The sequence below is a fragment of the Neolamprologus brichardi genome, chromosome 22 (assembly GCF_056152115.1).
Source record: "Neolamprologus brichardi isolate AB-2024 chromosome 22, ASM5615211v1, whole genome shotgun sequence".
Classification (NCBI taxonomy): Eukaryota; Metazoa; Chordata; class Actinopteri; order Cichliformes; family Cichlidae; genus Neolamprologus; species Neolamprologus brichardi.
Window position 1 is genome coordinate 19,430,482 of NC_142124.1, and position 136,097 is coordinate 19,566,578.

At 40.7% G+C, this 136,097-nt stretch overlaps 8 protein-coding genes across 12 annotated transcripts; 4 read left to right on the plus strand and 4 right to left on the minus strand.

Moving 5' to 3' along the window:
• Positions 1-17,092: 17,092 nt before the first annotated feature.
• ccn4a (cellular communication network factor 4a) lies at positions 17,093-23,886 on the plus strand. The gene is made up of 5 exons (XM_006787714.3): positions 17,093-17,366; positions 20,016-20,304; positions 21,279-21,533; positions 22,430-22,623; positions 22,709-23,886. Exons 1-5 carry the CDS (start codon positions 17,319-17,321, stop codon positions 23,006-23,008), a joined length of 1,086 nt encoding a protein of 361 aa, XP_006787777.2. The 5' UTR covers positions 17,093-17,318; the 3' UTR covers positions 23,009-23,886.
• Positions 23,489-36,487, minus strand: ndrg1a (N-myc downstream regulated 1a). 3 transcript variants are annotated; one of them, XM_006787715.3, is made up of 16 exons: positions 36,345-36,487; positions 32,352-32,426; positions 31,806-31,841; positions 29,304-29,409; positions 28,791-28,911; positions 28,434-28,496; positions 28,270-28,330; positions 27,722-27,808; positions 27,538-27,594; positions 27,293-27,396; positions 26,992-27,048; positions 26,846-26,897; positions 26,402-26,449; positions 25,952-25,987; positions 25,558-25,609; positions 23,489-24,911 (listed from the first exon to the last, which is right to left on the minus strand). In XM_006787715.3, the coding sequence occupies exons 2-16, from the start codon at positions 32,406-32,408 to the stop codon at positions 24,652-24,654; spliced, it is 1,197 nt and encodes a 398-aa protein (XP_006787778.1). In that variant the 5' UTR covers positions 32,409-32,426; positions 36,345-36,487; the 3' UTR covers positions 23,489-24,651. The 3 variants fall into 3 exon arrangements, with proteins under 3 accessions (XP_006787778.1, XP_006787780.1, XP_006787779.1); XM_006787717.3 differs by lacking the exons at positions 31,806-31,841; positions 32,352-32,426; positions 36,345-36,487 and adding an exon at positions 29,920-30,074; XM_006787716.3 differs by lacking the exons at positions 31,806-31,841; positions 32,352-32,426; positions 36,345-36,487 and adding an exon at positions 29,914-30,074.
• Positions 36,488-49,256: 12,769 nt separating this feature from the next.
• On the minus strand, positions 49,257-50,343 carry LOC148096746 (uncharacterized). Its single transcript, XM_087835481.1, has 3 exons — positions 50,149-50,343; positions 49,954-50,046; positions 49,257-49,871 (listed from the first exon to the last, which is right to left on the minus strand). Exons 1-3 carry the CDS (start codon positions 50,341-50,343, stop codon positions 49,257-49,259), a joined length of 903 nt encoding a protein of 300 aa, XP_087691607.1.
• A 4,317-nt stretch (positions 50,344-54,660) lies between these two features.
• On the plus strand, positions 54,661-56,082 carry LOC118453996 (uncharacterized). The gene is made up of 3 exons (XM_035906539.2): positions 54,661-54,816; positions 55,269-55,364; positions 55,456-56,082. The coding sequence occupies exons 1-3, from the start codon at positions 54,661-54,663 to the stop codon at positions 56,080-56,082; spliced, it is 879 nt and encodes a 292-aa protein (XP_035762432.2).
• Positions 56,083-61,464: 5,382 nt separating this feature from the next.
• LOC102791214 (catenin beta-1-like) lies at positions 61,465-72,559 on the minus strand. 2 transcript variants are annotated; one of them, XM_006787712.2, is made up of 17 exons: positions 72,413-72,559; positions 71,384-71,433; positions 70,739-70,948; positions 69,871-70,121; positions 69,523-69,761; positions 67,153-67,354; positions 66,895-67,039; positions 66,632-66,735; positions 66,373-66,507; positions 66,051-66,254; positions 65,782-65,940; positions 65,540-65,659; positions 64,852-65,002; positions 64,639-64,760; positions 64,434-64,494; positions 62,550-62,745; positions 61,465-62,421 (listed from the first exon to the last, which is right to left on the minus strand). In XM_006787712.2, the coding sequence occupies exons 2-16, from the start codon at positions 71,394-71,396 to the stop codon at positions 62,555-62,557; spliced, it is 2,307 nt and encodes a 768-aa protein (XP_006787775.1). In that variant the 5' UTR covers positions 71,397-71,433; positions 72,413-72,559; the 3' UTR covers positions 61,465-62,421; positions 62,550-62,554. The 2 variants fall into 2 exon arrangements, with proteins under 2 accessions (XP_006787775.1, XP_035762344.1); XM_035906451.2 differs by lacking the exon at positions 72,413-72,559 and adding an exon at positions 71,570-71,701.
• A 2,070-nt stretch (positions 72,560-74,629) lies between these two features.
• Positions 74,630-83,180, minus strand: dync1li1 (dynein, cytoplasmic 1, light intermediate chain 1). Its single transcript, XM_006787711.3, has 13 exons — positions 83,014-83,180; positions 82,674-82,747; positions 80,656-80,772; positions 80,266-80,496; positions 79,862-80,016; positions 79,558-79,651; positions 78,893-79,028; positions 78,689-78,800; positions 78,384-78,443; positions 78,200-78,244; positions 77,984-78,071; positions 77,746-77,868; positions 74,630-75,900 (listed from the first exon to the last, which is right to left on the minus strand). The coding sequence occupies exons 1-13, from the start codon at positions 83,115-83,117 to the stop codon at positions 75,782-75,784; spliced, it is 1,458 nt and encodes a 485-aa protein (XP_006787774.1). The 5' UTR covers positions 83,118-83,180; the 3' UTR covers positions 74,630-75,781.
• A 1,059-nt stretch (positions 83,181-84,239) lies between these two features.
• Positions 84,240-110,122, plus strand: cpne4b (copine IVb). Of its 2 annotated transcripts, none has more exons than XM_006787710.3 (16): positions 84,240-84,555; positions 88,117-88,307; positions 92,947-93,126; positions 96,801-96,872; positions 97,166-97,240; positions 97,806-97,889; positions 97,985-98,074; positions 99,748-99,846; positions 100,136-100,222; positions 101,817-101,876; positions 101,971-102,104; positions 102,349-102,403; positions 102,638-102,689; positions 103,273-103,406; positions 103,820-104,056; positions 109,176-110,122. In XM_006787710.3, the coding sequence occupies exons 2-16, from the start codon at positions 88,137-88,139 to the stop codon at positions 109,305-109,307; spliced, it is 1,662 nt and encodes a 553-aa protein (XP_006787773.1). In that variant the 5' UTR covers positions 84,240-84,555; positions 88,117-88,136; the 3' UTR covers positions 109,308-110,122. The 2 variants fall into 2 exon arrangements, with proteins under 2 accessions (XP_006787773.1, XP_035762476.1); XM_035906583.2 differs by having other exon boundaries at positions 84,240-84,550.
• Positions 110,123-111,503: 1,381 nt separating this feature from the next.
• mrpl3 (mitochondrial ribosomal protein L3) lies at positions 111,504-121,820 on the plus strand. The gene is made up of 10 exons (XM_006787709.3): positions 111,504-111,708; positions 115,237-115,418; positions 115,513-115,604; positions 116,564-116,662; positions 118,494-118,593; positions 118,685-118,745; positions 118,992-119,103; positions 119,221-119,298; positions 119,411-119,488; positions 121,594-121,820. The coding sequence occupies exons 1-10, from the start codon at positions 111,635-111,637 to the stop codon at positions 121,741-121,743; spliced, it is 1,026 nt and encodes a 341-aa protein (XP_006787772.1). The 5' UTR covers positions 111,504-111,634; the 3' UTR covers positions 121,744-121,820.
• The last annotated feature ends 14,277 nt before the right edge of the window (positions 121,821-136,097 follow it).

Sequence of the window (136,097 nt, forward strand, 5' to 3'; positions counted from 1 at the left end):
GAAGAGAGCAGGCAAGAGTGTTGTTGAGAAACACGGTGAAACATGCAAGAAGAGACTTCACAACAGCCTCGCTAGTTAGGGAAACCAAAAGCGCCGCTGGGGTTTTTTGTTTTTTGACATTTTGAATTTATAGGTGGGCTTTTTTTCATAATGTTTTGGTTTCACAAAGTCAGTGCTGATCGCCAATAGTGAGTGTGCTTTTCCCCCAAAATAACGATGACAGTAATAATCTGTTCAAATCATTCAAGCCCCATGGGGAACTTTCAAACTTGGTTAGGTAAAACCAGTAGTATTCAAAATGATAAAATCATATCAGTGTAGTTCTCTTCTTGAAAACCCCTCAAGGGAAGAATAAGAATACTTTGACAGAATCAGCAAAACTACCCTTATTGTTTGTAGACTGTGGGAATTAAGGTGTTTGTCTCAGACAGGAACTCACATTACCCTGCATGTTGAAAAGCGGCACTGAAGATGTGTTACAATGGTACCAAACATCCCAATGTGACAAACTGGGAACATGAGGCTGCGGTAATGTATCCTTTTATTTCTGATCCCACAAATGGAACATGTGGGGTACCACAAAAATGCCAAAAAGTGCTTGGCAGGCCCCCGGCACTGTTTCTAGGAGTTACAGGCAGAGCCCAGTATGTGTCTCCTATGTGCCTCAATTCAACTAACTAACTCTGGACAGCTATTTATAATCTCAGCTAATGTTTAAAAAATGTAGTACAAAATATGGTTATGTAACTGTATTTTTCATATTAAAACCTGGATTCTTCTTCTTCTTCAAAACTACGCTTTAATGAAATCTTTAAAAGACTGAGTTAGTCCTTCCTTTTGGTTTTTGGTGGAAAGGGGGATAAGGTTAGCTCTGAGTGATAAAATTCCTAAGAGGAAGTACACAGAGTCATGCATCACATCATGTACCAACTGAACTGCGACTAAACCACGTTTTACACAGAGCAAGCAGTTCTGTTCTGCGTAGCAGCAGCTACTGTGGCTTGGTGGCTACCATGAGACTCCAGGACTCTAACAGCTGTGGTTGCCAGGAAGGAAGTCTCCACCAGCTTAGAATGAAAATAAATACCAGGTAGTTTGTGTGCTGACCAAATTTACTTTTATCTTTAGAATTTTTAGCACTTCTCTGTAGGTTTTTTTTATTTTTTAGCTTTCACAGGGCAGTTATCTGTTATGCCACCTCTGTCCTTTTCAGGCATTAACAGTCATATGTGGATGACTAAATAGAGAAGAAGGTTTAGCAGTGTGACATGCATCACATTTCACACTAAGTTAACTATAGCTGTACTATTGCAGTGTTACCCTGTGTAAACGTGGCAGAGCGTAAAGTAGTGTAAAGAAATGTTGAAAAAGTGATACTGATATAAAATGTTGGTTTAAAAACAATTTGTATGAATGAAGCTGAAAAAGATGTAAGTAGTAAAAGATGTAAGTAGTATTAGAGCACACAAAGGTAATCAATAATTCTGTAAATCCTGGAACATTTTCTTTTTTCTTTCATTACACAGACTTTCTACTTCTTCAGGTCCTGGTTGCTGTCTCTTGCAGTGCCAGGGCTATGTGTGTTTTTGAGTGAATCATACATTCATCAGACATTACACACATGAACCAGCGGGGCTGTCCACATTAGCCTCACTTCAATGAGCCTCTTTGTTACTTAAAGATCAGATATTTATTTCCCCTCTTACTTAAGGCAATTCATTCTCCATCACATGTCATCCTTTTGAGATCTTTCTAGACTAAGTATTTGTTTACTTGGTCATTTAGACTAACAACAGTGTGTGGGCTAGTGCCGTTATTTAAAAACATAGGAAATGAAATTATAAGTGGGCATTACACCACCAAACGCTGTTATTGTTTCCATTACTTGTAAAACAATGACCTGAAACCCAGTCCTGTTTTTACTGAGATCTGCGTTCTGTGATCTCTTATACATTGTACTTTATTATTTATCCATACATCCAACCATTTATCTTCTCCTGCTTACCCAGTTACCAGTGGAGGAAATATACATAGATGGTGAAACACTTTATATGTATTGCAGGTGCTGCAGTTTAAGCAGAGAAGTCCAGGTTTTCCCCTCCATGGCGACTTCTTTCATCCCACTCAGGAGCACATAAAGGTCAGTTAAAATTCAAAGACAACTGCCTTGGTTCAGTTGGCTTGGGAAAAAATTTCCTTTATTATACATTTCTTAAATAAAAAGACCTATTTCAAGATGTTGTCTGTGAAGTCATAAATATATCCTGTAGATCATTCATCGGATAATCCATCGTTTTACATTTATGTCTGTGAAGGTTCCCAGTCATCCAGGTCATCGTAGTCTAAGGAGCTTGGAAAGAAAAGCGTCTGGACTTCTTTAAGTTGCTTGAAGACATTTCACCTCTCATCCGAGAAGCTTCTTCAGCTCTAGGGATTCCTTTTCATACTCCCACACCAGGTGAAGGGTGTTCCTCCCAAAATGTACGGCAATATGTCTGTGAAGGTTCTCAGTCATCCAGGTCATCGTAGCCTAGAACTGAAGAAGCTTCTCGGATGAGAGGTGAAATGTCTTCAAGCAACTTAAAGAAGTCCAGACGTTTTACATTTATCTAATTCAGAGTCACGGTGGAGGGGGATGGAACCTATCCCAGCTGTCAAGGGGCAAGAAGAAGGGTACATCCAGGACAGGTCACTGGTCTGATAGCACTCACACTTAGTGTCAGTTTAAAATCACTAATTAGTCTAAACCCACTAACTGCATGACTTTAGGAGGAACCCAGAGAACCCACACAGACACAAGAAGAACATATAAACTTCACACAGAAAGACCCTGGCCAGATGTTGGAGTCGAACCCTCCCTTCACCCGCCTGCTGTGAGGAAACAGTACTAACCACTGTGTAACCATTCTACACAGCTGTAAAGGCATATTTCCTAAAATATGCATATCAGCCCATCAGTACCCTTAGATCTGGGTCGTATAAAAACAAAAACAAAAACATGTCTTTATTCAAAAGCTGCATACAGCAACTGCTGTATGTAGAGGTGTCACACTGGCTGTATTATTATCTTTTGCTGCCAGTCAGTTTCCCATCTTTGAAAAAAGTAAAACAGTTTTCAAGTGATTGATGCATCAGTGCTGGTGTATAACGCGTGTTGGGGAAGTTGTGAGGTTTCGCTTTGAAGATGGTAGATGATTTGTAAGCACTGTTTTTATGGGGGTTTGGGGAGAGAGTTTTTTTTTTTCTCCGACTCTCATAAAGACAAAAGCTGTCTGTCTGTGGCTGACGCTGGCCTCTGCTGCCAGAGGCTACTGTGCTGCAGTCTGGATGTGTTTGAACATTTCAAGGAGAATTGACCGCCACGCCCTCTTTCTAAAATTACTAAATTACTAGCTGTGAGGAATTCCCATCATATTTTTTTTCCCTCTAAATCAAGACACACTCGGATGCCTTGAACCTCTTAAAGCAAGATGTGAGCGCTGTTGTAATGAATCGCTCCGCAGTTCCTCTTTTTCCTAAAAAACAATACACATTCCTCTTGTTTGGACAGCGAGACTTGGTCTTTATGTGGTCGCTGTGTTCTCCCACAGTAATAAGCAGTATCTAAATACAGAAGCAAGATTGACCCCACTGGACTCTAAACCACAGAGCTGACAGGAACAGGCGTGAACTGCTTACATTTGCTTTTGAATATATCTGAACATTTTAAATTTTTTTTGAGAACAGTTTTCATCCACAGGCTTTATATGTTTGTAGCACTTTTACCTTTTAAAAAGCAAAATCCAAAATATGCGTGCAAAAAAAGCTAAAATCTTTCAGCAGTTAACCTGTTATTATAAATATAATGTAGTCACTGTATGTGGGTCATTCAGGCATCTGGAGCATCTTATCCACTAAACCGTCTGCGGGAGTAATCGTCCCTCCCTGCTTCTCCCATCTATTAATGCATTCCTCTGAACTTCCAATAATATTCCTTTGAATTTTGGCAGCAGTGTTATTTCTATTTGCTAATTTAACAAATCAAAATAATCGTATTGACCAAGAGTTTTCCCCAAAGTCTGTTTCAGCAGAGCCATTTTGGGGATTTTAATGGCAACATAATTGGACAAAATTGCATGCAGAAATGTGAGTCTGTTTTTGCAAACCACCATATCATTATCATGGACTTTGTGACGAAAGAGGGCACAGAACTGAAAAATCGCCCGCTGTATAATCTCTCCTGGCTGCCAGTGAAGCAGAAACAGACTTCCACAGAGGATTAACAACAACAACGTTTTAGACATGAATGCCTCGCCGGTCCTTAAACATTAAGTCCAGTCAGCTACAATAAATGAAGCCTGACATGACGCCATAGGAAAGTATTACTCATGACAATTACATCACTGACATTACTATGAACTGTGACCACTATAAAGACAAAACGCTACTGAGAAATGTGGATGGCACTGTGTTAAGGGTATGACCTTAGGAGAACTGTGGCTACCTTTTTACCTTTTGTCAAAATAACTGTATTATCTGAACTCAAATACTAAAACCAGTTTTACTGCAGGGTCAGCAAAGGCTGTTTTATTGGGGCTGGTTTCACATGCCTGTGTACGCACACTATGTCTGTCTGCACAATGTATGCATGTGCATGCAAACCTGCTTGCCATCCAGTTTCCATGTCAGCACTGCTTATATCTAGTGATAAAAGCATGCAGCTTGTGATGGAGTGTGATAGCACGGTTGATATCCTGTTTAATTTTACATTATCAGCAACTGTTTGTTGATTTGTGAAACTGCATTTTCACTTATTTCTCATAGGGTGCCAGTTACAATTTTCCTTTCATTTTGTTATATGTGCCGTATGTATACAGTAAATACTTTGTGCATAGTTAAATGTTTATATAGTAAATGTGGTCAAAGTGTCAAATAATGAAGTCAGTGTATTTAAAATCATCCAAAAGCTTCTTGTTCAGATCCTCTAAAGGTTCAGCTTTCATCATTTGACTTATATTGATATCTAGGAAATAGCCAGGAAACACAGCTGCTGCTGTAAATGTCACGAAAAACATTAAACTTATAAATTTAATACGTAATTTGTAAGTATTCTATTCGTTTTTCGTACGTAGGTCTAAATACATGATGCCACGGTCTTTCACAGATCGTAACTCCAGGCTGCTTCTTATGAAAATCTCGTCTCATTTTTATTACCTGAATAATTCATTCAGGTTATTTTCTTGAAGTTTCACAGCGATTTTACAGGCTGAGTGAAACATGTTTCTGTTAACACTCACAAGCTACCAGGTTACCTGCTTGTTAACATCTCATGAGCCAATCACTTGGCAGCACCTGGGTACATTTAGGCACCCAGAGTCGGTCAAGGTGACCTGCTGAAGTTCAAACCGAGCTTTAGAATGGGAAAGAAAGGTGATTTAAGTGAATTTAAATGTGGCGTGTTTGTTGGTGTCAGACAGGCTCGTCTGAGTATTTCAGAAACTGATGATCTGCTGGGATTTTCCCACACAATTTTTCCTCAGAATTTTCTGAAAAAGAGAAAAGTGAGCAGCAGTTCTCTGGAAGATCATTTCTTGTTGATGCCAGAGGTCAGAGGAGACCGTTTCCAACTGAAAGAAAGGCAACAGTAACTTAAATAACCACTCATTATGAGAAAGGTAAACAGGGCTGAAACAGAAGACCATCTCTGAAGGCACAGCATGTCGACTCTTGAAGCAGATGGGTCACAGCAGTAGAAGACCACACCAGGTGCCACTCCTCCCAGTGAAGAACAGGAAACTGAGGCTATAAGTTGCTTGTCTGAGGAGTCTTAACTCCTGCAATAATGTTTAGGTGGCAGGGTCATAGTTTGACATATACAACATGAAAGCATGGATCCATTCTGTCTAGTGTCATCATCAGGCTGCTGTTTGTGGTATAATTATGTAGAGGATGTTTTTCTTCGCACACTTTCAGTCGCTTGGAACCAACTGAGCATCTTTTAAACACCATGGCCTACCTGTGCATTTTTGCTGACCGTGGTGGCTGCTTCCAATATAGTAGTGAGCACAAAGCTACTTAAATACCCTCCACAGTCACAAAATCTAAATCCAACAGAGCACCTTTGGACTGGTGGAACAGGAGGTGGAACTGGATGTGCAGCCAAAACATTTGCAGGACCTGTGTGATGCTATCATGTAAATATGGACCAAAATCTCTGAGGTATGTTTCCAGCAGCTTTTTGAATCTGTGCAATAAAGAATTAATACAGTTCTCAGGGCAAAACGTGGTCCAACTCAGCACTAGGAAAGTGTAGGTAATAAAGTGTCTGGTGAGTTTCTGTCTGAGTATAACAAGTAAAGTGATCAGCATAAAATCTCTTCAAGACAGTAAGGGTATCCAAGGTTTTCCAGGACAGATATGACATCGTGCAAGCAAGTATGAGGTGCGGTCTTGCTGTAATCGTGCCATTAAATTAACAGTTCCACCTGTACTCTAATCCCTAAAGCTGTGCTCTGCAAATAGTAAAAGTGTTCCATCATTTAAGCTCTTTAAGCTCTGTAACCAGTGCTTCCATTAGGGTCACCTGTGTATTTCTGTCAGCCACACCCTCCAGTTTCATGTGCACACTCACACATGCACACAGTGAGGATAATGCCAGTCTTCACGTGCAGGGTTGGGTAACTATTGGTTACTTTGCCAGCCAGCCCTGTCAAGCCCATAATGAGAGTCTGCATCAGTGGACTCACTCACTCCCTTCAACAACGCAGATGGGAGTTTACAGTTTATCGCTGCATCATCATCTGTTACCCACTTATTACAGGGCTGTGGGCAGTTTTCGTGCCGCATGTCTTCGCTGTGCACCTGCAAAAGTATGTCCACCCACTGAAGGCACACTGCTGTTTTCAAGACATCTAAATCCCTAAAAGCCCCAGAGCCAGATCTGATGTGCAGCATGTGTTTAGTAACTTGAAACATATACTGAGTGATGTACAAATGTGTGGAATGTAATAATTGAGCAGATTTTGTCATCTAAGCGCTGTGATCTTTGCTATCTTGGTAGAAGGGTATATTTTTCGAGAGTGATGTTTGTAAAGACAAATAATAACATGTCTTTTAAGTTCAGTGAAATCAGTGGTGGAAAGTGATCTTACTTGTTAGTTCAAGTAAAGAGTAAGAATATGAATGAACACAAACAGACTCTGAGTCTTTTGGGGTTATGTTGGGTAGCAAATAACTAGCTGATGATTGTACATTTGAAGGAAAAGTTAAGCTAAGTGAGAGTTACATAATACAGGAAGCCCTCAAAATGTTTTTTCCACTGGCTGCTTTACAGATCATTGAAGACCTGCTGGTACTCCAGGCTGATTATTGGCTTTATTACTTTTCTGAGAAACAGTCCTCAGTGGAGCAGTGAAAATTTACTACCAACAGTTCTTTAATTTACACTCTACTTATTGTGCAGCCATGACTGTTAAAGCTTATCAGCCTATTAGAATATAGACCACATATGAACGCACAACACTGGCGGGCTTGACGTTAGACAGACTGTGATGCTTGGCACAAAGCAGACTAAAATATGCATGAAATAAAAGTCTTTGTAGACACAGCCTAACAGTCTGCATTCTTTAAAGTGAGTCTATACAACTCTGAACAACACATAATCCTTTCTTAGAAATAAAAGGACACACATGTTTTCAGAAAGCTACATCCGTATTTCATATTGGTATGTTCAGTAGTTTGACGTCGCTAATATTAGATTACTGAATTAGTTCTGCTTTTTAGAGTTTCTAACAGTATCCTGTTATTGCCACATGCTGATTAGCTAATTGTGAAAAGAACAGTCAAAAAGTTGCCTTTGAGCCCAATATAAAAGACGATTAGATGCCATCTGAATATGAAGCTGCGACTGACCAACGCACACTTGCATTATTTAATCAGAGCACAGGGTTGTATTGTATCTGTTATAATTATATTCCTCGAGTTTTTTATTCAGCCTCCAAAATGAGGTACCATTAGAGTTAGGTTTTGCAACATTAAACAGATGAGAAAGATGGCCGTGGTATTTTCAGTAATAAACAAAAACACTTGAGATGGTACTTCGGAGAGGGTCTGCCCTCAGGTCACAACTGTATGCAGACATTGTGTGCAGCTATTAACCGCTGTGCAGGAACATATTACATGGCTCTGTGTTGACACTCCTGAAGAGACGTCCACTTTGTGTTGTTTTCCACCTTGTGTGTAATTGGACCTCATTCCTTCCCATTACCAGCTTTACAGACCAGAATAAGGTAGAGGAAAAAAATAGACTGGTGCTGTGTAATGCTCTGTCTTAAAAGGATCCAAAAAAAGAATCGCTGTTGTACCATCGCGGCTTTAACTGGTCCCTGCAGGTTTTTGGTTGTGACTGCAGACAGATGTTGAAAGCGTGGTTTGAGTTGTGGTGGGTTTTCTGGGGATGTGCTCAGCTTTAAATCGTGTTTACGACTTCACTTTGCTTTTGAGAAAATCCATTCACCTCACGACGGTTCCAAGATTCCTCTAACCTTTTGAATTTCTCTGAGCCCTTGCAATGAGGTTTTACAGGTTTTAAACCCTTTCAAATGTTAGACCCAGTGCATGGTGTCATTTCAACAGTAACACAATGCATTTCCAGTTTAAGCCATTCATTATTCAGAAACCATTAGTTTGATAGGGTCAGAGTGAGTGGTAAATAGCCAAATAAATGTGAATTACTGAATCCACAGCATTTTATAGCCCATTTGGTGTTAGCTGAACTCTGTGTGTGCGCGCACGTGTGTGTACACACATAGGAGGTATCAATAGATCGACATCTGGTGAAAAATCTAAGCAAAGGCCTGATCTCTATACAGGATAACCAGCACAGAAAAAATGAGGTCTTCAAAATCACATATCCCGAGGCCAGCCAGCCCTTTTGAGATAAGGGATCAGTCAGGATTAACACTCCAAGACAAAGCATTCCAAGGGCGGGCTTGGCTCATACGTTAAGAAATGCCAAGACTTCAACAAAATGTTCATTTATGACCAAGGCATATCCCAAAACAGCATCATGTTTGTGTTTTTCAACCATAGAAGTCAAAGTCTGCACAGAGCTAAAGGAAACATAAGCCAGTGTTTGGTTTGTATTGCAGCCAAAGTCATACTGAGCTGAAATGTGTATGCCTCACTGGGCTGCTTATTGCTGATCTACACACAGATACTATAAAAGACGACTTTTGTTTAAAGTGGTGATCTTGAGAGCAGTCGGCATCATAAAGCATCCTAAATCCACCTCTCGCCGGCCAAAAACCAAACAAATGAACAAAGCACTGCAGCAGCTGGATGCAGGCACGTTGTCTCACAAACCTACAGTGAGAAAGTATTCACCCCCTTCCTGATTTCGTAGTTTTTTTCTATACTTGTCACACTGACATGTTTCAGAGCGTCAAACAAATTCTTCGGAAAACTACGTTCAGTTTCACTAGCCACACCCAGGCCTGATTACTACCAGAGCTGGTGAATCAAGATATCACTTAAACAGAACCCGTGTGACAAAGCGAAGCAAGCTAAAAGATCTCAGCACATCATGACACAATTTAAAGAAACAGCTAAGAAATAAAGTCACTGACTGAGTCTGTCTATATACTGATTGATTTTGCGCACATTCATGCATTCATATATTCATACATTCAGTTGCACATAAACACTCTTAGGACCACTATGTATTGCTTATAGGTTGGCAAAGTATCCACAAGATGTAAACAGAAAGCATGTTTGGGCTTGGATTTGAGACAAATACAAGGTTGAATGGATGTGTGAAATTGCATCATACACTGACTGCATCCATCCCTTTAAACCTTATTTGCTTTCAAGCTGCTCTGTATCTTTAGGCTTTAACAAGTCAGTGTTAAGAAGACAAATACGTTTTTAAAACATTGTTGAGAACATTAGTCTAACATCCCATTTCATCTTTCGCCATCTTGTTTTTAAGGTTGAGCTGACTTAAATTAAAGCATCTCTCACCAAAGCAACTTGTGAATCACAAGGAAGCTGCACCCCAGAGTGTGCCCTTCTTTATCATTTTTTTTCACACTAAATGAGACCATAATTTACAAAATGAGTGCCGTGCTGTATTGAAGGAGAAGACTCGAAATGAACATTTGAGATCGTAAACTCGTGAGGAAAACATTTAAATCAAGAAGAGAAGTAGGATTGTTTTACCGCAGACTGTTATGCAACCAGATGACCTGCCTCCTACTGGATATTATGAAGAATGCATGTTTCAAGAAGGTCTGCATCAACTAGCTTCACTTTTTATACCACGTCCACCTTGTGCTTACAGTCTCATAGCCATTTTCCACTAGTACCTACTCAGCTAGACATGATCAGTCTTGCTGGTTTTCCTTTACAATCAAGAACCACCTGATGTGCACAGGGTCGTTATAACAATGCGGTCGAAAGTCCCATGACATCATTTTAAAAATGGCGGGTTTTGATTTTGGGAAGGAGTCTTTCTCATAACTCATTGAGTGATGCCACTGACTAGCCAATCAGTGGCATGCAGTCTACTGACATCATGTTTTCGGATCGCCTGGGATCACTTGGAACCCCAGCCGAGTAGGTTCTACTAATACTCCTAGAGTATTTAAAAGTAGAACGGGAGGGAGAGCCTTCAGTTTTTAGGTCCCTCTTCTGTGGGAGCAGCTTCCAGTTTGAATTCAGGAGACAAACACTATCTCTACTTTTAAGATTAGGCTTACATCGTTCCTTTTTGCTTAAGCATATAGTTAAGGTTGGATCAGGTGACCCTGAATCCTCCCTTAGTTATGCTGCAATAGATGAAGGCTGCTAGGGGATTCCCATGATGCACTGACTATTTCTTCTTCAGTCACCTTTTTCTCTCACTATGTGTTCATAGACCTCTCTGCATTGTTATTAATCTCTGTTTCTCTTCCACAGGCGACTGTTGTTGTGATTTGGCGCTGTATAAATAAAACTGAATTGGGAAAAAAAAGTACCTGATGGTTCACCTAATGGAAAACCCTAAAAACAGAGGTGAGCCGTGCCGTGCCGAGCCAACCCCAATGGAAAAGGGCTAAATGTGATAAACATATACTTAATTGAGAAGATGAAAAACAATCAACAATCAATAAAATAAAATCTTAAAATGGGTCTCAAACCTGAGAGCTACAAATTTTTTCTCTCTTGTTTCCATGCAGCATGTCGATTATTATAATATGTTGAATAATCTGTTATAGTCTTACCGGGTAGTTACAACATTAAGATTTTTGATAGTGCTTCAGTAGAGTGATAAATCTGCTCTCGCTGGGTGAAACTGTGCAAGTAAACTGCTAGAAATCAGTGATCAAAATTAAAAGCTTTTAGTATAAATAATTTAACCGTAAGGAAATTTGTATAAAAGCCCAGTTACACGAGTGGAAATGCAGCGTGTGTTTGCACATACAGGGTAGCATTTCACTATTCATCTGAAGTCAATTATACGGAGTCAGCAGCACTGGATCGAAATCTAAAATCAAAGATGCTTTTGGCACAGCTGTGACTTAATAGCCTATCCACTTAACAACAAAAACAGGCATGAATGGAAAGTCAGCTTTCATATAAATGTCTGTATTCATCATTTTAATTCACTAAAGAGACTATCATTTATAAAGTTGTGCAATCTGACGAGAATAAGACCAGTGTGCGCAATTCACCCATTAAATTAAGAGTTAATTAGCTGAATTGGATGTGGAATAATTTGAGCTTAGTTTCGATTTGACCAGTACACAAGTGCTGCTGGTTTTTCTTGGAAGGTCAACAGCCGTCAATTATCCCGCATTAGCCGGTAAACAGTGTTCACAAATGCCTCCATCGTGAGCGATCGTTGCCTATTAAACTGCCCCGACCTTATGTGAGACTCTTGTATCTGTGGAGCTCAGCAGATGTTTTCCTCAGTCCAGCAGTCTCCGACCACAGCTATATAAAGACAGTATAATTACTGGACCAGTCTGAGCACGGCGTGCCATGCCCTTTTTCTGGCAAACACACACACACATATACACAAATCCCCTGTACACTTTAAGCAAGACCTACATATGGTTCACAAAATTCAAGCTACGTGATATTGGCTTGCTGTAGGGATCAGTTTTAGGGCCTTGATAACAAATTGAAGTGACATCCACTGCTGCTAGCCGCTGCTGTTTCTCTCGATTTTTGTAACCTGGCACCTTGTACGATCGTGTCAGTTTGCGATATATCGATGCAGAAGCTCAGAGACTCGCACTTTACAGGGGAGATGTTGCAACAGTTTGAAAAGATGAGACTTTGCGGAAACTTCCTTCTGCTCATATACCAGCGCTGATGTGTCAGTGCTGCCTGATACCTGTCGCTCAGGAGAATACTGCAGCGAGTGTGTGCAGCATGCAAAGCGACAATTGCGGTGGGTGTGCTGGGGCCCTTATCGCTCACTGTTTCCCAGGGTAGGGGATGTTGAGAGCAACGAGAGAGGAAACATAAGTGCAGCAAGCGGTGCTATGGGCCAAAAACCAAACTGACTGGAAACTACGCTGATAAATTCAGTCGGGCTTCAGTCCAGGTGTTCTCATTTCAAAGCACCTTGTGACTGGTTCTTTTCTTTAAAAGCTTTTTATAAATAACTTGTGCTTATTTAATTTTACTTATAGTGCTAGGTGGTTATTGTGACAGCTTCAGGTGATAATCTTACATATTGCACCTTTGAAGTGAAAAACAAAATCTCAGCCTGTTGTTTAAAAAGCACATTTGTTCAGAATGATCATCTCTTTATTTTTATTTGATTTTATTTATTGCTGCTAAAGTTACTCTAACTTTAATGACCTCTTAACCTGTTTTTTTGAAAGTGCAGTCTGTATGTCTTTGATTTTGAGGCCAGTAGCTACAAAGGAAAATGTTCCCACACATAGTACTGTACCATGAAAGAACTTTTTTATGCATCACCTTAGCAGTGTCTGTTCGCCTCGAGGTGTTGTAAACTCATTCTCCCGTTCTAAGGAGGATTACCGACTCCACTTGACTTTGAAGCTGTAAGATTTCCAAAACATGGTTTGACTTCAAGGCTTCTCTGTGAGTTGAGGGGATTTTAATGAGGGGATTTTCGGTTTGACCAGCTATGCAGGACTTGAGTGGTAGATGGTCAGTTTCTATAATCAGGTCATCTGTCACACTTTTCTTTTACCTGAACTACCTCACCCATATGACACTTGGGGTATTAATAGAGGGCATAATGTGGGTCAGCAATAGTTTAATGCAATTTGTGTTCGGAGGTGTTTCTGTCAAGGATTTCAATACACAATGTCACAAACTGAGACTGAATTTGCATGAATGGGTGACAGAAATGTGTCTGCTTCCTGCTTAATGCATGTTGGGATTAAAGCAATAATGCCACATTTGGATTACATTAAAGACTTGAAACACTAGGAAACAGCTTGACTTGCTCTGAAGCCTTTAAGGCGGTGAAGTCCACTTATAAAGCTTTTAAAGCAGCTCTTTCTTCAGTTATTTATCCTTATTAAGGCAAAGCTCTTGGCAAAAATACATATATCACGTTTTTAGAATTGTACAGTTTTATAAATGCAGGTTTGATCTGGGTGTGGCTCACAAATAAAGGCTGTTACTTGTAAAATGTTTGAGATCCCCCCGCCTGGCACCATCTGAGTCATTGAACACCCATAATTCAAGTGAGCCGAGAACACGGAGCTACATTGAAAACAGAGCAGCCGTCACCTCAGACCTGGTTTTCATTTTTAGCTATTTCTGTTCAATTGACCTCAACATGCAAAAATAAATAGCACACTACTGAGCTCATACTACTCAAACATCTAATTATTCTTGCTGTTGGTCCGTTTATAGGTTAGTTACCATATCAGAACCGAAAATAGAAGACAAATGCAAACATAAAACATGAGAGCACGAACAAGCTACGGCTCGTTTTCTTTCTCTGAATTGTTTCAGAAGAGGTTTTGTATTGTTCAAAGAGGCAGCCTGTGTTAGTTTTAGAGAATTAAAGAGAGAAGCATCAGGAACACTAATGAAGACAACAAGCAAACAGCATTTTTTGGGGTCTATAGTTTTGCTTTTGGCCTTATTAACTTGTGAAATTAAGACAACAATGTATAATGGACTACTTGTCTACTACTTGTCTCTTATGCAACTGCATAAGTACACATCTAAGCCTGAGTCCTGATCTCGTCAAGGTAATGGTACAGCAGTTCCTTACAGATCACTGTTATACACAAGGAAGCCATGAAAGGAAAAAAAGGAATCAAAAGAATTTCTTGAAAAAGTACAACTTCAAAATTGTCTAAATGATGCTAAACAAGTCATTTTAGATCCCTGTGTTTCAGAGAAAGCTGGAACACTGAGTAAAATGGAAATATTAACAAATCGTTTAGACCCTAAAGGTGCCAAGGTGGCATTGTGGTTGTCTCACAGCAAGAAGGTTCTTGGTTTGTAGGGAGGTTACCGGTAGGTTAACTGGTAATTTTAAACTGGCTGTAGGTGTAGATGTGAGTGTGAATGGCTGTAAATGTCTTCCTGTGTTATCACTGCGTTAGTGATAGACTTCTAACCCTATCCAGGATACGCTCTGCCATTAGCACAGCGTCTGTTGAGATAAAGTCATGTGAAAGTGAAAGACGCCCTTTCAGATCTAAGGTTTTCCTTATTAGGACATTAAGAACTTATGTCCTAGAATAACACATGAAATTTTACACTGTCATTATACAGTGAGAAAGACTATTCATAACTAGAAAATACTGACAGCTGTCAGTCGTCCCAGCAAATTCATCTCAAGGTCAGAGTGTGTCATGCTAAGAGAAGCTCCAACGCACCTAAAATCTACATGTTTAATGTTAAACTCAGAGTACGATTAGAAAACGTCTGAACAAGTTTTGCTTGCTTGCAAGTGTTCGCGGAAGAAAGCATCTTCTCTCTTAAAAGAGCCTGGCCGCAGAGCTTAAGTTTGCAAAACTACATCTGAGCAAACCACAACAAGAGCTGGAGCAACGTCCTTTGGACAGACCAGACCAAAGTGGAGACCAAGTGTTTGGTCATAATGCACAGTGCTGCATTAAGCAAAAGACAAACACAGAACATCAGTACAAAGATCCAGACATAAACGGTGAAGCAGGTGGTGGACGGGTGATAATTCGGGCACCTTGCCGTCACTGAATCAACCATGAACTGAAAAAGAACAGAGTGTTGCAAAGTGCAGACCTCAACCCAATTGCTCAAATGCTGATGCGGGACCTTGACAGAGCTGCGCATAAACAAATGCCCACAAACCTCAAAAACTGAAGCAACGTTGTAAAGAACAACTGACCAAAATTATTTCTCAATGACGTGAGAGACTGACAAAGTCACACTGGAAATGGTTACTTTAACTTATTGCTGATAAAAGTGGTTCTACAAGGTCCTGAATCATGCCACACACTTTGTCACACACTGCTTCTTCATCATCTTTTTTGTTCAATAAATAACATAATATATAATAAAGTTTGTATTTAAATAATTTCAAACCCTGAGAGGGACCAGATGATTATTTTGTATTATTAACCATGGAATTGAAAGAGGGTGCACATTCTATAGCTTTGCTATAGTTCACTGATAGAAATCACTGATAAAAGCCTGACTTTAAAATGCAGAATCTAAATCCAGTGGAAAACCTCAGCATGGCTCTGTCTGTGTTTTATATGCAGGTGTGGTTTATATATGTAATTTTTTTTTCTTTTTCTGGTACATTTTTAGCTGACCTTTATGGATGAAGCAAAAGCTGCGTTCGCTGAAAATGGTTCCTAAAAGTGAACATGAACCCACACAGTGTCTACTTTAATTGACTGCCACCTTAAGGCAATAATTAATATCAGCACTCGTTTCTCACAGTGTTGAATTCCCCCATCATTACTCATGAAAGATTTTACCTCACAGCTTTCAAAGAAGAAAAAAAGACAAAAGTAATGTCTTAGGAAACTAAAGAAATTAAAAGATACACAATCTTAGAGGATGGGGAAAAAACCTTTGATAACAACTGAAATTGGAGGTTGGAGGTTAACGGGCTTCGGCCCTGCTTCAGCAGGAGTAAGGATGAGAAGGTGGGGAGACCAGCAGAGATGGAAAGTAAAGAGAAGCTGAGTTTTAGAGTAAGGAAACAAGAGAGAGACAGAGTGCATTGTGCTGTGGATGGGGCGGGTCATCCTGGTCAGGACAAAAAGGAAAGCCTGCTCAGATCAGCCCAGAAGCTGACAGCTCTCTGACAGGGATTAGACGACTGCCTGTAAATAATAGGGGTTCAGACCTGGGGCACTTTGCTCTTTGACAAAGTGTTCATTTCTCATCCATCACTCTTTCCTTCTCTCTGTTGCCTGTGGGGTCGAATTCTCACAGACTTTTGGTTATTCTGGGTGAGACTCAGCAGACTAAAAGCAAAAGGTGCTGTGGTAAAAGGTGCAGCATTATTCAAATACAAGAGAGTTTCCATATGGCGCCTTTGGTGCTCACCTGCATCTCCTCAATGTGACACATTCAAATTTCCAGAAAAATGAAAGGAAAGCAAAGTAGCAGACTGTGAGATAGATGACATCATTTGATTAAAACTAAACATCTGGAGGCCAGACACAGTCAGAGCCTTAAAATAGACACAATGGGCGAGAGGTAGGCGACCTGCTAGGTGTAGTTACAGCGGTGTTAAAAGAAAATGCTCTCATGCAATGACAGGCGCATGATAAATAATTCCAAATATGTTTGCTGAAGTAAATAAGTTCAGAGGAAGCCAAATCGGGAGCATTACACAAAGTCCAGGCCTCAGTGTAAACTGATTGTATTTGTAATGTCTGTGTATGTGAGGCCTATCTTAATAGGAGACTCACATGCAACAAAGACAGTAACTTGAATCTCTATTTTGCCTGTGCAGAATGACCCATTAACTACACTGAAATCCTCAAAGGAACTTATGACTTGTGGAGTAGAGGGCAATGATTCTGTAGCCTACGTAAGCATACTCTTCAGACTGACTTGGAAATATCTGGAGCCTTTAAATTAAGCAGCAGTAACAGGAGTGTCAGAGTCCTTCCAGAGACTATCCCAGACACGCCCTAACCACCACAGCTGCCAGCGCTCTGGAGAAGAGGAGGTTCGGGTGAAAGTGGAGCTGAGGGGAAGAGAGGAAACAGGCTGTCAGCGCAAACCGAAGGGCGCCGAGATGTCAGCGAGGGGACGAGGATGTAGCACACCTGAGGAGAGCGGCGTGTGGCGCGTTTGAGAGACGGAACTAATTCTGGATTCAATGCGTGTGCAGTTCCTCACCAGTGATGAGTTGGCTCCTGTTGTGGATTCTAACAGCAGCCGGGATTCAACAGGTGGGATGGATGGCATTTCCCAAAGTACCTTTTTGTCTTTTGTTTTTCTTTCTTTCTTTCTTTTAACGTGCAGGTTGCATGTAACTCAGACGTTTAATGCAAGTTGCAGAAGATATAGGGGGTTATTTTAAAGTTAGTAAGGTAGGCTGAGATTCTAAAAAATTTTAAAAAAAGGAGTTGTTTTTTTAAAAAAAAATAGTTTTTTTAACCTTTGGCTGAATAAATATTTCCATTAAAATCTGCTTAATAACTTATTGTTGTCCTTTATCGGGGCGACCGTGGCTCAGGGGGTTGGGAAGCGTATCTGTAACCGGAAGGTCGCCGGTTCGATTCCCGGCCTCTCTGTCCTGGTCGTTGTGTCCTTGAAAAGCGCTGTATAAAAGCAATCCATAATTATTATCCTTTATTTATTATTATCCATTATCTGGCTTTAATTTTGCACTGTGGGATGCTCAAAGTTGTCTCTAGGCTCGTTCGGTTATATTTTAGTGCCACCTGGTGGATATTTGGGGGTACTCATGTGCGTTCTTGTATCCCACTGCCTCCTCACAGCCTTTCTACTCATAAAGACACCAGTTTGTGGTCTAACCTCAGAAACTGAATGGTTAAATTAATGATATTTTGTGTTAAACATGTTAAACACTGCGATATTCTTAGTTTTTGTAAGATTTAGGTTATTCAGCATCAATGTCAAATATACCTCTAAACAGTGTGGTTGTGAATAGTCAGTATTAAATATATTCTCATTATTGCATAATAAACTCATGTGGTTTGGAGGGAAATAACAACAACGCCTGAGTTACAGTTTCCCCTGGGAAAAGTCCTTTCTCCTCTGCTCTGAGGAAGGGTAAATCAAGCCAACACCTCCCCGCAGGTCATCTGACCTGACTGCAGGCTGACAGGAAGAAGAGATTAAACCAGGAGTGGAGCCAGGGTCATCAGCACTTGTAATCTCTTTGTAACCAGCTGCCACAAAAATATGACAAGTATTTGAGGTCACGTTAGAAAGCATTCAAAAAGGGGGAAAAAAGATGATGATGATAACCACAAATAGCTCACTAAATAATCTCTCTGTCTTGGTATTGTTAAATATCCTACATGCAAAATGTGTTCATCAGAGATAAACGATTTCAATAAGATGATGTTTGTATCAATCACAGCCCAGCTTTAATAATTAATTTATGAAGCACTCACATCTTGATTTCTATGATCTCCTTTTTCTGTGTCAGGGTGATGATTTCCTTAGCGGGAACAATATGTATGCCCCTTTGCAAATTAGATTCATGGCTGCAGAATAAATTAAGTCTTTTGATAAACAGCTTTGTGGCACGACTGTGACTAAAAGTCGTTCATCTGCATTATCTTTAATATGACCATAATTCTACTGAAGTGCTGAGAACAAGCTGAGGAAAACGGATCCACCGTGCTTAAGATGATTAAGCATCTTTTCGCACAGTTAACCGCAGACAGAGTGTGCACGCACTTGTATCTTTCAAGCTCCCCATTTAAGAGCTCTGCTATAAGTATTTATGGCTGTAGAGACAATACTGGAGCTAATTTTATATGTTTCACTTCTCGCCCAGCCCCAACCACATACTGTACTTGTAATTAGGATGGACATGGTATCTGCTTCAGCTGAAGTCTTATTCATAAAGAGCCTTTGTGGTTTATTATTGCTACAAAACTGACTCATCTGCGTTTGAAGTTTTGCTCGATTTGCATCATAAATGCAACATGACTTCACTTTCCCTGAGAGGGAAGTTTCGGTTTCTGTCACACGAAGTAACAACCTGGAGATCATTTCCTGCTCCTTTCTCAAGCACACCATGCTCTCAAAACAAAAAGAATTCAGTTTAGACTCAACCATTTATTATTTTTTTTTACAAAAAACAACAAAAAAAACCCATTCACATTCCCGAACTTTCATCAGCTGAGGCTCATGCATTCTCTGCCCAAAGCTAACCTCTAAGCTCTGGGTTGTTAATGTGCCTTATGTGCTGCGTTGCTGTGAGAACATCTGCTTTTAAGAGCTGCAAAGCTCTTTACTGTGTGATCTTGGCTACGCAGAGCAGATTGTAAGAGTCATAATGCCAAGGGAGATGAAATTCATTTCATTGGCAGGATTTTTATAACTGTAAGAAGCACAGTTCTTGTTTGAAATATGGCGACGGAAACCAGTGTTAATACATAAGACACCAGGGCGCGATGGTGATTTAATAAGATTATCTCCACTGGGTGTTTAATTCATTTTTATAGTCTTATTTAATTTATTGCGCAGCACGAACACATGTTAGCACTGAAGCAGAAGTGTACAAGTAAGGGATTTTAAACCTTTCAAGTTCATTACTTGCTGAGACATGGTTACCAAAGAGGGCTAGATGAAAAAAAAATCATGATTAGGGGCATTAAAAATATTGCCTCCACACAAGGGGTCAAATACCTTTTGTGCAATAAAAAAAAATCTGGACAAACAGGTTGAAAGAGTAGCTGCAGATGACTTATTTTGTGCAATCACTGTAACAAAGGCTCAGGTTTGATGATGTGACATAAGCTGTACGCAGGATGTGAAAGCTATTGGACATATTAGATTAATAAACATAGAGTATATGAACTGGGAAACTCATTTTCTTTCCCCTTTCCTCTCTGCAGGCCTACTCCCTGAATTCCACCACGATGCCGCCTGCCGCAGCTGTCACATCCCCATTTGTAGACCCGTACAACCGCACACAGTACTGCAAGTGGCCCTGCGAGTGTCCAGAGACCCCCCCTAAGTGCCCGCCAGGTGTAAGCCTCCTCATGGATGGCTGCGACTGCTGCAAGACCTGCGCCCAGCAGGTGGGCGAGGTGTGCAATGAGGCAGACATGTGTGACTACCACAAGGGACTGTACTGCGACTACAGCTCAGACAAGCCTAGGTACGAAAAAGGAGTGTGTGCATGTAAGTGTCACTCACCAAAACAAACTACCGCTGTACACCGCATCAAAAGTTCATTTTTGTAATGTTGCAATGTTGTTCATTGTCCAAACTTCACACAAACTGCAGCATAGCACAGACTTGAGTAGAGAATATAAGAAAAAGCTATTTTTGGTTTTGTTTCATGGCACAGGCAGCATGTGCACATTATTCAACAAAGAGCACAGAGCACACATGGAAGAGAATTATTGACCTCAGTCTAGGGACATATCTGCAAGTTTTATATCCAAGTGTCCAACATGCAAATAACCTTTTGTGTTATTCATGTTTTCATTTATTTTATTTTTTTTGCCTTTGTTCTACATCCTTGCAGACTGTGCAGACTTAATCATTGCCTGATGTCGAGATCAAATCTATCCCAGATATTGCACAGCACTAGCTTCTAATGTAATTATTGCATTACATGTTTTTTGTATTTTAATACGTCTATGTGTTGTTATTTTCATACCATTTATCATTTTAGTTTCACTCACACCATTTTTTTCCCTTTTTAATTATTCCCTTTTGTTCATTCGTTGCTTGTTGTGCTCACTTTTAAGGACTTTATTTTTTGGAATAAGCTGTTGAGAAATGAAATACTTACCTCCCGCTAAATGATGTCTGCTGCTAAATTTTTTTTAGTAAAAACAGACCTATGGTGTCACAGATTTTCCATCTCTAATAGAAGTTTCATTTAAAACCTACCTACACATGATCTGATGACAGTTTGAAGATGGAATAAGAAAATAAAAAATGGAGACTAATATAACAGTTTTCAAACATTTCTGAAGTGCAAAATGTTTCATTTGTCGATTGCTTTTATTTTCTAAGCTCTGCAAGACAAATGTCCTCCTAATAATGGCGGACACAGTTCAGCAGCAACGCACAAGTCCAAGCTTTTGTGTGTTTGCCCTGCATGCCTTTATAATATATTCCTGCTTGTCATCCCTCTCTGCCAGACATGTCGGGAAGCGGCTGCGAGCACAATGGCGTGATCTACCGTAACGGGGAGAGTTTCCAGCCCAACTGTAAATACCAGTGCGTGTGTGTTAACGGTGCTATTGGCTGTGTGGGGCTGTGCACAGAGTCTCAGCCTCCCCGTGTTTGGTGCCAGACCCCACGACGAATCAAAGTCCGGGGACAGTGCTGCGAGCAGTGGATCTGTGACGAGCCCAGGAGAGGGCGCAAGACAGCGCTGCGACATGCAGTCGAGGGTAGGAAGCTTTGGATAAAAAATATTGTATGTTTTAACCCCTAAATCTAATGTTCAGAGTTGATGGCTCAGAGGTCATTTAAATGGAAGGGAACGCTTCAAGTACAAATATAGTGAACAAATTACTAGGAAGCCCTCGGTATTCTTAAAAATGTGAGGATTTTACATGACTAATTGGAGCTCTCTTGGACAGTATTGTTTGCACAGAAATGTAGACATACATACAGTACACTGTGAATATTTCTGATATTGAGTGTTATTTACACCAGTATAAGTCTTTAGAAGTAACAGAATCTGCTCTGTTTGAAACTGCATCTCACAAAGTAGCTGTGCAAGTAAAGCTTGTAGTCCAGACGTGAAGTACATGTTTGTCGTAAGCGTGTGAGTGACAAATCAATCCTTTCCTGTGGAAGCCAGTGGAGGCAAGAATGTGAATGAAGATCTTTTTGTGTTGCATAAGGAAACAAATTAGATCCAGACTTCTAGGCAGACATAATTTAACAATTTGGATTAAAAACAGATGCGACACGAGGGGAGACAGTCATACTGTGATTTTTGATCTTTGATCTGATTTTTTTATTTTTTGATCCAGTTATTATAAAGCTGAGTCCTGTTACATCTTTTATCACTGCTCTGTATTATGCTGGGGTCTGCCGGGGAGCCATGCTGCTAAATTTAACTGCAGTCGGAAAAACAATCCTTGTTTTGACTTTTTTTGTCTCTAATAACCAAACAATTGATTGAAATATTGTGAATTTTCAATTTAATTAAAACTGTCTATATTTAACTCTTGGTTTGCCAAATGGAGTAGAGTTGTAGCGACCTGGAGCACTTTGACAATGAAATGGTGCTGAACATGATCTAGTTGCACACCTCTCTGTCTATGCTGCTGTCTAGTTTTCCCAGCCGAGACCACAAACTGGCACAAAAACTGCATTACCCAGACTACCTCATGGAGCCCGTGCTCAAAGACCTGCGGCCGCGGCCTGTCCATGAGGATCTCCAATGCCAATGAGCGATGCGAGCTGTTTAAAGAGTCTCGTCTCTGTAACCTGCGGCCGTGCGAGGTCGACATCACCAAACACATCAAGGTAGTAGTCTCAGAAACACGCACAATAAGTGATCAAACTGAAATGGTTTAATATTTAAAAGCTTCCTGTTTCTTTGCTCCCTCAGCCAGGGAAGAAATGTCTTAATATCTACAGGGAAGATCAGCCAACAAACCTCACCATCTCCGGCTGCACCAGCAAGAAAGCGTACCGGCCCAAATACTGCGGCGTCTGCACCGACGAACGCTGCTGCATCCCCTACAAATCCAAAACCATCGACGTAGAGTTTGAGTGTCCCAACGGGGCAGGATTCACCTGGAAGATGTTGTGGGTTCAGGCCTGCTTCTGCAACCTCAGCTGCAGAAGCCCCAATGACATCTTTGCTGACCTGGAGAATTATTACGGTTATCCAGAGGTTATGAACTAAGAAGCGACCTGTCGGTTTGTCCCATCTGTAAAGAGCTTTAGAACTTTTTCCTGACTTTCATTTCCTATGCAGTTTTTTTCCTTTCCTCTTTTAGTCCAGTCATGTACAAGGGATTTTGTTCTGTTTTCTTTTTCCTATTGGAAAAATCTGTAAATATCACATATGTGTATTCATAAAGCATGGTGTGCTTTTGAAGACTATTTAAAGAACTGTTTGCAAATGAAAATATTCAACAAAGCATGTGAAATACTGAAGGTTTAATTTATTTATGAGGCTTTTGGCATATGTACTGGCATGCTATGTTTTTTGGACGACGTCTCACAAGGACATTGCTTGCCTGCCTTTAAACTCCCAAATCAACGGAGGTTGTAGGTTTTTCTTCATCTATTTCATTAAATTCTCCCTATAAGTGTTAAGAGATGAACAAAGATCCCCAGGACTACATATTCATATGAAATAAGGATCATCAGGAAAACTCTGTTACACATTTTTTTGTCATTTTTTAATAAATACAAACGGTTATGTCATTTTAATGCTTTCCTACAGCATTAGAAGGTTGTGTATTTACAAAGCTGTATGTACGTGTTCTACAGAGCCAAATGTTTTTGTAGTGCAAGTAAAATACAGAAGAAAGAGTAGAAAGTATCAGGTAAGTTCTATGGCTATCCTCGTGTTTACATGTGGACCTCTTTTATCACTCACTCAAGAATCCACACACAGGAGCAGCACAATCTAACAAAGGTGAACAATTTCATGGCACATTGATTGCATAGAAATCATCATAAAAATCATTAAGAGAACTGTTTTTGATCCATTAATAAACCATGTGATCCTGAAGCTTTAGCATTGGTTTTTCCAGTGTTTTGATTGACGACAAAGCATACAATTTAGATTAATTTTAAATTCACCTGCAAACTGCTATTTCAACAATCTTTTGGGGAAAAGAAAATTCACAGGGGGGGAAATAAATGACATTTGCAAGGTCAAACAATTTGCTGTGCATGATATACTTTAAGTCTGCCCTTTCAATTTTCAAAGATATATATGTGTAGTGCCTCCCCATTCACTCTCCACATCTACAAGTCTGCTCCTACATACGAACAATAACTCATACATGAAAAATAAACGAATAAATGATCGAACAATTACAGTGAGAACAGGAAACACATTTACAGTCGGGTAAATCTGAGAAAGCTGCGTCAGTAGGGTAAAAATGGACAAAAAAAATGAGGTTGGAGGGAAAGATGAAGTGGAGGTTAATTTTTTTTTTTTTGTATGTGAGATTATGAGGGATATATTACAAGCTGGTGTACTCTTAGCCACAGCTTTCTCCGACATTCTCTGCTTCGATGTCCCCAAATGCTGCGTTGCCTCCATTTACACTATGGCCCCAAACATTTTCTGCTTGCAATCAATAAACACGACCTCAACCTTCTTACTCAAACATATTTCCAAACTAGGGCAACTCATCTGCACTGAGAAATCTGCAGTTGAGTGTGTATTGTGCGTTTTTTAATTTCTTTTTTTTTCCCCTCTCTTTTAAACAATTCCAGGTACATGGGCCAGGTGTGAATTAGAGGTAGCGCAGCACAGACTGAAGGGGATCCTTGAGAGGTTTGGATGTCTGCTGAGTGGAGGGTTATTTAGCAGGACACTTCGGCGGACTTGCTCACACCTTGGTCCACATTGTTGTTGGCCGTGGTGTCCATGGAGCTGTCTGTGTGGGAGCGGCCGTGCGGATTCTCAGCCGTGTGGCTGCGGCTGCGGCTGCCCTCGTTGGTGTGGGAGCGGGAGCGGTTTCCCTCGCTGGTGTGGGAGCGGGAGCGGTTGCCGTCGAACGAGGTGACGCTAGAGCCAGAGGCAGTACGGGAGCGAACAAGGCGGGTCATGCTGGCAGCAGGCACTGAGGGAAGAGGAGAAGAATTTACTGACGTCTACTTTCCCATTGCTCTCTACCTTTCATCACAACCTTCAAGAAGATTTGCAGAATTTTGTAATAAATGTATGGCGAGCATATAAATTGCCACGTGTTGTTACAATGAAAGCAAGCCATCCAAACAGATGCAGACAATTAAAATTGGCAAAAAAAAAGGGGGCATTCTCAGAGCAGTTCATCATAAATAATTAATTTTGGCACGCAAAGGGACAAGAATGTGACACTCGAGTGCTCAGATCTTGTGCGTGTCCTTCTTAGGGTGGCTGTTTGTGCTTATGCGTGGGAATACGTAAGGTTTAATGTGCTATTCTAAACTAGAAGTTATATTACTGGTCTCAGCAACGTAATGAGGAGCCTAACAAAATAAATTAGCGCATTAATGTTTTCAGAGTGTTTGATTTTTCAACACTGGATGAGGTGAACTCTAAGGTTAAGAGATCTTTCTCTCACCACAAGGTGGCAGAATATGCATCTTTTACAGAATTAAATCTGTAAGCACTGGTGATGGCAGGCATTTTTTTCTGTGCCGTTTTTTATTTTAATGCACGTTGGAAGAAGAAAATTTAATCTGAACATATCTCAGTAAAACAAAGTGAAAGTATGTGATACTTACTGTATCCCATGCCCTGAATGAAGTACTTGAACGCCTCGGTCAGCTTGCCAGGCTGCAGAGAGGAACATAAAGATAATCAGTTCTCTTGTCAGTAATTATTATATTTGTTTGCATAACATTGACAGGTTCAAGCTCTCAGCCAGCAGCTTACTTCCCAGGGTCTGTGATATGACAGCTGTTATGAACAGGTGCTGTGCAGTTTGGAGGATTACAACCTGACAACTGTGGTTCATGTCTGGTACGTGTTAATGCTCTTAAGTGCCACCCTCCTACGCCATCCACCCCTCCACCTGACCCCGTGTGCCGATTATCCAGCCCTGTCCAGCCTGCTGTACAGCATCAATGTCTCTCGTGTCATTTCCCCCTCCCTATTTTCTTTCTCACGCATACACACCTGGTCAACCTGGGGCATGCCACCGCAGTCGGCCATCTGGGGAGAAGAGTAAAAGAACACAAAATTAGAATTTTGCATGTTGTCACTTGTGTATTCGTGCAGCATCGTACACACTCCATAACCCCCCCACAGCGCTCATTAAGTCCAATTTGAACACGCAGAACCGTTAACCCCAGTAAAAGGCACCACTTTAAGTCAAACAGCCATTTGATTTGAGATGCGGTTCATAAAAAGCTCGCCACAGGCCAGCCGAAGTAGGTCAGTGCAGTGAGCTCTGGGGAAACGTTCAGCTGTCATAACACTGGTTAATATATCACCAAGTAAATGCTGAGCCAATGGAATCTTATCAGCAGATGAGTTTTCATCAAGGCGGCTATAATCTGGATGAGAATAGGAGACAGGAGGTGTGGGGTAAAGGCCACAACAGAGGGAATGGAGTGGGGCCCTCACCTTAAGAAGGGTGGCCTTTGTGGGGTCCAGCTTAGTGTTGCACTCAACCTGCAGGAACAAACCCAAAACATTTATTAGGCAAATGATGTGTGATGACCAACAAGTTTTTAATGTGGTGATGTGCTTAATCCAGTTATTCCTATGGATAATATATACTAACAAATACGTTTTGGATCTGGGACCCGTTTGCAGCTGAAAGCAGCAACAGTCACACAAATCTCTTAACTTTAACAGATTAAAGCTGATCTGCATCACTCCGTTTCTGTTTCCAATTCGGTTCTTGCCTAAGACATGCTAAACTGTTGTCCTTAAGCACTTAGCCTTGCATATCTCTTGGGCTTAAGCAGACGGCTGAAGCGAATGGAAAACACGTCCAGCACAAGTTGAACCGTGTTAACGGCAGTGGGAAGTCTAATCATTAGCACTTGAGCCGTGTGAACTCACCACGGCCTCCACGGCAGGAGAGCTATCGCCAACCACCAGCAGAGAAGGGCACCTGGATAAAGGACACACAACCACACAGTGAATGTTTCCGTGTTAGAAATAACATCGTTTCATTTAAGCTGATGCCGTTTTTGAGAACAACTTACTTGAGGGTTCTGGCATGGCTTCCAGGGACTGGCCTCTCAATCTCCAGATCCCTTCGACTGTAGACAGACACATCTGTTAGTGTGCAGAACACGCTACTTTCGGCTGCTCCCTAATTCATAAACGTTTTAATTTAGCCGTTTTTGCACCCGATGGCCTCCCTGACTCAACTCCACAGGGATTGGTATCTCAAATGTGTACAGCACTACACTAAGGAGCCACCACACTTTCCATTAGAGTGTATGAACTCAAACACCAAGATTATATCATGAAACATTTACATAAACTAGATGCTGTGCTTACCTTTCATAGGACTTGACAAAGAGATGCAGGTTAAACAGGTTCATGTCATTCATGATGTGGTGGCGGTATGTGGCAATTAGATCATGGTTGTGGTGGATTTCCTCCTGCGGTACCCAAAACAAAAGACGGGTTCAACCCACGACCTACAAATTAATCTAACTAAAATCCTAGTTTCAGTTTACAGACATACTTTAAGCGTAATGAAGATATTAAACAAAAATCTTAATGAGAATTTGAATCTTTACCTTTCCAAACAGGTGGGTGATGATCATGTCGGGCTCTGCGTGAGTCCAGCCACTGATCTAAAAAACAGAAAAAGCTATGTTTAGCTTTAATGGTTCTGCAAATCCAAAAGTCAAAGTTACCACAGTTTTTGGAAATGGTTTGAACAGTTGTAGGTGCTCATATGTGTGTTTATACGCGCATTACCTTGTGTGCAGCCCAGTCCATCCATCCCTCAGCACACGAGTTGATGTTGATGAGAACAAGGCCTTCTACCATATTTGGGTAGTCCAGCTAAAACATACATAAATCAACTTTAGAAATAAACCACGACACATTTCGCTAAATATGTGCCCTGCAACAGATTAAAAAAATATTTTGTATAGCCCATCTATTTATTTATTGTTGCCCAATTTGGTGAGGGCTAGGTTTTAATCTAAAGCTCTTTAATGTTATATTGTGCCCTGTGGAACAATATAGAACTAGTTAAAGTAAATTCTGCAAAGAGTTAAATGTTGCATCTTTGCCAGCTTTGTGTCAGCGGGGAGGGGGGCTTACTATTGAGCACAGTGTTAGTGGTGAGCTGATCTTGTACATTCCTGAGGCTTTCATGGCTCTGCAGGCTCAAGCAATAAGCGGCGGTGTGTTGCCAAAAATCAGCCAAGAGCAGAAACCCATTAGCCAGCTCTGCTAATCCAAGATTGATTAATACTGAAAATATTAAGTGTGACTGAGAGAGCGTGGGGTAAACTCACAGCAAATCTGGACAGAATGTAGGCCCCGGCTCCCATGCCCATGCCAATCACACTTTTCAGGCTAGAGTGCACAAAAGTAGAGGGGTACTGTTAGAACAACCGGTTAGAAAGTGTCTCAAATATAAAGAGTGAAGTGTCAGGCTGGGAACTGGAGCTCAATTTACCCAAAATGCTTTAAGACCAGTGGGAGAGACTCAGCGAGTTGGTCCATAGAAGGGTACTCATATCTGGGGAAACAAAAAGGGTATTGTTACAGACACTATCTAATCAGCAATGGTCCTATATTACCGTTATCAAAACCTGACAGCAGTTTGTGTTCAGCTAATCTTAACATAAGGCAAAGTCTCACCATTAAAGCAGAGATTAGGCTGAACAAGAGATAATACTTGTCAAATTAGGTCGCCTTAAGCACAGTCGCAGCGATCTACCTGTTGATTCTGAGGTCACAGACTGCTTGACATACATTAAGTGTCTCTCTGTTTGTGACTGTGTGCGCGCATGCATGTGTGCATCTGGCTCACCCAGTGGAAAAGGTGTTTGCTCCTTCATGCTGCCCCGGGGCATCGACGTGACACACAGCAAAGTGCTGCATGATTTCCGCCATGTCCTCATGGTCGAAGAGCGTGTTCCAGCAGGTTTTGTCTGGAAAACAGTGAAAAGATGGCGGAGTTGGATGAGTGGCTCTTAATAGAGAGGGAAAGAAGAACTCAAACAGCCTGAATAGATGAGCAAATCTCAGGTTTGGAGGTGCCGTGAGCAATCTTACAAAATCTGACTTCATTACAAAAAAAAAAGAAAAAACAAATCATGGAACCTCCTCCTACAGATACACAAACATGACCGAGCGTAAAATGATAGCGTGGATACAAGGATTATAAGTCCAGCTTAGATACTGTGATGCAAAAGACTTAATATAAAGGTAGTTCAGAGAAACCAATTTCATTTTAATTGGTATGATCATTCAAAACACATAAGGCCTTCGGTACCACGGCACATGTTTCACCAAGCTAAAGGAAATAATGAGGTAGGCTTACAGTTCAGGCCGACGTCATGGAAGGTGAGAATGACTGGTCTGTCCCCCTTGGGAACCCCCTTCATTGTACAGTGAATTCTTCCATTAGGAGTCTCCACATCGTGCTCCTATAGATACACAAACATGACCATACTTTTATAGCTCCAGGTTACAAAAGATACATAAATATATTTATATATAATTCTTTAAAGTTACTCCTTGATGCTGGTGCAACAGGGCTGCATAGTCAATATGACAAAGTAAAGCTGTTGCAGTAATATTTGAAATACTTTTGTTAAATACAACCTCCAATAATTAGCCTGTTTTTTTGATGGAAAATCTAAATGATAGGCTCTTCACCAGGAATAATTTACCCAACCATGCCGCATCTCGTTACAGAGGTTTATCATTCCATTAAATGTATTAGCTTTTTATTTACTTTACCAACTGAAAAGTAAGCAAAGCCATTTCAAAATGAGCCACAAAAGAAGAATAAAATAGAGCTTTTTTCCCCCGTTTAGCACCTGTGCAACAACTCCAACTTTAGTATCTACTGTCCAGCAGGCAGCATAATCCCACAAATCCGCTGGAAACTAAAGCAAACATTTTAATAAAGCTTTTAGTCTACTCACGCTCACTTCAATCTCAGCGACAATCATTTCCACATCAGGATCCTCCAGAACCATGTTTGCAGGAATGGAGTTAAACACCGCTTGCTACTGAAAACTGTAGTTACAGTGGCTCTCTGAGCTATAGATCCAAGAGCTGGTAAGCCTCTGAAGCCCTTCAGTGAGAACTGCATTTTATACCCCTGCTGCTTACCAGTTGGCCTAAGCTCCTGGCCTCCCATGGTGCCTTGCAGGCTGGTCAAAACAAGCTAATTCTAGATGAAGATATCCTTAAATTGGATCAGCCAATGTCAGAGAGGGGCATCAGCTACTGCGCTGACATGATAAGTATGAGCATGTGATGAGTGGCAAAACATGATGAATAAATGAGGCAGCAGCTATTATTCAGTAATATTTAGGGGAGAAGATTTACAAAAACAAAGATTTACTTAGTGTTGGTAATTAAATATAGATCCTGCACGATATACGGCAGCAAACAGTCTTTCGAGACTAGACTGAGCCCTTTTGATGAAAATCATTGATTTTTTTCTAAATTACACATTCAGTACTTGGTTAAAACTCACCCATAATACATTAAAAATGTAGTTGAATAGTGAAACGAAGTTTTAGAAATTTCTCCAAACATAAATACTGCCAAAATCCATGAATAAATCAGTTTTAAGAACTAGACTAAAAAAAACATTTAAATCCTTTAAAAAAAATGTTTTTTTTTCTATAAAATCTAAATATGTAGAGTGATTATTAGCTAAAAATTGCTTTTACATAGTCATTCATTTCTTTATGTCTACTAATTTTAAACTTAAACTGTTTATATGAAGGTTTATTATTAACCAACAGCAGCTCTATGGTGATCCATCAGCAGGTCAAGGGTATGTCACGAGACAACCTATTAGGTAGTTTGTTTTTTTACCCCCAAACCAGTTCTAACTGCATGGGATCTACTTGACAGGAACATCCAGCAAGGAGGTAAAACCTATTTACTAAATGTAATGTACAGGATTCACCACAGCTCGCTCCACCCACACTTTGCAGGGCACACTCAAACGTGGAGACTACGCAGTGGAGATAATCCTGCAAGGCAACGAGCATGTGTCTGTGTGTACAGAGTGTTCACAAGCACACACGCACATCTGTGAAACTTACAGTGGAATTTCTTTTTTGTGTATGTGCGTGTGTCCAGGTGTCATGAATGCATTCGCTAATAAAATCAGGGAATATCATCAGAGCCAACTAATCCTGCGCGACTGACTGTTGGAAGCTTAGTCCCCACAGAGACATCAAACACTTGCCCTGGATACTTTAGGTCAACCAATCTGTCAGTGTCACAGCAAAGAAAGTCAGAAGGACTCTGATGGAGCTCAGACTCTCAGTAAAAGAACCCCATCCACACACTGCCTGAGCACAAAACCCTTACATTCACATGAAGTTTGAAGAAAATATTTTTTTAAGTTGAAACCAATGCACTTCTCACACCTACTGTTATTTAAAAACAACACAGATTCAAGGGGCAGCAAATGTTTTCTGACTGTAAGGAGCTCTGTACAGGCTGTTGGGATCGCCCCCAGACTCAGCAGCACCAAAACACATGTGGTTTCTCCCGATAGGCTGCATCATCAAACCTAGTTCAACATGCGTTTCATCACTTCCTGTAGCTGACTCAGTTAGTGGAACCCTAATTAGGTTTCTGTCCTAATAAAATCACAGCAGATAAAAGGTCATTGAGGTAGTGCCACGGCTATGTTAATAATTATCAAAGTATTTCATTTTATCAACCACTAGATGGTACTATTCAAGGTAAAGTTATGAGATACCAAGCAGTGGATTTAACTGCTAAAACAAAAAGTTGCAACTTGTCAGAATAATAAAGTATTTAATGTGTGTGTGTGCAAACATACCTTGGTTACAAGCTGCTGCACAGCCTCTCTCAAGCCCTGGAAAGAGAGAAAAGAGGAATGAAAACATAAAAGATAACATGATTACGGTGCAACAAGCTATAATCTAATATCCCGAAGTCAGTTCCCATCACTGAACCCAACCCGAATCAAGTATAATTTTGACTTCACGATCAACATAATGCATCAAACATGAAGAACATTCTGTGAAATTATGTGAAAGCGAATCACACTGTGGTATTCTGGTGCACATGCATGATTTTCTTATTGCATTAGTTCCATTTTTCTAACACACAGCCGACCACAGACAGTTTAATTGTCTTTTGCTGTGCATATTTTGGAAATTTGTGTGTAGAAATTTATGAAGTGTTCAGTGATTACTTTCTCATATAAAAGCACCAATATCCCAAAAGTTATATCTAAAGAAAAGTCAAGCTAAGAGGCACAAATAAATCAGCAAAAAGCATGCAAAGCTTGACAGCATAGAACTCCAACAACTTAAGATTTATCTGAGAGTCACCATTAAACAAAACTTTGCACAAAACATACCGGCAGCTCCCTGTCAACCAGCAGGGGTTTGGACTCAACAACCTGGATATCATCCATTTCAAAGAGCTGCAGAGCCTGGGAGAGATCGGAGCAATTAGTTAACGACTGGTTCAGGATATTTCTGTGTATGAGGATCAAGGTTTTTAAATGCATTATTGTATTTTAAAATAAAAGAGTGATTAAAGGCCTGTTAAAGTACAGTTTCATCCTTGCTTTTGCTCTTAAGCGTCTTTAAGGGGACTGCTGTGAGACTTTTGTCAGAATTGAGGACTTGCAGACAATAGAATGAGGCCTGCTTGAACTTTGGCTGGGTGTGTTTCTTTACACGAAAGGAAAGAGGGCTTAAGTTTAATATAGTCCATGACACACTCGCAACATGCAGAGACTTGCAGCAGTTATCTGCAGTAACATGCGGCTCACATAATGGACCACACCTGCGAACCGCCTACATGAGAAACACGTGGATAACCTGAAAGACAGGGCACGCAAGGTGGCTGACAGGCACAAAGCAAGGTTTGGCTGTGAGGGGAAGAGGAAGTGTGATTTTTGGGTAATTCACACTCTGCTGAAAGATTTAAAAGAAAAAAAAGATCTACTACACATGCACTTTGAAGATTGGACTCAAGTTAATTATCCACTGAACTTAGAGCTGAAAAAAGACCCACCCTAAATCCAGGTTTCGGGATTGGGCAGACATTTCATAAAAGAACATCAAAGTGGGGCTTAATGACAACATTAAAAGGAAAAGAAAGATAAAGAGTTGTACAGAAGGGCAGAAAACTGGAAGAGAAGCCAGGCTGTGCAGATCATGATGCTGTGTTGGAATAGAGCATGTAGGCTGTGACTTTGCATGCAAATCAAATTAGCCAGTTAAGAGAGCCCTTTGTCCACTGGCCCCAGCAGGCCAGGGGCTTGCCCACTTCTCTCCCACAGCTGAAGCGGGGGGGCCATGATGACCAAGACACACATCCATATACAGGAAGCAACTGACACCCTGGTTCCCATCTAAACTTCCCAGCTTCTTTTCAGCTCCCTGCTTGCACTTCCTGTCACTTTCTGTGTTTATCTTGGTTTCTGTTTGGGTGAAGTCTCTCCGTTTGCCATTTCCAGGCTTTGACAATGTCTTTTGTGCTCTCATGCCTCTCTTTGTCTTAACCAACATCCCCAGAAAAAATATAAAATAGAAAAAAAAACTTAATCAACCTTCAGAATTGCAGAGTGCTCATCAGAGCAAGTTTGCCATTTAGAGGAAGCGACTCATGTTTCAGATATGGGTGTCTGGCAGAATACGCCCAGGGTACACACAAACACCTGTATGCCTGTGTTTCTCTGATGGGGAGAACACACACCAGCGCCAGGCAGCTCTCACAGCGCCGCAGAGGAAGAGGAGTATCAAACAACAGGTTCGTTTGTTCACTGCGGCCCTTCCAAAAACATGGCTGCGGTTACACTGCAGGAGCTTTGTTGAAGAGGACAAGAGAGCAGCCCCCGCTGAGATTCCACAGCCATGTAACAGAAACCATGTTTATGATTTTCATAATATCGAAAGAAAAAGAAAATGCTCAGGCCATTTTTGATTATATAATTTGAAAAAAAATGGAAGGGGGGGGGGGGGGGGGGGTGTGATTTCCCATGTCAACATGAGCAAACCTCTTGGCCTGTTTTCTGTTTTTAAGCCTTTTTTGCAAACAGCAAAAATAAAACCAGGCAAGTAAGTTCACCCATATGGAAAAGTAACATTTATCATATCTGGTGTCTCTTTTTCTTTTTCTAAATCTTAGGGGATTTACAAGTGTGCTGTACTTTGATTTACTCACTTTGGTGAGTAAATGAAAATGTGGGACCAAATGGAAAACAACAGAAACTAAATTAATGAAAAAAAAAGACCCATCTCTTTTCAAGCTTGGCTACCAGTCACTACCTGCCAGCGTGTCGACATCAGAGAGAAGCTCTGACAGAGCAGCAGGCTAAGACAACTAGGTCACCTGCTGTTTACACCTGTGATGTTAGCCAAGCTGAGCTAATGTTTCACCTCCTTGAGAGGAGTGCAGAAAGGGGAAGTGTTAGTTTACCCACACCAGATTCTGAGCCTAAGAAACACGATAGGAGTGCTGCTGCTGTGACATGTTTTATGAAATGATTTCAAACGACTGTCATGGAAAGAGATAAATATTCAACAGTGGCCCATTACCTTTAAAACCACCGGCAGGTGGTAATGTCGATGAATAACATGAGATGGAGTGAATAACACTGAACGCAAGGCTGCTGTGCTGCTCTTAATATTGTGGCACACCGAGCACAATCGCTTCCTCAAATTTGGCCACATTGGGTAAAAGACTATTCTCAGATTTTGAGTATGAGCGTGTTCCCTCACAGGAATTTTACTGCAGCACGGTGCCTTCTTTAAAACCGGCCTCAGCACAAAGCGGTGCCAGTGGCAGCAGTTGTCCCTACATGCAAAGGCTCCTGTTAGAAAAATGTCATTGCAGAAGGAAAGAAACAAAACAAAAGCGGTAACTGAAACAGCTTCAGCTTGGCAGAAGTGAGACTGTTATGCAATCTTAAACAGGAAACAGTGGGAGGATATACGTTTCTAAGAGATCATCCTAAAAGTGTAGCTCAGAAAAAAATACAAATAAAAGAACACAAACTCGAAATTATTTAAAGCATTTTTATTTGTTGACAGTTTGACTTCATGTCAAGGTTTTAGTTTTTCAAGCTTGGTTTCGATGACTGATTAGGGCAGTTGTTGGCTTTCTGAATATTAAAAAAAATATCACCTGACAATGAGATGCTGCGGTTTGAGCTTTAGAGGAAAACAACAACTCTGGCTCAGGTCTATGTAAAACATCAGCGCTTGTTTTCCACAGTAAATCCAGGAGATGGGGCGCGCTGCTTTAAGCCACAACATCCAAGTTACAAAACAAGCATGGGCTCAAACTCTCTTTGTTCACTGACAGAACGAAGCATATGTAGTGATTAGATTTGGACAGAGTCTCAATTTCGGAGAGCCAGAATCAAGGGCAGGTCATCCCTTCCCTCCTCTGCCTCCATATACTTTTAAATCCACGAGCCTGCTGCATCCATCTGCAAAAACAATGATTGCTTCCCTAATCTTTGGGAACTCGCTTAATCTGTCAAATCCCTGGTTCTGAAATATCAGCAGAGCAGCAGCAGGCCTGCTGGACTAAGCTCATACAGACCTACATTTTCACTGTAAGAGATAGCAAATTGTGGGCGTCTTCCTCCCTATAGTGAAGTTGGTGAGGAGGGGTCACGCAGACCTGATGGGGATCAGTCTTGTTTTTCTAGCAAAGATTTGTTTATTTATTCATTTATTTTTGGAACACTTGCCGTTAATACCTTAAGTCAATAAAGAAAATGTTTAATACTTCGATCAGCATCAGCCACAGCCCAGTCTCTCTCCCTCCTCCAGCCCCCACCCTCGTGCATGTTTGTTTGTTTGTTTGTTTGTTTGTTACATTAATACCAAGGCTAGAAAGCAAAGAGGATTTGTTATGCAACTATCTGGCCTCACGATGAGTGCAACATTTGACATAAAACTGCATGTTTCCCGTGTGCTCGCGTGCCACCAGTGTCACGTGTGACATGAACGTTGATCTGCGAAGATCCTTTACGCTTTGCACACATGGTGCCTTCCTTGCTATGAAACACATGCCACAGATTATTTTATCTTTTTTGAGAAACATGCCCAAAAGTGCGAGAAAGCTCTCTCGGAAAATGCACGTGGACATGTAATAGAAAGCATTTTTTAAATGTGCAAAAATAAAAATGTGGTTCCAGTTTCTATAAAGGGGTTAGAAAAAGGAAAGGAATAATGCAGCCTTAATTTCTTATTTTAGTTGTGTTTCAGCGGTTGCGCACAGACAACGTCAATAACGGGGAAACTGAGTAGGAAGTGAGCGCACAGGTCCTTGGAACCCCTAAAAAAGGAGTTCATAGTAGAGTTCGTAATTCCAAAAAGAAACCTACCTGTTGGTTTAGCAGATGATTGTCCTGTAATGAAAACTTCCTGAAGAGATGGAGGGAAAAAAGTCCTCAAAACTTTTGCAATCTCTCTCTCTCCTTCTTTCTCTTTGAAACAGCAGCGTTGCTTTGTTTACGTGTAGCGACAGGCGGATGTATGAGGGAATTTTATAAAGCTTGGGGGCGTGCAGCCCGGCCCACTTTCCCCACCGCCGCCTCTATTGGGCAACACCAGCTGTGGGATTTGAGAATGCAGCTTTCCAGCGGTTGCATGACCAGGAAGCTGTGACTCTCGGGTGAGATGCACGAAAAAAGAACGCCCACCCGATTTATCCCCGGTGACAGCCGACTTTATTTTAGGACTTTTGCCTTCCTATTTTTAGGAATTTGGGGGGCTACCCCCCAGCTCAAATGTTAAAATGACTGTGTGATATTTTATCTCCCTCTGATCTGTCCTTTGTATACATTCTCACTACGTGCATTGCAAATTCTGAAGACCCACGTTGTCCTTTAATAGTTCTGTCAAGTGCGCCCCTTTTCTCCGCTGTGCACGCAGAATGCGGACAAAGTCTCTATCATGCATGCTTATATTTTATTATATTAGACCAACCTACTAATTATCTCTACTGTAACTAAGCGAGTGTTTCCACATTCTTGCAGTCGCAGCATGTGACCGTTTTTTAAGATGTGTCTGAGCCATTGTCTGCCGAGTTAGGAAGGCAGCCAGGCCTGCAACCTTGATTTGAGGCCAAGAGGAGATAAGTCTGTACAAAGGGAAGCCCTTCCCTCGCGTTAGATCATAACGCCTTTCCTTGATAACGCATGGATGTTGACTAATCAAAGCTGGTCTGTCCTATATAATCAATAGCACGGTGGAGGATTTTTTTTTTTCTGTGTGAGTAGATGTGGAGATGTTGCTTCAAGAAACTGCGTGAAACATCTGTTAAGCCCCCGATACAAATGATTTCAGACACATCTGGTGTGAAGTCTGTCTTAAAATGTTTCACCGCGCTGTTCATTCAATTCAATTCAATTCAATCTTTATTGGCAGACTTCATGTCCATAAAAACAAGACAGAAACACACATTTATGGAGCATAGTTAAACGTGGAGGGATCTTTTTTTCCACATCTGCAAAACTGTGACTGCTATACTGTGGATCTGCTAATAAGTGCTAGTATTGGCAATGACTGTGTGAAAGGTCCTTGTCAGGATACAATAGCAGCACTGTGGACTTGTAATGTGAGGCCCTCAATAGGAACACATCGAATAATAGGCGCATTGGAGGGGGGGGAAATATGAGCACTATGCTAATTTCAGGTCAGTCACTTACACTGCAAGACACCACCAAAAGTGCTGATGGGCATAGTTCAAACAAGCAAACTATATATCCAACACCTTAATGTGTATAAACAGAATGCAGCATTTCCTGTATCTGTGGAGCATCTTCCTAGTTCTGTATCTTCATCCCACTTATTATTTTGAAGCATTGACAACCTTTGAAAGACTGCTGTGAGCGATTTAGTGCAGCATATGTAGGTCGTGGTGTCTCGGTACACGATAAAACCAGTGGACTTTCACCTGGCTGTGTTTGTGGGAGCAGCTGGTGACTTCTTTCGGCAATATAAATGAAATAAAACTCTTCCAGCACGTCCTGCAACCATCCACGGGTTGTTTGGACGGATTAACGTAATTAAGATAAATGTTGTTTTTTTTTTAAAAAAAAAAAAAACAAACCCAAAAAAAACTTGTTTTAACAGTCAGGTTTACTCTCTTCCCTTTTTGCTGTTTGTGTTGAGTGAGTTTGTGTTCGTTCATTCTTTTTACACAGTGTTGAGGAAAGAACAATAAAACTTAAGATAGTCTAAGGGGACAGAGTGTAAGGCCTGTCATAAAGCAAAAGACTGATATGGGAAACAAAGGAGCACTCAAGGACATTAGATCTTTCCATTCTTGTTTCTCTTTTACTTTTAGCTCTATTTCCATATTTCTAATACAGTAGGACTATACAGTAGTGTCATAGGGGAAATCTGTTTTGTACCCTCTGTCTTTTTGCAAGGCTTTAATGGGTCAACGGGTTGAAGAGTACTTGATCTCTCAGTTCATGGCTGCTGTTCAGTGCAAACAGAGCAGAAAGTTAGCTTTCTGTACTGAAAGTCAAAGATCGCCCTGACAGCTGTTGGTCAGCAGAAGTGTATTTACACCATACACAGTACGACTGTAGGCTGTTTCCTCACATCTGTTTTTCCTCTGCTTTATTCATTTCGCACACCTAAACCAGGTTGTTTGCATGACTCTGAGCTAGATTCAACTGGTCATGAAAACTGAGATGATGCAACAAGCCTGAAAAAAAAAGGTGATTCAGACACACATGACATGTGTTTGTAGGTCACGTAGTAAGAAACTGTGAATGTGTGAGTAATGCATTATACTTTGGAGAACAATGGGTGTGGACTCGAGCGGTAAATGTTTAGAAACTTTTTCTAAAATTATCAAAGTGGAAAAGTGACTTTTCAAAGTTACTAGGGTGCAGATGAATCATTAAACGCAGTGTGCTGGCTACCTTTGCCTCTCGTGGGTCAAGGAGAGCTTTAAAAGAATAGTCCAATATTTGTGGAAAATACACCTGAAATAAAAAAAATGAAAAGATTCCACTTCAAATTTTCTGCATTTGAAGCTACGATCACTTTTGGTTGCTTAGCATAAAGACTGAAAACACAGGGAAATGACTGACATACACTGCCATTAAAGTACGTATTTGCACATTTCAGTTCATATTTGGTCCACTTTTCTGTGCATAGTTGTTTTATTTTAGCCACACTTTAGGATTTCTGATCATAAACATCCTGTTAATGGTCATAGCAAAGCGTTTAAATTTGGTTTAAATCTAGACTTTGACTAGGCCACACTCATTGCTTTCGGGTGGACTTGAGGCTGAGTTTCAGATTACTGATCATCAGATCAAGTGCTTTTGAATTCAGGGCATGAACTAATAGCTGCTTATACCACCACCGTGTTTAGCTGTTATGATGTTCTTTTCATGAATTGCTGTGTTAGTTTTATGCCAGGTGTAAGAGGACTTGAATCTCACAGAAAGTTCAACTTTTGTCTCATCTGCCAACGTTTCTCCATTGGTGGATAATGGCTCTCACTGTGGTTCACTGGAGTCCCAGAAACTTGGAAATGGCTTTGTGTTGCTTTTTCAGATCTTACAGCGTACCTTACTTAGTCACACAGATGCTTTTCAAGTGATTTGTTGACAGGTATGACAGTAATCAGGTCTGGATGTGTTTAGTGAAACTGAACTCAGCTTCCATGATAATTAACATAATCGCTCCCTGTCTAATATTAACATTTGTTTAAAGATTTGAAGCATTTAAGTGTAAAAAATGAGCAGACTTGCTTTGTGTGGTTATCGTTTTAATCCTTTACAGAGAGCATCCACATGTTTAGTGAATTTGTGCAATTGCTATCACACATCACACCCCAACAAACAAAATAAACCATTGCATTTTATTTGATTGTAAAGAGATGTTATCAGTAGTCATGTTCTCATCTCTTGAATCATAAATTTGAGCCTGACCTGTATTCAATATTGATCGTCTCAATAAGGTGCAGTAAGTGCTCTGATAAGACCGTCCTCTTGATGTTGATAAGGTTGTTACTGAGTGACTAACCAAGGCAAACGTTCCTGATATATAGAATCAGGGAACATTAACATCCTAATAGCACTGTTTGTCTCTGCCTGTGACCTCCTAGGGGCAAAAGTTAAACCTTGCCCACTGAAGTATGCCTTTGTCTTCAGGTATTTATAATTGTCAGCAAATTTTATTGCAGCTTAAGAGAGAGAAGGAGCAGTCTTCTTTCACGAAAGCCGTTTGTCAGACATTGTTGAAAGTAGTTTAGTCACAACCAGACAGTCAGCTGACTCATTCTCAAAGGAGTGGGACAAACCACAATGTGTAAATATTACAGACTCTTAAAAATGGAATCAGCAACCTTTGGCTTTTATCTACACCAACCGAAAGCACAAGACTGGTAACATATCAAGTTTAACAAATAACCTGTTATGTGCACTGCCCTTTAAAGTCAACCATAATTTCATTAAATTATTAACAAAAGGCAAAACAGTGGCCACCCAACTATGCAGCTCATTTAAAAATCATTTATATGAACCACAAGCACGTACCTGTGTACACTCGGTTCATACAGAACAAGATGCAAACAGTGAGCTTAATTGAGCTAACCCTAATTCCCTCAAAGCCACAGTCACTGTTCGTCAAGCTCTCCATCATAGGCCTAATATCTTTATCGCCAGCACCAAGTTTAGACACAGTAAACATGCCAGGGCACAGTGGGTACTGATGACACAGCTAAACAAAGCTGCAGTAACACTCTCAGTGGGTTTTCACACAGTGCCACACTTAAATCGCAGTTGTGTACAGGCTTAGGATTGGTGCAACCCCTTTAAAGCATCTCTTGCGCTCTATTACATGGCGTCTCTCCCACAAATGTAACTTTTTCAGGAATGTGGAAATCCCACCTAATTATTCTCTTCTTCTTCTTTTTTTTTTACAGTGAATCTTGGCAGCAGGATCACATTCCAGCAACAGCCACAGATCAGCCTCGACCGACAAAGTTGGACCGCTCGCTAAAGTGGAAACTGCACCTTAACCAGCCTGTGTTTTGGTTCCTGAGTAAAATATGTGAGGTCAGAATGCCAGGATATTAGCTGGCAGGCAAGACTGCACCCCACTAAAGGGATGCATGCGGGATTGTTGGGCAGATATTCATTCCACTGCACAATTTAATTACTTAGTAAGTTTGCAAGTATTGTTGGAGGTAATGGCTGGAGTAATATCTTTTAATGGGAGGGTCTGTGGTCTGTGGCCTACTGAGGGGAGACTGTGATAACAGCCCCTGCTGTGTTGCGGGTGGGTTTCAGCTCTAACTTGCCCTTCACACAGGAAAAGTTGATGCGCAACAGGAAAACTGTGTTTATATATAAACGGCTGCTTGGATAACTGGGTTGTGGTTAAGGTGGTGTCCAGCAATATAGATAAGGAAAGGATGGATGGGTGTAGCTGTTGATATAGGCATCAGTAGAATGGAAAGTAGGTGAGGGTCACTGGTGTGGGAATTAAAGAAATTATGGACTGCACACACTCAGAATTGTGACTATTTAGAGAACGCACCTCATTCACCTCATGTCAAAAGTCAGAGCTGTGTTCACTATCTACCACCACTGGAAATAGTGGACATGGCTATATAGTTTCAAGGCTGTATAGGATGTAAAAGCTAAACCCAAAGTGGTCTTCCAACTCACACCTTTAAAGCTAGTCTAGTCTTGTCAGGCAACCAGTGGCAATTGCAGGAAATTTCGACTCCTCTTTAAGAAACATGTGGGGATTTTGTTATCTTCTGACAAAGCCGGGCGAAATGTCTGGCTGCTTTGATATATATTTAAAAAACATCTACAAGAGATGCAATGACACTCTCACCCATCTTGTGGCATGAAAACAAAGAATATATTTCCCAACTAGCCAAACAGCTTTACAAGCTACTTAAAAGTTGATGGAAAACCTTTAAAAGGAGACTCTTGCGTGGCTCTGTGTCTCTGAAGGTTGTTTTGGTTAAGCACGTGCCCTCACGCGTAATGGAAAAATTTACAATTGATTAACTCGGCGCTGGCTAAATTACACATGACTACTTGAAGGAGAAATTTGTCTGCCATGTTTTCAGATCAATGATTGTCAGTTCTGGAGTGGGTAAACCAAGGAGAATGAGGAGGTGACCCAAATAGCCCACACGGTGAGGATAAACAAACACTGCCCTTGAAAAAAGCAGGTCATGTATTGCCAAAATATGACCGCTGTAAATCAAAGGTCAGTGCTCTGCTCAGTACTGTTGACAAAAGTTATTTTAAAAGTACTATGAGGTGCAAAGGACTTGAACGTGCAATTAGCACATGGAATGGGGACATTGTCTGTGAAGGTTCTCCGTTATCCAGGTCACTGTAGTTTAAGGAGATTGGAAAGAAAAGCGTCTGGACTTCTTTAAGTTTCTTGAAGACATTTCACCTCTCTCCACCAGCTGGCACCAGTTGGACTTTCTTTCCAAGCTCCTGAGACAATGGGGACATTGGTTTTTCTGCTAATATGCCCCTTGCAACAGGTGTCCTGCCCAGAGCCTTTTCTCTGATAAATCAATTTTTTTTTAAAAACAAAGACCCATGAAGTCATGCTTTACTTTTGCACTGGATCGACCAAACTGTAAACTCAGACCTCAACCACTAAACTGAAACTGAAAAAGTAAAGAGGAGAAAAGTGCTGAAAAGCAGTAACACTAACAAAAACGTGTCCGTATAGCACGTTCCCCATGTGAAAACTTTGAACTCACATAATATGTCACCTGACCCACTTGCCCACCCACTGTGGCACTCTCCACTGCTGCTGTGTGCAAGTCTGACTGAAGACATGAAAATCATTAACATGAATAAAAGGAACTTGTGTTTGAACAACATTATGCTGTAACTTGTTTTTTTACCACACTCATGAAGCCATGAAGTTATGCATGAAATGATTTCAAGGAAAAATGTCAAATTTGGATTCATCACCCAATCAGATCTGTTGCCACTGATTTTCAGTCCAGTTCTTGTATAATGTGGAATACCTCTGCCTTTATTCCCTGTTTCCCTTCCTCAAGAATGGCTTCTTTACAGCCGTCCGCTGAGACCATTTTATTTATGTAGCTCAAAATCACAACCACAGTGGGCACTTTTATTGTAAGGCAAAGACCCTAAGAAATGGGGCTTCAGTGAACAGTAGATGGCTCGTGTGAACGGCATTTCTTAGGTCCCATGTCAGATGTTTGTTGGATTTTTTTCCCCACTTTCTTAAGGACATGACTTTCAGATACTGTTCATCTGTTGTAGGTAGTTTTTCAGGCCTAAAAATTCTTCTTTTGTCCTCCACCTGTCTAGTTTCCTCATTATTTAAGCACAAACTCCACATCATGCCAAGTTTGTTGTTTTTTTTATGTTGTTGTTGTTTTTGGCTAACAGCTCTTTAAGGATCATCTTGCTGGTTGCAAAAATACTATTTTATGCCTCTTAAACAATATATTTCTCATTTTTGTCAACAAAAAAAAACAGATTAGGAGAAAAACGTTTCTGAAAATACAGTTTAAAACTTTTCTTTTGCTTGTTATGTTGTCGTGTGTATCACAATGCTGGTTGGTTCCTTGAGTTGGGTGCCCTTTTTATGCTTGAATGGTTCAAAGGTCAGGGTCGATTGGCTTACCAAACAAAAACAACATACCTCTGAAATGGTCAGGTACAAGGACGGGACTGAAAAGCAGCCAATGTCGAAATAAAAAACTTTGAAAGACCTTCAGAAATCCTGAAGAACTATTGCTCAAGACAAGACAAGGACTACTCAAGACTTTCACAACTTCCTGTAGTGCTAAACACTGCATCTGGTCACCGTTTTTCACACAATTCACACAGAAAAATTAAAGATTAGGAATATTTATTTTAATAAAATGTAGGTTAAGGCCTATTGTTTACATCTTTTTAAACGTCTGCGTAATTCTGTGTAGTCCATACAAACAAAGCTTGTGCTTGCTTCACTTTCACAAGAATCAGTGCACAACTAAAACAGTCACAGGTTAAACAGGGGCATGACCAAAATATCCGCATATGGGTGTTTTGTTTTGTTTTCTATCCTGTCTGCAGCGCATCTCCGCGGGCTGATCCGACAGGATGACAAAGTGCTTTGAGGGTGACGCCAGCTGCTGTGGGCGGAGCTAGGCCCCAGACGAGGAAGACGAGTGCGACGTGACTGCCCGGCTCTGTGAAAGGATGTCTAAGTTGTGCATATTTATCCTCTTACGTCAGAGTGGCACACCTTCAGGAAACCTCAGTAGCTGCTTAGTTGGGACGACGAGAAGGTTCAGAGGACTCATTAGCTGCTCTCTGCTAAACTTCAGAGAGGTTCGAAAAGTGTATGAAAGTGTATGAAAAGTGCTTTATAAATAAAGATTGATTGATTGATTGATTGATTGATTGATTGATTGATTGATTGAAAAGGGGCGAAGCTCCAGGAAAAGGCGACGCGAACCTCGAGGATTTTTTAGTCCCACACGTGTGAAATCAGTGATAGTGACAGGGGTGTAATGTAGCCTCACCTAACCTCACCTTTGAAACAGCCTATCTCATGTAAAGATGCTATACGATTTGTTATTATAAACCATGGGTGTCAAAAATAAGGCCCAGGGGCCAGAATCAACCCTGCAAAAACTCCAGTCTGGCCCCTTTGCATTGCATTGCACTGTATTTTCTTTCTTGGGTTTTACAGCTTTTGCTACATTGATACTACACTGAAGTAATAAGTAACAGAAAACAATAACATTTCTGTATTTATTTATTTTTTATTATTTCTCACAACACTTTAGTGCTGGTACACGTCTTTCATTTACTAAAGAAGCATTTCTTTATTATCTAGAGAAACTATTAACTAATAAAAAATAATATTAACTCAGCAATTAGTTAATGTATTTAAACTTATAGAAAGGGGGGTTTTGCTGGCTTTGAGGTTACAGTTGTGATTTGTTGCTGTATAAATGAAATAAAGTGAGCTGAAGTGAAATGAATTGGTCCGGCCTGCTTCAGAAAGAAGTGGGTTGTAGTTGGCCCACAGTTAAAAATTAGTTTGACACACTATTACAGACAAACCAGTGAAAAACCCCAAAATAAAAACAAACAAATGAGCAACTGACTATTACAGAGCCATTTGAATGGCGTGACTGATCTGCCCAGTTAAGTAGGTTTAGTAGTCTTTAATGGAAAAACTAAGGCATTAAGCAATAATGACAGTAAAATATTTGTGTAATACACTAGAGGCAGGCAGTCACATGAGAGGATGTGGATGTATGAGGGCTAATATTAGCTCATTTTTCCCTAGTGGAGCGGCCATGTGTCCTGGCCTACTTGTAAACAAGCAGCGGGAGAACCGTGTGGAGATTAACTCGGTGCATCCTCACACACGCAGACATGCAGTTTGGTTTTGTTAGTGAAACAAATCTTCACAGCTTGGTGGGATTGGTATGTGTGTGTGATCCGATATGTTACGTTAGTGTAAAGTAAGGAAGTCCTCGACACCCAGAGATCAACGTATCAATACTAGTTTAATATGCCGGTGAGGATTCTCTGCACGATATAGCGTTCAGGGGATTAAAGCTTGAACCAGTTTACTCAATCAGTAAACAGAAACCTGCAAGTTAATCCTTCACAGTCGACAAGCTGACGAGCTCCAGTTTCCTCTCACTGTGCACTTATAACAAATCTTGCCACTCCTTTTGTGTTTTGTTTTGCTTTTTTGTTTGATATTCATATGAAACTTTGTCTTTTGCTGTAAAATCCGGAGCTTAAAAACACAAAGTGCACAAAATGAAGCATAAAGATGGAGAAGAGATGTGAGGCAGTGAAGAAAGAGAAATGCTGTTTTGTCTCCCGTCCCTCTGTGTGTCACTCAGTCACATGCTTAGTGATTCTGTCTGACTGCCAGGCTCATTCTCTGAGTGTAATCTCTGTTGACCAGTCAGAGGAGGGAGCGAGGGGGGAAAAAAAGATGGAGGACTGTGTCGCAATCTAGGTCGTCCACTAGTAATCCCACAGGGTGGAGGTTCTGTCGTGGGCATTCACTGCCAAATGCTGAGCTCAGCCAACTCCTCTTCCTTGTGCCTCTGTTCGCTAAATTCTTGTCTCATGACAGACCTCCCTCAGTTTGCCCTCGACTCACATGCTCCGATCATATCTGCTAGAAATTCCCCAAGTAGGGGGTAAGAATGAACATTTTAAAAAAAATGTAACCACTTAATTAGTTGATCATTCAGTTCATCTGATAAGTTTGTAATTCAAAAGCGCTGAGCCCTGAAACAGAGTTCTTGCCAAGCTGAAGATTAAGGATGGATACAAAGGTGTGAAAAAGTATATAATGCCCTTCCTGATTAGTATTTTATTTAATATTTCTCAAGTTTCATATCAACATACCCATTTAAAAATTAGACAAAGACAACCTGAGTAATAAAAAATGCAATTCTGAAATTATGCTTTCATTTACTTATTGACTCCGAAGAGTAATAAATGGTTGTGCGAGCCTTGGCAGCAAGAACTGCAATCCAACATCTGTGATAACTGACACCGATGTTTCACATCGCTGTGGAGGAATTCTGGTCCACTCTTCTTTGCAGCTACATTGGAGGGTTTGGGGCATGAACATCTGTTTAAGGTCATATTAAAGCATTTTGATTGCATTTAAATCTGGCCTTTGACTAGGCCACTCCAAAACCTTTGTTTTGTTATCGCTGAGCCCTTGAGAGGTGGACTTGCTGGTGCGTTTCAGATCACTTTCCTGCTGCATTACCAAGGTGCTCTTGGCATTCAGGATATGAATCCATAGCCAGATATTCTCCTTCGGGAATTCTGATAGAGAGCAGAATTCGTGGTACCATCAATTACTGCAAGTCATCCTGAAGCAGCAAAGCAGCTCCAGACCCTCACACGACCACCGTGATGTTCTTTTCATGAAATGCTGTGTTAGCTTTATTTCAGATGTAGCGAGACTCAAACCTTCCAAAAGGTTCAGCTTTTGTCTCTCCACAAAGTAAAGAGTCTTGGCGTTCATCAAGATGTTTTTTGGCAAACAAATAATGGAATTCTTCCATTCTCCCAGGCCAGCTTCCCAGGAAGATTCACCACCATTCCAAGTTTTTTCCATTGGTGAATAATGGCTCTCACTGTGGTTCACTGGAGTTCCAAAGGCTTTGTAACCCTTTTCATAGATGTCAATGATTGAGTTTGTTTAGATCAAGTTTGATGTGTTGCTTTTTGAGATCTTTTGTCATACTTTGTCAGACAGGTTAGTAATCAACACTGCGTGTTTTCCAGTGAAATTGGTTTCTTGAATTCCAAGAAATGTGATTAATCATCATTTCATCATTCATCGTTTAACAGGGGGACAGTACTTCTTAACACAGGGCCAGTTAGGTTTGGATCGCATTTTTCATTTTAAAATTGTGACAAATATGCAAAAACCTAAATCAAAATCAGCAAGAGGGTAAATACTTGTTTACTGTTTTACTTTAAAGGCTATGTTGTAAATGTTCATTTGAAGATGCAGCAGTTTTTTATTGTTGACCTGATATTAAATGTTTGCTGTGTCAGGAATCTGCACAATTCTGTGTTCCGTCATAGTTTACAGCAAAAACCTAAATGTCGAAATAAAAACATCACCTTCACTACCTTCATGGTTCCATGTGGGCTTTCTTCAGTTAAAAGTCAAAACATTTCTGGCAATCTCGACTGCTTGCACATCCTTTTACAGTCACGCTTCACCTGTTCCCAGAAAAAGCTGTTTGGAAGCATCGCGTTTGAGAGGGTCACGCAGCACCCGTCCTGCGTGGGCTCATGACTTGCATGATCTGCACGACTTGGTGTCCTTACAGTAGGACATGGTGGTGGAGACTGAAATACTTTCCTGCTTGACCTTCAGTTTCAATCACTAGTACAAGGATTGTGTACCCTTGAGCATTTGTACTGCAAGGTTTGTGTCAAAACAATGTAGAGTAGGACACTCATAATACCCGATTCTTTGCTTTTTATGTTCTATTGTACATGTCTGAACTAAAATCCACTCTGCAGCCCACAGCCTGTTTGAAGCTGCAGGGTCAGGGGGAATAATGGCAAAGGGTGGATCTCTTTCCTTACCGCACTGAAAAGTATGCAAGCGGCTTGCATCATGTTGTATGCATTGATTATGTTTTGGTGATTTGTGACCGAAACACTGTTTTTCTCAAGTTTCCTCCATTAAAAGGTATAAAGCTTGACTCACTGCATGACATCTGACACATGGACACCTGCTGCAATGTAATGCATTTTCAGAGTGCAGATGCAAGGGGCTGCACTTTTGGCCCATTCCAGAACTCTTGCCTGAAGTGGACGCTAATTCACAAGTCCAAACTGACCTACGCGTGTGCTCGGCTAAAGGAGAGGTTCTCAGTCCCAGACCTCAGTGACCTGATTGCTGGCTACTGACATGACTTCACAGAGAACATGCTTTCACGTTATGGTCTTTTCCCCTCTCTAAAAAAATAACATTTCAAAGCATACTACTCTAGCAACCTCCAGTGTTAACCATGCTAATCATATTGCCAGCTAGGTTATGGTTCAGCAAGGTACAGGTCATGTGTGCTGAAAATAGAAAAGCAAACAGATTTCATGCGCTGCATATTTGCCCAACTCAACCAACTCTGCAACCTCTGGGAACAAATGAAAGACCTGATATCTTGCCTGATTAATTGTATCTAGGTTTTTTTCCCCCCACTTACAGACATTAAACTTTTCACAACCTAACAAAGCATTGTCTATGGTATATGCATTCTGTTAGAGTATCTTCTGTAGTGTAATAAAGACTGTTGTAATGGTCAGCAAAACTGCATTAAACACCACAAAATGGACAAAAAAAAAATATATATATATAGGTATAAAAAACACTTAATTGTGTTGATTTTAATACAAGGTAGTGCGTTTGGGAGTTCAAAGTAAAACTCTACTGCCCCCTTGTGGTCAGTCTGTAGTGACTTCAGACACATGTATAAAATGTAGTGGCCGCAATCACACAAAAAACCGTGATAAGCCACAATTTTTTTTGACTCCAGGAAACATCTGTATTTTCCCTAAACCATTAATTATCTACAACTAAAAAGTCTACAGCTAAAAATAAAGACATATTACAAACACTCGACATTAAACTACACGCCCACTTTGATATAAAACTATATTTCTGGTTTCCAATAAAACTAGCATGTCCCCTTCAAAACATGAAACAGAAGTGTATTTTAATAAGATTTTTTTTAACTATCAAAAACGGGGAACACCGGGGGTAAGTGCTGGAAGGGTGTAAATGAGGCCACTGCTCTGCGGGCTGGCGAACAAAGGGACAGCTCCCGGGTGAACCTGGAGCGAGGGAACAGAATACACAGGTATCCGTTTGACGGGTGTAGTAGTTACATCAGCAGTGGCCCAGTGGTGTGTGCTGCCCCCTCCCGTGCAGACAGGAGAACTTCCAGCTGAAGCTTGTAGGATGAGATGCTGATCGGTGTCCCAGTCGAAGCACCTTTTTGTCCCAGTTCGTCGCTGCGTAGGCTGAATAAAGTGCTCCACCCGGACTGGCAGACTGAGTGTGGGAGTGTAGGCTTGAGCAGAGGTGCCGTCTCTCTTCAGGATTGAGTCAATAGAGAAAGGGCCATTAAACTTCACCTCAGGTTTGATCTGAACAGTACTGTGTGGTGCGGGCTCTAGAGAGTGGAGAGGCCTAGGCGGACAGCTCAGGTTCTTGGTCTCCAGTCTGGAGGCCAGAACAGGGAAGAGATGGAGAATTTCCAAGAAGTGTTCATGCACCATCTCTGTTGTTATCTCCCTGCAGTCCAGCGTCCAGTACACAAGCTCACGATTCATTGTGCCCGGAACTAGAATCTGAAGAGCAAACAATACACATGAGTTTTATTTACAGCCCTTTGTGTGTTTGATTTAAATAAATTTTGGAAAAGATGCTTACCTTGACGAAACATTTGTAACCTGTTAAATACCAACAGATGTTGTTGTAAGCAGTCCTTTCATCCTTATCAATCACTGAAATCTTGTTTTTTATCTACAAAAAGTGGAAGGCTTTAAAATGGAAACTTGTGTTTCATATTGGATGTTTGCATTTATCATAACAGCAGCAACAATAAACACCACACTTATTTCTTACCTGAGTAAGAGTCAGCATCTTATGTGGACAATACTGGAGAAGGATGGCGAGCTTAGCCAGGTAAGTGATATTTTTGCTACAGAACGCACTCCGAGGGCTACATAGATCAGTCAGAGATTTGTCATCTCCAGACTTCTCATCTTTGTTCTGCATCTTCTTTGGAGAGTCAAGTCGAGTCCCCTTCAGTGTCGTCATAAACTTTACCAGTTTGCACATGAAGCGGTCAGCTCTGGAACAAAAAGGGGATTTCAGGGTGGACAACTTCAGGCAAATGAGCATGTTTTTGTAAGATGATAAACCAGGTCAGTCTGGCTCCATGCTGATTTCCCCCCCGGCATTTTAGCTTAGCTCTGAAGCTTTTATTAAACTTCACTGAAACATTCATAAACTTCAGCAAACATTTAATATTAAACTTTTCATTTACAGAACTGTTAAAACTTCAGACCTCAACCAAATCAGCAAAATTAGACAAAAGGAAAATACAATTTTTTGCCATTAGTGTAACACTGAAATTGTGCAAATAACTAATTCTTCTTGATAAGAAAAAACTAACTTGAAGTAATTTGTCTTGTTTTGAAGAATGTTTAATTTTGCAATGACATAAGTAACATGAAATTAAAACCTGACAAAAATGTGTTGAGTAAATTAAATTGTGAACAGAAACTGTATTGAAATGCTCTGGTTAGATTGAAACGCTCTTTTTGTCTTCGCCACGTTGCGTCGCCTCAGAAGTAGCCAACCTTTTAATTAAATACAAACCTGGCAGCACAGAACTCCCTTTGAAAGTTGTTTCAACGTAGAAGCAGGTGCCTTCCAGCAGGTGAAGGTTAATTTTAGAATTTAGAAAATCTTCCCCTCACCTATAGTCGTTTCCCCTTACACTTAGTTTAGTTTCTAAAGTCGATTTGAGACACACCACATGCACGCTGGTGGTTCAATTACACAGAATAAATAATCGAGTAAAGTTGTCAAACCAATAAACAATCTATTCACATGCTAACAGGACAATTTACTGCACCTCTCATTTAACGTCAAACCAGCAGCCTTTTGCTCCAGAGTCGTTATTTAAATCAACGACCCCTTTTCAGATTCCTCCACCCATGACCTGTACTGAAAGCAGGATTATAGCTTTACTCTGGTGGATGGTTGTAAGGCCGCAACCCTGACCCATGTGTTTTCACTTGTCTCTGATTAAAGGTGTGCTAAACTGCTCTGGGGTCTGGTCCAAGGAACGGATTCACCGAGGGATCTGTAAAACACCGCTGACTCTCAAGATTTCCACATGTATTTTAGAAAAGATAAAAAATATAATTTGGAGAAAACAAACTTAGGTTAGACTGAAACATTCACAATTACATGAGGGACAGCAGCATACACAGACCAATTCTGATACAGCCAGTTACATTCAGAGAGGGACTGAAGCATTGGCAGAAACAATAAGAGGCAATAAAATATGTCCTTCTGTTGTGAAAGAGCAATAAAAAAAGGGTTTCTACTAGTAAAAAAGTGCAAATTCTCAGCTGACTAATTCACGACATTTCTTAGAGTTATTCCTTTATTAATAATAAAGAAGGTTTTAACACAGAGTCATCTTCACTGGTATAACCTGAGGTCATTGTTTCAGGTATTTCATAGTCGTACATCCTTGTCCACGCAACCCAGCCAAGGCGCTGGTTGTGGTTAATTTGAATAAATATACACTGAATTTACATCAGAATTTAGGTGAAAATTTTTTATCCAGAAGCTACTTTTACCATATTCAATTAAATGTAGCTTTATTTATTATAGCAATAACAGAAAGAAACTAAAAAGAACAAAACTCTGGGGAACTCTGTGACTACCGCATTTCTTTTAACACCTAATCTCTGCGCCAAATCTTTGTGATTGGTGGAATCGAGTGCTGCACTGAGGTCTAACAGGACAAGCACAAAGCTGAGTCCACTGTTAAAGCCCATAAGAATATAATTTGTAACCTTTATTAGTGCTGTTTCTGTCCAGTGATGTATTTAAATGCAAATAATCCGTTAACTGTCTGACATCTACTCTTTGAAGAATTTTTGAAATAAAGATTTTGGATCGAGTGCAAGATTTTTATTTCCCACTACTTTAAAAGCGTGTGGTGCATAGCCTGTTAATAAAGATAGATCAATCATACTTAAAACTAAAGCATTAATTAATGGTGAAACCTCTTTGAGACGTCTTGTAGGAATGGCATCGAGAAAGCACACTGGTGGTTTAGAGGGAAATTGATCAAAGAGAAAGTGAAGTAAGTATCAGTAGTTATTAGAGTTGAGAATGAATTAATGAATGAATTAAAACTGTGTCTTTGGTTAATTAATAAGATGGAGTGAAAGGTTGCTGCTACTCCTCCTCAGCCTGCACGTCCAGGATGCTGATAGTATAACTTGGGTAACTCGGGGGTGTTGATTAATTTCAACTAACATATATTCATCCAGCTATTACAAAGTCTCTGAAAGGCCAAGTAAATCACTGTGTTGATCAATTATTAAATCATATTAACACAAACTTAGACTGTGTCACGGTCCTGGGTCATTTGACCCAGTGTATTACATTTTCTTATATTTTGATATTCATTGTTTATGTTTAAGTCTCATTTAGTAATCTAAGCTCATTTCTATTTTGCCTGCCTTCCCCTGTTATAGTTTATTATCTATTAGATTCTCCTTGTGTCTTCACCCCTTGTGTTTATGTCTTCTGTGCCCTTCATGTGTTTCAGTAATGTCGTTGTCTCCCATCTTCTCCTCTTGTTTTCATGTTTTCCCTCGTGCTCATTTCCGCCCATCATGTGTGTTTTTCCGCAGCTATGTTCTGTTTTGGTTATGTCTGTCTCATCTCCAGTACCGTTTTTTTTTCTCTGTGTGTTTATAGTGTGCGTGTTCCTCGTCAGTTTGTCATGTTAAGTCTGCATGTTTTAGTCTGCCATGTGTTTCATGTCTGCGTCTCATTATGTTTCCTGTTTTACTGTGAAGAGTCTGGTGTTTCCATGTTCAGTTTCTAGTTTCACTTCCACTGTGGCGTCATTATGTTCAAGCTAATCAGCTGTTTCCACCGTGTGTTTCCACTTCCCCTGATCACCTAAATGTGTGTATTTAGTCTGTGTGTTATTCAGTCCTTGTCTGTTTGTCCTGCTATTCTGCCATGCTCTCCGGGGTTTTCACGTACTCATGCTAAGTCTTCACATTTCAGGTTTTTCATGTCAGGATTTCCATGTTCATGTTCAAGGTTTTTTATGTTTAGCCTTAACCTAAACTGGGTGAACTAAGTGTTTAGTTTTGCCTTTGCGTCTTGTTTCATGCAGCTAAAACCAGCCTTCAATAAATGGCTCGCTTTCAGTTAATGTTAAGTTTGTTTCTACACTTTTTGATTCTCCACTCCACACAGTCTGCATCCACTGACTGTGACATAATGTTTAATACTCCACCTTTAATTTATTTAGGTGTAGTTCGGGGTATTATGAGTCTTTCTTTGTGAATTTTGAATGTTTAATTTGTTTTGCCTTTCTTTTGTTTCTATGGTGTAGTCTCTATGGTGATGGGGTTTGGGGACAATGACAGGAGGAGAGAGAAATATATTAGATAATATTCTAAATGTCTATGATAATAAATTGAATGGATTGCACAGCAGTGCACCATTTAGCACTGTTGCCGGGTTAAAACCTTAAGGCAGTCTGTTGTGTTGACATGCATAATAGGTTATTTGTTCATTCAAAATTTGCGTCACTGGAAGTGTGAAATGTTGTCGTCTCCTTGTCTTGATTCTGTAAAGGTATGGAAACTGCCCTGGAAGTACCACCCCTCTCACAAAGTGACAATAGGGATAAGCAGATGACTGTTATAATTATTAGTATTAAGAAAGGTTATTTAATAGCATTAACATAATCTTTGTCATCTAACATGAATTCATGTAGAAATAAAAACTGTGTTAGTGCTGAAGAAATCTTTTGAGTGCACTGAGGCCCAGAATTTCTTCCCACCCGAGTCGTAAACCGCTGGAATGTAAGTTCAGACTCTTTCTAGTCACATTCAAATTAGACACACTGTTTGTGATAGTGAGCCATTTTAACTAATGAAGTGACAATGATATCACCTCACCCACACAGCCTCGGTCTTTATATTTGTTAACGAGGAGGGTTGTTTAAGCCTCTAAAGATGTAGTCTTCAGCAAACTTTGATTATTCAAACATTCATCATAGACAGTCTCTACTTGATGTCTTGAACAAGAAGGCCTCAAATCAGTAAGAAAATTAAGAAATCTCCTAAAGCATGAACATGGACATCCTGATGGCTTTATTCACATTTAGGATTCCCGCAGTGGCTGCACCTCCAACATTAACGACTCGTCTTCACATGAAAAGGCGATCGTCAGGAACGCCCTAATGAATTGTTCCAGCGAGACATATAGCCTGGGCTGACCACTTCAGGTACACATCATCACCAAGTGAGGACTGCGACAACACTCTCCTGTGCAGCGCTTTACTCTCCAGCAAACGAGATGGAGAACCAGACAGGGAACTTGGGCACTCCGTTGTCTCTCTCGGATCCAGCCAGCAGTGCTCAGATGGCTCTGCTCAGCAACACCACCACCTACCTGGCTAAGATTGCCATTGTTCTTCATGATGCTCCAGACAAGATGCTCACCTTTACTCAGGTAACAAAGATTCAGAATTACAAAGCTATTTGCACTCTGCAACCTTTTTTTCTTTGCTATCATGTTGATTGCTGCTGTACACTGCCTGTGTGTGCTGATGTAAACAGGAAACAGAAGGGTGGTTGCTTGCAACCAGCAGAAGGAAATGCTATAAAAAAAGAGAGTGCAATGGCAAGAAACTAGACCAGAAATTTGTTTGCTTCAAAATGAAAGTAGAACTGGAAATAGGCAAAGAGTAGAAATAAAGCTGCATGTAAATAAAACAGACAAGAGGTCGTGGATTGGCTTTTTTTTCCTCCCAATCAGTCAGACAGGAAGGGTCTTTTTTTTTTCTCTAAATACCTCATTAGGAGAATCTAAAAAAATACGATAGTGGGGATTTGAAATTGCTATGCTCAACAGTAATGTCTTTCACATGTCAAGCACTAACTTGCATTGTGGTGTATGTGCAGCTGATGGACAAGCTGACCCTGTTCTTCTCTGAGGATCGAAAATCTATTGAGAACAACGTCAGAGTTTGTTTATCAACAAACAAATGTTTTGTCAAGGTAAGATTTTACATATTTAATAAATGATGTTGTAAGAACTACTTCAAGAAGGAAGTTTCTGTTCAGTTGACTGAGATTTTTTTTTTTTCAGGTTCCAATTGTGCCATATTCACTCAATAGTAAGAGAAACTACTGGAAGTTGGACTTGACTCAGATCACAGCGAAGATGAGACGTCGGCACTTCGGAGGCATCCTGCAGCTCTTCCCCGATCTGGCCTGCAAGATGCAAAAGGAGAACCGGAGCAAACAATCGCAGCATTGCGCAACTCCCAGCTCCCATGAACTTGAAGCTCGCAGATCTGTTCGTATCCAGCATGAGGTGAAGTTCAGAGGTCCTTTCTCCATTGATTCCCTCCTAAAAACTGATGAACACTCTGCTCAGAACCCCAGAGCTTCTCCTCTCTCTGGTGTTCCTCTCAGAGTGAAACAGTCGCCTTATTATACACCGTCCAAACAAGCTGGAACAAAGAGAAGCTTCAGCGGGGACTCTGAGGGGCCTCTCACCCTAAAAACTGCAGCTGTAACTTCCCCCATCTACTTAGCCGATGGCAGAGGTTATTTTGGATGTGGAGCTGTTCACCCCATCAAGCCGATACCTACTTACCCTGAGCCCACAGTCTTCCCCAGACCCAGTGCCTCTTATTACGCCACCCCACATGGCAGTTATGCAACATCTGTACCAGCATTCATGCATGATGCTCGAGGTTTTTGGTTGTAATCCTTCTCCCCACCCTCTGTTTCTCCCTCCCTACATCTTTCCTCTTGTGTGCTCAGTCATTTGTAGATGCCTTTGGATTTGCGGTTACCAGAAAACCACTCACCTGGAATAGTTAAGAAACCGTTTGTCCCCTTGATTTTCACTAGGTTGTTCTGCCCTCTCCAGCGGTCACGTTTGAAGCTAGGACAGGCACAGAAAAAAGGCAATGTCTCGTCTCCAGGGAGCTCCCGGTGTGTTGTCTGCTCAGTAGGATTTACCCAGTACCCACTTTGACTTAATTCGACTTTGATTCAGAAACCTTGGATTTCTTTCCTGCCAGCCCCATCACCCGTGAGCCTTGTAGCTCTGAAGGTAACCCCTTTGCCAAATTTTCATGTTGTAAAAAATCCTTTGAACTGCTCCTGTCTATGTTTAGATCTTTCTGCCCTTATGAAATCATCATCACATTTTTGTGCCCAAGATTGTGCCCTGAACTCTGCCTCTCTTGATGTATGTGAACCTGATGCAGAGGATTGTGGGTACAATTCTCAGGAAAAGGCAGGATAAGCTAGCTGGACATTGTGGTAGCGGGCATATTTTACTGTATTGTAAATACTATGTTGTGTTACTATATTTTTTTGTTCTTCATTAACTGATAGTTAATCACCTATAGTGACACTGGATTTTTTTTTTTAACTGTTTCTTTTTCTTTTTTTTCTGTGTTATTTTAGTGATTGTGTCAGTGATATTTTAACCCTGGTCCTGCTGTCCCTTGTAGGTTACCTGGTAGCTTCTCTGGGAGTAGTACTGAAGTAAATGAAGTAGCTGAATTGTGTGCAGTAGAGTGGGATCACAGAATTAGAGTAACTGAATAGTGCTCCACACTGTGCTGCAACCTCTGTCAGTCTCCTTGTTTCTTAACTGAACTTTTTAGTCGAACCAACATGTGTTTTTTGTTGGGTTTTTTTGTTTGTTGTTGTTTTTTTTTTTTAATTCATTGATATTTTTTTGCATAGTTAATAAAGCTGCTTGTAACAGCAACTGGAGATTTCCAAATGCAGTGTTTGTCTTCATTTAAAAAAAGAAGTCACCTCTTGGCAGGGCCACACATGCATCATTCTTCTGCTAACCATTGCAGCACCACTAAGCTCTCAACTCTCTGGACCCCCAGAGCTATCTGTTCAGTTCAGTGGTCCTTTTCTCCAACGACTCTGCTCAGGACACCAGAGCTTGTCCTCGCTCCAGTGTTCCCCTCAGAGTGGAGCAGCAGCCTTATGCATCCTACACACAGGTCCCAACAAAGGGAAGAGTCTCCTGGCCTTTCCTCCTGCAGACTATAAGTGGAAAATCTTTGTCTACACAGCAGGGGTTCAGCTAATCCAGAGTCTCAAGAGGATACCTGTGTACCCTGAGCCCCGTGTCTTCCCCAGAGCCCGCGCCCCTTATTTCACAAATCCACACAGCAGCTAGTTAGTACAGCAACTCTGTACTAACAATTACCCACGATGCTTTAGTCTCTTTAGTGTTTATGTCTGCAATTCCCTCACTCTTTATCATTATTACATATTTCAGCTTCTCTATACAGCATGCACAATTCACATACTTCCTCCTAAAGTTATACCTTTGACCTTGACTCTCTGCATCACGGATACCTGGAAGGTGTGCTTATGACTACACTTTAAAATGCAGGAAAAAAGTACACAATATCTTAGGCTTCTCAGGATACTTTATTATAAATCCTTTTATTTTGCTGACAGAGTGACAACATGCACCCCACCCCCAAATTTTATTTTTTTGAAAACAGACATCACAAGGATTTAGACTGATTACAAGACTCAAGAGAGGAGACACAGCAGGAACCAGGCATTAGTCAATGATGACAGACTGGCTGATTAGCGGCTCAGAGTTGGTCCATCAAAGTGGGCTGAGTGCAGGCGTGAACAGTATGGAGGGCCACAAGTGCCAAAAGAATAGAAATAAATACATCATTAAATACTAAATGTGCCATTAATAAATTAAAATTGAAAATAACTAATTAAATATAGAAATGATTAAATATGAATTAATTTCATTTTTACAATATTTGATAACTTATTTCCAATTCTATTCATCAATAACAAATCTAAATAATTATTTACTGATTATTTCTTTAACTCTTTTTGGTACTCAATACTTAAAAAAGGACCTTTTGTGTGTGTTTGAAGTTGGATAACGCTGGTATACTCACACTTTTTAAGCCCAAAACTAACTAACAAAATGAAATAACCATACTATTTTTTAATAAAGAAGAAATATTTATTGATCCAAAGACAGGTTTTATCTATCTTGGTATCACCAGTACTGGTTTTATTTTGTTGTATTTAACCGCGACACCTAAAAGGCCGGTCCCTGAAAGTATTGTCGGACATAAACCGGTTTGTGGTGCAAAAACACTCTAGTCTGAATGACTGAATTGACTTTGGACTCCTGAAGGCCACAAGGATGATTGTCAAATTGTGGAGAAAAATTGAGGTATCTTTTAGGAATATATGAAAGTGTTAACTTGTTGTATTACACTGGATGAAACTGACTTATATAATCAGAGAGCTACTTATTACTTTTAGCAAATTTTCAGATGTAACTGCTGTGTGTGGGTTGGAGAAATGCAGAGGGCAATGGAGGGGGAGAGGTCCGGGCACAGGCGTCCCCTTGGTGGGCTCCACAGCTTCACAGCAATGGGTTCCTTGTTGTGTCCTTCCATCTGCTGAGGGAATAAGGTTCACTTATTCACTTGTTCACTTATATATAAGGTTCACTTATTCCCTCAGCAAACTTTCCCGGCTGAAGTTTGAAGGAGTAGAGGCTCCTCAGAGTCCCAGATGAAGTGCCACGCTGCCCCGACTTGTCTGTGTGTGGGCCTCGAACAGAGCTTGCTTTGAAGTAACAATGCTGTGATCTTTGCTGTGATCTGACTAGGAGTGACTGGAGTCAAGTTTCCCACAGCTCTCTCCAGTGATTTTTGGGAGCACTATACCTGGGGGGGGGGATCTAGTATACTTCAGCTAATACAACCGGGTCTTGGTTTTGTTGTTGTTGTTGTTTTTTAAGCAGTTTAAATAAGAGTTAATATAGTATAAAAAAATAGATAGAGACTCTAAGACGCATTATCAGAGCTTCATCTTGTCTACTACAAAATACCAGACTGAAAATGAAAGCTTTAAAATAGTTCTTAAAGATAACTGAGATAATTAAAAGTTTCTTTTAACTCCCACCAGAGTTAAAGTTTGCATCGAGCCTGCAGCATTTTGGAAGGCTTCCAGGTAGTGGGGGTGCTCTCTCTGAGCAGACTTAGCTGATACACCAGAGCTCCAAACTTCCTTATCTGCATCATGTTTCTTGAAGAGTGTAATCCCACAGAGTACTGCAATTACAACCTTGCTCAGTGTCCTGATGTGGACCTTATGCAGTAAACTGTGCTTATGTCCTTTGGAACAACAGGGGAATATTAAAGCTTGGAGATGGCTCAACATTTTTTTTTTGTCAATTTAAGTTATTTGTAAATAGAAATGATGTGATTGGAGTTCCACCTCCATTAACTATAAAAGAACAAGTCTCTGTTCTGTTCATATTTTATATTTACTTAATATGCACGTTGGAAAAAGCCAGTGTGGTGGTTTAAAAAAATGCATCAACATTTAACAGAAACAAAACAAGTGACAAAGCCATTATGAGCCACTTGACTAGATCTATTATTGTTACAGGGTTAACAACTCTGCAATAAACCCTATAGCTGATTTTTTGGGTTGTTACTGCCACATAGTACCTGAGCAAACCTGAGGTCAGGAAGTACAAGTGAGCTATCTTGGTGTTCATGATTTAAAAAGATGCCCACTGTCATTTTTTTATCAGTGGAATGTAACATAATAGAGAACATTTTTGCAGCTGAAATGTAATTCATGAGGAAAATGTGCACTACATAAATAAAGTTAAGCTTTCGCAAGAGAGAACTATGAATTAAACATATAGTGGAACTTTATAATCTGTCCAGTTTTAGGTAATGCAGTCAGTATATACATGCTTTGTCTAGGGGCACATTTGATATGTAGATTGGGTTCTTCCCGTTTTTGGGCGTTGGAGCTTTAGCACAGCTGCCCCTTCAGAAGTTAAGCCTTTGATTATGTAGATGACCCCACCCAAGGATTCAGACCGTTCTCACTATCAGTACATTTCCATTAACATGGAATACACATTACAATACAATTTCAATTCAATGTTTGGTTACTTCAGGGTTTGTAAAGACAGACTTAAAAACACTGACTTTAAAAGTCAGAGTATAACAGGCATAGTTGTTAAAGAATAATGCACTATGTTCAAACCACTAAAGCAGACCATTAAGTCACTCCTTTGTTAGTTTTCTTCAGTGTCAAAAGCTCACAGAAAGCATCACCCTTCCTATTGAGAAGTGAACTTCAAACATCTTTCCTCCATAATCCACCTTAAACTGCTCACTGAGCAGGGCTTTGTCACATCTTACTCTGTGACCAGTTTATATTGATACTTTGGCTTTCTTTGCTTTTCAACTCATCGGTGCTCTTACAAAATTGTTGGCTGCATGTGAAAAGATTGTGATAACTGTCCTACCTTTGTTGTTTAATATATGCGAGGGCTGCTTTTACAGACTGACAACATGAGCTCATCAATTGTGTTATATACCAACTAACAAGTGAAATGCACAAGAGGAAAATAAATAAAATTCACATACCAAAGCAGTTGTCCACATTTGATTTGCACAAACTATCCTCTACAGCGCATTAACATTTTTATTTATTTTTTCAAAGAGGAAAACATTTAATTTCCACCACTTCAAAGTATTTCTTTATTTCAGCACAACATGCAGATATATAATCCTGCCTTAAAAAGGTTTAATTCCATTTCTATTAAACGTTGTTAGAGCAATCATGCAAGCAACACCAGCTTAAATGTCTGGGCGTCGCAGCAAATGCCAAATTCTGCCCCATCCAAAACAAAAAACAAACAAACCAACAAAAAAAACAAAAAAAAAAAAAAACCCCAAACAAACTTCATTTCAGCTAATTTAATGAAAAAGGGACCATCTTTAACCAACAATATTAGCAACCGCTAATACTACAGTAGGGTAATAGCCTCAATTCTTACAAATGTGCATTTAAACTTGATTTTTGATAATCTACAGTACTGCTTATAACATAGTACACCTTTAAATTCAATGTGGGCCAGACATTTGCACATCTGCATTTAAAAAAAAAAAAGAAAACATCACATTTGCAAATAAGTGCTGATTACTGTGATTATCCAACGGACATCATTTGACGATGGTAGCCTTAACAATTGACAAAAAACATGATGATCTAAACTTTCTAAGTAAAGAAACTGAACAGACACCAGTTGAAATAAAATGTCATTTTATTGTTCAGCCGTGTCACAACCTCGTCTCCAAAATAAGCACAGCAGGACTACAACTGTTCATCAACCTAGCTACCTTTGATAGCACATAAAACCAGGTTTTATAAGACCACCAACGATAGCGTTAAACTTTTCTATCAGACAACCAATGATAGCATACAAAATAGTTGTTAACCTACCAGTGATACTGTATATAAAACACTTGTCTCTAAATTTATCCCCAACCCACCCTCAATTTCACCCGCATCCCTCTTTAGAACATTTGTGACACCGACATATTTTATGCTTAAACAAGCACATAAAGAATGCATAATTCTCCATTTTCGAGATTATAAAAAAAACTACACAATGTTACACTTTAAGTCAGAGTACAATTCAACTGATTATTAGTGTTCTACACATTCGACCATAAACCAAAGGAACATTGTATAATATCACTATAACTTAACACTACATGTAATATACGTTTAAAAAAAAAAAATTACAAATGATTAGCATTGAAAAGGAAATGAAAATGGCTAGTGAAGGCAAGCTGGGTCAGTACCATAACTGAACGAGTAATACAAAAAAGAAAAAAAAAAAAGAAATAAAAAAATGTATAAGAAAAATAGAAACAAAAAAAAAACTGATAATACAGGCAAGGCTAAAACAATTGTGTTTCAAACTTTAAGATCCATCTCTGTTGCACTCATCCATAATGGTAACCTGCTCCAAGACCTCCAATGAGTGATTCCACATCTGATCCTTTAACCCTTCTCTCCCCCCCCCCACACACACTTTCAACTTGCTTAAACATTCCTGTGGCAACCATCTTAGTTTTCTTGTGTCAGGCACTTTCTAATACCCCTTCTCCTCTCTTTACCTTTAACACACAGGCCAATCATAATGCTGCTTCAGAAAATACAGGCCAATCACAATGCAGGTTCTATCAGAATACAACTGCAAAAAAAAAAAAGAAGAAGAAAAAAAAAGGAAGAAGCATAGGACAAAGATGATCCATTAATATCGTGCTGGTGATATGAGAAAGAAAAAGCATTACTACTAACTGATAATCAAGTCCATCTTACCAATTCTACAGGTCTGTGTCAAACCAGGCCAGCTGGTTGCTGTCCATTAGGTCCTGGGTGTGGCCGAGGTCTGGCAATGGATCAGTGTGGTGACCCAGGTCGGGCAGAGTGTCAGCATGGTAGTCGGCACCTTCCATCATAGGGTCTAACAGGGTGTCCTGACCGTAAGCTGGTGGGTAGGCCCGGTAGGCTGCATCTGAAAAGCAAAAGAGAAAAGTACAGTAAGTGATAAAGGGTCCAAAGTATAAACACACTGCAGTTTAGTCGTTTTACTCTTAAACAGCAAAATGAACAGCCAACAGTGGTAAATATCAGCATGTGATCTTGAACAAATGATGAAGTGATGCACAAATTATTTTGATCATTAAAAAAAATTAAATAAATGAAAATAAAAAATTGTGGGTTGTGGTGTATAGTCACACTTCAAATTAATAAAAGCCTCTATGCAGTGTCTGCAAACCAAAAATCTAAATATTAGTGCAGTAACAATTAAGTTCTTGATAGTGTCTTGTTTACTTTGAAGACTGATCAGTGCCAGGCACACTTACTAGTCACAGAGGGCTCAAATTAAAGGTAGCCCCTCGTTTCCCCACTCATGTCAAAGCAGATTTTAACAGCTAAAATGTGAAACACTAATTTAAGGTTTGTGTTACACTATTTAGTTATAAGGCGATTTAACCACAGATAGCATCATAGGACCTATGTTGCTCCCTGGTCTGAAAAGTGCAGACTGTGCAGCTTTAGTCAGATATAACCCTCAATTATCACCTGGCAATTGCATAAATACTCAGTTACTGCAGAGTGGGGCTTAACAAACCAGCGGCTGACATCACAGAGGCCACGTCCCTCTTTTATACAACTTATTTAACACGATTTGGTAGATGTGGTTAAATGGCACTGTGCGACATAAGCAAATCTTATAATACATTAAAAATGTATTTCTTTGTCCACCAACTCTTGTTAGATCAGGAGCTGAGCAAACACAAGTTATAACTATCAAATATTACAGCATCATGCTGCCCAGCAAGGACCCTGCAATGGGATAAAATGACCAATTTAAGCATTTATGCACCAGTAACACCTTATAAAAGCAATTTATTTTTATTTTGTAGATACAAAATAACATCTGATTTATTCCCCAGATGTGATGCCATCAACCTGCTGGGCAACCACCTATCAAGATTATATACACCTTTTTTTTTAATTATTATTATTATTATTTAAAATTCTCAGTGAGATTAAGTATCATTTGCAAACAGCATGAGCAGTCCAAACAATACTCTAGCATGGGTATGTGTGATAAATATCATGCTACTTTAAGGCCACCTTGTTTCTTATCAGCTTTTTTTGTCATGCGTCACTTGTTAAATTGTGCATTTAAATAATCTTGTTTTGAACTTCTGTCAAAGCACTTTATCTTTTCTGCCCTTCAAATTTTACTGACACACCTCAAGCATATATGCATTACACAAAAGCAAAAAAAACAGAAACCGGGGGGTGGGGGGTTAAATTATTTTTGATTGTTTACAAGAACAGTTATTATGCAATCTTAAATATTGCTTTTGGTCCGTTTACAACAAACAAACAAAGAACAAAAACAATTTTCTTAGTCCAGGTTTGAGTGGCACTAATACTGTGTAAGCATTACATTTTTAGTTAAGCAAATAGTACAAGTAGAATTTCAATACAGAATTTAGAATATCAAGCTTTGTTTAATACATTTTCTAACACCACCACATGCATGCTGCAATTATAAGATTAAGTTTTGGAAGAAAAAAATTTGCTATTAATCACAGCAAGTTGTGCAATTAATCTTTTAAGTCAACTTACAGAGCTGCACATAAGAAATAAACATATATAAATGAACAAAATTTAAGTACTCACCATCCTGCCTATAAGCAAGAGGGTCTCCCTGTGCGCCTATATCCAATCCCAGGTCTCCGGTCTATAGAAAGATTAAGAATTGAGTGAGGTGTACAATTTGAGGTAAACCAGCAAAATAGATTAAGGCAAATGGATCATAAATTGCCTCATTTTCTTGTTTCAATGGGGGAAAATGCAAAAGTTAAAGATATTAATGTACACGTACATCATTCCAGGCCATAGGCTCAGTTCTGAACAAAGAGCTGGTCAGCTCCACAGAAAGGCGTTTCTTGTAGTCCTGGGGCTTATCCTCAGACATGCGGAACAGGACAGCTGCAGCATAGGTTGCTACAAGAAGAATGCACAGCAACAGTCAGAGATTTCAAGCTACCACTAGCAAAAATGTGTACAGTTTGTATTTTGTTCCTTGCACACTCACCAACTCCCTCATTACGGGAGTGCAGCAGCTCAGTGAGAGGTGCAGTGGCTCCTTCAGCTTCGATTGCCTCAGCAGCTTCTTTATCCTGGGCCAGTTCACACAGCACACCTGCTGCCACACGCTGGATATTCTCCACTGGAGAATAAAGCAACTGAAAACAAAAGCAGACAATGAACAATATAGTTAATACAATTAGTGTAAATAGTGGACAAACGGTGCAAAAAAAAAAAAAAAAAAAAAAAACAACAACAAAAAAAAAAAAAAAACTAATGAGACTATATGGGGAAATCACACTGCTCAAAATGATGTTTGCCCAACATACAACTGCACAGAACTAAGGGATTATAGCAATAAGTGTTAAAAAAATAATTATATATATATATATATATATATATATATATATATATATATATATATATATATATATATATATATATATATATATATATATATATATATATATATATATATATATATATATATATATATATATATATATATATATATATATATATATATATATATATCTGTCCCAGCTTCTTTTTTTTGTAAATTAAAGAAAAAGAAAAAAAAAGTAAATCTGGCATCAGGTTCAAAATAAGTATTTTGGAAATTTTTAAGTGTCACAAACATGACACTTAAAACAAAACACTAGGCATGGAACTGAAAGTTGGGGTTTTATCCTCACCTGGACAAAAAGTGGAATGGTGTTGAGCCCTCTGATGACGATTCTGTTGTGCACATCTCGGGCCAAGATGTGCAGAGCTCCTGTGCAACCTTCCACTATTTCCTCCATGCGCACACCCTCCTGTATGATTCAAGTTTTCATGAGATGAAAAGGAGAAAGGAGAAAGGAACCCCCCCTGAAAAAAAAAACCCTTAACACATTCTTGATGTTCAGATAAAGAAAACATCTAGCTTGTTACACACCACAAACTGCTGCTGGTTGCCTCCCATGCTAGTGCGCCTCTGGGTGTCCTGATGAGCTCTGACAAGCAGCTGCACCAGTCGAGGGATAGCGCCTTGCTCCCGCAAAGCACTGTGGTTGGCTGGGCAGAGAGCCAGGTTGCGAATCAGACCAACTGTGGCCTATAAGGGAAGGAATATTTGGCATATTTAGAGTTGGAATATATTTTCATGAATTCTGAGAGTGATTTTACAAGTCATCTGGAAATATGTAAAAGTAAAGGAATAACGACCTTGATTAAAGGCCAGTGGGATGGAGGGTGCAGCAATTTGACCACCACAGGCAGGCCATAGTGAAGGCGAACAGCATTCTGGGCCATCTCAGCATCCTGATGGCGGGAAGTCAGGTGACGAAGTGCACAGACCGCAGGCTCTGTGATGTCCTCTCTGTCACCAGCTCGAAGTACTGTTCGCACTAAAGCCTCAATGCCACCAACCTAACATAAGGGGGGGATGGTGGCAGATAAAGATTTTTTTTTTTTTTTTTTTTTTTTTAAATTCATTTCCACACCACAGAATTTTTTATAATTTCTAAGAAGCTATGCGTTTACTTACCTGACAGACCATGAGTTTGTTACTATAATTGTTGCAGGTTAGGTTGGAGAGGATGCCTGCGGCACATGTTACGACATTGATGTCATCACTGCCCAGCAGCTGGACTAGAGTGCCCAAGAGACCTTCCATCCCCTCCTAGAGAGCAGAGGACAAGACAGAAAAGACATCTAAATAAAGTAGACTCTCTGAATTTATGCGTTTTATTCAAAAAGTTACATTAAGTGGGATTCTTTTAAGGAGCCGGCCCTTGTATGTTTACCTGTTTAGTGGCAGCATCTGAAAGATTCCTCAGAGTCCAGAGGCAGTTCTGGACCAGACGCTGGCTGGGGTCTGTCAGATGAAGCCCCAAAGCCTGCATGCCTCCTACAAACAAGGTCAGACAACATTTTACTATTAGAAGCCCTTCTGCACTGAAGAAAAGCACAACAGTAAACAAGTGAGACCTGTAATAATGCCCACAGTTGTACTGCAAGGATTTAAATACAGCATACATTTTTAATTTTTTTTTAATTTTATACATACCAGCCTCTACAATGGCAGGCTTGTTGCTTGAGCAGACTGAGAGAACCTTGAGCACTCTGCTTGTGGTCCACAGCAGTTTCTCATATGTGAAAGTCCTCATGATGTTGACCAGAGCCTGGGGTCCACCGCTGGCCAGAATGATCAGCTAAGAATAAAGACAAGTTTAGGTTTATACTGGCATACAAACTGCTGGTTGTTTCAGCAGACAAGTATGAAGACAATGTACTCAAGTTGATAAATTAGTCAGAGCTCCAATACCTTGCTTTCCTGATTGCCATATGCCAAGATCTGCAGGCAGTCAGTAGTGATGGCCAGGAACTTGACATTAGTGTTGGACAACAGTGCCACCATCTTCTGCAATCCTCCAGCTAGGCGCACTGCCATTTTTGCCCCTTCCTGATGCAACAACAGGTTGTGGAGTGTGGTGATAGCATAGAACAAAACACTGTCCACCGGTGAACTAAAGGGGAGGGGAAAATAAAGAAAAAGTAGTTATGGAAAAGTTGACTCATCTTCAAAGAATCTACATAACAGTAAAATGCAAACAAGCATGCCACACATTCACACACACAGAGTGCAAGTTTGTCATACACAGGGCATTATGACTCGGCTTAGATGCCCATAAAAAACAAAAAATTAAAAGAAAAAAGAAAAATAAATAAGATACACCAAGTGCCATTACACATTTTGAGTTGTTTGCATAAGCAACAGATGCAAGACCACATTTTATGAATAATCAAAATTATTTTAACTATAACTTCCAAAGATTATACAACCATTAATAGTGCAATTGAACAGCAGATTTATTAAGTCTCCAAAGCCTATTAATTGTCCAGTTAAGTTTAGCAATTGGAAATGACTCAGCAAAAAAAACAAAAACAAAAAACATTATTTTATCAGGACTCACATCTACTGTAAAGCCATTTGCAAATTAATGCTGATACTTAAGAGAACTGAACCAGTACATCACTCTTCCCTTTCTCTGTTCTCATCTCTCATCCAATCTCAAGGCAACATTTACATAATTTCAAGAGCAATAAAAGCAGTACAGAGAAATGCTCACTGCAAAATGGATAAAAACTTCACGGTCAAACCATTAAAGCCCTAAAAACTTTAAAATGGTACCTATATGCAAGTTTATTCAGCGGTTTTACAAAAAGGTGGCAGTTCCTTTCTTCTTGATGTACTGCTCCATCTTTCACTTAAACCATTAGTAATATGATTCCAGGAACAAATTCAAACACATGTGCGCCATCCAACAGGCTGTAACTTGCCAGAGATCCAACTGTTTTGGCTGTGTGTTTAGGCTTTTCATGAAGAAACGCAAACACTAAAAGAAAGGAAGGAGGGCAGACATTTCAACTGAGTTGCAGGACCTTTTCTTTTGAAATGTGTCTGGTTGTGAATGTCTGGATTGGCTATATTGTAACACAACCAACATTTGTCAATCTGTTTAGCCCACATCAAAGTACGCGTGCTGAACTGTACATAGTTATGGAAAATTATAATGGTGCCAACATTTTCAGTGTATTTGCTTGGTCATAATTGATAAGACTTACAGCAGAACACACTGTTGCATTGTACAGACTTGCACAGCAGACTGCGGAAAGCTCAAGCATCTGAGAACAGATGATCTTAAAATAAAGATATTCTGCAAATAACTTTAGTCGTACAGGACTGAAGTAATCATCTAAAACTATACCAAGCAGACATTACAAGCTATAAAGCAGCACTACATAGCACATTGGGTAGCACTTTGTAATGTCTCACTATTAAGCATCAGTAAGGTATTAGGGATCACTAAATCCATCATTTATATATCACTACTTCTCCTTAGAATGTAATTTATAAATACAGATGTAATTGTACTGATACATACAAGTACTACCCATCTGTTAATGTACACTATACAGCAATTGCTGCTATTAATCAGTCATAATATATGTATATTTATAAATGCCATGTTAAGTAGGAGTAATGTTATATAAATGATAAATTAAGCACTTGCCAATACCTTAATAGCAGGAAATTATAATAAAGGGCAACCAAAGATTTAAAGAAATGTTCTATACAATGCTGAACATCCTGGACTGGGCACTGGAACACAATCCTAGAGTGTCTTTTCTCACATATAGCAAACACCGCCAGAAACATCAAATTAGGCAAGTTGGACACATCAAGCAGAAAAGTAGGAAAAGTATAATGACAACCTACTAGCTGTGAATTGAACATTTACCCAATTTCAAGAGGAATAAAAGTACAGAAAAATGCTCTGTACTTAATTTGACAATGGAAAACCTCATTGTTAAACTATTAGCTAGCCTCTACCAATCTCACATTTGCACAACTGGACATTGCACAGAATTTGTCCAAGGGAGATAGTAGATTAACGACCTCACATCTGATGCCACTACATTTGCATTCACACATGCACCTCAACCTGTAAATGTCTGTAAAGTTCAGGACTGCAGTGTCAAGTGTGGAAATTGCTTCAGTCAGGTGTTCTGTATTCAAGTCACCAAATGTCTCATTGACATTCTCCATTACATAATCTGTACTAAAGGTTGAAGGGGCTGGCTGCAGCACATGTTACAATTTTGATTTTGTCACTAAAATCCCATTTCTTACCTCAGCATCTTGACCAGGGCAGGGATGCCTCCAGATTTGAAGATAGCAAGGAGACCCTCTCGATGGTGGGAAAGGTTGTGTAAGGTGCCAGCAGAACAACGAGCAGTCTCCACATCACCACTATTTTGCATGGCGCGAACAACTGCTGAAACCATTTGTGGTGAACGCATAAGGGCATGGCGAGATGCCTCTTTCTTTGACAACTGATGCACCATTACAGCTGCTTTATTCACAACAACCTAGGACAGAGAATATGTTTGTTAGTGATGCCAACTGTATTGCTACCAACTACAACGATATCAGAAGTTACCTTGTCAGCATCTGATTTTATTAACATGTAACGCATACCTGGTCCTCATCATTAAGCAGTTTAGTGAGCTCAGGGATCGCACGAGTGGCCAGCTCAGCATCATCTTGATAGTTAATGAGGTTAACTACAGCATGCTTTAGCATTTGCGATGGCTCTGCAAGACGCTGCACAGCAGTTGGATGGGCTGCATCCAGCTGAGTAGGTGGGATTTGGATGCCCTCCTCCAAAGTCTCAGGGAACATGGCAGCGCGTACACGCTGGGCCCGGGTCATGGCATAGCCCTCGATGTCTGACAGAAATGGAAAATTACAATACAATTACGCTACAGAAATATAAAGAACAGTTTTTCTTTTAGCATTTCAATCGTGTACAATTGAAATGCCGTTTTTATTTTAAATGAATTTTTATTAAATGAATTTATTCCTGATCAATTTTTTAAAAGAGTAGTAATTTCACAATACACAAGAGTAAAAACACCACCCGAAACCCAATCAGTGCCTAACAGTACACACCACATAACCAACCCAGCTCAGAGCCTCAGGCATGGACACCAAAAGACCTCTGAAGGTGTCCTTTGATATCTGATACCAAGACAGTTCATAATCCTTTAAGTCCTGTAATTTCCAAGTTGTAGTTGGCATGAATCAGACTTGCAACAGCATGAGCTTGTAGTTGGTCCTTCCTCGAATCATTGTCTGTTGGCACTCACTACAGGATAAGCCTTTATGACTCAGGACCACTACAGCCGTCTTACCATAATTTGACTCTTCTCAAAATTGTTTGTCTTTATGTTTCCATTTTATCTTATATTCACCATATTGACTAACATATTTCATGAGTATAAATGAGTGAACATTTGAGTGGATATAATATTTTGTCTCCTGTGCCTACATTAGTATCTCATACCTGTAGCCTCTGGAGTGAAAGGCTGGTTGAACTCCCAGTCATAAAGAGTTGGATCCTCCTCTTCAGCATCTGGGTTCCCTTTACCACTCAGGGATGGCGCTGTGGTTGTGACGCCAGACTGAATGCCTGAGTCCAGATAGGACTGCTGCTGCCACTGACTTACAACAACCTTGCTGTCACCTATTGCCATGTCCAACTCCATCAAATCAGCTGTGCAAAAAAAGGACAAAGAAAGTGAGACACGAGAAGGAATACATAAGAAAAAATAAATATTTACTTCACCAACTTTAAGTATAGTTTTCAAATAAGATCTTTCACCAACCTTATTTATGGAAGTTTGTTGTAGGAAAATAAAGAGCGGGAAAATAAAATGGACAAGTATACATTTGTTTAACTGAAACCAAAAAAAAAAAAAAAAAACTCTCTACATGTGATACTCTAGGGTATTTTGCTGGTAATTTTAACATTTCTCATCATACCAACTTAAGATGCATTACTGAAAGACAAAACTAGATGAAAGAAAAAGCTAAAAACAAATTATTTAAGATACCGTGACATCTGGTCATGCTTCTCCTTTTCTCAAATGAGCTTTATACTGAGATCTTAAAACAAAACTCTTGAAAATGATCAGTTCTCCATACTTACACTGGGTAGCCATTGTTCTTGCCTGCCCTCAGCCCGCACAGCAGATATACCTGTAAAAAAAATGTTTCGAACACTCAAGAAAAACTACCAACTCAAACTCAACTTCATTTCTGGCAAAACCAAACCAAACCAAATCGTCAAGCTCTGGGTTTCTCTAGTGACCACTCAATATTATAGCCACTCTACCTGTATAAGTGATCGAGATGCTTGTTTGGTTTGCTATCTTAGCTTTGAGGGGAAATGCCGAGCCTCCACCTCCAAACGAGTGAGTAAAGCGGTGGGTATTTCCAGGCCAGCACGAACACAATTCACCATTCAGCGGCAAAGAACATCAAAGGCATATTTCTCCCCCTCCCCCTACCACGGCCAAGTTCCGACCTCGCAGCTTGGGTTTCCAATGAGAGAAACTACCCCCCCCTCCGCCCCGCAATCACTTCAATGACTCCTCCTCTCATGGTGGGTTCAACTACAAGCGTAACAAGCTGGCTAATCACAACTAAACGAGAAAAAAAACCCTAAATGGATGGTCACACCAATCACCAAATATATTTTATTCGTACACAATTCAAGGACTAGCGTGTATTAGCCACCCCTATTAGCTAACAGGTTGGCTAGCTTACCTTGAAAGCTCGTTATGCTAGCCTAACGTGCGCAGCTAACCTATCCGCTAGTTAGCTAACATAAACAAACACTGTTTAGGAATTTGGCCACTGGCTAAAAATGCGCATGAGCCGTCCTGAGAAGCAAACAATATTGATAGCCGTTATTTTTCACAAACAAATCCATTAGTACAATCCCGACTTTCAAGCACGCTCCCATTTTTAAATTTCTGATTTGATAAGCACAGCTAGCCAGGACGTATGAAAAGTAGTTCCAAGCGCCACCGTACAAAACCTGCTGTGCTGCCAGCCAAATCAGAAAACCCCACCGGAGCCCCCTCCCTAGCCAAAGACGATTTTCTTTGCTAAACCATAACCTGACGCACTGTACGACATTGTATAAAAGCGGTAATAAGCGTAGCATATTTACCAGAATCGAGCGGCTCCTCCGTGGTTCTTGTCAGGAGAAAAAAAATCCCCTTTCTCTTAGCTGAAAATAGGAGAAGGGCTGCTAGGTGAACCACCCGTAGAAGTCCGAACCACACCCGCTGCTGCGCCGCCGAAGATGTTGCTTCCGCCAGTGCAATCAAACATCAAGATGGCGAGCGGAGAAATACAGTATTCTTCCGCACTTGGAAAACTAGGGCCTCGGATTTAAACAAAGTTGTAGCATCAAAAATCACAGTTTTACCGTAATAGCCAGGTAGTGGTGTCTTTTCGTTTTAAGAACAAGGACTGTGTTGGCTCTTAGGTCTTATAGCAAGGTAATGAGAGTTTTTCATGTGGTAAGCGGCGGTGGGGTAGTGAAGGGGAAGGCGAGGTGCCTTCATTAGACAGGAATGAGATTCAGCGGGTGCTAATATGACAGAGCGCTTTGATTAACATGCAGCAAATGAAAAAGGCACAAACATTTCCGCTAATAGGACTCTACATTCATTTACTTAACTCAGTGAATTAAGTCGCAGTTTTGGCAAGCATGGTCCTAGCACTTTCTACACCTGTATACAGTTAAAGAGGGATTTTGCAAATGCTTGACTGCAGTAGTTAATGGAAGAAGAGGAGGGTGGATAGGAGAGGGGATGGAGGGACAGAGTCAGCTACACGCTATATAAAATTCCTATAATAATTACATAATTAAATCGTCCACATTGTAATTTCCAGGAGGCATTAAGTGATCTTGAACTGATACATGAGGTTTACAAGTCTTAGGATCATTTAATATTTTGATTATTTTGAAACTATCGGAACATTGCTAATATGTGCATTTTGTTCTGGGCAGCTGTATATGTATTTGGTATGCACAGGCAGTGTATCAGTCTAATAGTCAAACATTCACTTATGCTTTTAATACATTCCTGCCTGTGCTTAATCTTCTTAGGATTGCATACACACAAGCATCAAAAGAATTACAGTTAATCGACTGCAGAGCTCAATTCCCCCCATTAAAGAGTCATAAAATGAGAGAGGCTGTTGATATGAAATGAACACATGCAAAGCACAGAGCAATGCGGACTATTTGTGCATGATCATGTGCGCCATGCATGCCTCAAGCCAGAAAAGGTCAAAGTCCAAAGTGCTATTGAGAAGCATATACCTACTGTTGTTACTGCTGTTACTATAGTGACTGACAGTTAGATGCTACAATGAAAAGTTATATTCCTGTAATTTATTTGATGATGAAAATGATGTAAGTCTGTAGTATGGCAATAAACAACACGTGTGTAATGATTCTCAGTGATGCAGCCAGACCAAATGAATACATGAGACTGCATTTCCATCATTTTGAGCTTTATTGTCTCAGCATGTGGAGCTAAAATCAAGGAACCAGCTCAGACATGCATCAAAGTAATAATAATAATAATAATAATAATAATAATAATAATAATAATACTACACACTGCATGTTATCATCTGCAGATTAGAATGTGAACCAGGCGTCTCCTGTAACATTGTGTCAAACAGAAATCCACACCCTTTGCATGAATTTATCTGACATAATGTGATGTTCATATTCCTTCCAGTCTCTTATGTAAGCAGGTTTAAGGGTTTATTAAAGACATGAAACCTAGCATTTCATGTTAATCATGGGGGGAATGTAAGAATGGGAAGGACATGCAAGCTCTACAACAAGTCAGTGGATTTAAGCCCAAGACCCGGTTGCTATGTGGTAACAGTGCTGACCAATGCACCGATTCTAATAATGTGATGTGTTAAACCAACACTTTTGTGTAAGGGTTTATTCATTTGGTGTTCCTCAGAGTCTTTGTAAATACTATATATTGTATAGTGTATATTCATGGTGGTCAAGGTAAAAAGTAAACCACTAGAAACACAATAAGAGCTTTTAATATGATTGTTGCTTCATGATCCCAATGGTATTTAATATTGTCTCAAACAAACTCTTTTGTTTGAGTCTTAGGACAAGCACTGCACTCAAAACAGTGTCTGAAAACACTTCTTATGTTTCATCCACTTGCAAGTCTTGTGCACCAAAGGCCACAACCGATATTTTTCATTCTTCAAAACAAAGGATAATCCAAGGTCACTTGCAGGTCACTGAAGCGGGTGGGGGTGGGCTCAACCTTCAGGTACCTAACTTAAGAGACTGCAGATTTTGTCTGTCAAAAAACAAAACGGAAGCCAGGTGGATGAATCCGAATAAATACAACTTTTATTTAACTGATTGACAGATCTGATTATACAAACGTCAACACAGAGATCTGAAATAACGGGACCGATCAGCGAGACAATGACTGTACATTCTTGTTGTGACCCCCCCCCCCCCCCAAAAGCCATTCCCCTTGCCAGCAGTAACTATGGAACTTAATTGCTAGTGTTTCTGAACAAGTAAAGCTCAGCTACACACCTACCCTCTGAAACCTTCCCTTTTTTCAGTGCACAGTCTGGTCTGTACCTCGAGGGGCAGTTTGGCCAATCGTAGGGTACCATGACAGAGCTTGAGTGTCAGGTCTGTTGTTTGGTTTGTGTAGTAATGCAGACTCTGTTGCTGCAATTAGAGTTTGCACTGTTTTAAGAGTTTCTAGTGTAAGAGCATAGTAATGTTTTTGTTTTGTTTTGTCATTTGGTTGAAATGCAAACAGCCAAAAAATCTCTCGACGAAACAGTTCTATTTGCCTCACTCTCATTCATACACACACACACTCACAAACAAAACTAATATGTTTTTTCCCCTTCATCATAAAAAAAACTTCTTGCAGTTTTTATGTCAGGCATTTTTCTTTTTCCTTCTTCTTCTACACGTCTTCATCTGGCCAAGTGTGACTTACCAGACATACATTAAACCCAGGAACACACACACACACACATTCATCCCTATGTTATTACCTAAGTGCAGTTTCATCATCATGCGCCCTCAGCGTTTCCTACAGTAAAAACACCACCTGTACCATCACAATCAGTGGCTGGATAAAACACCATTGTTATCGTTCTTGCAATCCAACCAACTCTCATCCCAGCCTTTACACCCCCATTGCCCCCCTCCCACTAACCATATACTTCTCATGTAACAGACCGTCTTGTATTTAAAAGAGACAAATACTTGTCCTTGGTGTAACAGCTGGGAAGAAAACAGGGAGTGAGCGGGAACAAAGTGTGGGTAAAGGGCGAGTTCGTCTCCTTTAGGAGAAAGTGAAGGAGAATGGGGAGGGGGGGAACTGGTATGTCCACCCATTCCCTTTTCCCTGTATCTTTATGACGAGGTGGAGAGTGGAGGGAAGAAGGGAGGCGGACGGTGAGTGAGGTGCAGGGGATGGAGGGAAGGAGAGCAGGGTGCTGGTCTTCATGTGTCCTGCCCATCGGTGGCAGGGGTGTCGTTGGCATTGGACAAGTCAGAGTCAGTCTCTCGGCTGGCTATGCGGTCCAGCTCTGCCTGGACGTCGCTGAGGCCCAGCTTTGAACCTACAAATGTTAGCAGGGACGTACAAATCGGTGCTATGTCACAGAATACACAATCAAATAAACAAGCCGCTTAGCCAATGCAGCAAATAGCAGTGCGTTTTCACAGCACTGAGTGGTTAACAAAGCACAATGCAATAGAGAGAGAAAGAGCAAGAGAGAGGGGGTGGGGGGGGGGTGGGGGAGCTAAGTGCACATGGTTAAAATAAGAGCTGGGTAAGAAGCTGATCATTCATCATGGACAGTTATGAAAAGTAACATGATTTTAGTACTGTTAATGGATATTTTTCATCTATAATACAAGCAGACGACTGCACTGGTTTCAGTGGTCTCATTCTGTCTCAACTCATTTGCATGAGGAACCGCAGCGCTTCTGCTGCTCCTCAGGATAATGACAATAGGCTTATAAATTCAACAGAGCGAGCCAAGCCAACGATGCAAAGTGGTAAAATATGTTTTTCAAAGTCTTTATTAGTGCCATTCCTATCTACATATAGAAAGAGATCATTTATTTCTGTCCAGGATTACACATTTGTGCAATAACTGTGTGATCATATCAATCCTATTTTAAAAGACATCAAAGTACTGTAGTCAACTGCCGTTGGCTCTTCTTGCACTTGTTGTCTAAATTACACAGCAAAAGGCAATATATTAGAATATAAAGATTTTTATATAAATATACAATTTTTATATTAATATAAAGCTTTCATTTGAATATGAAAGTTTCCACAGTGTGTGCATGACGGCTGAAAACACCTGCATATATGCTGGCTATACAATGTAAGCTGTTTACAGCTATCGTGTTTTTAAGTGTATTTCCTTCATATAACCCAGCCTTACTCAGAATCATGTGCACTGACTTTGGCAGATGTTAGTGAAATGCAATGCAACATGCAAACAAATCATTCAAAGTGAGAGAGTAACAAGAAGACAGGGGTATTAGGGAAAAGGGAAAATAAATGGGATGCGACTGTCATTAAAATCCATTCATCCTTGTCTTCCTGGTTTACTGCTGGTAATCTTCACATTTTGTAGATGTGCTCCTAGCCACAAAAATCAGCACATTTATTCTATTACATATTCGATCATTGAGACTAATCTCTGAAGGCAAAACTTAGGCATATGGCGGAGAAGTAATTAAATAGCTATGGGATCATCTCCTGGACCCCTACTTTAGTTCTCAGCTTGGGCAAACTTATATATAGACATAACCTCCATATTGAAAGAATAGATCATATGTAAATAAATTAACATAAACAGAAAGCCCGCAGCCCAGTCTCTGTCTTTATACGAGAAGTAAATAGTGATACAGGAGGACTGATCCCAGCAATACTCCTGCTTTGGATGCTGGAGAAGGCGTGTCAAAAGAATAAATGGGTGCTCTCGGTGTCATACGCAAGCAATAATGATGAGAAATATCTTGCTCACACACACCTTAACGTGGCCAGCATCCTCTGACTAGTGCATACACACACAAACACACACACATTATGAATGGCGTTAACAGTGAGACTGCACACAAGACGGTGAGGGTTAGTTAAGAAGGACAAGACGTTCACACGGAGCTACAAACAGACATAGAGATGACGGTGATGGGTGTAGGTTTGTGCAACTTGTAGATGCACACAGGCCCTTTAATGACTGTCTTTATTAAGGGTTGTGTTTACGTCTGGAGTGTGAGGATGAGAGTCAAGAGGAAGGATGGCAAACAGGTGACAAAAACAAACAGAAGCTCAGGTGATGAGTACTGAATAAATATGCGATGTCTTCAAAGACAGCTGAATAACAGGTCACTTCCATTCAGGGGTACAAAAGCAGAGCGCTTCCAACGCCTCAGCGTGTTCTCACCTGACTTCCGTACAGTTCCCGGCGTATTGTTGCCACCACCTGGTGTGCCGGGCCCTGCCGTCCCCGCTTTCTTTGTCAGTAGACTGTTGAAGAAATTGGCTAGCACACCCTCACTAGTCTGACCTGCAGCATAATGAGACTCGAGTTAAAAAACATGCGCACAGACGTACAAACAGCAGCGCACTTAGAGAGAAACCGACACGCGTGTCTTTGCGCAAGGACGAAATGCCTGACATACCGGACTGTGGCATAGCATTTGCTACGTTGGCCGCTGCAGAGCGATTACTCGTCCTCGGAGAGCCCGTGGGTGCCCTGCTTGTGGTGTCCTATATTAGGGGGGGGAAAAAAAAAACCCAAGTTGATTTCACACATAAGGACACTGGAGGGAGCTTTCTGTTATCATGCGAGCCAAAACTTGGGAGGAAAAAATAAATAAATAAAATGGACCGCTCACCACTGGTCGTCCTGCTGTCACAGCGGGCTGTTTGGCGAGCAGCGACTGTAAATTAGAGCACAACATGCACACGCACTCGAATTAGCCCTTCATTAACATATTAAAACCCTCAAGTGTGAGTTAATTTGAGCACCTGCAAGCAGCAAACCCAAATAGCATCGACACCGGTGAAATGTTTTCTGACCTGCAGTTTTACCAGAAACACTTGGTCGTCTTCTGCCTGAATCTCCTTTTCGTGCACAATCTAATGAAAGGAAAGAGGAAAAAAAACACAACATATAAATGCATCAATGTTTTTTGCTTCTTTATAGCTCAAAAGCAACTGTATTTGACCAAAAATGATTGTGAGCCCCTGCAGGGACATTAAAGGTTAGTGCAACCGCTATGAACTGTAAAAATGATGGCTTGTGGTAGCATATGATATTATAATAGTAATCTAAGTGTGACTTGGTGGGATTAACTGGCATAAGAGGATGTTTCAGCATGTACCTTTCTGACTGGTGGCTTAACTATTACATCCTCGAAGCTGTCCTCTGCTTTTATTGTCTGGAAGTTCTCATTAAGTATGGCGATCTTTTTCTCGTTGTCCCAACCTGATGGACTGGTAGAGGGGGGAGACTTGGTTACAAACCAGAAACAGGTGGTGCCCACAGCACTTTAAATATGCACACATGTGCGCAAAACCCAGCTTACATAAAGACGGCATCTCTTTCCACCACTTGCGCAGGGCAGTGGAATGGAAAGCCATAGAGTCTGTGGACCAGGTATTTATACAAGATGTCCAGGTTCTTCATTTCCTTCACTGATGTGTAAAGCAGAGATGCGCCATCTGACACAGCTGTCAAGGATGTTTTCAACACTCCAATATCTAGAGCCAGAAACGATGATAAACACTAACAAAAACAAAATTCTTTTATTTAATAACAGTGACACTGAAAAACCCAATTCTGGCTTATAATTGCTACGGGGGCACAAAAGAACTGAGGCAGCGTGCAATTATTTTAGTCTTTGTGCTCGTTTTTAAACACAATAAACCTGAAAAATGAAATCCTGCTTTCACTCACTATTGACTGAGTGAAATTATGCAGAGAAACAAACAACTTGAAGCAATACTGGGTGAACTCTGACAATAACTGAACTCAGTTTGCAAAAATAAATGAAAGTTCAACTTTTAGCAGCTTACAGTGCCAGGGAAATCCTATGGACAAAACACCTCATAGAAGGGAACAGACAAAATGTAAAGCTCCACAGCCACGTAAAGACACTGCATATGCACCACATTTTCATTATGTTCTCTACAACAGTACGACTTTTGCGTTACAGGTTGCGCTAGCCATCAGTTTGTTAAGGAAGGATACACTGCAGACAGAAACGTCTGATGTGGAACTGGATGAAATCCAGGTGTTCGTCTCTGTAGTCGTGCTCTTTTTCCAGTGTGCTGATAGCATCGCACTGAGGAACGGATAAACAGACGCCAGAGTTGAATGCTTGTACAGAGATGCAAAAAATAAGCACTGTGTTGCTATGAGATGAAACCTTTCCTGCTAAAAAAACACAAAAACAAACAATAGACCCAAAACTCCATCTTAAAGGCCACGAAGCTTAAAATGACACATGGTACAACTTTTGCAGCGTGTGGAGGAAAAACAGTGTTATGTGTACCTTTGTGCAGACCACCACTACTGGTATTCCCAGGTTGTGTGTAAGTGTGTTGTCTCCTAAGGGCAGCAGCACGCTCTCTTCTTCTTCACTCCTCCTCTGCGGTGCTCCATCCTCCCCGGTACCCGGCTCTGTGTACTCCTGGAACTGCTTCACCACTGCGTGCAAATGCAAGCAAACACCGTTAAGGTGCACAGACAGATAAGCAATTATTGGGACCTTGAAGAGGTCAGTTTTTAAAAACCTCCTGTTAGAATTCTTCTAATGAACCTCTTTAGACAAACCCATGTAAGTCTTTTACAAAGATGCCACTTCTCTGAGTAACATTTTATATTTCCAAGATCAATTTTTGTGAAGAAATTATGATTTATCTACTTCTAAGTCTGACTGCTGTCAGTATGACTCACGTCTGTGCTCCAGCTCCCGCAGCTTTTCTGGGGGGACTCGGAGTTTGTCAATGTGTTCCCTAGCAACGGCGGCCCACTTCTGGAGAGAGTCCAGGGCGTTCCAAGGCCGCGACATGTCAACCGTTATCAGGAGCAACGTGTTGTCGATAGAGTCCACCGGTACAGCTACTCCCTGTAGACCCTTATGGTAAAGGTCTCCGTCTAACACCCAGGCATTACATCTAGTGTGGTCTAAATACACACACAAACACACACAAAGCAGGTTCAAGTAAACATTCCGATACAGCCTCCTGATATATTCAGCGCTCGAGTTTACTCTGCAGTCACAAAAACAGAAGCACAGTAAGACTCTGTAATTTGTTTTGTGAACAGCAGGCGTTTGCAGGTTACCATCAATGTCATCGTCGTGAACACTGAAGTAGAGATATTCCAGGCCACGGCCTTTCATGTACTCTTCAACCCCTTGTAGCTTTGCAACCAAAGTGGTCTTTCCCGAGCCCACCTCACCTAAACACACATAAAGTCAGTACATAACATACAGTAAATATAACCAGTCAAACACAATATGCACCCCCCAATCAGATACAACAACACAAGAACAAAAAAAATAATAATAAATTTGGAAAAAGCGTTTTAAGTGGCATGAAAACTGAGGTCTACCAATACACTACAGCCCTGTTTCAGGTATACAATTTGATAATTAACCTCCATCTGGTGTTATGAGCTGCACATAATTCAAAGGTAATACCTATAATATTAATATATAGGAAGCATTTCCTATAGGTCAAGGTGTGTCACAAAAATTGCTTTCTATGCCTAACCAGCAAACTTCAAATGTATTATTAATAAGACAGGCGACAGGGTGGTTAGCACAGTCTCCTCACAGCAAGAAGCTCCTGGATTCTAGGGCCTTTCTGTGAGGAGTTTAGACTCACCGGTGTGTCTGTGTCTATGTTAGCCCTGTGACAGACTGGCAGGCTGCCCAGGGCATACCTTGCCTCTCGCCCTATGACAGCTGGGATAGCAACCCTGACTCTAATAGGTGGAAGAAAATGAATGGATAGATGTTACAGAAAAGACAAAACGCATCAGCCTGATTAGAACACATTATATAGATTATGTGTTTTATGGTTCTTTTCTGCATGTTTACTACTAGTTTTAGTTCATTCCCCTCACTTTTGACTATGATTCCAACAATGTCTTATTGAAAGGATCATTGCATATAAACAGGTATGAATATATGATTAAATTTGTGTCCTTTATATCACGATATATACACTTATATTTAATGTGTGTTTTATGAAAATTGTGAAGAACTATGAAATTGTTTTTAAAAATAATTACTGTAAAAAATGAAATCCTTTTTTTTTATCATTTAAAATGTAATTTAACAATAACAGACACGAAATGGCATTAGCTATTACCTTCATCAAATTAGTCTTTTTTTGTCATACATTTTCACTACGTTTCACCTGGTAAATAAATAAATGCATAAAAATTCAATGACACAAATAAGCTTCCATTGAAACTACATTTAGAAAACTCTGAATTGAAACAAAAAAAACTGTCTATGGTTAATATATATGTATTTTTTGCTTATGTCATAGAGGTTATTGTTTTAAAGAGCGATCTAAGGACGATACAATATGCTGTGCATGTGTGGAGACATTTAAGCGGTTCCTGCTATCCTCTTAGCTGACACAAAAGCATTGTTATTGTATGTGATTAGGTCAGAGCTGCATCCATTCCTGCTCGCTGCCATATTAACTTACACCGACAGGGGGACTCATCATAAAGCAGTGCTGATGATGTTGTCACAGGTAGCATTATAGTCAAATGGCCTCTCGCCGTCATTGTACATGGGTATAGCTGTCTGATTAGCTGGAATGGGTGTGCGGGCTGCGGATTATCCCGGGCGGATGTGCCGACAGTGTGTTTTGTGTCGTGGCACGAGAACGGAGCGAGACAGGGAGGCACCCTGTCCGCTTCACCCACGCGGAGCTCTGTGGTCCTGCACAATAAAACAACAACAACACAGTCCGCTGGTCTGTCCCGTCCACTCACAATCATCTCTGCCTAGCTGCTGCTAGCATCGCTGACTGCTAGAATGACTTGCAGGCTTTCAAAGCGGCTGTATTAGCTTACATATCATCGTGAGCTTGTGTGTGTGCGTGCGCGCGCGTACATGACCGCGCGCCACTGCAGGCGCTCACAAAATACACCTGTCTCCACCTCTCCTCAGCTAGCCCACGCATCAACAACAAAGCCTCATCAGTCCAAAGAGATGCTAGCTTAGCAGGAAAATTAAGTCTAACTGCTCGGATGAGGTGATCACCAGCTCCTTGGCTGTTGGAGCTAACGGTGCCTACTGGTTAGCCAGGAGAGTGCAGACAAACACAGATACCCACCCATGACCAGGACATTTTTCCCAGACGGTAGCTTTGATCTTGAATGGGTTGACACTTCGCTCAGGATTGTGGACCTGCACACAGAGCATCCCCGTTACAACACGCCCAAACATGCTTGTTCATTCATTCACAAACAAACGATTGACAGCGAGAAGCTAAAACAAGCTAGTAGTAATGCTGCTGCTGCTGCTGTGTCACCAGTGCCCAATCAGTCTGGTGCTGATGCTAGCTAGCCTCGTTAGCAGGCTAGCTGTCAAACCATCCTTATCCCAGCACAGTGGACTCTCCGCGCCCCCAAATTCTGCTCCCAATAAACCAGCTCTAATCAGCCATCGCCCACCATAAGTTCTGCCCATCATCCTCTTCTGGGTTGGAGTTCTCCAGTGTGCTCCTAGGTCCAGTTGAATTGGAGGATAATAGTGCACTCCTCCCTGAAGTCGCCATCTTCGCAGGGCTTGGAAACCGAACGGAGCGCCCGGATGTAGCAGCAGAGCGCTAACCTAGCCCGGCCCGGGGCGTGGTCCGCCCGCACAAAGCTGCTGTCCCTGCTCCAGACATGAAATGATCTCAGCCACAGGGCAGTGTGACACAAACCCAGGCAAAGTCCACATGCAGTGTTTCTGCATTATTCAAAATAAATCTGTTAAAAACCAACAACAATATAATAATAATAATAATAATAATAATAATAATAATAATAATAATAATAATAATAATAATAATAATACAACAAGTATGGGCTGTATGGAAATAACTGGGTTTCTTTTTCTCGTCATTTTGTTCCAAATAAATAATAGCGTTTCCAAAAGAAGCTAAAAAAAAAAAAAAATCCGTCTTTTAGACAAAATATCCTCTTAAATGTGCTGCATCCAGAATCAGTGCCTTGATTTGTGAATATTGGGGCATCAGGCCTAAGCCTATAAGGAGATAAAGCGATAATTCCGTGTAGGAATTGGATGGGCTTCAAATCAACAGTTCAGGCCTTTAAAAGCTGTACAGCACAAAAATGAGCTAAACTAAACTAAGTTAAAACGACTTAGAGCTTATTATTTAAAAATTTCTTTTTAAATTTAATTTCACACTTTTATTAAGGCATTTAATTTACATATAACAAACAAATCGGCTCGAAGAAAAGGTGTGTTATACCACATTATATAAGTGAATTTCCACCTGAAACCGCTGCAAAGAGTTAAATCTTTATGCATTTGTAATTTCGTAAATAAAATAACATTTAAAAGCTAAAGTAATCGTGAGGATTTCTGCGTGCAATTCCCAGCAGGGAGAAGCAATAGTGGCCTGAATATAAAATGTGATTATTAGCAGCCAAATAGGGCTCACGCAGATTGAACGGCTCTCTGCTGGGCTCGGAGTGAACCTTCGACTGCCAAGCTGTCTCGGGCGTGTGGTCACCGCCACAACAAAACCAGCGAGGCGCATCAGAGCTGAGAACCGCGCATGCAGTTCACGAGTGCTGCAGTTCATCACAGCCACCGCAAGATGGCGCTGACACACTGCGATGGAAAGCCGCAGATCCCCGGGCACGGCGCTCTCTCAGTGGCCCCCGATGGAGCCAACGGATTACAAACTCCTGTTAAGTGGCGCACCGTCCTCCTCCTCCCAATCTTTCACATAGAGTAAAGCTAGGCGGACGGAGCGCCTCCTTACCGAGCTCGAACTGTGGGAACTGGGAATCAGCGTTGACTGTCAGCGACCAGCCGGTCGAGCTCTGCAGTGTAGGGGGATAGAGAAGGAGGTGGTGTGAGGAGGAGAACATTATAGACAAAGACAGTGAGATGGGTCCGGAGGCTGTGAGGTATTCGTGATTGTCAAGTAAACGGCGGTGAAGTTCTCCTGCTCCGCACGGATCTTTTCTTCAGGTGAGGTGAGTGTTCTCTCTCTGCCGGAGCACCCGGGTGGTTAATGTCTCACTCACGGGTAGTGTGTTATTACAAATATCCGCCCCCGAATAATTTTCTGTATTGTCCTGCAAGTGACATATACGATGCATGTGTTGATGTTATAGAAAGAGGAGAAAATGAACAGCTTGCGGGACTTTGTGGGTGCATGAATTTGTTCTGAAGAATGAAACAACCCAGGGAGAAACTAATAAACCTACAAATCCTTTTTTTTTTTTTTTTTTTAACAAAATTGTTATTCTTAAAAAGGGAGTTGGGGTATTCTCTCTTTGAAATAGTGGAAACCACGGTGCAGGCTTCACTTATAAGCCTCTGCTTTAATTGTATTCTCCTGGTGTGCTATATGAGAAGATAACCTCTGTGAGAGGAAAAGATCCATCTCATTCCCCTGTCCCTCTCAATTTTCCTCTCTCCCCTCTGCTTCATTCTTCCTCACTTGCCTGCCTCACCATAGTTATTTCCCTCACTCCATCCCTCTAATCCTCCCCCTTCTCACAACCTCTGTCTCCCTCACTCTCCCTAGTCCTCATTCTCTGCCGGCTCTAATAACACTGCAAGTTTGCAGCACCAGAAATCTTCACTAGACTATAGCTTTTCCCAGTCCCAGCCAGCTTTTAGTTGGAAATATCCCCTTCACCTCCAATGGCCGATGGTCTTTAATTGGTTGCCTAACATGCCACATGCCTCTTTAGGTTGTGTTGCTTGTGCAGTGGCTGTTACTCCCTTTGCTTGATAATCAATACGTAACGGAGCAATTACAGCACTTGAGTGTCAGGGACCTTTATGTGACTGAATCATTGATGCCACATCAGTCACAGTCACTGTACACATGTGCATTTGTGGTGAGCAGCTACATGCACAGAGTCAAGAGTCATCAAGGCGCAAGCTCTAACGATGTTACTGTATATGCAGAAAAAGAGCTCGGAGTTCAAGGCTGCTATAAGTTAGGTCATTTTTGCTCATGTGCTTTCTGTTAAATATTTGAAACAAGTTTCAAATTCTTTATTTGAACAAACATGAAAAATGATTACTGTATTCAAAGTGGGCTCGGTAACACATAAACCTTGACAAAAACATTTGTATCACTCTGTGTTACCTTAATATCGCTGTAAAAAAAAGGTTGGAAAATCATCCAAGCCATACTGAAAAATCTTAAGGTGTGATATGAAAATTTGCTGTCACCTCTGGATATGTGCAACGCATGTGACAAGTGAGGCAGATTCTGCACGCCGCCCTCATACAGTGGATCTTGCTGGAGAAGTCGTCCACATCCACACTTCACTATCAGTGTCATCTGCTGTCAACTGGAACAGAGAGATATCTGCTCTTTCCCCCTCCCACACACACACACACACACACACACACACACACACACACACACATTATCAGCCAGTTATACATACACAAATACGTACAGCTGACTACATGCCACTCACTCACGGGTCTGTTGTAAGTCACACACCTGCCCTTTGGCTCCCTCCTCCGTCCATTTGTCTGTATACAGCCCATTCGCTGCACTCAGCTAAAAATAATCAGCATCACACACATGGAACATGAATTATGGAAGAAACGAAGGAAAGAGAGAGAGACATTCAGGTCAGAGTCAGACCCAATTCCAACAGCTTCACTCCCCAAGGACGACACTAGACCACTCCATTAATATGCAGTTTGTATCATCTACCGTATCAGACCTGTGGTTGTCCTTTAGTTTGGACTAAGTGGACCGAGGCTGCCCAAGGGTTCGCCCTAAAGCTTTATGCACATTACAGGCTGCGAAGCTGGATCCATACATTTTCATGAGATTAATTATGCATGTGATGCAGTGTTTCCAATATAACAGTCATAAATCTAAAGCTTATTATAAATAAGTGTTAGCTTTACAACCAACATCAGCTGCTGTAACCTTTGAATAAAGAGCTTATATTGCTGCTTTGCATTTTCAATATGCTTGCTATTCTGTATATATACGTATATATGTATATCAAGAATGATTCAAGAGTTTCAAAAACACTTTTCTTTTCCTACTGTATATCCCTATATAATGCGTGGGCTTAATAAAGATGATATAATGGGAGCTTCATTGCTTCATTGCTAAGCTAAGGTTGACCTGCCCTGGTTGTAGCTTAAAAGAGTGGTATTGATCCTCTCATCAGACTATTGACAGGAAGGCAATTAGTTCCCAATATGTTGAAGTACTCCTTTAAAGACTCGGAAATGGTGGAAATGGGTGAAGAAATGCAGGGGAGTAAACCCCACGATATCCCAGTATACATACAGTACTGCAGGTTAGGTGTATTTGAAAGATGAGAGGGTTGTCATTTATTTAGTTATTTATTTACTAAACTACTGAGTACAGCTGTTTATTCTGCTTCTTGTGCCAGAGACAGTGTTGGCATTTCAACCAGTGGAGTCAAAGCACTTATCCCGATCATCTTTTTCCACATTATCTTATGTAGAAAGTAAGAAAGTGCATATCAAACAGCACACATAAATGCTAGTGTGGATACATGTGACATGCCAAATCAAGCCTTACTGATTTTGACTTTACAAGCTTTTACTTTAAGAACTTTAAAGGTGTAATTCCTCAAACAGGTTCAACACACTAATAAGGAGTGGCAAATCGAGTCTGCAGAACCCACACAGTCCTGAGAGTAACTTTAAACAAAACACTTATGTGGGTGGTTGATTGATGCGTAGAGTTATCCCTTTGAACATGTTAAATATTATTCAGATCATTGCTGGTGTTGGAATAGAATAACTCACCTTGACTAAATGGAAGGTGGCAGATATATTTGGGCATTTTTTTCTTTCTTTTTTTGGCGTAATGATGTGTCACATTCTTGCAGCGTGTAACTATAAGACGTGATTCATTATGAATGGTTCGTTTCACATGACTATGGCAAAAAAGTAAAAAAAAAAAATCTCTGTGTCACAGTAATTAGATACTTGACAATGTTCTATTTAGGGATGTGAACATTATACACGCGGCGGAAACCTGAGGAGAAACCCGGCAATATATTCTGGTTACTCAGCATAGCTCACTGTATTCCTGTGAGCGTGCACACCGGTTTGTTTGCATGCATGTGCTTCCTTGTGTTCCTCAACATTATGCATACATACATACATACATACATACATACATAACGTTTGCATTAACATTTGTAAATGGACTTCCGTGCAAATGTGTATTAATGCTACACAATATATGTGCATTTGTGTATTTTTGTGGACCTTGCCTGTAATTCAGAGGTTTAGTCCCTGACCTTGAACAGTTTGAGAGCTGTTTGCTTAGTCAGGGCCACTGCACCTGCTCATGTCAAGGCAAAACAACAGTGATAATGCTCTGCAGTGCATGTGATTTTTCCCCTATCATATCTATCTATCTATCTATCTATCTATCTATCTATCTATCTATCTATCTATCTATCTATCTATCTATCTATCTATCTATCTATCTATCTATCTATCTATCTAGTTACAAAGTCCAAATCAACCCCATCTTTTCTTCTCTTTCTCTTTCATTTCAGTGTGTGATTGCGCGTTCAGCATGAGTAACATCTATGAGTCTGCAGAGGCCACACTGGGCTTCATCAGCTCTCCGTGCCTGACCAAAGTGGAGCTGAGAGTGGCCTGCCGGGGGATCTCGGATCGTGACGCCCTTTCCAAACCCGACCCGTGTGTGGTGTTGAAGATGCAGTCACACGGCCAGTGGTTTGAGGTACAGTAATTGGATGGGAGGAGGGGTGAGAGGTGCGGCGTGTAAATGTTTGATAGCCAGAAAATAGAGGTTTAATGGTCAGGCGGAGCCATCTGTGGAGTGTTTATTATTCTGAAGTGTCCTCTCTCGTGATGCTGATTCTACCCAGGGTTAGACACTCTGGTAAGAGCTGCAGGTGTCCGAGAGTCTGTACGAGTCTGTACGTGGGCGCAGTTTCATATCTCATTGTTGTTCTGTTATAAATTAGATCGCTATTTCAACTATTGCTTTGGTGGATTATTTTCCTTTTACTCTTGTCGTGGGGGTCCACAGAGAGGATTGAACAGCCCAATGTTATTCACCTAGTAATATAACATTGTGACCTCTATATTTGGGCTTTGAACACTTTCAAAAATACTTTAACTTTGGTCTCTGTATAATTTTCTTTTGCTTCTAATATACACTTGACACATTTTTCATTTTCAGTAAAAGCCATGTCACACTCTCCGCAATTTGCCCATGACCTGATGTGTGTGACTGTGGGGCTCAAGTGCATTCATCATCTTTTCAGGTTCTGTGGCAAACAATTCCTTATGAATTTCTCAGCAGACAGCACTTGAAATTACTCAAGCACGTAATTGAATTCATGTTTGACTAAATGATTGCGTGTAATCAAGAACCCGAGCTATCGTGCAGAGCTGTGATTGTGTGGCTAACCTTCCTCCTACTAAACTGAGAGTTATGTTTGGTTCTTATAAATTATGGATGTTAATCATCACAGAGGTCACCAGAAAGCATGACTATTGTCGGCTGGGCTAAAGAGTTTATTTATCTATCCAAATATTTCTGTCATCTAGGAATTGAAAGCATGATCTTAAAGCACACTTTTTGCAGCATTTCCCAAAACAGCTCATACATAGAGCAACGTAATTAACCTTTAAAAGGCCGTATGTCATGGTTTGTCTGGCCAGACTCAAACGTAGGACTCAGGAATGAAAGTTCATTGAGTTTATTTCCAGTTTTGGTGCAGCTAATGTTACATACAAAGTCTGTTTGAAGTGCTTAGTTCAAAAGTCCAATACGTAAAAAATCAAATGGAAGAAGGTTTCCGTGAATCCAAGGCCATCCTAAGAAGAGACACATTAGAAAGCTTTGGCAAGTAAAGTGAAACAGAGACTTACAGCAAGGCCACATGGAAGCTGCTGCCATTATAACGCTCAGGCGAAGACTGATTGTCAGGCCACAGCTTAAATAGCAAACAGCTGATTGCTAGATGATCCAGAAGGATCCCGTCCCTGTAAGGCAGGTAAACACACTCACACACAGAGGAGCAAGCACGGAGACAGAGAGAGAGAACAAAGGGGAGAAACAGTGGAGACGCAGAGGAGGACTGGAGGACCATGACACCGTAACTCACCCACAGCCTTTAATTCATGTGTCAAAATGAGGCTTTTGTGTCAGTGAATGAGTCATCGCTACCAAAATAAAAAAGTTCTTTTGACAATGTGGACAGCAAGGCGGTGAGAAGTTTTGATATTTTGTCAGGATGACGGTGGCCTTAAGAGGTGTCTTTTTCTCACCTTCACATTTCCTAACTGCCCGATTTTTTAAAATATTTTCACATATCTTGACGTTGAAGGGCCACTGATAGAAACTTTTATTTTTCCGAGAATAACTGACTTCTTGTTGACAAAATGAATGCAGATGACAAGAGCACAGGTTTTACATTCATTGTAAAATACATGTAATGTGAGAGGAAACATATGTTGTATTAATGTAGGGTCTTTATCTTACAATATAAAAGCACCTTGAGGCAACTGTTGTTGTGATTTGGCCCTATACACATATGATTGGAGTGAAGTGTACAAAAATGAGATAAACTATGATGACAGTAACGGAAAAAATGAACATTTACAGAAAGCTGCACTGATTAAAACATGTAAACTGTCTTTAAGTCTCAGCAAGTCTTGCCAATTAAATAAACAATTCTGCATGTAATGACTTTTACAATACAAGACAATTCTGGGAAGCATAAACCATTAAAGCATTAAAACCATTTCACATGCTTCAGTGCAAATGAAAGTGACAACAGGTTTGTACCTGTTGGAGACACAACAAGAAGACCATCCCCAAATGTAGCAGGAGGGAGCCACAGACTATTGCTCCCTTGTTATTCTTCCTGACTGATTTTTAGCTAGTTTTAAGTCCATCTCCTCTAGGATGGCACATTTAAGTTCATCCCTCAGCACAGTCTCAAGAGTGAGGAGGAGACAGGCTGTTACATGAGGAGAGCTGGCCAGGGCTGTACAAGGGCATAAATCTAACCTTTGTGCACGGAGGACCATGAGGAGCACTGTCAGAGCCCTACAAAATGACCTCCAGTCAGGTACTCATGGATGTTTCAGACCAAACTGTCAGAAACAGACTACTTTTTTGTGGGAACTGTGCTCTCAGCCCAGCACTGTGCTGCTGGACAGCCCTTTTCAGCAGTGGTCTGTCTCCTGTTATCACCTCCACTCTCTTGAGATTGTGTCGGGAAATGCAGGAAACCTGTCATACATGTATGTGCCATCCCGAAGGACTACCTGTTCCTGAAGTTATGGGCAGTTTTGCTCGTCTCTTTTACAGTAAGAAAAAAAAAAGGATTGTTTAACTTTATGCTTTAAAGTGTTTTTTCTTTTCCCCCTCACGACTCAGATGCTTTTCAAGCCTTTCAAATGCCATCTCATACTCGCACACAAAGCATTTCTACTGAAGCCAAAGACATGCTGAAGACTCACAAGCGGCGGAATCAGCGTTGAGAATGAGGAATCAGGGCGATGTTGCAAAAACAGAGGATCTTTGGTTATTTTTAGTTTTCTTTCCTCTGCCTTTGGGATGGACAGACATACAGTATATGGAGTGAACAGTGTTCCTTTTAAATATGTAGCTACGCACACCCACACATCCGTGCAGATCCTTCCACATTTAGTGCTACACTGTCCCACTCAGCAGATGTACGTTTACGTATGTAAATCCACACGTGTAACTTGTTTGCACAAACTGTCAGCAACACGGAAGCTGCACTCCCACACACTCACGCACACACACACACACACACACATGCACCACTTTCCATTTCCACAGGGGCTCAAGATCGAGAGCTCTGAAAGTAGTGCAGCATTATTCCTCCTTTGGAGACGCCACAAAAAGCTTTTGTACGACACAGTGCTGTGTTTTTTTGTGTCATGTCTGCGCGTCTGTGTCTTCATGAGTGAGTGTATGCATTACAGTAAGCCCCTTTTGCAGAAGTGTGGGAATTGCCCGGTGGTATCATTGCCCATCAGATCCAGAGTGTCTTAATTGGATAATTGTTGCGAGAGAGCGTGTTTGGGCCGCTTGGTTAGTGTGTGTTCATGTATTCATGTCTCTCGATGCTTTAATGAGTTGCCAGCCTATTGAGAAAAGCATCAGGATAAGGCCAGCATTTGTGTGTCTGTCGAGCCTGCTGGTGCGCTCTTCACTTTTGTCTGTGTTTGCGTGCGTTCGTGTGCCAGAGGGTTATCAGCCATAAAAGGGAGCCAGTCATTGCTGCTAGTGTTAGATAGGTTTTGTTGACAACGTCGCAACATACTTTTCTTTTTGCTTCCTAATCCTTTGAGCAGTCAGAGGGATGAAAATGTGAGATCAATGTTACAGCTGCAGTCAAATCTCTGTGTAATCAAACAGCTCGGGTGATTTTTAGTCATCACGAAAAATCAATAGCCGCAGTTCTCAAGTTGATAAGTGTAAACAATGTGGTAATGGCTATTTGTGGTTATTGCCGCAATTCTGAAGTCTGTTGAGGTTCGCAATCAATGCTCAGCGGCAGTGTTTCTGATGTACAATTTTCATACTTTAGTTCACTTTGGAAAGAGCATAAAAAATCCATTTGAAGTCAGACTGCCTGTAGTAAAAAGCACAGTGTTATGAAACTGCTTTTTCAGAAGAACCATAAATGATGTTCTTTAATAAAATTTCGTGAAAACTTGAATCCAGTGTCCACGTGAAGAAGAATAATCAGGTTTTGCCGTACGTCTTGATATTGGATTTCTTTTTTCACCAACGCACATAAAAGATCTCAGTGATATTGCTAAAGGTTACGAAGAGTTCAATTCAGATCAATTCAGATTCTGCAGTTTGAATAAATAAGTACTTATATAACTGAATCTGTAAAAAGGGGTACAACAAATATAAAAATCAGTAAATAGTGGTTACAGAGTTGCTATTTATTGTTTGATAAAAATACTTGTACAGATAATGATAACCTAATAAAATGATCATTAATTCTATTTTTTTTAACAGGGGAAGTATTTTTCTATTTTGTCTTGCCGTTTCTCTTTACCAGCTCTTTTTTAATTTATGCAGCCCTCTGGGTTCTTGCTGTGGCAAACATTTGCCAAGCATCTGTGTGATTTTTACAATAACCACTCTGGTGGGCTGCAGTGATTTTTACAGGAATCATTGCAGTCCATGATGATGTTTCTGAAACCAACTGAATTACCAAGTTTTCTGTTTTAAAGAAATTTGGAACCACCAGAAGTAGAAGTCAGAGTTGCTTTCTCTACCTTAAGCTTTGTTCTTTTAGGTGCCACAGATACTTTAAACGTAGCGTTGTGAAGCTGTTTGTGTCTGTTTGCAGGTGGACCGCACAGAGGTCATCCGCAGCAGCAGCAGCCCGGTTTTCTCCAAGATTTTCTTGGTGGATTATTACTTTGAGGAGGTCCAGAGGCTCCGCTTTGAACTTCACGACATCAGCTCCGGCAACAATGGCCTCCGTGATGCTGACTTCTTGGGAGCCATGGAGTGTACCCTAGGACAGGTCAGTGAGTCTCTTGATTGGATTGTGCACTCTAAAGGAAGAGCATGCACGAAGCAAGCAGGTCATTTGGGAAATCGGTGTGAGATGATGAGTGCAAACATAAGTGAAACAGTCACAATACTTTACAAACTGTTATTCCTACTCTCACCCCCATGGAAGTTAAAAAAAAATAACACATAGCTCCTATAAGTCAAGCTTAAATTAACTGAAAATTAAGGTAGGTCAGTGAATGTGAGAGGAGTTCAGAAACAATCAGAAATGTGTGTGATGTGAGTGTTTCTGGAGGCGAAAGCATGACAGAAATGCGCTTGTAACCTCTGAACTGGATTTATCTTGTGCATCGCAAACAGTAGGTGCAGTAAAAAAGCATACAAATCTTCCTCAGAGCAGCATGCTGTTGGGATAAGAATCGTCTACTTGAGTATGCTCAGTCAGCTACTTCGTTAAAACCACGGCAGGTGAAGTAAATAATACTGATGATATCGTAATAAGGCTATTTTTTTCACAGGAAATCTCAGGCCTTGGCATTTATGTGAGTGTAACTTAATAAGATTATTATTTTAGATCAAGGACGCCCACAGTGTCGGCAGCACTTCTTCCCCCCAGAGGATAATTGCCCCAAACGCACCACAAAACCTGCTTAGAAACGGTTAAAGGAACAAAACAAAGAGCCTTAGACATTGACCTGGCATCCAAAACTCCCCAGATCCCAATCCAATTGGGCAACCATGGCATACATATGGAGGTCAAACTCAGCACACAACCTGCATGGTGCTAAAGATACGCTGCCTACATTTTGGCGCCAGATGCCGCAGGCCATTCTTACAGGTCCTGTATTCATGCCACAAAGAGTGGCAGCTGTTTTGATGGCACGAGGGAGACCTACAGTGTTAGGTTTCAATGACTAAAAAACAGCTTCAGTTGTGGAAGGATGTCAGCTTTCAGCCTGATGCACTGTCTGCATTAACATGCTTTCTCCGTCCACGAGTGCTTCTGATAAAAAGCCCTGAGGGTGCCTGAACTGTTTTCAAAGCCTTTATATGTGCTTGTGCTAAACTGTATAGCCTTGTTATTCACTTAATGGATTTGTGCCTCTTTAATGAAGAAGTTTTAATCAATATTTAAAGATTTGGTTTATTTGCATTTTTCACTCAATATCCAAGAACATTTAAAATAAAATTGTTATTGCACTACTACTCATTAACAATTTGAATAAGTGCATTTGAGGGAATTGCTATCTAATGTAATATTGAATGAAAGGAAATAGGACGCACAGCCCAGTGTTTCCCTTATCTTTAATGTCAGGTCTGCAGTTAAAGGAAGTGTTTACTTTTTACTACTCATCAGAGACAGCACAGAGCTGGTGGATGTATAACACTGACTTAAGACTGTGAAAGCTTCTTGGAGAGGTTGTTTGGAAGCTATTGTTTATATAATCATATTATAACTCTGTTAATAACTGTATTTGAAAAAAATAGAGGTTATGTTTATCTTACATCATATCATTTGTAGCAATAGTGTGATCATTTTCCTTTTTCTGTGTACGATAGAAGCCCTGAAGCCCTGAATAGTTGCTAGAGGAAACGCTTGTTGCAGATGCATTGCATCAGTAATATTGTAACAGATATTAACATGTTGCATGTAAGCACTTATACCTGCTGTAAGACTTAATTCTGTTACAATCAATGTTGTTGTTGTTTTTTCTGCTTTATTGGCAGAACAAAAAAGCAAAAAACAAAAAAAGAAACCCTGATAGCACATTGTAGGGAAACGGAAGCAATGAATAAATAATGACAATGAATGAGAATCTAATTACTAAATGCCTCAGTAGTGCCAGGTAATGGTGTCTAAGGATCAGACCAAACGTCCGAGTGCATGCCAATAATTTTCAATAGACTCACAATGGACACACCGGCATTGCACATAAATGCAGTGTAGGTGTCACACAGGCGTGGATGGTTTCTTTAGTTGTGGCATTAGCATGCAGTGACAGTGTGATTGCAGTACGTTGTCCACCTGTTTTAATGCATTATATTTCATACCAGTCTATATGTCTATACGTCTATACACACTGCACCTCCATTAATATCTACAACAGTGCCTGTGTGTAGTCGTACATCAGGGTATTTGATGTAAGTGCAGCGCCTATTATTTTAGGTGCAGTAATCACCTGCGTGCCTAAAATATAATTTACTTTTTATCAACAATTCAGAGGAAGTCTGGGGTTCTGGGGTTTGACAAAAACACGAGCTGAAGTTTTGTTTGTTGTTTCCAGCTGCGAAGCAGTCTTTCCTCTGAGTTTATTAACAGCTTCATCCCGGCACCAGATCGGTCACGTCAGTGATTACTTATAATCATCTGTTATCCCTGACATGGAGATAGGATCTGCCAGGATCTATGTGAACCTTCTTTGTCAGCAACACAGACAGACTACATGGTCTACTTGCATTGGGAACACACAATAAGCTTTCTTGATACAAAGGAAATTCTAAGTTGGGGATGTAGATGTTTTCTAATGCGCGTACATGTACGTGTACAAATGCCTTAGCTGTAGCAGGAAGGGGCTGTGTGTTAGTCGGTTGGTGTGTTTGACACATCATCGTGAGTGTGCATGCACTTGGCTGCCTGTGTAGCACGTCTATGAAAAGAGACTATGAAGTGCAGCTGAAGTAGAAAAAGGGAGAAAAAGGGAGAAATTGTGGTACCTTTGAAAGTCCTTGACAAAATAACACTACTATAAGATTTTCTGCTGGTATTACGACCACCATCATTGCCATCTTCACCACAGCAAATAACAATAAGGATAAATTGGTCGGGGAGAGTGCAAGCAGCAATCACTGCTACTTGCAGTGAAGCGGTGACAGAGCACCACCCAGGAGGCTCCAGAACTGGCTGGCAAAGTCAGTCACCCCAGGTCGACAGTATGTCTTTTGCCACCTTGTAATATTTTAATCATGAATACTATTCATATTACCATAGTTTCATCTTTTCATCTTGTTACTTCGTTTAATTTTTTAAACATATTAATTTATTGCACCAGATGTTGGTTCTGTTGTGAATCCTCCCCACACCCTGGAGGTTTGCTCGATGTCACTTTGCTCCTGTTCTTAAATGCTCTGAGATCCTGAGCAGTGAGGTTATTTTTTAGGGCTAAATTTATAAGAAATAGCCAGATTAAGTTGATAACTATGGTTTAAGGGGAGAAACATGGTGGCACAAACTTGGCAAGCCTAAGAACAAAAAAAATAGTTAATGTACAATATATTGACAGTTTAATAATATTAGTGCCAAATGGGGCAGCTGTGGTTCAGGCGGTAGAGAAAGTCATCCAATAATCAGAAGCTTGCTGGCTTGATCCCCAGCTTTTCTAGTCTCCATGTGGATGCGTCCCAAATTGCCCCTGGTACATTCACTGGCGTCTGAGTGCGTATGTGTAATAAATCAAACTGTATGGGTGTGTGTGAAAATTGGAAAATGTGGGTTATAGTGTAAAGCGAGTGGAAAGGCAGAATATAAATGCCAGCCAGATAAAAAGTCAGATTTTTCAGGAGTTTTTAGAGACTAAAGTCAGTGTAGAGTAGAGTGAATATTTGACTTGCATTCTCCAGACAAATCCAAACTCTAAGCGGAGGCTGGAACATCTGAGGTGATTTCTTTCTTTCTTTTTGTTTCAGATTGTTTCACAGAGGAAACTGACTAAAGCTCTTCTCAAACAGGGAAACACTGCTGGAAAGTCTTCTATCACGGTACGGTATGGCACGGGTTTCAAAGTCAACCGAACCACGTTAAACACTCCTACACATGCAGAAATCACACACACACACATAGACACACACACACACACACCACCTCTGTGCACTCAGACACCCTGAAGATAATTAATTTGATGATGTTGCCTGTTCAATCTGTGCTGTAGCTCATTTCCATCTCATTTTCTCTCACCTCCTTCTTACATCTCCGTGTCGATCTCTCTCTCTCTCTGTCTCCTTTCGCTTCCCAACCTTCCCTCTCCACCCTCACTCTCTGCCCTGCTGTATAGGTGACAGCTGAGGAATTGTCTGGAAATGACGATTACGTTGAACTGTCATTCAGTGCACGTAAGCTGGACGATAAGGTTTGTGCACTTTCAAAAATACTCAGAAATGTTGAAGTTTTCCTTAAGATATGAGGGTAATTAATACTGAAGATGTGGGTCTGTGTGTGCATGCTGCCTGGTTGGTGTGTTTGTGTGTGCGTGTGCTTGGAGAAGTATGTGGGCAGAGCTGTGGGACTTGATTATGAAGAAACTCGCACAATACACACTAGTACAAGCTGGTATTAAAGGAGGCCTGCTGAGATAGGTGGGCACCCCCTTTCCCAATAACCCTCTTTTATCTCACCACCCCAACCACACACACCGATAACTGTATTAATTTTCCAGCCGGCACATGTGCGCACACACACACACATACACAGACATGGATGACTAATCCAAACAAGTAGTGCCCTGGGGAAAAGATGGAAGAAAGCATGGGAGTGGTGGATAAATTGGAGAGGACAGGAAAGGGATAGGTGGAAGAAACAAAGAAGAAAAGGAGTTTAAAGGGGGCGAAATAATGATTCTGTTAGTGTTCGAATGATTTATGGTGATCAAAGGGAGTTCTGAGGGAATGCCTCACATGCGTGTTTTCTCTCTGAAGGATTTCTTCAGCAAGTCAGACCCTTTTCTGGAGATTTTTAGAATAAATGATGACGGCACTGAGTCGCTTGTGCACAGAACCGAGGTAACTGCGCTCGCACATCCGTGGAGATGTAGGCGGCTGTTTTAGTTTGGAAATAAACAACAAACGTGAATTGTCTTTGTATTTATTGTGCACAGACGGTCATGAACAACCTGAGCCCAGTTTGGAAATCCTTCAAAGTTTCCTTAAACACACTCTGCAGTGGAGACCACGACAGGGAGCTTAAGGTGAGTCTGGGAATATTTTTTCTGCAACAATCATAGTGGCAATGCAACTATTTAAGCTCCTCCAGTGAAATGCAAGGCTCATTAAGAGGGCCGAAGCCAAGCAGCACCGAGTGCTTGCACAGCATCATCACCAGCCTCCATTTTATTTATTTAAAACATAAAAAAAGAAATGCCGTTCATTCAATAAATGTGGACAAAAACTTAAAATGACAATAAATAAAGTAGTTTTACCCTTTTTCACCTACATACAAAACATGACATTAATGCAAAGGACAGCGGCACGTACAAAAAGCCTTTGTCCCTTTCTCTTTTCAGTTCCAGGAGTTGAGTTCAGGTCAGGCGTTTTTATGATATCATTGTGCTATTTAAAAAGTCAGATGGGCGTTAAGGAGCTCTTAAACTCTCGCCTTTACTTGTCAGAGGAGATCTCTTCGCCTTTTTGGAAGCAGTGGCCGCCACGTTCGCAGCGAACATTTATTCTTTGGCATGAATAAACATGAGATTGTTCATTAAATATTCAGAGGTATCTTAACTCTGCGTGGCTCTTGACAGCGGGAGAAAGGGCTCGCACGCGCACGCACGCACGCCGTCGGCTATGGTTTCCAGGGCTACCTGTTTCGAACAGTCAGAGCTTTAGTGAGATATGGCAGGGCAGAGATTTCTATTCAGACAAGTGCTTTCTTTTCACCAGACTCTTAACTGACCAATGCATAAATGCATAACCCTCCTCTGCAGTGTCTCGCCGTCTCTTCCTTTGTACTTGAAATCGGCAAGGAGCCCATTTCTCCACCTCTTTACTTTTCTTTCTGTCCTTTCGCTGGTCTCTCTCTCTCTTAGTCAAACAGTTAGTATTCAGTGAATGGAACAGAGCTTCTTAATTTTTTCATTACTCTCTAGCACAGCTCTCAGCGGTTTGAAGTGGAAGCAAGGCTGCAAAAGCGAGCGCTCGCTACCTCGCGCGCGCACAAATCACTTTCACAAACACAAACATGCATGCGGTCCGCAAACGATCACACACAAACATGCACGCACGCTTTAGGTGCGGGCTGTGAACAGCTTAAGTGGGAGACAGGAAATTAGGGGATTACAGTGAGTCATTGTTTTTAATCAAGCATTGCTGGATTGCTTCTGATTGCTAGTTGCTGGGGTGACCTCATGCAAGGAGGTTACAATGCAAAACTGCACCGCTGAAGGACTCACAGGCATTAGAGCTTCACAAAAGACCCGAGTTTTTTCAGTCCGTGTTAACATGTGTCTCTATTGACAAACCTTTTTGAATATCATTGATTGTAGCGACTTTGCAGGACAGCCTACATATGAGAGCCTTGTGCCATCCTTTGAAATGAAAGGACTGAGTCTTTATGATGTGCTTAGCCTTGCCCCGCTGACCCTCACTTGATTGAGGCAATTTGTCTTGTTTACTAGCTCCCAAGAGCGTCAAACTATTATGTCGAAAAACACACACACAAGCGTAAAGCTGTCGCTTAAGCCGCGTACCTCTCAGCATCCTCAGATTAATATTTCACCGCTCCGTTGCCCCCCCACCAACACCGCCTTATCAATCATTCAGCATGGCATTTCCCTGCATGCCTGCAAGTGCCTGTGTGTGTCCGTTTAGGTAACGGTGTTGCAGCTGTGCTCTAAACGAGTGAACGTGTGTGTGTCTCTTCCAGTGCACAGTTTGGGACTGGGACTCCAATGGAAAACATGACTTCATCGGGGAGTTTCATACCACGTTTAAGGAGATGAGGGTAGAGCAGGAGGGCAAACAGGTGAGAAAATGCATGCTCGAGCTCCTGCACATGCTCACACGAGAGGAATAAAACAAGTAATGTTTACTCACTGACTCAGGGCCATAAATTCATTTATGCACTGTGAGCCCATTTGCATCTCTGTCAGTGCTTTTATTCACATATCCTAAATAATCCTCATTTAAATAAAAGCAGAGCTCCTTTTTAATAGCTTTGCATCATTACGTAGCAAATACATAACGAGTCAAGCAAATTCCTTCTGTGCTCCCTTGATACCATCTGCATAACTTGTGTGTATCTGTGCGCTTAGATCCAATGGGAATGCATCAACCCTAAATATCAGATGAAGAAGAAGAATTACAGAAACTCTGGCGTTGTCATTCTCAACCACTGTAAGGTGAGGTAAAGCTTTTTCTGTCTGCGTTCCTTCTTTTTTGTGCAACAAATGGTTATTTTCGTTGTTAATTTAAATCTCAACTGACTGTTTGGGGAATTAATTGTTTGACTTTTAAAGCATGAGATAACAGTGAAAAAAAAGGCGTGCCTTCTAATTGCTACTTTTGTCCCATTAATATTCATAGACCTAAATACACAATTTTTTACAAGTATATTAAACAGAGAAAAGAACGATAAATGCACAAACCTTATTATCATTGTGTTTCTGACGATAAATACATTTTATTTTGCTCGGAAAACGGAAAAAGTGAGCAGCAATTTATTGAAATTTGCAAATATACGTGGAAATGCACATATGAAGCAAAAACAGAGTTTGTGCTATTTAATATTTGACCATCTTTTTTTCCTTTAACACAGCCTGAACTCTCTTAGACAAGCTTTCTTGTCATTTCTTTAAGTAGTCTTCAGGAATAGCTCTTCTTCTTCTTCTTGAAGGGCATTTCAAAGCTCTTCTTTGGATGTTGACTGCCTTTTATTCCGTTCTCTGTCAAGATGATCCCACACTGCTTCAGTAATGTTGAGCTCTGGGCACTGGAGGCCAGTTCATAACTGATGGTGCTTTATTGTGTGTTTCTACCCTTGTATCCTTTACTGCATTAGCAGTGTGTTTTGGATCATTGACATGCTGAAAAATAAAACTGTTACCAATCAAATATTTTGATGGCACTCTTCTGTGTTCATAATTCCTTGGATTTTGATTCTCAATGCCACTGGCTGAATGTGGTGCTAAGCCATGAAAGAGCCTCCTCCATGGTTTACAGAGGGTTGTAAACACTCACTGTTGTACCTCTCACCTGGCCTGATTACTTGAACTAAAACCTTCCAATCTGAATTCATCACTTGAACCTGTTGCCACTGATTTTCAATCTACTTCTTTTGTAATTTGGCATACCTCAGCCTTTTCACCCTATTTCGCTTCCTTAAGTTTGGCTTATTGGCTGTGATCCTTCCACTTAGACCATTTCTGATGAGGTCTAAGTGAACATTAGATGGATCAACTACAGGGCCAGATGCATTTCTTGGGTCCTGGGTCAGGTCTTTGCTGGATTTTATTCATACTTTTTAAAGACAAGAATTTTAGCGTCTGGCTACTTGAAACAAAATATATAGAAATGACAGGTTTTGCACAGTACTGTAACTATACAGACAAATGTCATCAAAATTGCTATATTTGTATATAAAATGTATTTGTTTATTTTTTTTTATTATTTTCCCATTTATCAGCACTGACCGCATTATGTCCAATAATTTCTGTAGTGATCACCTGACTGTAGGCAGCACTTTCTGTCATAATCGGGCTGTCAGCTCACTAATATAGGAAAAGGGCCCATTACATACTTTTAATAAGAAGCTTCTTGTTCAATATAAATAAAAAAACTAAAGAAATAACTGGAAAATGGGTGGGAAAAATGGAAAATAAATAAATGAATAAATAAAAATGGGTAAATCCGATGGAGAAATTCCTAGAAAAGTAAATAAATAGTATTAGTAAACTAGTAAATCAATAATATTATGGGTTCTTTTTTTCCTGACAGATTATTAAAATGTATTCCTTCCTGGATTACATCATGGGAGGCTGCCAGATTCAGTTCACAGTAAGTTCCCTCAAATGTAATCTCTTTAATGTTTACATCAATGTGCCTGTTTGTGTCCGTCCATGCTGTGTGAGCGTACATGTTTCCATCTCAGGTGGCGATAGATTTTACAGCATCCAATGGAGATCCTAGAAACAGCTGCTCCCTCCACTACATCCACCCCTACCAGCCCAATGAGTACCTCAAAGCGCTGGTGGCTGTAGGAGAGATATGCCAAGACTATGACAGGTAGAATCCACTCCATCAATCATCGTTCCACCTAATGCTGACACAAGGGCACGCATCCAAACACAGACACACTCTGGATTTTCCCTCTGAGAATCAAATCCTTCCACAAAAGTCAGCATGAAAAAAAACCTCTTCCTTTGCTTTATGAGCCTCACAAAGCTTTTGTCCATTATTTTTTACCCTTCTCTTTTTTCCTTATTTATTTCTTTTTCCCAATGAAATATGTCTGTCTCTTTTTCTCCAGTGATAAGATGTTCCCTGCATTTGGATTTGGAGCTCTGATACCCCCTGACTTCAAGGTAGGACATTTGGGAGCATGCACATGTGTGCAAAAGCAAAGGGCAGAGTGGGTGGGGTGGGTCTGGAGAATTTATATTTAGATTTGAGATCTTTTTGGAGGCTCAGCTTGCTTTTGATCAACATGAAAGGAGAATACATCTGTCAACCTGTAAATTGGACTGAATGCATCATGCTGAGTGTGAGTGGTTTGTTGTGGCAGTAAAAAGGCCCTGTTTTTTCTGCCCTGCCTGAAGGTTTCACACGATTTTGCTGTGAACTTTGATGAGGACAATCCTGAATGTGCAGGTGAGCTACCCACACCCTTCCCCTCCCGCAAACACGGACACAGAGACATACACACACTACTTCGCTTCAGGCTCGCGCAAACATTCGCATGCACAACCAAAGCAATCCCCTGCATGCCTCTCATATCTCCCTTGCTGTCGGTCCCATATTCCACCCTTTATATTTTTCCCTGATTTTTTTCCCCCTGTTTTTGCTCCTCACAAATATGCACAGACATACACACGCGTTCGAACACGCACGGACGCACACGCAGCTGGGAGGTTTGTCACTATGCTGCTGGAAGTATTTCAGGCTCGCGGACACAGAGAAAAACAACACTAATCTGTATGTGTGAAATGGGCTTCTGTGCTCCTCTCTCCACATAGCTGACGTTCCCGCCGTGACGGCGTGTGTGTGTGAGAATAATACGGGAATATTTTGCACAAAATGCTCGGTCACCTCACAGTGCGGTCACATACACAGACTCTGATTCATTTTAGCAGATACTTTTGCAAGTATGAGAACTTTTGGCTCTCCAGGGTCAGGCAATAAACAGAAAAATGGCAGCAAAAACAACCCACGTGTGTGTGTGTGTGTGTTGCAGGGATCCAAGGTGTGGTGGAGGCCTATCAAAATTGCCTCCCTAAGATCCAGCTGTACGGGCCCACCAACATCGCTCCAATCATTCAGAAAGTGGCCTCCTCTGCCTCAGAGGAAATGCACACCAAAGAAGCCATGGTGAGAGAGAGAAAGAGAAAGATGGAGAGAAAAAAACAAACTCATTTGGTCTTGATATTGTGTCTGTTGATGTTTGCACTGGCACAGATGGAGAGAAGCAAAAGACAAATATTAATAAAAAGACAAAAAGAACTTAAAGGATGAATCAAAAAAGAAAAAAGATGAATTGAAAAGAACTTGGAGCGATTGATATTAATTTAATTCTGGTCATAAATTTTAGAGCAGAAATTCGTCTCTGACTTAATGCCTACTGCTTCTCTCTGGTGGATTAAAATGAGTTTTATTCAAATTAGCCCCTGACAAGAAGCCATTTTTAAAACACAAATTTAATTGAACATGTATTCTTCATTTCTCCCCCTTCCACCCACAAATACCCTTCCTTCCCCCCACCCCCTTTACCTATGTCCCACCAGGAATACTTCATCCTGCTGATCCTGACGGACGGCGTCATCACTGACATGGCCGACACGCGAGAGGCCATCGTGCACGCCTCTCACCTGCCCATGTCTGTCATCATTGTTGGTGTGGGCAACGCAGACTTCACAGACATGCAGATCCTGGACGGCGACGACGGGATTCTGCGTTCGCCCAAGGGCGAGCCTGTCCTCCGCGACATCGTCCAGTTTGTCCCTTTCAAGGACTTCAAGCATGTAGGTGGTGGTTGAGAGGGTTTTGGTCAAAAAGCTCTGACTGGTTAATTTAATACACAGGTGTCAAACTCCAGTGCTCGAGGACCGTTGTCCTGAAACTTTTACATGTGTCCCTGCTGCAGCACTCCTGAATAAAATTAGTAGGTCATTGGCAACTTGACTCCACACTGAGGTGGCATGCAGTCAACCCTAGTCAAGTAAATTCAAATACATGTATAAATGTAACTGTTTGGAAAATGACTGTAGGCAGCACTTTCTGTCATAATCGTGCTGTCAGTTCACTAATATAGCAAAAGGGCCCATTACATACTTTTAATAAGAAGCTTCTTGTTCAATATAAATTTAAAAAAAAAGAAATAACTGGAAAATGGGTGGGAAAAATGGAAAATAAATAAATGAATAAATAAAAATGGGTAAATCCGATGGAAAAGGATTTTTATTGCACCATGTTCATTCACACATGAGCTGATGTAACATGAATCAAATTGCTGAATTGCCACATCAGCATGCAGTCCTACAGTCTTGCTAATGAACTACTAATTTTATTCAGGTGTGTTGCAGCAGGGACACATGTAAAAGTTTGAGGACAACGACCCTCGAGGACTGGAGTTTGACGGCCCTGATTTAGCACACTAAAGCTTTCTTAGCAACATTAAAGCACTGGAAATTTAAGGAGGTTACTGACATGGAGGGAAGATGTTTTGATCACTTCTAAAAAGGCTATAACTATCACTCAGCTGGATATCCAGCTGTACTACTCCAACATTCAGTTATCCACAAATCCCATTCAATTTCATGCCTCGTGCCTAAAAGATCTTTATTATATTAATGCTGTTTTACAGCAGACATTTAGAAAAAGAAACAGCAGGGAAGCACTAATGAGATTAATGGTAGTTTTGTTGTATTTGGGCACAGAGCCTTAATGTGATTAGTAACACCTGTGTATCCCTACTATTTCAAGTCAAAACGGTTGCTTTGACGATGGCCTATTTAAAGCACTGATGGTTTTTTAATTTGTTTTTGTTTTTTACATTGGAAGGTATACGGGTCAGTCATGTCACATGCAGTATTAAATTAATGACTTGTAACAGTTTATTCTATAAAAGCTTTTAAGTTTAAACACATTTCAGTGGTGGCACATCGATGTTTAGCGGTTTACCGCTCACCTCACAGCAAGAAGGTCCTGGGCTGGAATCCTGGGGCCTTTGTGTGGATTGTAGACATGTTCTCCTCACATCAGCATGGGCTTCCTCCCACAGTTCAAAGACATGCCTGGGGTTAGGCTAATTGGTGATTCTAAACTGGCTGTGGGTTGTTTGTCTCTGACTGCACCGCAACAGACTATGCTACCTGTCCAGGAAGTACACCCCTCTCACCCGATGACAGACTACAGCCCCTAGATTCCATCCAGGGAGTCTAGGGTTCAATACATTTCCAGTGCATTTAAATAATATATAATCTAATATATATAATATGCTATCTAAAACTCAAAATTAAGTCTTTTAAGACGATTTAAAAAATGTTGTTTAAACTCTGGCAGAATTTTCTTTTTAGCTGTTGAAATAATCAAATACATAAATATCTTCTTTTGAATATACGCATATTTGATGTGGCACATTTTTACACTGGATGCCCTTCCTCTCTTCCTAACCCTCCAAGGGACTTGTACCTCCTCTGGGTGTTAGGTAAATGTGTTAACCTCTACACTACAGTGCCACTCAGCATGTGTAATTACCAAAAGTTTGCTGTTGAGACAATTAAAACTGTTTCGACCATCCAGTTTTATTGTTCTCAAATCCCAGGGTTCGCACAGTCTGGCACATTTCATCGAACACAGGATCAAACAGAAAGAAATGTCACTTTTTATTTTATTAGTTAATACATTTTATTAATTTATTCTTATAAATTCTATAAATTTTATTTAAAAATATTAAGAGTATATATATATATATATATATATATATATATATATATATATATATATATATATATATATATATATATATATATATATATATATATAATATTCATTTTTTTATTTATGATGCAGTGGGACACTGAAATATGCATGTCACGTCACTGACCCACATATGCATGTTTTTAAAGTAGATATAAGAACTGAATTGGTCTCAAGACACATTAATACTAAAAGATTTGAATCACGACCGGGGCAATAAAAAAAAACTGTTTGGGATATCACTAATTATCCCCACATGAAGACAAGCTTCAGAACCTCAGCAGCTGTGCCTCCTTCTGAATAAATTATAGTTAATAAACATTTCCACTTCATTCCAATGAAAATGAATTCAAATATAGTTCTGTTATATTGCTGTACTCGATCTGACCAAAACAGACTTGAGACTCAAAAACAAATATACGGTAAATGGCAATTAATCTCAAATAGCATGCAGATTGCAACAGTAACTTTCAATAAAATCCGATGTCTCTCCCACTTTATGTGGTTTAAATAAGCGAGGGGATATAAAATTCTCATATTACATTATATTTTATGTAGTATAATATGGAAAGGCAAGTGCAAACTGAGAAAGCATGACAAGTAACAAAATTGCACAATAATAAAATGTAATTTAAGACTAAACAAAACAAAAACACAATCAGAAAAACACAAATGTTGTGTATATATCTGTGAGCAGCAATTTCAGTGTTTGGTGTTGGGATTTTATTTGTACTCTGAATTTCTGTCTTGTGTGTGGGGGATATGATTACAGTATTCAGGGGATTGAAAGTGTGACTGTGTGGGCGTAACGTGCTCGGTTTGCTCGTCAGAACTCATCAACTATTGGCTATCAGCCCTCTCTGTGTGTTTGTATGTGCGTGTTTGTGTGTGTCTCTGTCTTGGCATTAATTTTGCCTGCCTTTGACCAGATGTGTTTGGCTGGGTTCGTTATGGTGAGCTTGATCTATGACAAGTCAGGAAATTAAACAATTACGCAGTAATAGAAAGGGAGGAAGGAGTAGGAACATGCCGCACGGACGCGTATGAAGACAGACAGAGACATACTGAGAGGAGAAGGAAGAGTGATGAAGGGTGGAGGATGTGAGACAGCCCATGGGTGGTGGTGCTGGTGTTGGAAGGAGGTCAGCAGGAGACCGGAGCTAAAGACAAAAGGGAGCGAGGGAGTGTGTGACAGAGGTGGAGAGGTGATTTTCTGCTCTGTCGTTTCTTTTCAGAGGGGATTAGCAGGACGGAGCTGCTGGGTGACAGGCAGAGTGGGGGATAACAGGTAGATAGGAGCAGAGAGGAGAAAGCATGAGGCAGGGTGGAAATGAGAGGAGGAGGAGGAAGGGTGAGGAGGTTGGGGTGGGAGCACTTTGATGATGCATTGTCTCGGGGAATTATGTGAGACGGAGTACGACAGACTCTCTGACTTTGAGGATTCTGAAGTGTGAGTGCTGTGGCAGTATGTGTGTGTGTGCCCGTGTGTAACAATGTGTGTTAATACATGTGCTGGAAGAAAGGATAAGGATTTCTTTTCATTCTTTCTTCAGTAATATGCACGACTATTGTATATTTTACACATTTTTAAAAGACTTAGTCAGCTATTTACTCTTGCCATTCGTTATTGGTTAACACGAATATCTAATCAGCCAATCGCATCGCAGCAACCCCATGCATTTACGCATGTAAACATGGTCAAGACAGCTTGCTGAAGTTCAAACTGAGCATCAGAATGTGGGGAAAAAAGGTGACTTTGAACCTGGCATGGTTGTTGGTGCCAGATGGGCTGGTCTGAGTATTTTGGAAACTGCTCATCTACTGGGATTTTCTTGCACAACGATCTCTGGGGTTTACAGAGAATAGTCTGAAAAAGAGAAAATATTCAGAACGGCCACAATGCTTTGTACCGAGATGAACGTAACTTAAATAAGCACTTGTTACAGAACAGGTCTGCAGAAGAACGGTGTTCATTTTGATTTAGTTTTATTCATATTCTTTTGAGTATTAAACTATTTAGTTTTAGTCATAATTGAATCTATTTTTCTTATAGTCTTAGTCTACTTTTAGTCAACTAAATATCATATGGTTATTGTAGACTAACTCTAAAGTGGATTCAGTTGACTAAAATATAAAGTGTAAAAGTTTGTCATGCTGTTGCTGTGAAAGTTGCTCCACACAGTTTACAAAGCATCTTATTTTCCTTGACATTAAATGCTTAATACCGACTGTGCACCATTTAAATACCGGAGCCTGCCTGATCTCCAGGAGAGCACCTTTGGGATGTGGTGCAACAGGATATTTGTGTCATGGATGGATAACCCACAAATCTGCAGTAACTGTTTCATGTCAATACAAACCAAAATGTTTGAAGAATGTTTTCAGCACCTTGTTGAGTCCATGCCATTGAGGATTAAGACAATTTTGAAGGAAAAATTGGGTTTTAACCCAGTACTAGCACAATGTACCTAATGAAGTGGAATTAAGAGTGTATATGTTGAGTAGTAAGTAAAAAAAGAGATTTAAAAGCGCTGTCAATAGCTGACATGTCATGAACTACTCACCAATTCTCTTCGTCTAACATCCCATCTAATCCCCACTTTGAATTTGGAGAAAATAAGATGATGACAGTCACGGAATGGTTTGACTTTTACAGCAGGCATCTTGACAGCTCACATTAAATTTATAATGTCAAGTAAGTGAATTTGGCTTTGTTTGAAAATGTATTTTCACTCATATTTTTAAAGTGCTTCTCAGGAAGTTGCCACAGACTTTTGTCAGCCCACCCAAATTTTAAAAAAAAAGTAATTAAATCACAACATTGGAACAACTGGACTGTTTTCCACTGATGTACTTAGCAAGGTCTGATGCAAATAGTTAGTTATTGTTGCAGCCTACTGAGTGCTTTTGTACAGGATGTGATGCACTTGCCTCTTAGGTGTTTTACAGCATGGATGCAGAAAATATAAACCAGGCCAGGGTGTAACAGAACAGAAAGGTGAGGAGGGATGTTTTGAGGTTTTCAGATGAGCTTGTCTGGTCACATCAGTCTCACTGGTCTAAACCTTTGGCAGCATCAAGCTCAGCAGCATCCTCGACTCAGGCATGCGTGGTGTTACTGGTGTGTTAGTGACCTGTCTCCTCTTGTGTTTGTTTTTCCAGGCCTCCCCTGCTGCCCTTGCTAAGAGTGTTTTGGCAGAAGTCCCTAACCAGGTGGTAGATTACTACAACGCGAAAGGAATTAAACCCAAGTGCATGTCAGATTATGAGTCCACAAGAACCTTCAGCCCCTGACAATGGACTGCGTGCACACATACATACAATTACATATACATGTATGAATCCTATATCTACATTTAAGTACTGTATAAAACATATACATGTCCAAAAGCACAAGCACACATACGCAAACAAACATATACACAAAACAATACTACATACAGTAGACTAGCTCAGAGAATTAGCTCGTTCTGGTGATACAAATTGAACTACTCTATTGATGACTATTGCATGTTTGGCCACAGTGGCATCACCTGGGAAATTAACTACTGTATTATCTACTGTACATTAAAAAAGGTATTTATAGAAATAAGAACAGTCTTCTGAAACAGCATGCATATGCAGACCTTAGCTCACTGGGGGAAAGAATGACACTCTTACCTTATTTAGATAACTAGCAAGTGCATAGACCAAACTATCTGTCAGCATAGAACCTAATATGTGAGATGCATAACCCGAAATGCTTAGAATTAGCATTGCAAATGTTATTTATAGGATTGATAGCATTTCTGTTTGTGTACTGCATAAATGCATGCATTATTCAGCTCCTGTTAATTCCCCTTTTCTAGTAGTTGCTTGCTAGTTATGAAATAAAGTATCTTGTCATTTGTGTGAGATTTGGGGTTGTCTTTGGTGTTTGAGGTTCTTTTCTACAGATTTGTTTGACATTTTGCTAAATGGGATGAACAACTGAATAATTGTAATAATTTCTTAATAACCTTCTTACATTGTAAAGAGTTTTGGGAGGATAGAAACGCTTGTGTGGTAGATACTCATCTGTGAGCTGAAAATGTTTTTTTCTTCTGTATTCTGCATGTTGATTATAATAAAGACCCTTTGGTTTTCTCATTTTAGTGTGATCTTTTATGACGGGATGTCTTCCTTAGAGTGACAAAAAACAAGAACATATGGTGTAAATGTCAAATACTATGTAGCAGTTCTGATAATTCCTGCCAAAGATCTGGATTTATCATAAAATCCACATGGCCAGCCGTGTTATTAAATTAGCTGGTATAGCTCCAAATGCCACACACTTTTCACACACTGCTAAAAACCATCAGCCCACAGACACCTACACTGACATGTCTGCCTTTCCTTCACTCGTTCCTAGACAGACATCAAAATGCTAGAATAAATTATTTCGCTAATCTCCATACAGTTTAATTAATGCGAGCCAAAGTTGGGCTGTCCTAAGAGGACACTCCAAGCGTGCCTCGGGCTCTGGTAGTCAGATCTGTATTCAGCTCATGAACCTTTTGATATCTGTTTCCCTATCATAGATAAGCCCCATCAGAAGAGACCAGAAATATCAGCTTCACAGCATAGGAGTCACATAAAAACTTCTTTTTTCCTTGGCATTTTGCCTGTCTGTTAGACTTCCAGTGAAGTAAGACAGGAAATCTGGAAAAGACAGCACGGGAATGACAAACAGCAGCGGTTCAGCTCCGCTGAACCAGGGAGACTGCAGCCATGGACTATCAACAACAACTGTGGTATCGACTTCTGAAAGTAACCACTTAAAAATGTCTAGTCTAGTACTTTAGCTGACCTGAATTATAACAAGTAGCAATACTGCTACTACTAATCATCATAATAATCATAATAGTTTGATATTTTTGCACTTCACTGAGCATCAACATTTAAATGAAAACTAGACAAAACCTGCTAGCATAACTGAAAGTCCCGGAACAACTATGTAGGGTGAAAGTGAAATTTAGCATTTTAAAAAAATTATATTTATTATTATTATTTTGTCCTGTATTCATGTTCATTCTTCAACAGGTGGGATATTAAAGAGATATCCACATATCAGTGAATTAGTAATTATCCATCCATTCATTTCCTTCATAGTCCTCATCTATATCACACATTGGTTTGGTTTTGGTTTCATGACTATCACCTTCAAGCCTATCTCAACTGTCAGACTGCGAGAAGCGGGCTACACTCTGGACAGTTAGTCAAGGATAAATAATTATGATCCAATAATAAATACAGTATATAAATGGCACTGTATGGTTACTTTAGCTACTTTAACATAACTTTTAATTTTACTTGAAGCCTGAATACTTGTTTTTTTCCACTTGCCACCCAAATAAAATAAATAAATAACAATTAATCTGGATACGCCCCTGTTTATTGTGTTATCCCGTTAGAATGGCTGCCATGAGCGGAACCTTTGCCCTGAGCACCGGTTCTACGGAGCCGTTATGATTGAGCACCGGAAGTATGCAGGGTGACATTTACACAGAAAACTAAGGCGTGTATGAGAGTCCTCAGTTAAGGCTTGTCTACCTTCTGTAGGTTTAATTTTATATGTATAAGTGTATAGTTTAGAGAGCCCAATGGCCGCGTGGAGCTGCCGGTTTCTTCTTCTGCGGGGGACTCGTGTCATCCCTCCTCGTGCAACAGCTGAACGGTAAGGATGCTAACGGGCTAGCCATGCTAACATAAGCTGCCGTTTGAAGCTTGGACACCACAGGGTGACATTGCTGTTTAATTTTGCAATTTCATAAGCTTTAAGCTTAATATCTCGAGTTTGTCTCTTTAAAATAGTAACGTAATAAACTGCCTCTGTTCCTAGTAGAGGAATGAGATTTATCATCTCCTGTCATTTCTGAGATTCCCCCGTTTGATCTAACATACTGTTTGACTTTCACTTAATGGTTTATAAAGAAAGTAGTCTTTTCCCATCTTTAATGCTCTACATGACATGCTTGATAATGAGCGGTTGTTATAGAGAGCATAAAATTACTCCACAGTCCCAGTCAGTACAGTACCATATTCATCAACATTGTGGTTGTAAAAACACTAAATTCACTCTCTGTATGAAGTTAAAGTATTAATATCCTCAGTATTTTACTTTTGTGATGCTCCTGTAGCGCCTTTTTACTCATGTTGAGCACTCAATGCGTTTCATATTACAAATAATATTCACCCAATCACACAAACATTCAGACAGTGATTTTTTTTCTAAAACTCACACACACACAAGGTAGAATATGTATGATATCCATACTGAAGGACCTCCTCACCACCTCTGCCATAACTGCCATCACCTGAAATTAAACCCCAATAAACAGAAACATATCAATAGAGACACCTGCCTACTTTACAGAGCAGGGAATTTCTAGGCAATACAGCTATTGTGCTGTTTGTTTGTTTTTGTTTTTTGTGATGTCTTGGTATTCGTTCCTCCTTATGTGCCAGAGGAATAAAGTAATCTTATTTATCGATAAATATCAAAAGTCTGGTTATTTAGCAGTGGTTAACAAAGATGTCTGATACCAACCTTTGTTTGAAATATTATATTTAATACCAAAAAGCAAAGTTTAAGGAAATATCAACATTTCCTTTATTCTGTATGATGCTATAAGCCTCTTCATTTTGCTTTTGTCCTTTTTTCCTATGAAAGTGCAGGTTTCAAGAAGACCTTCTGAAAAAATATACCTTTTTTGATTAATAGCTATGTTATGTGATTGCTGAATTTGGAAACAAAAGTCTTTCAAATCAAATCAAATCAAATCACTTTTATTGTCACATCACATGTGCAGGTACACTGGTACAGTACATGCGAGTGAAATTCTTGTGTGCGAGCTTCACAAGCAGCAGAGTCGTGCAAAAAAATACAATAACATAAAACAAGCAAAATATAAGAATGGCTAGATCTGAGACTAATAAATATATGTACAATATATAATAGTATATGCATCACTGGATGTGTATACTAAATATGTTTTTCTACGTGTGTGTGTGTGTGTATACATATTTTACAAATTGAATAGAGTAAGCAATAAAATATATAAAATATACAGAGGTTGGCAGTTGGACATGTGCAAAACAGTGGCATTAATGTACAGTATGGAGTGCATAATGTTGAAGTTCCAGTAGTGGAGGTGAGGTGTCTATGAAGTGTTCAGCAGTCTGATGGCCTGGTGGAAAAAGCTGTCTCTCAGTCTGCTGGTACGGGACCGGATGCTGCAGAACCTCCTTCCTGATGGAAGTAGTCTGAACAGTTTATGGCTGGGGTGACTGGAGTCCTTGATGATCCTCCCCGCTTTCCTCAGGCACCGCTTCCTGTAGATGTCTTGGTGGGAGGGAAGCTCACCTCCAATTATCCGTTCAGAGCACCGCACTACTCTGTGGAGAGCTTTGCGGTTGTAAGCTTTCATGACTGTGTTAGAGACAGAGATCATCATTACAGTTATGCATTAACCTGTAACACTGCAGATCAGGAATATTGATGTCCCTCTGCAGGCAGGCAAGAATACTTTGAAATAACAACGAGCCACCAGGCTTCACTCAGTCCCATGTGACACTCAATATGCTCAAACTGTCTATGTAAATGTCTGGACCTGTTTGTTAATGCATCAGCAAGGACACTGCAATGACCCGACTCACTGCAGCAGCAGCAGACTGATGAGTGTTAAAAATTGAGGAGTAGTTTGAGATCTGAAGCAGTGAGGCAAATTTCAGTGTAGATTATCCAGTGGTGCTTTAATGATTTTCAGTGCATTAATGTGGATCTATTGTGGACCTATTTCTATCAGAGAAGCTTTGAATGAATCATTGTTTTGTATGTACTGGGCTTTGGTGCTGTCCCAGTTCATCCATTGTCAGAAGCAAGTCATTTAGTTCTTTTTTCCTTAAACCAGCTTTCTTCTTGTTGGCTGCACCTCATAAACAGAAAGTCTGAGCAGAAGACAGGTTGACATTTTTTTTCTGCCACTAAAAGTTTTGTTTTTTGTTTTTTTTTAGCATTCATAAGTCAGAGTTTGGGGTTTTCCAAAAATGTCAACTTATTAATGCAAACCTCTGAGGAAATAACTTGAAATCTTGAGTTATCAAGTGATTCAGAAATTAAACTAAAACTTAAAAAGATTTTTCAGTGGCACAGGGTGGGACGTTTATGCTCAGAGTTAGTGCTGATTGCCTGAGATGACTTTATTAGGGATATGTGCTATTGCTGAAATTGTGCAGGGCCAAGTGTAGGGAAAATTGAGTGTTTAGGGCAATCTGAAGCCTGAGGGTCTTTTTTCCTTACAGGGATTACTTGTAGATCTTGTCGCGTCTCATGGTTTGAGACTCATGGATGTTGAGTCTTAAACCATGAGATGCACCTGGCTGATCATGGTTTGAGACTCAACATCAAAAAGACCGAGTACATGGCCCCCAAACTGATGGCACCATTAACATCGACGGGGAAGACCTGAAGAAGGCCGACCGATTCAAGTACTTGGGATCGATGATCAGTGGCGACGGGGATATTCTTCCGGACGTGCGAGCTGGGGTCAATGACGCATGGATGAAGTGGCGTCAAGTGACGGATGTGCTATGCGACCATCGAATGCCAGACCATCTCAAGGCGAAGATTTACAAGACTGTAGTCCGCCCAGTTGCCCTGTATGGATGGTGTCAAGGCCTCGCGCGTTGGCACCAAGTCATGAATGAAGACGTCAGAAAGCAGCTCGGCATCGCACCAATCACGGAGAAAATGCGCAAGGCACGGCTACGGTGGTACGGACACGTATTACGCTCAGGCAACAGCTCAGTGGCAAAAACGGCAATGAGGCTTGAGCCCGGTGGCAAGCGACCCCGTGGCAGGCCAAAGAAACGGTGGATGGATAGAATAAAGGAAGACATGAAGGATAGAATAAAGGAAGACGCCCTCGGTCGTGCCAAATGGAGACAGATTTGCCGCAAAGCGGACCCTGCCATGCGGGACAAACGCTAGAAGGAAGAAGATTACTTGTAGATCTTGTCATTTAAAGCTTAATACAGTTACTGCTTAATATGAGCATACACCAACATAACAGTATAAAAATAAGACAAGATTATTTTCTTGCTATTTTAAAATATTTGGCTGTGGTAATGTTGTTTGGAAGCAAGTGTGTCTGACCATTGTTGTTCTAACTGTGGGCGTTACATGGTTTGTTTTCTCTTTCAGTCCTGCCCTGCTGGTTGGTTGTATCAGGACAGTGAAAACCACAACATGGTTTGAGGAAAACCTAACAGAGGACAACCAGGAGTACATGAGGAAGAGCACGGCAGAGGAATACAGACGGCAAACGGCTGAAAAGCTCAACCCACTCAAAGATGAGCCGTGGCCTCGACATGAGTGGACAGAAGGTGGGTGCAAGTATTAGTTAGAGCCATGTCCGTTATGGTTCTCGTTTCCATCCACTTGGCAACTTCAGCACGTTTTCCTCTGTTCTCTCACCAGGGAGCCGAAGAGTCGGGTTAGTTGCTGTGAAGTTGGGGATGGTGCCTGTCTGGACGAAAACAGGCGAAAGACATGTAGTCACCATGTTACAGGTATCACACTTCTGCTTCTGCTGTGGCTTAGCTTTGATCCATGATAGCTGCAGATAGTCTTCAGGTGTTCAGGAGTGATAACGGGCATTTATGTTTATTATGTATGTATGAACTTAATGAATTGGATTATTCAGTATAGAGGAGGGAAAGAATAGCAAAGTTAGGACACCAAATCTCACCTTCAGACTTTGATGTTACATTTACAACAAGCTTGTCCTCTTTTACAGCAAGGTGTGAGGAGCAGATACTAGATGTTTGCTTTATTCAGACCACGTTTTATTCCCATCGATTTATCTGTCATTAAAGTAAACTGAAGCGACATCTGGCTGCTTGTGCTCATTTTGCTCTTTATTGATCACGACTTGCATTTCACTTTCAGTGAAATGTCAGTGGTAACAGTTGGACAGATATTTGAATTTTGTCATCGCCTCTCTTTAATATGAGATTCAAGGCAATAAAGAAACTCATATCCCCATCTGCTGACTCACTTTGGTCACAGTTAGTCATTTTCTCTTCAGCTGAAATGTTAATGGTCTACACAAAAAAAAGAGAGAAGATGACAAGTTGAATATTGAAATTACTCCCACCACTTTAGCTTTTGGGTTCATGTTTTTATCTGAACTGAAGCTGAAGGCTCGTCATAACAAATGGAACGAGAGCAGAAGGGCAGGTTAAAATGGTGGGTTTTAAAAGAAGTTATGAAACTTTAACGTGGTGTATGTCCTTCATCAGTTGTGCAGATATCGCACACACTGTACAATGTGTGTAATGATGCAAAGTTGTTGTTACAGTAATGTATCTTGATGAATTTATCTCTTTGCTGATTGTTATTATTATATTGCACCAGACTCTTCCACCATCTATTTCTATCATCGTTCATCACGACTGTGGCCTTATTAGATTAAGTACAGCGGCAGCGCTGTCTACCTGATTGATAATGCAGCATCTGTTTTCTCCAGGTGCAGGATTGTCACATAATAAAGTACCTGTCCAAAGAAGAATATGATGGACACTCTGCTGCTCTCATTGTAGGAGGAAAAAATGTGTCCCCATTCCACGTAAGTAGAAAAAGTGTGGTTGAATTTGTGCATTTGACAGCGCTTCACGCTGGTTGTGCTTTCGAAGAACAATCCTGCGAAGATGGCCACTGGCCTTTAAAAACGGCAATTCATGTTAAGTGTTTCGTACTTTTCACAAAGCATATTTTTTTCATTCTGTCAAGCTGTGGTGAGTGTTCACACGAGGCCTGAGCTGGTGATAACACCAGCCTCTGCTGCCAAACACTTTATCCTGTCAAAGTGTTGAGTGTCCACGACTGAACGATGTGTGCCACATGCAGCTGACTCACGAGTTGAAAACATCGCTCAGCCATACTTTACAGACCTAACGCGTATTTGTTAGTTCTCGCTATATTTCATCAGTGCGACAGCTTTATGGATGCATAACTTTGTCATCCCCTTCCCCCCCAAATGGAAATGAATTGGTAATTTCATATGGAAATTCCAGTTAACAATCAATGATTGTATTTTGCACCCATCAAACACATTATTAATAAACAAGATGGGTGTAAATGAATGACATCACTTGCCTCATTACTATGCAGTGTTCTGCTGGGGAGAGAACGCTAAACTTTGCTTTAGACTGTGTGTTGACACTTCTGGATGTGTTGCCATGATGGCATAAAGAGGACACACAGCAGGGATTTTCATGGTGATTCATTTCTTAGTTGACTAAACAAGGAAAAATTTAGACTAACAGACTAGTTTAAAGGTAAGAAACGCTGAAAAGTGTGACGCATTACGAATGACGCATTGTTTTACAATTTATGACAGCCATCTCAATCGAAGTTAAAATCTTCCATCCATAATTTCTTCCGCTTATCCCGTGGCAGCAACCTAAACAGAGAGCCCAGACCTCCATCTCCCCAGCCACATCTTCCAGCTTATCCGGGGTAACACCAATGCCCCCTAGTTACTCCAGTGTGTCCTGGGTCTACTGTGTGGCCTTCTCCCCATAGGACATGCCTCCTTTCGATGTTGAGGAGCAGCTATACTTGAGTTCCTCCTAAATAACTGCACTCTTCACTCTATATCAGACAGAGTTTTCAACAATGATGTCGGGGCTGCAGCTACATGTGGTTGAAGATGGCTGCATAACATCAATTAAACTGTTAACAATTCAATTATATGACAATTATGTCTGGTAACAACTAGTGTAATAAACGTAAAGGCCCCATGACTGCTCTCAAAAGTCAATAATACGATTAATTGAAAAGCAAGACAGCATCACTGGCTGATAAACATATACTGCAATCTAACCTGCCTCCTACAAAACAGGTTTAAAAAGAATCTCCTCTTAAGGAGGAATTTGGCTTTAAAATGCTTGAAATGTTTCTTCTTTTAAATGAAAAACAAAGGAACAAGTGTGAATACATTAGGGTGTCATTTATTTTTCTGGGCCTCAGTACATGCTCAATGGGCCAGTGTCAGGATTTCACTTGTCCAACGTGAAGTAGTTTTTGAATCCTTTTCACATAGCCACATCACTCTTTATTCAGAAGCAGAGTTTGTTGGAGTGAGAGGCTTTGGCAGACGGATTTTCAGTCAACAGAAGGGGCGAGAGAGAGAGTTTAGAGTGACTGGAGGCGCTAAGATGAGAGCGAGCCGAGTGAAAGCAAATGTCATAGACTCTCAGTGCCAAGTGTGTGCGCGTACGCTTGCTAGAGTGCGTTTTGTGTGCGAGTGTGTTTGGCTCCCATACAGTCATAACAGGCCCGTGGTTAATTCGAAAACGCTAAAGTCCAGCTGCTTCTTACTGCATTTACTTCTTTTAACACCTTATTTCCTTGCTTCTTATTTTTCTCTTGCGCTCCGTCACTATGCCTGACAGAGGTCTGAAAATCAAATGGAGGTATTCAGGAACGCAGGAGTGCCTCCAAAGCAGAAAGTCACTGCCTTTAAAGTCTCCGACAGTGCCATCATCAAGCCAGGTATGAAATGACACTGAATTTTGCAAAGAAAGATCACTTATTAGGTTTTTGTGCATGATTGGTAATGCAGGCTTGTTTGTTGCATGTTCAGGCACTCCTCTGTATGCAGCACATTTCCGTCCTGGCCAGTATGTGGACGTCACGGGCAAATCGTAAGTTATGTTCTGCCAGCTCCTCATTGGCGCTCCTCTACTTGGCTCCTGTTCCTGCTTCTTACCCTTTCCCAGCGTCACGTTTTGAAGAGAGTTCAGTTTTTGACTTTACAAGAAATTCCATGTCTGTCCTTTGTACTTTCCTTTTTTAAAGATTGTTACCTTCTGGAGAAACATGTCAACATAAAAGTAATCTGGAAATCTGAGCGTGTGTAAATAAACTTTGTGGTGCGTGTTTGTTTGTAGAATCGGTAAGGGTTTTCAAGGTGTAATGAAGAGATGGGGATTTAAAGGTCAACCAGCCACCCACGGCCAAACCAAAACTCATCGCAGACCGGGAGCTTCTGGACCAGGAGGGGTTAGACAAACACACACACACACACTTGTTAAGATGTTCATCCATGCCAAACGTGAACATTTGGTTCCCCAAGATCCATTAATATGAACATGTGTGATATTCATCGTCTGCTTCCAGGATCCAGCAAAAGTTTTCAAAGGGAAGAAGATGCCCGGCCAAATGGGCAACACCTACATCACTGCTTATGGACTGAAGGTACACACACACACACATAAACATAAAGAGCCTTAGTTTTAAACTTGGTTGTCCTTGCCTGCAGTTTCAGCTCAATATTCTTTCATCTGCCTCTCCTCTATCCCGCTTCCAGATATGGAGGGTCAATACCAAGTACAATGTGCTGTACGTTAACGGCTCTGTCCCCGGGCACAAGAACTGCTTACTGAAGGTAAATATAATCATACACAGTCAAAGTGGAGTGTGAAGTCGAAGGTCAACCCCAGCATGCTTAGTGTTCATACAGAGACAAGTGACCTTGCACCTGTAACACACTGTCACACCTGCAAGACGGTGTGATCAGTCTTCATCGACGCAGTGCTGGATCAGCAGTGTGTGTGTGTGTTTTGTGGGGGAATGGGAGCATGCTCCTTAACGATGTTAGGATTATCCAAAGCATCCATCTCCATACTCAGCATGTTGTGCTTGCCCTGTGTGTGTGTATTGCTGAAACATAGATGCAGGCTATTATTTGTTTTGCAGACAAGCGATAATGAATACAAATGCGTGTTGCATTTCACCCAGCTCAGCTGTGTGCAACTCAAACACACACCTGGATTCTTTATAGATTATAGAGCCCCAAAGGACACACATGCGGGTTATTAATGCTTGTTCATTGTTTTTTTTTAATCATTCAGAGGGGCCTAATGTCCCTTTGTACATGAGGACCAGTCATGGTTTATTAATTTAAATTAAATCTATGGCTGCAATAAACGATAATTTTTATTATTGGTTTCAGTGCTGATTGTTTGATTAATCACTTAGGACACTGGTTTCTATGTTGGGGTCAGGAGAGTAGGGGGTGGAGGGATGGAAAGGTGCTGTCAGAAAGTTTTGTGGCTGCAGGTAAAAGAAAATCCTTATCCTTATTTAAATGTTGGCAACTGCAAAGTGCTGTGAGCATTTCAGCATTCCTTCTTACTAGAATACTTCCTGAATGCCTACTAAACGAGGTATTTCGGGCTTGTACTACAGGCAGGGAGTTCCGTGTCAAACGCAGGACACACTGGAGAGATTTTATTTCTCAGCTGGCTTGGAAATGACTCACTGTACCACCAGATGAGATGGAAGAGGGGACGGAGGGAGAGTGGGTTTCTTGATGGATGGATGCGGTTGGAACGCGACTAGAAGTGATGTGAAGGTGCACAATGACGTGATCTTAAAGGGGAGATCAAGGCATAGTTTTTGATTTTTATTGGCACAGGTGCCGAAGTCTTTGATTGCAATCCGTACATCTGTATGCACACTGTGTTTCAGGGTTCAGTAAGACTGATGGTAAACACTAAATAGAACAACTAGTAAGTCAGAATTAATTCCAAGCGTGATTTATTTAATGCTCCTCGTGGAGCAAATTGTTTTTAAGCAGAGTACACGACCGACCGCCAATTATAAATGACTAAAGGAGGTAATTTGTACAGCGGTGTATTAGCTCCAGTCTAGGTGAAATTTAAAAAAAAAGGTTGAAGAGCCAGGGGAGAAAAGTTATGTTCTGAGGAACAACAATGAATTTAAAACTAATAATACATTCCCCCCGATATTTTCACAGTAAAAAAGCATGGAAGGACACTGCCATGAGCTGAGATGATGGCGTTTGTGTATGAGTTACTGATGCACTTCCTCTTGCACGTGTGCTGTAGTATTACCTGTTTACTGGGGGTGGTCTGTGCGTTTATATAAATAGCTCATTTAATTTCATGTTTTAACCTCACATCTCTCCCTAGCTCAGTTTCGATGATCATCTGTGAAAGCTCATGCATTCTGGTAGCGTGGTGTTTACTTGCATAAAGTCAAAAAAACATGAGGATACAACATAACTGGCCATCTTTAAAAACGAGTAAGAGACTTTGAAACTAGCGATTATTGATCTAGAATGGAGACCCATTCGATAACTACGTGGCTTAGTACTCTCCTCAAATGCTTTCATTTTACGGGACTAGTTTTGAAAGATTCGGGAGAAGCTGCCATGTTGGTTTCAGTTAAAGATCAAGGAGCAGACAGCCCACGCGAGGCATTTGTCCAGTCTGTCTTTGCACGGTTTCAGGAGGCTGGAGGATAGGAGATAAGAGACTCGAAATCAGGTATCAGATACCGTCGTGCAGCTCGTCCATCACACTAAGAAGCTGCTCGATCGCTCACAAAACAAAACACCTCACTGCACATGTAACTTTATCTTCAGTAGCCTGACTTTTGCTTTTTTATATATATTTATATTTTTGCTTCATAAATAAGTTTTTGGTCACTAAGAAAATTAAGTACCTGTGTTTCTATGTGTTCCAGGTAAGAGACACTGTACTACCGAGCAGAAGCTCCACCCTGCTCAACCCTCCTTTTCCGACCTACTTCACAGAAGAGGACGGTGACCTGGACGAAGACCTGTATGACGAAGACTTGTTCGTTCACACAGAGCCATCGTTAACACTGACCTGACCTCTCTCACACACAACTGTTTCACACAAACCTGCTAACTGTACCTTGATCCTGTAATAAAAGAGTATTTCCTTGTATTCTCTCCAGCCTTGTGTGTGTGTGTGTGTGTGTGTGTGTGTGTGTGTGTGTGTGTGTGTGTGTGTGTGTGTGTGTGCGTGCGTGCGTGCGTGCGTGCGTGCGTGCGTGCGTGCGCGTGCGTGCGTGCGTGCGCGTGCGTGCGCGTGCGTGGGCGGTGCGGTGCGTGATGCGCTGGCACAAAGAATGTCTGTCTGATCCAAACAGTTATTACATCTCTTGGTTTTTTTCTCCTCTCAGAAACCATGGTAACTGTAGGAGTGATGATGTCACTAGAGGATCCCCAAGTAGAGAGAGGGAGAGAAATGGGGAGGGAAAAAAAGACAATGAAACAAAAACAAGGGAGAAGTGAGGCAGGCCTGCTGGAGAACTGTGCAATATCTATGCAGAGGAGGAGGGATGGATGGAAATGAGTGTGTAAAACAGTGAGGGGAATACAGATGGGAGGGAAGGAATAGGCTGGTATGGGAGTAGTAATGAATTGGGTATAAAGCAGGGAAGCAAACACAAAGGAGTTTTATTTTTGTTTTGTTTTTTTTAGGTGGGGATGAACCAGTGAAGCTGTGGAGGGCAGCTAAAGGTGGCAGAGAGGGAGAGGCAGGGATGAAGGCTGACAAAGGTTGACATTTGTGCATAAGAGGATAAATGAGGACATTAATGTTGCAGGAGCAACTGCTGGGTGCTTAAGCCTGTGCTTGTGTGTTTGTGTTCAGCAGTATTTAAATGAGGCAGACTGTTTGTGGGTTAACGGAGCTCCTTAGGCACAGTGTGGACGCCTCTTTTTGTGGGTAGCAAGTTATCAGATGAAAATCATGTCCTCCTAACTGTTTGACTGTTGTTTAATGTGCATCTTCAGAGGCCTGTAGTCCTTCTCTGCTCCATATCTGCCATGTAATTGACAACAGCAGAAAAAAAACAAAACAGGCTTTTGTTTGAAACACTGACAAGAAGCAGCGATGCTTCACAGGATCCGCTGCAACAATTGCGGATGCGCACAGCATCGATTTCTTTACCCTAATTGCAACACTGCACTGCCCTCCCACTGTCTGACATGTGTAACATGCAGGAGCTGGCCATCATTTAGCGATAAAACAGTACAAAGTGATGACGCAGTTTGTGGCAATAGCTATAACATACCACAGCTTGTAGGTCTGTAAGGCAGCGGCAGGTTCTTTGAAATGGTAATGATATCGTTTGAAAGTCCTGCTCTGTGGAGCCTGCACATCATCTGGCTTTTGTGGGGGTGGACGAGAAGAGAGCAGAGTGGGGAGGGAAAGAAAAAGGGTGGGGTGGTCTTTGCCTGTCAAAGCAGCAGAGCAGAAAGAGAAGACGATGAAGTCTGGCCAGGATTGGGAAGTCGCGGTCTCCCCTGACTTTCACAAGACTCTTCCTTCACCTGAGGATAAGGTGTGCTGGACTGTAAACTGCTTGATTATGCAGAGCTTTGCCTGTGAAACAAGACCAGGCTGTTTTTCACATGGTAAGCAGTCCAATAAGTCAGCAACCCTATTAAAACTATATTAGAATTTATGTATTAAAAAGACCTCCGGTATATGATTATGTATTTTGAATAGTCAATAAATATGCCCGGACTGTGTTCCAAAAAAATAACATCCACAATTACACCAGCTCCAGCTTGAACCAGTCGTACGAGGCAGGATGGATCCATGCTATCACATTATTTATTCCAAATTCTGACCCTACCATCTGAACATTTTAGCAGAAATCGAGACTCATCAGACCAAACAATGTTTTTCCAGTCTCCTGTGAAGTTCTGGTGAGCCCGTGTGTATTGTAGGTTCAGTTTCTTGTTCTAAGGTGACAGGAGTGACTCCCAGTGTGGTCTTCTGCTGCCGTAACCTGTCGTCTTCAAATCGATGTGTTGTGGATCCAGACACGTACTTTGGCTGTAACAAGTGGTTATTTTAGTTCCAATCTGCTTGAGGTAATCTGGCCATTCTCCTCTGACTCCTGATATTAAGAAGGCATAGAACTGCCACTCGCTGGGTATTTTCTCTTTCATAGATCATTCTCTGTAAACCTTAGAGATGGATGTATGAGAAGATCCCAGCAGATCAACACTTTATGAATAGATAAACACAAAAACCTTGAAACTTGAAATCTGTCATCTATGCAGGAAAAACGTGAGATGGGTTATTCACCGAAAACCAATATTTCCGAGTTGTTTTCGATCATAACTGATGGAGTCACTCCACGAATACAGAATCATCTGCTCAGCACTTTTTGTTATTTTACAAATCCCTAATTTATATGAACACATTTGTTGTATTATTAGTACTAAATATTTACTAGAGCAATAATGAAAACTGTAGAAGACTTCTAGAGGCTTTCAGTCACAAGAAAGCACTTTAAAAATGACTTGGACCTGAATTTATTGAGATTTACTGCTAAACCACGACTTGGCTTATGAGTAAAAAATGTGACCTGAAAAAAAGACAGCCAAGCCCTGAAAACTTGTCAGTAAAAAATGCGATTGGCCTCGGGCTGCAACGAAATAATTTCATGAGTGATATTTCTACAAGTTTGTTTGATTCATCCCAGAAAACTGTGGGAAAGTTACACTGTTAGGTTTTGAGAGGGCACGCTGACTTTTTGTCGATTGTTTTTTTGTCCATAACCAAAAATCACTTGGGACCAAAAATAGTAATTCATTCAAATCAGAATAGTTTCTATAATTGATTAGCGCTGAAAGAGTTGTTGACCATGCATATAACTTTGACTGATGAAGAAATAGTGCTCAATTCCACTTTGCTAATGAGGACTTTTGTCTTTATTTGGACTCGATTCAAGACTTATTATTCAACGACTCACTTAAAACAGCGCACAGGAGTGTAGCTATCGCTGGGGAGAAAAGCACAAGTTTGCAAATGTAGATATTTAAGTGCTCTGACCAGCCACGCTCACCAGTTTTCTTGCCTGTGTAACAATCTTGAATCTGATCTCAAAATGCACTTCTATTAGTTAATTAAAGAGCTGAGTTTTGGCTGAATCTAAACATTTCGGGGAAATTACTTGGAGAGTGTGTGAGAGGTTTGGCCTGCTACTTTGACCCGGGTCTGACATGATGGATCTCCTGCTCTACTTCTGCTGGCTCAACACATGAGAGATCTGATTTCCATTAGTAAAGAGGGCACACACACACACGCACACACACAGCCTCTCCTTGTATACACACCTAAAGTGACCATCGCTATCTCTTTTGCACAAACACACACTTTTAATGCCTCCTTAGCGAGCAAAGATTCCCTCTCCAAGGCTGGTCAGCACTTATGTTGTTGCCTCCTTGCCGAGTTTACACACAAACTCCGGGTCTGACCTGCATCTTAACAACACACACGCACAAAGGCGCATGCAGCGAGTATGTGTGTGGTGGCGTGCGCCGCGCAATATGAATTATTGAGTGTGTTATTTGAGGGACAGCTGGCTCTTGAGCACATTAAGTGCCTCAGTTAGACAGCCAGTTACAGCAGTCTACAGTGACAGCAGTGAAGAGTCACTAAACAGAAGTGAAGAGGGGAAAGAAAGAATGCTAATGCAATTTCACACCGGCTTGTATCAGCAGGCAATTATAAAAGTGTTTATATAAGCTCTCGCGTCAGGGATAAAACAAATGAATCTTTTAAACAGAAGCAGAGCAGTAAAATCATTTTCTAATAGTCTAACTACCATCCTAGTCTGCAAATACATGCATCTAAATGACATTTGAACTTTACAGAGGAAACCATCTGAGCACTGTATCATGGACGTCTTGGCACATTTACTGAGAGAAAACTGCACCAGTTGCTCAGCCTACATTTGGCAGCGTCGTGCAGAACAGAGCTTCTAAATATAAATATTTGTATATGTGTTGTTAATTATAATTTGATCCAATAAGAATTGATGGCTAAATGTGGAAAGAGAGCCGCACCCTGCTAGTAATTTCACATGCACAATTATCGCCGCACATCCCTTTAAGCCGCTCTGCTGGTGGTCCTGCTGGCGCAGGCCCCTCCCAGTTGTGCACACCTGGGTCTCAGGGGTGTGTGTGTGTGTGTAATGATTCCCACCCGTGTAGGTAAATTTGGGTTCCTTCCTTCCAGCACCACTGGGTGAGAGCAGGGTGCATCCTTTGTGTCCCCGCCTTCCCTCTCCACAGGTGTTCCTATCCTGCTTTTAGATGTGATCGTGTGTGTGTGTGTTGCAGTTATGATCCCACAAAGCAGTGTTTATAACTGCCTTTCACCATTCCTTGCTTAATTCCCCTCAATTTTTTTTAAGGATTCATGGAGGAATGATGGAGACAGAAGGAAAGAGTGGAGAGAGATTTTGGTACTCTGTGTCGACCTGTAGCAAAGGGAATACGCCGACAGCCTCGGCATTTTGTGTGCCATCGGTTAAAACCTTAGCAGTGTGCTCAACCACTCAAAATGCAGTATCCTAAGAAAGTTTAAGTTGAGAAACCAGTTACATAAAAGTAAAACTTTGAATTTAATTATTAATTAGATTCTCCTTTATGCTGATTTTGTTAGTGTTCATTAAATAAATATTTACATTTACAGCTCGTCTACAGTTCTGAAACGGCAAAATGTCTTGCTGCGTCTCAAGGACTAAGATAAATGCAGAACAAGAAGATGCAGTAGTTTTAACTTAAGTGGAAACTTTTGATGAAACATCAATATCCACAGATCACAAGAAAGAGATTTACAGAGGAATTAAAACCAAAAGTTCAACACAACTGCTGGAAATTATATTTGGCAAAAAATTATCTGACTATACTGCATAAAAGCCACAAATTAAAACAATTAAATAATTATAATTCGTCATTGAGTTACAACATATTCTTAGATGAACATCTTGTTTACCCCCAAGGTTCTAGCTAATTTTGCCCAAAAACTGTAAATAAAAGATGAACACAGCCACCATGCTATCATCTGGTGACCTCTGAACTATTGCCACGCTGTTTTGTTGGATTTTTCCCTCCCTCTTGCTCTCTCTCAGAGCCACAGACTATCAACTATCAGCTAACAAAACCAGGCTGAATACTGAAATCTGTTTTCAAAGCTGAAGTTGGGAATTTCACATTGGAGTCTGTGGGAATTGACTCACTTTTGTAGTCAGTCTCAAGTGGCCATTGGAGAAGGTGCAAATTCTGGCACTTCCATCTTGGCTTAGTTTCTCAGCTCGAGGTGTTGCTGTTTGATTTTAACTGAGAACATAATATAAAGGCAAAAGAGCTCTGACAGACCAGAAAACACCAAACTAAACCAACCCCCCCCCCCCCCCCCCCCCAAAAAAAAAAAAACCCCAAACAAAAACAAAATACAAATAAAATAGAATTGAATTGAATAGAATTCCTTTTATTGTCACTATACACATGTACAATGAGATACAGAGCATCTCCTTCATTCTGCAGACATGTGGGAAAAGAAAAAGGTGTGTGTGTGGGGGGGGGGGGGGGGGGGGTGCAGTTCTGCAGTACTATATATATATTACTACTATATACTAAAAAATATTAAATGTACAAATATACAATTGGGAAAAATTATGCTTCACCCATCCGGTTCTTCCTTTTACAGCAAAGTGAAAATGTAAACTCCAACATTAGGGTCACAAACTGTGAGTGGTTGCCCGGATACAGGAGATGACTTATCGTCAAAGCATTCAGCCTTTTGCCTCACTTTTCACATATAGGTAAGTGGTTCGTTAGCCCATTCCCTGTTAAAATGTCTGACATCATCCTGTACATTTCACAGCCACTGCAGGTACCCTAAATGTGTGCACTTCTGTGGGGCTTAAATGAGCCATGTTGAGACTGGGAGGTAAATGTCAGCGATTTTCAGCCGGAAACCTTCGCCACAAGAATGTGACCACGGGATATCGAGTAAATCAATATGAAAGCCAAGGGAGAGGGCTGATAGAGGGGGGGAGCGACGTTACTGCAAAATTATCACTGCAAAACCAAAGAAAATGAGAAGGGGAAGTGGAGTCTGATGAAGGAAGTGAAAGTTGATTTTCAGAGGTTAATTTAACTTCTTTCCTGACTTTGAGGTTAATCTGTGACATTATACTGTGCGTGTAGGTGTGTAGATGTGTAAGTGCCCTAAAGGACAAGGCTGCTGATAACTCACGACTTTGTTATCCCATGAAAAGCAAACAAACCCAGCAATATGTCAAATAGACTATTTTCTCTGGGGACTATTTTCTGGGAACATTTTGTACATTGTGAGTATAATAGACTGTATATAAAAGGTGGATGTAGCTACTGTGATGTCACGGATTAGTCGGTCTGTGGATCCACACTTTCAATCCTTCACTTTAGTTTTATGGCCTTTGGCAGCTTGTTTTTTATTCTGAAAACAAAAGTAAGCATATTCACACACAGAGAGGCTGGAGCGTTAAGTTAACAGCTAACTATAGCCTGTATATAAAAGATGGATGTAGCTTCGGGGTCTGAAAAGCCTTTTAAGCTATGGTGGAAGTACCTTAAACAGCCATTCTTCCCAACAGCTGGCAGGGATATTTTCTCTGGTTCCAAAAAAGTCCTATGATTTATGACTTAAGTTACCAATTTACTGATATGGTGGTGCGGTGGTTAGCACAGCAGGAAAGTCCTGGTTTTATACACATTTTTGTCCAAAGACATGCATATAGGCAAACTAGTGATTCTAAATGAATGGATGATGTGAATGTTAATTTCAAACAAGGTGATGTCATTAGACTGAAAACAGATGACATAACAGGGTCAAAGTCACCACCACACGGTCTGCTCTCGGTTCATCAGTCAGATCCACTCCACTGCTTGTGAGGAGCGGTTTCAAAACATCAAGATGCCGATGGCCAACCCGCTCAGCTAAGAGCTTTAAAAACAGACAAATGAGGGATGCTGTGTTGGCTATGTGCATTTTTTTTAAATATATATACAGTCCATGCAGCATTACCTGTGTGCATCCATAGACTACAGTGGTGCATGTACAGATACACAGACTAGCTAGTCACTGCCAACATAAAGTAATGAAAACAAAAACAAAACAAAACTGAGCACTGACTTCTTGGAGGGTTTGTTACAGTTCACCACACAGAAAATCCTGTTATCTGTTGTATAAATTGCATTAAAACTACCCCCCCCCCCCCCCCCCCCCCCCAGAAAAGCACCTGCTGTGTGCGCGTGTTTGACTTGTCCTCACGCAAATAACACGAAAACATAATTTTATTGGCAGTTTGTGCTGCTCAGATTTCTGTCATCACCCCCTAACAGTGTGGAGATGAAGAGGATTTCGTGTGTGTGTGTGTGCGTATATGTGTTTTGCTCAGAGCATCACATGAACTGCATGGCTGGACACCACATGGATAGTTTAAATGGGAACTTTTTTTTTTTTTTTTACAATTTGGATGCAATTACCCTTTATGTGGTCGTTTCTCGGAGAGCACGCACTTCTTCTCTCGCGCACACCCACGAGTGCACACAAAGTGATGACATTTCTTACTCCTGAATAGAAAGCCATTTAACCTGACTCACAAGAAGCCGAAGGACACAAAAGCAATGGCACAAAGCGAGCGGGAGAAAGACTGCGAGTAGGGGGTCTCATAATACAGTGGAGGCTTAACACATTAGAAGGCATCATTTTAGAAACTTTAAAAACAGACGTGCGCCGCTTCTGTTGTGGACGGACAACACGTGCAATAACTCTGTGTCTTTGTCCAGATTTGTGATTATTAATGTGCGTCAGTTTTCTGTGAAAATACAGTCACTGCATTGTACTCCTCTAATTATAAAAACCTTCATCTGCAGTGGAGGCATCTCAGGAGACCTGTGTGTGTGTTTGTGTGTGTGTGTACATTACATGCAGAGGGATGAGCAGAGTGGGAGTAAGACAGAGGGACTTACATCTGTTTTGGGTCAGCAAAAATACTTTATAGCCCTACTTAAAGAAGCAGTGATGATGCTGCCAAAAAGCAATACATCCAAGTGGTTCACCCACACACACCCCCGCACACAAAAACACACAATCCACCCTCCCAGTGTGCTGACATATCAACTGATCAGCCCCGCACAGCATTAACTGCAAAGTATCCTATCCTGCACACACCCGGACACACACACACCTGTGCACTATCCTGGCCCTCATCTCCTCTCTTTGCAAAGCCGGAGATCATCAGATATCGCCCCAAAATCTACACGATAACAAGAATCAATTATCACAGCATTGTGTTGAATCAGCACACATTCCTTCGCTCGACACAGAGTGAATGCAAATGGAGATGCAGATCAGCGGTTTCAAAGTGCCAGCGGGTCTTCGGTGGCGGCGGAGCGCGTCGGACTGCGGGGCAAGGCTGCCGCTCGGTGGATCGAGCAGGAGCTGCGTGCACGCAGAGAAGTGGGACGTGCTGGTTGAGGAGGTTGTGCAAGGTAAAATCTCAGAGGAGTTAACTGTACAGAGATGAGATGAGATGGGTCCCTCAAGTACAATCCCAGTGCTTTTTTTCTAAACATAAAATGCTGATGTTTCTTTTTGTGTGTGTGTGTAGTCGTAGGTTGTGGACGGAAAACATGAAATCAAACTCTCAGCTCAGCTTGTTACAAAAGAAAAACTGGGGAGCGCTCATGAAGGGCCTGTTGTAAATATTTTATGGACCCTCTCTGTAAGACACAGAGCAAGCTTGAGAGGTTATTTTAAAGGAGTCTTTTCAGTCTGTTCAAGCAGATTGTAATGCTCCCACATCTGGCTTTGACAGCTGACCTTTTAATAGGACAAAAACTGTATAGTGGAAAAAGGTCTCTGATCACTCTTTTGACCTGCACTCTAATCAAGTCATGCAGAGAAATCATTACCAGGCTGACCTTCAACTGTACACCCTGCTAAGATAATAGAATGAGCGTTTGCAGGCAGCCAGATACTTAAGTGTATTGCTGGATTAGTAATGAACCCGGGATTCTCCTCTGAGGTGGGAGATTTGCGGTGTGAATAACTCACACAGTGGCAGGAGGACTATCTTCTGCACTTGTACCTTTGCTTAATAGCTTCACTTTATTATCCTGTAGTGTCTGATTCTGGGGTCATTACTTCCCTAACTCTCATTTCTTAATAAATCATCTTATAGAAGAAATGCAGCGTAAATTACACATCAAGGAAAATAACAGTAAAATAAGAAAGTTAACTTGACCTAAAACGCAGCGCTATCTGACCTCATATGTTTAAGCCTGTTAGTGCTTGGGTGGGTTCCACCACAACTGTGACCATACCCAGTACAGACCATACAGTGAGGCCTGGTGTCTCCACTAGAGGTCAGCAAAAACTTGTGAGCTTGTTCTAGGTTCAAAGGTACAGACGTTTGTTGAAGTCATTAAATAGAAAAAAATAGTATTGTACTCATAATTACACATTGATTAATGTGTAAATATGTCTTCCAATAAATTAATGCATTCTCATAAACGTAGAATTACATACATAATACGCCAAAGGCGATGGTTAAGAGAACTCCCTGCATCTTCAGACTCAAGATATGAAGGATCATACATGTTTTATCAGCAGAGATGGGGTCCTCTTCACCAAGGGAGCAAAAACGTCAAAACAAAAGAGAGCACGACTGGCATCTGGATGAAATTGAATCTTCTTCCTCCTCATTGCCACCCCTTATTTCCTGAACTTACGTCAGGGGTCTAACATACAGAAACGTCCATAAACATGTTTATTTCTTCCTGATATTGTCAGAATGACTTATTGTCAGGACATTAGACAGGACCATCTCATTTTTGGACAGCTGACAATGAACTGGCTAAACAAAAGTTTCTAAGCTAACATTATGCTAATGTAGCTAATGTTAAGCGTGAATGTCTTAAAAAATCACACTTTCTCTCCGTTAAACAGTTTGAATTTATTCATCACATCATACATCACAATATATGAGAGTTTATTCACTAAGTTCAGCAATTTCAGTTCCACTTCAAAGTAAATTTCACTAACGCTAGCAAACAGCAGCTAACAGCACCTAACGGGGCTAACAGCAGCGCTTAGCCACAGAAAAGTTTAGGATATCCTCAACAACTCAGTATTGTTGTCACCGATCAGAAGTGAGCTTCAGTGACTCATCGACTCATATCAGACTGCTTTCAGTCTTTTACAGCCTCCTCCAAAGTAAATAAAGGTGGATGCTTCTCACCTGGCATATTGACAGCTAAGCTAAACAGTGGACTGACAGTCTGTACAGATAGCAAAACTCTCCAGGGCCACTTCCGTCACTTTGCTATCTGAGTACTTTTCAGACCCGTGACTGGCGTTTTTATGGTGACTCTGGGGTAAAAACATAAAATGCGCCAAAATATTTAATTGATATAAATCTGTTTTATTCCTGATTGATTGCTAAGTGTCGATATACTTATATGCAGAGATGGGCAGTAACGCGTTACTTGTAACTATTGCAAAAACGGTAATTAGATTACCTCCGCCTACTCTACTCCTGCTTTACAGGTGAAAATAGAGCAAAAGGACCGCTAGTCTTCGGAACCATGATAACGGGGTTCTTGCTGATCGGAGCTGGCATGGCCCTGACTTATCGGAGAAATAAGAGAGCGGAACCGGCTGTTCAAACCCCCCCAAAGCTGCCCGCTGGAATTGAAGCGACGGGACGAGTCGCGACCTCTCACAACGAACGCAGCATGGTTAACACCTTGGAGACGCTTATGGCTTCTGTGAAGGCTCAAAACAACACCATTGAGCGTATGGTGGGATACATCAGAGAGGGCCCTGCTCAAAATGAGAACCTTGAGCGAAAGCTGGATCACATCGCAGAACGGATCACAGCAGTTGTGAGGTCTCAGAATCAAAAGAATGATAACACCACGGATCAGAAGTTTGATACCATCATGGGGAGGCTCGCGGCTCTCCAACGGGAGATAGAGAGACCAGCCTCAGAGTGTTAAAGATCAGCTTTGAAAAATCTCAACAAATCAACAAATTCGGGATCAAAATGCAGACACCACCACGGCGCCAGCTGCACAGGCCCAAGGCTGAAGCCGGACAAACACTCCCTGATAACGACTGTGATTTGACTATTCTCCCCATCCCATGCAAGGCCACCTGGATTGGCTGGAGGACTGTTTACTTAGCCTGATAGGGCGAAGGACACTGTCTCAGCTGAACTATGGACACGCACACACACACACTTACACTGATAAGCACTCACTCATCTCCCCTTCCCTTTCCAACGCCTTCGATGCTTGTTACCTCCTGGGAACACGAGGTGGGTCTGGGCCCGCGCTGGCGAGTCGGCGCAGTGGCAGGATGTCTGCTGTGTTGCCTGGGATTACTCCATCCCCCTACTCCCACCCTGTGGCTTGTTATGTCTTCATAATGTTGTGCTGTGAACATTCATGTGCTTTTTTTGTGCAGAGGAGTTTTTTTGTTTCCTGTTCTCGTGCTGTCCTACCATGGAAGCACAGCATGAGTAGGGGTCTCTTTTTTTCCTCTTGTACATTCCCATTGTGTGTACATTTCAGTGTTTTTTTTCCACAACTGCCAATCTCCGACTTGTAACCCCCCATGTAATGTCTGTGTTATGTGTGTAAGGTCGGGGGGGGGTGTCTCATTTCACTGCAGGGCAACCTGTATGTGACAAATAAAATCTGAATCTGAATCTTTGACTTAATTTATTTTCTGCTGTGTTTTACTTGCATCTGAAAGAATAAATAAATAAATAAATATATATATATATATATATATATATATATATATATATATATATATATATATATATATATATATATATATATATATATATATATATATATATATATATATATATATATATATATATATATAATGTGCTGGAATGTGCAGAAAATAGGTTTAAATGTTAAACTAATTTCTTCCAGTCAGAGAATGGTGCATATAATTAAAATTTTGCTTCATGCATAAAGTTAAAAGATTAAAACTAACAAAACAAGTTTTAAAAAGAGACTTTTCCATTCGATTACATTTTGTATGATGGATTATGTAGAAAAAGTAGAATTGGGCTGAAAGATCTATCGCTTTATCACCTATTCAGGTTGTAAATCATGTTTTTAAAAAGTAACTAAGTAACTAAGTAACTAAGTAATTAATTACTTTTGAAAATAAGTAATCAGTAAAGTAACGGGATTACTTTTTTGGGGAAGTTGACCAACACTGCTTATATGTTAAAATATAATGTGTGTGTGTGTGGCGGGGTGCTGGGTTGTTTTTCTTAACACAAACAGCAGTAGAAATATCTAAATTTAATGTTTTGATATCTCCTGGCTGGCTAAAATATGTTTTTCCAACAGCTACTGTAGCTAGGATTATGCACTAGAATTTAAAGGGGTAAGAAAAAAGACCTCAGTTGTCTGCAATCTGCAATTTACTGACATCTAGATATTTAACACACTGTAACTTTAAAGTTCTATCAACTCCAAATAAAACCATCATATCAGTTTTTTAATTCTTTCACTCATTCTGTGTTTACATGATCCATGTTCTGACATATGGTCCGGATCAATGTATCTGACTGTATTCACTTTTAAGGATGAAGAATTAGCCACTCAGTGTTTTATGTGGTGCTAACTTTGAACCCTCAGCATTAACATTTTGGCCCATTTTGTTCATTTTTGGAGCCTTAAGTAAGCATATTTGGGCAAGTGGTTGCTAGTTATCAACTAATGCTGGCAAGCTTGATGAGCAAGTCCATCTATGTGGCTGCATGTGGAGTGTATGGATACATTGCACAGATGCAGACGCCTGCTAATTAGAGCTGCTATGTGAAAAAGTAGAATTTTACTCACCATCACTGCAGCACAGACCTCTTGGACCATCTGTACCTCACAGCAATGCAAATTATTTGTCAAATTATTCAGTTAAAAATATTCCGAACAGCACAAATGAGCAGAGGTGAAACCTAGCTGACAGTTCGAGCCTTGTTTGGAACTACTTTGAAGTTCCACTTTCACATCCTTTAACTTTAATTTATTCCTGGAGTTCAGCTGCATTTAGGCACAACAGAAAGCTACTCAGCAAGAGTTCATTTGAATTTTTCTGTAGAGTTTTCATCATATCTAAATGTAAGGGCAGCTGCTGCACTTCTTCATGTGGATGGTTAAGGTCACTCTACTTTAAAGCTGAAATGCAGGTTGTAATAACAGCTGTCTGGCGGTTTGTGGAGGTCAGACTCTTTGGAGTAAAAGACTGCATTAAAAACAGGGAGGGACATGTGAATATGACCATGTAGTCAGTTACCTTCAACCATCCACCTCAGGTATTTCACCATAGCAAAATGCTTTTCTGTCATTGGTTTATGTGATTTTTTTGTATTAGTGCAGAAAAACATTGAAGGTTTCCTTGGTCAGAGAAATTCTTCTTATTTTATTTTCACACTCTCAAACCTTTTAAGTGTCCTTGTAGGAAAAACTCTCCGAAAATCCTAAATACTTCAAGAGCAAATTAAAAAGTGGAAACCGAGGACATACAAAGGACACACTGTGGGCACCTTGGAGGCTTCTGTCAATTATTCATTCTGCGCCCATTTCTGACAAATAAAAAAAGAAGGAAGAATAACTTCTCTTTCACCTTCTCCATCTGGAACCAGAAGGTGGTCTTCATCCTTGAGAAACATCAGAGAAGAGTAAAGCTGAGTCGCTGCAGCCTGCAGCTGTTAACTGCTGCTGCAGAAGAGGTCACATTGTGGGAAATTGTAATCTGAATCACCCAAAGAAACAAAAGTACTGCTACTAGAGATGATTGGGCTTGCATCCTGAACATTACAGGGATGCTCACTTAAACAGCTGAAGCCTATCCCAGTCGGAAAAAGTGCAATACTAAATAAATTTCTAAGTTTTGAGGGGAACATCACGCCCTCTCATTCAGTATTTGTTTTGAAAATGATATAGACAGAATAAAAGTGTTTAAACTGCTATTTTAAGTGCTTTTCCCCCCACTATATACATAACTGTAGTCTAAATCACAAATATGAGCTGGTTTTAATGCATTTTTAGATGCATTTTAATACTTTGGTTAAACACATCTTTTTCTTTTGTCTTTTTTTGTCGTCATTTAAACAGACTGTTCATTTATGTTTTTCTCCTAATCCTGACATAAGCTGTTCTTCATGCATAAAAAAAGGCAGTGTCATTACCTTCTATATCTGCCATATGTATTGGCGTTATTATTTTTATTAAAAAAACAACAAAAACAACCACAACTTTATTCACAGCACGAGTCTCGTTATGTAAATGTATAATATCAAGAGTGATAACAGTAACCATCCAGTGGTAC

Coding starts and splice junctions, on each gene's coding strand:
- ccn4a (XM_006787714.3), top strand. CDS start 17,319: ATGAGTTGGCTCCTGTTGTGGATTCTAACAGCAGCCGGGATTCAACAG. Junction 17,367..20,015: donor CAGCAGCCGGGATTCAACAG/GTGGGATGGATG, acceptor TCCTCTCTGCAG/GCCTACTCCCTGAATTCCAC. Junction 20,305..21,278: donor CGAAAAAGGAGTGTGTGCAT/GTAAGTGTCACT, acceptor CCTCTCTGCCAG/ACATGTCGGGAAGCGGCTGC.
- ndrg1a (XM_006787715.3), bottom strand. CDS start 32,408: ATGGATGATATCCAGGTTGTTGAGTCCAAACCCCTGCTGGTTGACAGG. Junction 28,331..28,433: donor CTGGTCTTAAAGCATTTTGG/GTAAATTGAGCT, acceptor TGTGCACTCTAG/CCTGAAAAGTGTGATTGGCA. Junction 27,397..27,537: donor TCACCCACCTGTTTGGAAAG/GTAAAGATTCAA, acceptor TGGGTACCGCAG/GAGGAAATCCACCACAACCA.
- LOC148096746 (XM_087835481.1), bottom strand. CDS start 50,343: ATGACGACACTGAAGGGGACTCGACTTGACTCTCCAAAGAAGATGCAG. Junction 50,047..50,148: donor AGATGCTGACTCTTACTCAG/GTAAGAAATAAG, acceptor CACTTTTTGTAG/ATAAAAAACAAGATTTCAGT. Junction 49,872..49,953: donor GTTACAAATGTTTCGTCAAG/GTAAGCATCTTT, acceptor TTTGCTCTTCAG/ATTCTAGTTCCGGGCACAAT.
- LOC118453996 (XM_035906539.2), top strand. CDS start 54,661: ATGGAGAACCAGACAGGGAACTTGGGCACTCCGTTGTCTCTCTCGGAT. Junction 54,817..55,268: donor AGATGCTCACCTTTACTCAG/GTAACAAAGATT, acceptor GTGTATGTGCAG/CTGATGGACAAGCTGACCCT. Junction 55,365..55,455: donor CAAACAAATGTTTTGTCAAG/GTAAGATTTTAC, acceptor TTTTTTTTTCAG/GTTCCAATTGTGCCATATTC.
- LOC102791214 (XM_006787712.2), bottom strand. Junction 66,508..66,631: donor CAGATGCTGCCACTAAACAG/GTAAACATACAA, acceptor TCTGCTCTCTAG/GAGGGGATGGAAGGTCTCTT. Junction 66,255..66,372: donor ACAAACTCATGGTCTGTCAG/GTAAGTAAACGC, acceptor CCCTTATGTTAG/GTTGGTGGCATTGAGGCTTT.
- dync1li1 (XM_006787711.3), bottom strand. CDS start 83,117: ATGGCGACTTCAGGGAGGAGTGCACTATTATCCTCCAATTCAACTGGA. Junction 80,017..80,265: donor GCGGGAGCTGGAGCACAGAC/GTGAGTCATACT, acceptor ATTTGCACGCAG/TGGTGAAGCAGTTCCAGGAG. Junction 78,072..78,199: donor TGACAGCAGGACGACCAGTG/GTGAGCGGTCCA, acceptor CCCCTAATATAG/GACACCACAAGCAGGGCACC.
- cpne4b (XM_006787710.3), top strand. CDS start 88,137: ATGAGTAACATCTATGAGTCTGCAGAGGCCACACTGGGCTTCATCAGC. Junction 93,127..96,800: donor TGGAGTGTACCCTAGGACAG/GTCAGTGAGTCT, acceptor TTTTTGTTTCAG/ATTGTTTCACAGAGGAAACT. Junction 101,877..101,970: donor GCTGCCAGATTCAGTTCACA/GTAAGTTCCCTC, acceptor TTTCCATCTCAG/GTGGCGATAGATTTTACAGC.
- mrpl3 (XM_006787709.3), top strand. CDS start 111,635: ATGGCCGCGTGGAGCTGCCGGTTTCTTCTTCTGCGGGGGACTCGTGTC. Junction 119,104..119,220: donor GAGCTTCTGGACCAGGAGGG/GTTAGACAAACA, acceptor GTCTGCTTCCAG/GATCCAGCAAAAGTTTTCAA. Junction 119,299..119,410: donor TCACTGCTTATGGACTGAAG/GTACACACACAC, acceptor TCCCGCTTCCAG/ATATGGAGGGTCAATACCAA.